This window comes from Lethenteron reissneri, chromosome 45 (assembly GCF_015708825.2).
Source record: "Lethenteron reissneri isolate LAM-NWPU_2019-01 chromosome 45, ASM1570882v1, whole genome shotgun sequence".
Taxonomy (NCBI): Eukaryota; Metazoa; Chordata; class Hyperoartia; order Petromyzontiformes; family Petromyzontidae; genus Lethenteron; species Lethenteron reissneri.
In genome coordinates, this window is record NC_083823.1 from 9,453,014 (window position 1) to 9,565,789 (window position 112,776).

Below are 112,776 nucleotides of genomic sequence, written 5' to 3' on the forward strand. Positions count from 1 at the left end.
AATCACCACTCATAACCGCCACTCACCCTCACCACTCACCACTCACCCTCAACACTTACCCTCACCACTCACCGTGACCACTCACCCTCACTACTCACCACTCATCCTCACCAATCACACCCTCAACAATCACCACTCACCCTCACAACTCACCCTCACCACTCACTCTCACCACTCACCACTCACCCCTCACAACAACCACTCACCCTCACCGCTCAGCACTCACCCTCACCAATCACCACTCACCCTGACCACTCACCACTCATCCTCACCAATCACATCCTCACCAATCACCACTCACCCTCACTGCTCACCCTCACCGCTCACCCTCACCACTCACCCTCACCACTCACGCTCACCCTCACCACTCACCCCTCACTAATCACCACTCACAACCGCCACTCACCCTCACCACTAACCCTCACCACTCACCCTCAACACTCACTAATCACCTCTCACAACCGTCACTCACCCTCACCACTCACTCTTACCACTCACCCTCACCACGCACCCTCACAACAACCACTCACCCTCACAACAACCACTCACCCTCACTACTCACCCTCACCACTCATCCTCACCAATCACACCCTCACCAATCACCACTCACCCTCACTGCTCACCACTCAACCTCACCACTCACGCTCACCCTCACCATTCATCCCTCACTAATCACCACTAACAACCGCCACTCACCCTCCCCACTCACCCTCACCACTCACCCTCACCAATCACCACTCACCCTCACCACTCACCCTCACCACTCTCCCTCACCACTCTCCCTCACCACTCTCCCTCACCACTCTCCCTCACCACTCTCCCTCACCAGTCACGCTCACCACTCACCACTCACGCTCACCACTCACCCTCACTACTCACCCTAACCACTCACCACTCACCCTCAACACTCACCCTCACCGCTCACCACTCACCCTCACCGCTCTTACCACTCTCCCCCTCACCACTCTCCCCCTCACCACTCTCCCCCTCACCACTCTCTCCCTCACCACTCTCCCCCTCACCACTCTCCCCCTCACCACTCTCTCCCTCACCACTCTCCCCCTCACCACTCTCTCCCTCACCACTCTCCCCCTCACCACTCTCCCCCTCACCACTCTCCTCCCTCACCACTTTCCCCCTCACCTTCCCCCTCACCACTCTCCCCCTCACCACTCTCCCCCTCACCACTCTCCTCCCTCACCACTCTCCCCCTCACCACTCTCCCCCTCACCACTCTCCCCCTCACCACTCTCTCCCTCACCACTCTCTCCCTCCACTCTCCCTCACCACTCTCTCCCTCACCACTCTCCCCTCACCACTCTCTCCCTCACCACTCTCCCCCTCACCACTCTCCCCCTCACCACTCTCCCCCTCACCACTCTCCCCCTCACCACTCTCCCCCTCACCACTCTCCCCCTCACACACTCTCCCCCTCACCACTCTCCCCCTCACCACTCTCTCCCTCACCACTCTCCCCCTCACCACTCTCCCCCTCACCACTCTCCCCCTCACCACTCTCCCCCTCACCACTCTCTCCCTCACCACTCTCCCCCTCACCACTCTCACCACTCTCACCACTCTCCCCTCACCACTCTCACCACTCTCACCACTCTCACCACTCTCACCACCTCCTCCCCCTCACCACTCCTCACCACTCCTCCCCCTCACCACTCTCCCCCTCACCACTCTCACCACTCTCACCACTCTCCCCCCTCACCACTCTCACCACTCTCCCCCTCACCACTCTCACCACTCTCCCCCTCACCACTCTCCCCCTCACCACTCTCCCCTCACCACGCTCTCCCTCACCACTCTCCCTCCTCACCACTCTCCCCCTCACCACTCTCCCCCTCACCACTCTCCTCCCCTCACCACTCTCTCCCTCACCACTCTCCCCCTCACCACTCTCACCACTCTCACCACTCTCACCACTCTCCCCCCTCACCACTCTCACCACTCTCACCACTCTCACCCACTCTCACCACTCTCCTCCCCCTCACCACTCTCACCACTCTCCCCCTCACCACTCTCCCCCTCACCACTCTCACCACTCTCACCACTCTCCCCCTCACCACTCTCACCACTCTCCCCCTCACCACTCTCACCACTCTCCCCCTCACCCCTCTCCCCCTCACCACTCTCACCACTCTCCCCCTCACCACTCTCACCACTCTCCCCACTCTCCCCCTCCTAAAGGAATCTACAACCTTCGATTCGTCCTTAGTGCGATTCAAGGAATCGATTCCTGGCATTTTGGGGGTTTACATTTTGAACGACAGAGTTTTATTTTCATTGATATGTTATGTTTTAATGTTTTCAGGAGTTTTTAATAACATTTTTGCCCCGGTCAACGCCGGATATTTCCCGTTCGTAGCAGTTTATATCGACTTTAACCAACTTATAGTAAACGGGAATCGTCCGAATCTAAAGGAATCTACAACCTTCGATTCCTTTTCGCGATTCAGAGAATCGATTCTTGGCGCGTCGGGTTTAAGAGTAATTACACACTTGTATTTTCATTGGTATGTAATGTTTTAAAGTTTTCAGAAGATTTTAAATGTATTTTCCCCCCGGGCAACGCCGGGTATATCGAGTTTATACCACAAAGTCGTCGCTTGACACGGGTGGGGTGTCGAGGCCTAGTACCGTGCAGAGCCTCCGGCCTTGCCTAGATTGCCTATCCAGCAGAGGCTCCGTACTGGGGCCAATACCCCCCCCCCCCGCGCTACAATAATACTGTCTAATCGCTATAATTTTATTATCTACCGACCCTATAATAGTAATTGCACACATTGGGGTGGAAGGGGAGTAAAGAGGACGTGAAACTTTGATGAATTTACCTCAGAATCGCGTGTTAATGCGTGCGCATATTTTTAATGGTAATTCAAAATGGCGTCCACCCCGCAGCGAACGCGTCTCTCTCTACCCGTTGCCAGGGGCAACCGCCGTGGTCCGCGCCGGCCGGCAAGAGTAAATAAATAAAGCGTTAAATAAATAAATAAAGATAAATCGCACTAAATCGATAATCGGTCCGATTTAAAGTTTAGAGACGAAAAATCGGAAATGCCTAAGTTTACCGCGGGGCCGGGGGCGTGCCCACCTGCAAAATGTAATCTCGCCGAACCCCACGGTCCGAGAGCTAAATCCCCCGGTAGGGAGCGTACGCGGACGGACGGACGGACGGACGGACAAAAAATGAATTATATAGGTTAGATACCTCGCTATGCGAATATTCAATATACGAAGTTTCAGTATAACGGTAACAAATAATTAAGTATAATTATAAATGAATACACTGAGATTAATAAATAAGACAATTATCCAATAAAATAATATTGTAATAAGATAATGGATTCTTGAGCGTTGAGCATCCCGATGGTCAGAATGTTTGTTTACATTCGTCTCGGCCAATCAGCGCGGAGTGTTTGGTAGGCAACAACAACAACTCACGACTGCACCGAAGACGACACGAGGGAGTTCTATCGAGATTTGAAGTTTTCGTGACTGCAGGGATCCATTATTATTTATTGTTTTATATTTTTATTATTTTATTATTTCCCTTCTACGTGACTATACCGAAAGAACCAATAATATACTAAACTGTTTCTTTTATTTGTCAGGTTTTTATTATTATTTTATTATTTGAATACTGGCGCAGTATAAAATGTAATATTATTTTCACGGAGTGACCAATACGGTCTGAGCTGGTCTGTAATAAGATAGGGCCAGTGGTAAGGGGTCCACAGCTCTGCGGTATTGCTGTCGATCGAGATCGCCAAAGTGGTGACGTCATGTCTTATTGTTGTCGGTGACGTCACCGCAAAAGGCCGCCGACAAACCCTCGGTACGATGACGTCACCAGCCCCCCCCTCGCGCGGCCGCCGTCGAATGTCGTCACGGCGCCGCTTCCGCTCATGCGCATTGCGGCTGCGTGACGTCACCGCCCATCCCCAGCAGGCACGAGAGGCGCAGTTGAAGAGTTCGCGCGAGCGGGCGGCGTCGTCGGCGCTGTGAAGAGGGGGGACGACGTGGAGACAAACAGCAACCCGAGCGGCCAGAGAACGCGGCTTTCACCACCACCACCACCTCCTCCTCCCTCCTCGTCTTCTTCTTCCACGCCGAGGTGAGCGCCTCCGCGATGTTTCGCGCCCCACCTCGAGCCCAGGCGGGCGGGCGGTGTCGACCGCCCCCCCCCCCTCCAGCCCAGCCGCTCGCATTTCCCAGCGCGCATAAGCGACCGCCGTTCCGGAGCTCGCCGCCGATTGGGCGGCGCGTCCGGCACGTGGCGCCCGTTGTCCAATCGGACGGCCGCGCTCGCGTGTCCGCGCTGCCAATTGTAATGGAAGGGCCCAGGGGGACCTCGCGAACACTGAGTGGCGTCGAGAGCGCAGAGACGGCGGCGGCGGCCCCGGGCAGCCGCTTGAGCCGACGGGGCTGCGCTTACCAGCGAGCGGCCCAAGCGCGGCGAGCATTGACAATGACACGTGGCAGCAGCAGCAGCACGCCGCCGCACTCTCCCGTTCAAGTGTCGCAGTCGGGTCACGAGAGGCGGCTTCCGTGACGCGGCTTTGTTGGGAAGTGGCTCTGCTGCTGCGGCTGCTGCTGCTGGGTGTGGTGGTGGTGGCGGGGTGAGAGAGGCGGCCTGGGCTCGCTCGCTCGCTCACTCAGCGCGGCTAATTTCACGCGTTAGGTCCCGGCGATAATCCTCATGAGGGGTGGCGTCATTATTAATGATGGTGTTCTCACAGCTTCTTTCTTCGCGCGACGCAGGTAAAATCTCCACGTCACGCGATGTTTACACGGTGGGCTGGGGGTCGGTGACTCGTGCCGCCTTGGCGCGCGAAAGCTGCCGAACACGGCAAGGCGAAGAGGACCCTGCGCACCGCACCCCCCGTGTAGCCCGTGTAGCCCGGGGTTGACTGCCGCTCTGCTCGAGCGAACGCCGATGAAGGGCGTCACGGCACACGGCGCGGGTGGTGATGCTTGTGCCCCGCGCCTCCGATCACGTAGGGGCTGAAGAAGTTTAACCTGCAGTACATAGACGTCGGGCAGCATTCGTGCCTCCAGGGTTGATGTTTACACATCACGGTGTACTCAAATGTTTATGGTCTCCGTCAAATACAATATATACCAAGGGTACACGCGTAAGCGGGTTTAACCGTGCGAGAGTAAATACGGTAACCTGTACACACGCGAATTTTCCAACGGTTTGAGAGTTCTTGCCGACAAAAGTGAAATTAAACAAGACCCCCTACGTGCAAATAATATACAGCTACAGATATCTCAAAAAAGTACACTTCCATCCGCGCTTTCGCTGCTTAGCTAGCTTAGTGCATCCTTCACGTGGCGAGATCGGTGCTGTGTACGTACGGTGGTGCCACGTCGTGTACGGGCTGGATGTACGGCCGGAGCTCGTGACATGGACCAAGGTCGACGAGTGTACGACAGCGTCACCACCGTCGTCACAAGCCCCCATTGATCATAGTCACCATCGTGACGGTAGTCAACGCTCATTCGGTGCAAATACAAAATCATAACTCGGCCATGTCTACGGTCGTACGGATGTCGAGGCGCCGCCACTGCGTCTGGCTCGGCAACAAGCGGCAACACGGGGACGCCGCGACTCAAAACTACCTTAATTTCGCATATGCAGTTCTCGGAATCTCCCTTCTGTTGCTGGGTTTATGGGTATTTTTTTTAAACATCTACTTTAAATACCAAACCGTGTTTCCTGTACCCACGATTTACGTTCATGGGTTTTGTATCGCCCCGTGCGCTTCGTGTACGGTACAGCATTTAGCGATTATGTTGGCTGCTCATTCACCTCGACCCTTCCGCGTACTGTGTGGCTTGTGCCTCGGCTGCACGTTAGTGTGGTTTTTTTGGTCAACGATGCAAACTCGAATGTTACGATCGTTTTCGTCACGTTAGCACCGACGGTAAATTTGCGTTCTTGGCTTAAATATTTTTGAGTAAATCTTTTAATCGATGTTGCTGTCATCAACGGTGGGGTTAAGTTGTAAGAATGGAACGGGGGAGCATAGGGCATCCGCTCGTAGCTGTCAATAGATATGCAGCACTGTACAGACTGTGCTGGCTTTACTGGTCCAGATGACTCAGACACCCTCCCTGACGGTTCATCCCTCAAAGAGATCGCCCAGAAAGCGCGCGATATAGAAAGATCACAAAAGCGAAGCAGGATTGAGCCTGGATAGTGGTTTTAATAGACGACCACCATCAATCACAGGTTAAGTTGTGTCCAGCAGAAGACGGTTGCGGCAAATCCATTATGCCACTGTGCTATGCTCCCACATATATGCTTGCCACCTTCAATCTGCACTGACCAGCGTTGTGAAATTAGGTCAATGTTTGACATGGCGTGGAGACGTCTTAATCCAGCAGTGGATTTCAAAAGGGGGGCCGTGCACATGCTTACAATAAAAACGTCGACGATGTTCAGTGTCGTTTCATGTCCAGTCTCAAGTGGCTGGACAGGAACCATCTTCTCATGCTGCTAGAGAAGCCTTTTTATTTTTGGGTGAGAGCACAGGATGTGAACCCAGGACCTCGGTGGTGCTGGCTGTGTTATCTGACACGGGTGTAAGATAAACCCCACTGAGCCACCCAGATTCTGTTTCAATTAAACTGGAACGCGCCCGTGTGTCATTTTGACAGTAAAGTGCTCTTTTTAAACAACACTCCTCTGAAGTGGCAAGGCAGCGCGACATTCCACAAGTGTAGTTCTGTGCGGCAGCATCCAAATAGTTTGCACAAGTTCTGCATTATTGCCTGCGGTAAGGCTGCATTGGGCATCTCGGTGTTAAAAGTAAGACCGCTTTGGGCACTGGCGGAGCCATTTGGGCTGGGGGGTGGCACGTGCCCCCCCCCCCCAATGATCCGATCGAAATCTCTAATTTTGATCGGATCATTGGGGTTTATTAGCAATAAATCGGCATTTTGCGACCCCCACTGCCGCTGTGTAGCATATTATAGGACAATGAGTCCATAATTGGCAATAAGTAACGGCAAAGCAGTTATAAGTGACTCAGAATTGTGCGCAGTTGCGTATACAGTACACGACTTCTCTGAAGGCATACCTTCAGCGAGCGCGATGCCGATCACACACGGTTCGAATTCGACCCTCGATCGATGACTGCGCCAACGCCGCACACGCGTCGAATTAAAAGCAAGGGACAAGTCCTTACTAACAACTCCTATCATTCTTCATTGCTGGAGGGGTTGTCCCCCTACCTGAAAATCCTGGCTCTGCCATTGGCTTTGGGCATCTCAGTGTTAAAAACAAAATTGCATTGCTGATTAAAGTGGAACACTGCCCACGGTGAATCCAGTCGGCACAATCGGGCAAAGTCATCGGTCGTGGAAAATGCGCTTCTGAAAGTGCATGCGAAAGTGATTATAAAAATGTGTTTTGGGTTACTTAAAAGTCAAAAGGGCCTTAGCATTCATAAGGTCTTTTTAATAAAATTTGATTGGCACATCTTACTTCATCTTCTTGGTTCTTTCGGTAAAGTCACGTAGAAGGGAAGTAATGAAATAATAAAAATAAAACTATAATTATTTTATTACTTCCCTTCTACGTGACTTTACCGAAATAACCAAGAAGATGAATGCCTGCAGTCACGAAAGCTTTAAATCGAAATTTAAAATGATCTTACTTCAGTTCGCATGTCCTTCGTTTAACATATCCATGTGACTTTTTACTTAAAATGGCCCACCAACAATATGTATCCATCACTGCAAGCATCTTAGCCAAAACAATCGGGTACAAGAGGGGAATATTTTCGACATGGCCTCACTTTCTTATGTTAACACACTCATTCACTAGCCACTGCCAAGGGCCCTTTGCAGTGACAGAAGTGGTTCAGGTATGTTAATGGGTTTCCAATGCCGAAAGTATTTTAAAGCCTGATCCAGCCGCCAGGAAGGAAAACGTTCTCCTCTCCTGTTGCAAAGTTAATTCATGTAACCGACAAGAAAATAGCACACCGCTGAAAAGTACACAAAGCAGCATGTACAGAGATGTATTTAAATATTAATGTTAAATAACTGGTCTTAGGAAGGATACAATACGATGAAGGCTGATGGACGAGACTGGTGACAGAATTGCAGTCAAATGTGGGGTGACGCCTAAAACGGGGGTCGGCAACCTGTGGTTCTTTAAGGGCTGCTTCGTGACGTTATTTGTTAAGGACCACCGTCTCATTCACCACGTGCATTGCGGCTCTTGAAATGTTCAGCATTTTTTTTTACCGAATTGAGAAAACGGCTCCCCTTGTTATTTTGGTTTCTGACCCCTGGCCTAAGAGGATGACTACTGCGGGCGTGGAGCGATGAGCTCAACTCCTGCGCAGGGGCGAGGTAGGATTGTTGCATTGCAGGACCGTGAGGGATGGCAACAGTGTGGAGAGGTCTTTATTCGGCAGTGGATGGGTCATGAATGCTGATGATGATGAATGTGAGTAATGCTGTTGAGAGCTACTAGCTCAAGCTATAAGCAACTGTCAACGTGAGCAATGAGGCAGCACTCAGAATTTTAGGTCACGTGTTAATATTAATCTATGTAAATTGGTGTATTGTTTATAGTCTAGTTTGCTGCCTATGTGCTAATACATGAACAACAAATCTCGTATGAATTGCTGTTGCTGGGAACATTTATATTATTCTGATATTCTTCACTGGTGATGTAATAGAATACATGTTTTTCTTTAACCAATGAATGATCAAATAACACTGATGCCCAGTGAAATTTAACCTTTATTTCAAAGTCAAAGTGTCTATATTATGTAGATTATTTTGCTGCTATAAATTTCCACATGATGGACCACTTCGTTGAGTTATCATTTGTGGCCGTGTCGCTTCTGAAAAAGAAGCTAATAGCTCTGTGGGCTTTACCTGGTAAAATAACAATAGTTTACTTTACAGCGGTGGTAGTGCAAGCCTGTATAACCCATCACTGTGGAGGGAAGGGTTGGTGGATCGTACAAATGTTGTGAAACTCCCTTTCCGTGGGCATCGAGGTGCCCTACCCTGACTTGCCGTGAAAACATGGCTACACCAAATGTGAACTCCACCTGTTCCATCTGTATGGGATAGTATTGCCACCTCGCATGTGTGGCTTCCTCTGGGTGTTCTGGTTTCTGCCCACATGTATATAAACACTTTATTTATTGGCCGATAACACCCTCGTGTATATATATATATAGAGGACAACAGAGCTTGGGCAGTTGCTGGTACTAGCTCACTTGCATGGCTGCTGCCTTCCCATTTGTATGGTTCCTCGCATCTCTGGAGTAATTATCTCACTTCCAGAGTTAGAAAATACTGTGCGGTAGAACGTTGCCAGTTGATATACGTAAATATATTTATCTATTTTCCCCAAAAAGCTTTATCGTGTCCTAATTCTTTCAGATGGTACCTACGCTGGGATGGTTCTCAATTCCGTTTTGAACATTTTTGCAGGTAGGAGAAAACCGAAAAAAACTGAGGAAAATAAACTCCTTTAAAAAAGTTTTTAAAAAACAACGGTTTTATTAACAACTTCGTTTAACTCGCGGTCGAGAAGTACGTCAATGGCGCCTGAGCCACGCGGGCACCTGATTTTTGCGTGAGCCGATTCCACAGTTTAGAGACCACGGTGTTTTTGACCTACACAATATATAAATAATAAGGCGTCCATACAAAATGTACATTTTTTAAAGTAGCAAATTAATTGATTAATCGATGCCGATTTTGATACAGGCATGCATTGTCACCGGATCTCAGTACATATGCAAAATGTAGAATTGATTGGACAACGGGAAGTGGACGAAATTTTTATCACAAGATTTGACCACGACAAACGGAGGAATCAAATAAAACCGTTGAAAAACACAACACACACTTCCACACAAGCGGACACGGTTTAAATATAGCTTCGCAGACCACCTGTCAAAAAGATACTTGCTTGAAACTACCTCTTTACAACACCTCACTGTAGAGTGGTTACAGAGTTTCCATGGTTGTAAATGAGGAACTTGATTTGAGCTGTGAGTGTAACATTTCTAGTCTCTTGTTTCCTGCAATGTATCCTTCAGTATGAGCTTTTGTGTCCCTGTACTGTCATTCGTCATTGCTTTTCGGGGAAGACCATGTAATCATCTGACCAACTTTGTGTTGTTAAGCCCCCCCACTGCCACCATCCAACTATTGCGTGTGCGTGCATTTAATTTACCAGTTATTATTATTGCTTCACCCTGCCGGTGAGTTGAACAACAATTCACACAATCCTATTCAGCAATCGGATACGACATTTCTCTTGAAGCTGCATCATCGGCACCAGATCCAGAAAGTCAGAGCATTTATCCAGGAAGTCGGAATGACCTCGTCATCTGACGAGGCACAATCAATCAGATGCAATAATTGGCTACAAATGCCAACTTGTGAAAAGACGCTGATGGTCAAAGGAAACATCATCGGTGACGTTTCAAGCAAGGGCCCTTCATGGCACAAATAGAGAAGCCAGATAGTGCCGTGAAGAAGGGCCATTGCCCGAAATGTTGCTTATTATTATATATTATTATTATTCCTTTTAAGGCCACAGTGTTATTGACGAATGCGTTGATTTTTATTTGTCATTCGCCAATACAGTATCACCAATTATTGTTGGCTTATTATGTTATGTTGTTTTTCATCACCCGCCCTCGAACGCACTTCAGAAATACAATCCTGCAATGGTCACAGGGATGTATGGCCGTGCACGTGTCTGCTATTTTTGTGGTGTTGTAGCAACGGCCTCGAAAGAGTATTGCTTTCCCACGCTCGGCCTTTGCACAGCGAGTGAAACTGACAAAAAAAACTTAAACTGAGAGCGGAATTGTGATTGCGAGGATGCCACACAGACCAAGCGGAGCGGTGCGTTTCGTCCGTCTCTGTCCCAAGGATGCGATGAGCTCAGAAACCATCGATGTCGACCCCTCGCCGTGATGACACAGTACTTGCTACACCTGCAATCGTCCATTGATTAGTCTTCTCACGCTGACGATTCACGCTTCGGAGGCGCACATGTAAGAATCGATTATGTACCGTCATTGCATGTTATCTTTGCAGCATGCATGTGTACGTCACCATGAGGCGAATATTGGGAAAACATGAGACTGACAAACAAACATGATGAGCGTCGATGCTTAAATCAAATTGCGAACCACAAATTGTGACTGTTCATCAAACCGTGCTGTAGTTGGGGTTGTGGTGGGATGGGAATTGCAGCTTGCTTAGTGCTTAGCGTTGATTCCCTCCCACTGTTCACGGCTGGGGGATGACAGCTGACTGGGAAATGTGGAATGGATCGATGAGATTCTTGAGTGTTTTGACTTGACCAGGAATCAAACGGAGATATCCTGGCCCTTAATTTGTGTTAGTCTTGGCGTGGGTGGCGCATCTCTGCAACAAAGCACTGTGCTGGCAGGGTTGGTGAATCACGTAGAGATTATCATCATGTGTGACACTGAGCTAGTAGTCGTAGTCCTATCAGGTGATACCTGTACAGAACGTTATGCAAAATTACGCTGCTGAACTATCCCCTGGTGGTGTGTGCGTGTTTGTTCCCCTGTGCACTTTTGTTTCCTCTGCCACTCACAAATACTTATTAAGTTATTAGCTGAAAATCCCAAGCACAATCCTGTTAACAAATAACACTGCTGACTCTTTACCCAAAGCAGCTTCACCAAGTGCAGGACACTGTCTAAGGTGGCACTCCGTGACAGCCACTCTCACAATCGCAGCTTTTAAGTTCAAATCTCAGTCGGTGATACAATTGAGCACATACAGCTTTCTCGAAACTGGCCCTCGCCGTGTCTACGTGGTGTTTACACCACGGTTATCAGGCGTTTTTTTGCATAACTGAAGCCCATTCCGAGCTTTGTGTGCATGTGAAGCGAGCCTCCGGGTGGGGGGGGGGGGTCTGAGCTAGCGCTGTGTTTCAGTGATGCTCATTTCTCTGCTTGCAAATGTCCCAATAAACTCCAGGCTAAAGTTAAATGTTCACCGAGCGTTGTCGCTTGTTAGATCGTTGGGCTGTAAAAAAAAGTCGAATTAAAAAAAATGTGCAAATAAGCCCAATGTTTGTGTTCTAATTTGCATAGCAGTACCCGCAGGTTGTGCACATGACCAGATCACCTGGAATGCACCTGGTCTCATCAGATCTTGGAAGCTAAGCAGAGTTGAGCCTGGCTAGTGTTTGGATGGGTGACCACTATATATATCGTGGGGTTGTTGGCTGCTACTGGTCTAGTTTGTCAGCAGGAAACAGTTAAGAAAAATCCATTGTTCCTGTACTATTCTCCCAAACATGTATGCCACCTTTATTGACTGGCATGGTGAAGTATGGGTTAAATAAACAATTTTTAGTTTAACATGTAGGCTTTCGCGACCAATAGACCGCGTATATATATGTGAACCCCAAAAACCTATCTTATAAACTATTTATATTTTACTAGGTCAGGTCCACTGAGCTATATAGCTCTTTTTAGAAGCGACTTGGCTGCAAGTGATTGCCGAGTGCATTGAATTATCACGTGGAAATATATAGCAACCAAATAATCTAAACGCATGTTTCAAAATTTGGTAAAACTGGAGGACCCGGATAAAAAATCCATGCCACAATGGGGAGAACATGGAAACTTCAAATATACAGGAGACGTCAGGGTCGGGATTGGCCCCACAACCTCCTGTATATCAGGCGAGGTAGTTAACATCTCACCACCTGCCATGGGGGGGACCGTCGTCCAACAGGTTATTGACAGCAGGGACTGTACCTGCGCTATCAGGTAGATTTTTTTTTATCTATCGGCCTCGAGCACACAGGAGTGGCTTAACCACCGTGCCTCATTTCCAGCGATAAAGCCCTGCCTGAGAATCTGGATAATCCCCCGAGCTCACGGGTGCCGTCACCGGTGTGGCTGCGACGAGGCCGCCACGTGTTAGCGCCGCGGACCCTGGACCCCGGCTGGCCAGTGCGGCGAGCGCTGCACGCAGAACGACGAGAGACGCTCGCCTTGGAAGGTGGCTCAACGAGACCGCATTCCGGGACCCAGCGACGGCGCTCCGGGGCGAAAATTGAGAGAGCGAGCGAAGCCGCGGGCGGATCGCGGCCAGTGAATGATCTCTCTCCCTGGTCGCGTGGATTTTTTTTCTCCCTGTCCTCCGGTTTTTTACCTCCACATTTAGAATCAACGTGCGTTTCGAGTATTTGACTGCTGTAAATGTCCACACGATAAGCCACTAGGTTGAGCTGTCATTTGTGGCCAGGTCACTTCTGAAAAAGAGCTACGTAGCTCGGTGGGCCTTACCTGGTAATTTTTTTTTAAAGAGTTAAAGAATATCAACCCTGAATCCACTGCTGGAAGGAGAAGGGCTGCTCACTGCAATAGGTTGTGGGGATTATTTTACCTTGCTTCACCACGCTGGTCAGTGCGGGTTGGTGAAGGTGGGGAACATGGGAGTGCAGTGCAATGTATTTTTCTGCACTGCCCACTTAGCCCCACACATCCTGCGACACCTGTTGCATGGAGCTCACTCGTGCGAGCGTTGTCCAGGCTCAAGTCTGCTTAATTTCTGAGAAGAGGTTGGGTGCATTCCAGGTGATTTAACGATCATCGGCGCCCACTCTCGGTGAATTGGTGGATTGTCATGGTTCAAGTTTAGGTTCAGAATATCAACAAAATTGTGTCATTTGTACCTTCTCTTATATTCAGTCTTGTCTCATTGGTTCAAATAACTTGAAGCAGTATGTTCCGCTATAATTTTTACAAATCATTCAATTATCAATTCTTAACCATATGCACCAGTACCTTCATCAAGAATTGATTTAATTTGTAATTGTTTCCCCGCACCTCCGATTAGCACGGTTGGCTAAGTACGTTACGAAAGAAGTTCAACATACATACATAGATTCACACAGATACCCATAGACTCGCACAGAGACCCATAGTTGGTTGTCCTTTCCCCCGCACCTCCGATTAGCTCGGTTGGATACATACGGTGTGAAAGAAGTTCAACATACCGCGATCCCTCGTCAACCGCGGGGCGTCGGTTCCTGGAAGAGGCCGGCAAGTCCGTGGTTGGCAAAGTACAGGGGGCCTATCAGAAATTGGGGGAACCACGGCCATGGTCAGACTCATAGCTAAAATAACTCTCCTCTTTATTAACTAAACACTGAATAAAATACAGTACATGACACAATTGATGACTATAATGAGCCAAGAATGTCTGTGTCCCACGTGTGACGTCACTCCACGTCAGCCAGCCCCCCTCATTAATAATCATGAGCAGGTGACGTCCTCCACATGGACCCCCTCTCATTAATAAGCAGGAGCAGGTGACGACACTCCACATCAAACAGCCCCCCTCTTAATAATCATGAAGTGGGGACGTCTTCTAAATGGACACCCCCCCCATTAATAATAATTAGCGGGTGACGTCACTCCACATGGGGGGGCGAGGCGCCTCCTCCCCCCTCCTCAGCGTCAACTTACAACCCTAACTACAAAGGCAGAACCCTCACGTCACGCGATCTCCGTGACGCTATTGAGACATAGAAGTAAAAAGGACGTCATGATGAACAAGGGATTATTACGTTTCAATGAAATAAGTCTCTGTCACCGCGGTCTTACAAATTCCACACTAATTGATGCAATTATTATCACATCGCAGTCTGCTTGTCGCTTGCAAGTTTAACATTTACTGAAATACACCCGTCCTTGAACGGGCAAAAGGCTAGTAACATAATATATAAATCAACATTACATTAACTTTACATACCTTTAACAATAGTGATGACAATGAGATGATGGTGGTGGTTATAAGGAAGCGGGGCTCAGCCCACCCTCTTCCTCCAGGTCATGCGTCATTGGAATGGAATCGGAAGAAAAACTAAAACAAAATAACTTCATCAGTACCAGGCTCCCACAAGGCCATGTGGAAGGGCGTGTGGTACAGTTTGGCACCAGCTATCATTGAGTGCAGTCCTATCGCTACAGTTCTCTGCGGTGAGTACATTAGAATGTCTCTAAATAAAATTAACGCTCACCCCTTGCGCGTTCCGAGGTTCAGTGGTGAACTAGACACCCACCCTGCAACTTGCAGATCTCTCGCAATGGGAACAGGTTAATGTGAATGCAGTTGCGATGGGGCAACGTGGTCTATGCGCTGCGAGAATTACAATAATACAGTACTGTACACCAAAACAGACGGACGGCTGATGAGTTACGCAGAGCCAGAGGTGGCCACAGGTAGCCACCCGTGTGGTCCCGCGAAATTTGTAAATGCTTGTTGCGGACCACGTGCTGACCCATGGATACTAAAATTTCAAGGCCGTGGTCGGTTAATTGGTATACAGATAATCAACCGAGTATACATGGATCCTTGTCATGGGACATCCCTTGCCAGTATAAAAATATAAGAATAGATTTTACCCTTTCCGGATCCGTTTTTGGCAATTCCACGGTTGGCGAGGGATTGCTGTGCGTATGTACAAACACGCCTGCTGTCTGTAGGGAACTTGAGCGAAAAACAAATTACACTGTACTGTCAGCTGTGTTCAGTGCTGGTCTAACAAAGACCTCGCGTTCATAAATAAACAGGTAAGATTGTTTCAACACGATGCCAAATAATATTTCATTCATTGACCCACTGCAGCTTTCAGACAAAATATACATTGCTCAGAAGCATTTGCTTAAAGTAAACTCTGGAATGGTTTTATCCTCGGGCCAACCTCGCCAGTGGTGTCTGGCCTGTTAAATCAATGTCACAGGGTAGCTTCATGTTATGAGTCTCACGATACTAGGAAACATTAATCACATTGCAGGAGTGTATACATAGTTGTTCAAACCAGCACCGTGCTGATGAAACTTAGTGAAGTTGAGAACATACTGAGGTTTGCATTACTGACTTAACAAAATGCGACTGGGATACATTGGTACAAAGGCTCCATGAGTAGATGGGAGTCACAGTTATTCCATTGTAACAATGACACAAACCCCCATAATGTAATAATAATTAGGTAAAACCTCCTCGTTAATCCACTGCTAGATGAAGCCTTTACCACGTGTCGATCGTAGGGGTTGTTTGACCATACTTTGCCGCTCTGACAGGGTGGGTGAGTGAGGTACTCCAGGACTGGTTGACATTCCTCGCCACTGATATTAACCATGGCTCGGAATCATAACTCGGGTCGGTGAAATTCATAGCGCAGTGCGCCAATGGCTGGGCCATGTACGCCTCCTACAGGGATTTACTTCACCTATTAAAGCCAGCGCAAGAAAGTAAAGGTCTTGATATCTTACTCACGACTAACCCGGCATTGCTTCTTACAAGCCTGTTGATGCCACCCAATGTGGCAGTAGCTGCCTTGTTGAGCACCGTTTGTTTTGCGCAGTGATTGAGAGAAAAAAGATGCGAACGCAACATTCATCGTCGAGTAACATTCGGCGTTCGCCATTCGTATAGCGCAAGGCTATCGCCAAGGCGCTACGTTTCACGGACAAGTCTGCAGTCGTTTCACAATAGGGCACGAAGTTGCTGTGTGTCATCCATGTTGAGTCATTTTGTACGTAATTTTTCACATTTTGTTAGTATGGACCATCACGTCGGCAAAAAATACCCTACTTATTTTTGAATGACATCATGGGGTCTCTAACGTCCATTATAAAGCAGACTGGTGTATATATTTTTCTAGTTATTGCACCCACAGTAAAAACCAGGGAGGCCTTCTGGATTCAAACCGTGAACCTCTGCAACAAGCTGCTAACGCTAGCTGCTGGCCCACGTGACCGCCCTGTAAATGTAGCACTGTTTGCTGTGAGTTGATGCGCACACAGCCACCCTGCTGTGTAAGCTAATAGTGTCGCAAGTTGGTGGTTTTTTACGTCATTTGCTGGGCGAGCCATTTGCAAATCCCGCCCTGCGCTTACTCGCCTCTTAATTCAATGGGGAGAAAGTGGCACTTTGGGGTCATTCACCCATGTGCGCTTTTTCCAAAAACCACTTGCGCCCATATGATCGCAATCGCGCTCAGTGGTTTCTTGGCAGAGAGCAAAGCGTTTTTTAAATTGATTCCAGATTGTTCCCCAGGGAAGAGCAGACACGCGTTGCGTTCGGGAATGGCATGGTACCCGGGCAAACGTGCGTGCTTGCGTGTACCTTCGTGCGTGCGTGCACGTGCGTGCGGGGGAGCGGTAGTGCCGTGGTTAGCTGGCACTGTGCTACGAACCCGGTGGCCCAAATTCAATTCCCGAGGTTATGTCTGGTGCTGATGCGTAAACAAGCACTCGGGAGACAAAGGCAGCATGGTCTTTGCCACACCACCCCTGTCGTGAACGCTGTTTTAACCTTCATAGGTGCAAACAACACTTGCCCCAACATTCTGGTAAGTGTAGACCAAATTACATGCAAACGCTGGAAATTACTGGGTGTGTAACGATTATGCCATTAACATCCGTTTGTTTACTCTTAATTAATACACAGGGTGCACAGAGAATGGGGTGTATATGCGTGCAAGATTTGGCTTTGTTGTATGAAAACTGTACCCATATTTTTTGTTATTACGTGCTCAGTAAAATGAACGCAGAAAAACATTGAAGCTAGCAGAGCAGGCATCGCTGACAGCGCGAAGGAGACTGAAGCGCCGAGTGCAGGGCCGGCAACATGCGGCTCCGGAGCCACAATGTGGCTCTTTAAGGACCCACCGTCTTGTATTGCCGGCTCCGTCAAATTTTTTTTTTACGAATTCGAAAAGATGATGGATATTTGTTATTCTGGTTTGCCGACCCCTGTGACCTAGCGCGTCCGTACAAGAGAGAAGGTGCCATCGACTTGTTTAACTCTACTCGGGCATAATCTTCAAGGTGTTGCCAGCAAACTGACCCCTTCTCGGATGGCTTGGATTCATAGGCGAGAGCTGTCTGTAAAGACTGGCCCCCAGGTCAAAGTTGAAAAGTCTTTTAAGTGTCTTCCAAATCGTGGATTCCTCCCATGTTCGTGTACATTAGCAACCCTGGGCCAGTGTTGAGGACATTTCCACATTTATAGGGTGGCGGCCGCTCTGTCCACAGCACAATGTGTCCTTGAGTATTTAGTAGAACACATTACACAAAATAATAAGTGTTCAAAATACTTTAGTGCTTCCTTGGTGGATTTTGAGTAATGCAACTGATGAATGAATAAACTCTGCAGGCATCTCCCAACTTGCAAATAGAATAACATCCGAGTCCATCAGCCAATAGAACTCGCAAAAAAATATTATCCTGTGGCATTTGTTCTTTAAATGGGCTACACCCTGCTGATGACTCAAAGTAAAAATCAGCCTTGTTTTCAAAACAACGCAACTGAGAAAACAGTGACCCAGTTGGTGTCTGTTTTTTAGCCGAGACAGACACCTCGTCTGTTAATTTGTTTGTATATATCACCACAATCTGCCTAGGCCACTCATGATTACAGTGTAATAGCCCCATTTACATCTCTCCCTTTTACATCATTTAGCAAAGTTGTCGTCACTGTATTAATACCGCTTCCTGATTTGAGTCGGCTCGACCCACACGTCGCTGATGGAATCGTCCTTCCTGTCTCGTATCTGTCGCCTCTCAGCCTTCGCCTCCGCCACCTACCCTGCACACGAACTACCTTCCGTTGCGCATAAAGAATGTACTGTACTGTAGAGTACAATAAATTATTTACGTACAGTATTTTGGTGATTTTTTGATAGTGTAATTTTTTGTATTGTACCCAGTATAACTTGTGTTAAGGTTTATTGCTCTGCACTAGTGTTGAGTACAGTATGTTTTGTAATTTAATGTAATGTTGTGGGTACGTTGAGGATGAAGATGCCCACATTAACACCGCTTCTCTGTACCCTCCGTTGTCTTTGTTTAGCTCACGTGGCGTACAGACTCCGTTCCCCGATATATTTCTCTGATTTGCATCCTTTCGATATCCGTGATCGCATCTTTCAGGAACGCGTCCCCGACGTAACCGTTGCTATTACTGTCCTCTGGTCATAGTTTTTTTTCTCCAGATCCTTACTTTTATCATGTACACAGCTGCTGCGCTGCACTCAACTCTTCAGCAGTGAAGGCGAGTGGATGCTTTCTTACGCACTCGATAAGTACGAACGTACACTCCAATTTTGCTAAACGTGGTGGTGCACGCCTGTCGTAAGCGGCGCTGGTCATTCAAAACAATAACTTGAACGTTTAACGCATCGCACAGGTACTTACTCACAAGTTAGGCTTTGGAAATGCCAGCTGAAGCCACAGAAGAGCTGGGAGGTAGCAGGCATGTGGGGAGATAGTGTCAAATTCCCCTCCAAGCTCAGCAGTTCTCTATATATGAAGGTGTTATCGATCAATAGTGTTTATACATGTGGGCGGAAACTGGACCACCCAGACGAACCCACACATGTGAGGGGGCAATACTATCCCATACAGATGGAACAGGTGGAGTTCACATTTGCTGTAGCCACGTTTTTGTAGCAAGTCAGGGAAGGGAGTTCTACAGTATTTGTGTGATGCACCAACCCTCGCCTCCACAGTGATGGGTTAGAGACGTGCACCATCACTGCCTGCTGTTATTATTATTCTTACAAAAGTCACATGGTTGTACATCTGAGCCTGTTTTACCCTTACAGAATATCAGCCAATCAAGTGTTTACATTTGGGAGGAAACCCAAGCGTGCGAGGGGGGAACACTCCATCCCATACAGACGGAACAGGCGGGGTCCACATTTTTACTGTACCGCATTCTGGCGAGCCAGGGTATGGCACCTCTACACCCAACGGAATGGGAAGTTTCACAACATTTGTTAGATCCACCAATGCTTGCCTCCACTGTGCTGGATTAGAGGCATGCGCCACCGCCGCTTGGCTTATTGCGTATAAGACTCCGACCTGCAGGGCAGTTAGGTTCCAGCACAAGGCAGTACACCAAGTTGTTTGGTTAACAACCTCTGATGCATTTTCTGGTGTTCTCTTCTCTCTGTTGGTTTTCTTTGGCGAATCTTTAACTTTATGCCCACCCAAACAAATGTACTCGAATTTCAAGGTGGGGTCAAACTTCTAACACGGCTAGGCTGGGCTGGGTAATTAAAAACGAACTGGCATGTCAGTCCACTCGTGGAGCCTCCTTTGCGCATGAGAGCTTACATTCGCTCGGTGATGGTGTGGAGCCTATTAGTCCTGCAGCTCATCTCATGTTCACTGCCATTTTCCCCTCGGCGGAAACGTCGCAGCATCGGATTAGGAACCGTCCTGAACAGTGCCGGTATGCACAATTGATGATGTTAGAAGCGGCGGTATGACGTATCCGTCGCGTATCGCCACATTTCCTCCACCTCCGCTTAGCATGGTCGGGTACGTACAGTGAGAATGAAGCTCAACATACAGTACATTTCAACCACCGTGTCCTCAAAGTTAAACTGTTTGCTGGCTCGCAGCTTGCGTTTTGAACGTACTTTTCTCTGTGGCGCTTGCTCAGTGTCTTTGACATGGCCATTACAACCCCCCCGCCCCCCCCCATCCTCCTACCCCCTCTCTCGTGCCACCCAGCAGGCTCGGGAGCCTGCACATTCTGTGCTCGGTGACGCGGCAGAGCGGATTGTGAGACCCATTCATTTGGGGGGGGGAGGGTGGATTAGCGCAACGAAATTAAATACCGTTTTCTCGGTGCCCGGCACAGTTGGCGAAAGTGCGATTATGTGACCCCCCCCCTCCCCGGAACCGGATATCTTAATGGTGTTAAAAGGGGTTTTGCCAAGGGCGGTGCACCGCCCCCCCCCCCCGATGTGCGAACGTGTCAGGCCCGTGGCCTGCGCATGCTCCCCCGTATCAATCGATGCCCATTATCGCGTTGCACGCCGGCGTTGGTTGCGGGCACGTGGGTACGTGGGTACGTGGGCACGAGGGCTGGGCGGCAGCAGCGGTGCGTTTTTTGTTGTTGCTAATGCAACGCGAGCCGTACGACTGCACAAACACAACGCTGTTCCCCCTGTGGGGGGCAGCCCTCGGTAATGAGGAGATTGACAGCCCCCGGCTCTGTTTAGTCATGCAAGGGGCCCAATTGGGAGGTGGCATCCTCCCCTCCTAAGAGTGGCGTGTAATAATAAGCACTTTGGTATGGTTATGGCTAATATCTTTTTTTATTAGACGGTAATTGAAGTGCACTTTATTACAAACAAACCTCTCGGCATAATTTTCTGAAAATGTATCTTGGGACGTAGAGGCTTTTCTGGATGAAAGAAATAATTGCGATATTGGTTGTTATTCCCCTGATACTTAAGGGAGGGAGAGGCAATGGTAGCGCAGTAGTTTGCGCACTGCGCTGTGAAGCCAGCGACCCGAGTTAGATTCAAGGCCACGGCTAACATCCGTGACGCGCCTTATCGACCGTTCTAAAAGTTCTTTAAGTGAATGGCCTGTTAACTCCAGCTGGGCGTACTAAAGGATTGGCCGAAGTTAGTGCCACCACTTGCCTGACTTTGTCTAAATTTGACTTACAGTGCCCATGTTTGATTCCACACCAGGTACTGCTAATTTTTTTTTTGCTTCGAGGGGGGGGGAAGTCCAAGCCAAGTTTTAATACGATGTGATACTCTTCCACGGTGGTGAGATGTTAACTACCTCGCCTGGTATACAGGAGGTTGTGGGTTCGATACCGACCATGACGCCCGTATATGGTAGCGGCGATTTTTTTCCGGGTCCTCCGGGTTTTCCCTCCGCATTTAGAATCGACATGCGATTAGAGTATTTGGCTGCTTTAAATTTCCATGCAATAAGCCACTTCGTTGAACTATCATTTGTGGTCAGGTTGCTTCTGAAAAAGAGCTATATAGCTCAGTGGGCCTTATCTGGTAAAATAAAAAAAGTATTTTAGTAGTTTAGTTTAGACCCTGGTCCGATGGTTTGTGCGTTCTTACCAGTAATTACACTGGTCAACAAAAAAAAAATTCCTGGCCTGGACTTTTGCAGCTGTTTTAGACTAATTTCAGGGTGCTGATTCCAAATCTGATCTCAGATTTGCTCTATCACATCTCATTTTTATGCTATCGGCATACCCCATTTTAATTGATTTTACCCGAAATTAACTCTGTCACTTATGATTGCAAGTTGTTGCGAGTCAGTGACTGCTTTAGTGTTAAAATATGGTGCTGTATTTTTAGGATAGTGTGTTTATAATATCATTTTATGTAGATATCCACATTTATTTAATATTTTTCTTCTGCAGGTTTTATTGAAAATGCTATATTTGATATCTCAAAAACCTGATGTGATAGACAAAAACTGATGCCAGATTTGGAATCAGCACCCCAAAATTACCTTGAAATCGTTGGAATACCTTACGCCAGAAAAAGTGTGACCAGTGTTATCGAACCCACGTGGCCAAGATTGTTTGCGCAGTGTGTAAAACCATCGTCGGGCTCGGGCTGCACACTTGCGCACACAGTTGTAGGAACACATTCACGCGTTCTGGTGCGACCTATACAGATTATAATGATCGCTATGTTGAGGCTTTAATCATATTATTTCTATTCCGGCTGCATGAGCTTCATCGGGATAGGCAAAGGTGGGTTTAGAGAAAATCAACAAGCAGAGTGAGGCCGAGGCGTCAGGTGTCCAAACAGGTTTGGCAGGAGGAGAGCGGCTGTGACGGGCTGCCTACACACAGACAAGAGCAAGTTACTCACAATAGTGTGATTAGTGTTTGGGTAACAACAATAATTTCCACTTGTAGCGCGCAGTGATCACTCTCGACAACAACGAGAATGACTCAGAGGCGCGAAAAGGAACCACAGACAAGCGGGAGAGGCAGCCAGGTGGTGAGCTGGCACAAAATTCTGCCTCCCCCCCCTCCTAGCCATGCCATCTATTTATTATGATTATTAGCGGCCAATTGATAAGTGTTTACGTGTGAGAGGAAACCACGCATGTGAGGGGGCAACATTCTATCCCTTACAGATGGAACTGTTGGCGTCCATATTTGTTTTTACCACCTCCTCGACGCCCAAGGGAAGGGAGTTTCAAAGCATCTGTCCGGTGATCCACCCCCTGGGCAGCGGAGTTGCCACCACCGCCCGGCTTAAAGTCTCTTCCGCCACCACTTTCTGATTTGACGAGCTGGCAACATTTGCGGTTCGATCCTGAAATCGTTCTGTTCATGCCTCGTTTTTTAACGTCTCATTTGTATTCCTTAATTTTTGTTGTGTTCTGTCTCGCTTGCTAGATTGTGTCCACACAATTTGCGTGAATGTAAATTATTCCCAGAATTAGCATCAGTCACAATTGCATCTTGCACACGCATTTTGATGCACGTATTGGTCACGCAAGAACATATTTTAAACGATGAGCACTAACATGTAGTTCCTCAACTCGACACGGAGATATACTGATCAGATAGTGCAGGTATAGATATTAAACACACAGGCATAATTATCACATATACTGGGTTTCCCATGAGAAATTTGGAGAAATGACCTGGCTTTATAGAAGTGAAGAGGAGTCTGAGAATGATTCCAGCACTTCTTTATTTCTCAAACTCACAGCAACACTCGTTCCAAAACCAACCCCGAACACACGTCCCACAGCCCCTTTTAACCCCTCCATCTCCGCCCTCGCTCCCAATACACAGCTCCCAATACACATCCACGTCTGGTCTGGGTGACGTCACTGCCCTTTAACCCCTGACCCCCGTCCAGCGCATTCCCGCGCGTGTGATTGATGTGTGTTGTAGTGAGAGCGGAGATGTCGTGTCTGCGTGGTGCGTGTGCGTGAGGGTAGCTCGCAGATCCCTTACATCAGCATACATTACTTATTTTTTTTTCGTTTAAAGTTGTATTTTTATATGCAACGTCGTCGCTCATGCAACTTGCATCTCACAGTCGCTGCGGACCCACAGACGCGGCGAGCTGGAAGGCAGCAGCCAAGTGGTAAGTCGGCCCCACCAACAATTGTCCAAGCTCTGCAGTCCTCTGTATGTTAAGATGTTTCCAGACAATTTGTATTCGTACATGTGGGAGGAAAACGGGAGCCCCTGGAGAAAAATCCAAACTTGTAGAATTCGAGTAACTGACTTTTGAGCACAATGCAGCCGGGCTTCTGTAATTCATCGGATGGACAATGGGGTAATTAACAATAATTCCTGAGGTTCTTTATTTATTGTCACCAGGAGGAAATCGGCCAATGTTTTTGTCCAACACATGAGGCAACTGGCCGTCTTCTCTCTCATGAAAGAAGGGCATTGTGCCGAAACAGATCTTTCTTTTCAGTGCCAGCAAAAACATCCCCTTGTTATTGTAAGCAGTTAACCGGTTCTCATATAAAAATAAATTCGTAAAAGCAGCAACTGTATAGTTCCTTGTTTGAGTGGTTAACGATGATAAAGATGCCATTTTCACTGCTTAAATATGATTACCACTATAAACCTTTACAATCTGAACTTGCACAAATTGCATTTGACTCTTTTTTTTTTGCTCAAGAGTGCTATTTCAGATAATAAATAAGATAAATATAAAAATTCCCTTTTCTATCGCCACATAAAAATGTAGTATTTGAAGTGTCATGGGCCCAGAGCTTATGTTAACCGGCAGCATTTAACTTTCCAAAACTTTGGAACGGGTTTCGACTTTCGACCTTCGGGCTCTCATCCAGGCTTACCAAACAAATACTGCCGGTTTGGGAGGCGTGACGTCAGTTGCTTCTCTCCGCACCACGAGTCGTGGCTTAAACAAATGCTTCTTGTTCGCGCAAGTCTGGAAGTTCAGTAGGACTTTCGGCTTTTCTGGAGGTAAGGAATGGAAGTTGATTAATTTATAAATATTTGGCATTCTGCATGCGCCCATGTGTGTGTGGGGAACAGTGGCGCAACGGTTAGCGTGTTGCGCTAAGAACCTAGCGACCCGAATTTGATTCCCACTCACGTCCAACACCATTGACGATTTTCTGAATCGGTCCTGGGCCTCCCGTAGGTCCCTGAAGCGATGTGTAAACATCGCCACTGGCGTGGTGCTGGCTACCCACCACCTCGTGTGCTGTGCCGGCCTTCATAGGTGCTAGCAAACGGCACTTAACCCAACAGTCTGTTTAGACTATATGGGGTATCTTCGTGTTTTTTGGTATGATGGTGGCATAGTTATTCACACATTACACTGAAAATCTGTTCCATTACCAGGATTAGATAACGCTACAAATTTTGGTAAGGGCTAACACCAGTGGAGAGTTTTAGTAGAACCTGTTTGTAGTCTCTGCAAAGGATGACTCGGCATCAATGGATACCTGGTTCTGCGTGTGAACATAAGCACTGAGGAGACAAAGGCGGCCGGGCGTCGTGTGCTAGCCTCGCTGAGCCTTCACTGCGTCATGCTGGCCTTAATAGGTGCTACTCTCTAACACCGCTCGCCCCTATGATCTTTCAAAATGTTATGGGGGGGTGGTTGGGGGGGGTTCTCTGTCAGTGTTGTTTTGTGTGCGTTTTATGCAGAGCGGAGTAAAACTTGATGTTGTGACATACTGCCAAGGGTAAAGCTCTTGCATGGGACCTGGTTCTTTTGGAGGTTTGTTTACATGCAGCAACAGCAGCAGAACGCGTAGAGAGGAATTCCAAGAATTTTGCAATGACGAGGACGGGGCGGTGTCGTCCTTGTAAGTGATGTTGCATGAGAGCGTGGTTTTGGCAATGCTGCAACGACAACAACGACATTCAGCAGGCGGAGGGCGCTGCACAATGCCGCTGCCAGCTGGGATTTTCCCACACTTGCAGTATTGGCTACGATTCCTCGATTAAAATAGATTCCTGTGTGCACGATTCTCGTGCGTCCAATTGTGTACGCGTATCAGCGGTAGTTTGGAGCGGTTAGGGTGCTGCGCTTCGAACCCGGCGACCCAAGTTCGATTCACGCTCACGGCCACCAACACCGGTGACGATTATTTGAACCGGTCCTGGGCCTCCCCTAAGTCGACTCAGCCTTAAATGAGTACCTGGTGCGATGTGTAAACATCGCCACTGGGGAGACAAAGGTGGTCGGGCATGGTGCTGGCTACCCACCCCCTCGTGTGCTGTACCAGCCTTCATAGGTGCTCGCAAACCGCACTTACCCCAACAGTCTGTTAAGACTATACGGGGATTTTTGTCTTTGTAAGGTGTATAGTGTGTGTGTAGCGTTTTCTGGTGGAACAACCGGACTCCGCTCAGCTACCACCCCACCCTGTATGCCGTGGAATGGCTTACAACATTGAACACACAATTGTGGCCCTGCTGCTTTTTTCAAATGCCATACGAAAGAAGATGTCTTGTCTGTAGTGTGCAATGAAGGGTGTCGAGCGTGATGCTTGCCATCCCAAACCTCCATGATCTGTTCCGGCCTTCATAGGTGCTCGCTAACAGCACTTACCTAACAGTCCGTTAAGGCTATACGGGGCATCTTTGTATTCACACCTGATTTGTTACAATTGAGGTAATTGTAGCTGATGGCCAACTCGCCGGGAATGCGCCCGGTCTCAGAAGACATACTGTTTTGGGCCTGCCCAGTGCTGCTTGGGTGGATGAATGTGTGAACATTTCTTTTTACGATTTTTATTTTACCAAAATTTATTGGTTAATTTTGTGTCCGTAGAGAAGCGCTGGACACAGAACACGCGAGTGTTAGTTTCTGGAAGTTTCAAGTTTACGCTTGCGTCAGAACCGTTGTTCCAGTCGCTGGAACGCTGTGGTTTATTTCTTCTTCCCCCATGCCTTTTTGTCACCTGATCTCCGTTTCACGTTATCCTTCTTTGGTCACCCAACATTGAGAAGGCATCTGCATTTAATTGCTCGCCGAAGATTTGGTCACCTTTAAGGTGTGGCATAGTGCTCCTCCTTCACGGGCCGTGTGTATAATGAATCCAAGTGTGTGTGGTGTGTGTGTGTGTTCCCTCTTCGTATAAAGAGTTGTGGTATAGCACACTGCGCTACAAACCCAACAACTCGAATTCCATTCCTGTTCACGACCAACATCGGTGACGAATAATTTACCTAGTCTTGGGCCTCCCCGAAATTAGGTTGACTCGGCCTTAAATGAGTACCTTGTGCTGTGTGTAAATATCAGCACTGGGCAGACAAAGGCAACCGGGCGTGGCGTTGGCCACCAACCCCCTCGTGTGCCTTGCCAACCTAATTTAGGTGCTCGCTAACAGCACTTGCCCCCAACAGCCCGTGTGTGCTACGTGGGATCTTTGTCCCGTGTTCATTAATTTGCAGGGCTGACAAAGAGCGTGAAGCTTAGAAGCCCAGAAGTTTTCATTCCTCTTCATGTGTCTGAAGCCACACTCACGTCTGTCTTCACATCGAGCGCTGTTCTGATAACTGCCTGGCTGTGTGTCCTGAACTCTTTAACACACGTTTGAAATGTCTGCATCGACAAAATTTGGTTAAAATCACCACCAGGTGCTCCGCCATAACGCTTACGTGACGCCGCTGCGTATGTATGTGCTGTATGTTGAAACTTCTTTCGCATCGTACCTAGCCAACCGTGCTTTATTAGAGGTATGGAAGTGATGTCACGGGGAAGTCACTCGAGTGCCATGATGACTTTCCTGGCTGTAGCTTTCAAGTCTCGTTCATCTCCTGAATGGAGCTTTTAACTCAGTACATGCCTGCGCCAATTAAGATGTTTATTTCTCGGTTGCATCAGATTTAGTGAACGTTTTAACATCGGTGTTGTGTGCCGAGGCAGCCGACATTCAGCAGTGAATTGACAAAGTGCGGTGTGTGCACACGTTGGTATATTCTCAATACAACCACTTAATGCACTTGAGGATTCATATTCACAGCCAGATTATTAATGAAGTTTGCTGTCTTTTCTCGCACCTCCGATTAACACGGTTGGCTATGTACGGTGTGAAAGAAATTCAACGTACAAAGGAGAAGCCGGAGAAATATCACAAGTCAATCTACATGGGGCTATTTAACTTTTATTTGCTTATCAAGTTAACGGAGCGTTGGCCGGCACCTCCTTGCGTCAGAGCTTGCCATTGATAAAGAGACTTTGAGTCCGTACTTGGCCGTCACGTGTATTTTTTTAAACGACTTCGACTTATGACCCACAGCTTTTTTATTGGCGCACGTGAGCTATTGAGACGGGGCTGGCCCAGCAGGCTCCGAATGGTTATTCTTTCATCTTCCTTAATGGACGCAGATCACATCCGGCCATATACATATCTATATAGAAACTAAGCACGTTTGTCAATACACTGCGGCCTTAAAAGGAAAAGACATAATAGGTAATGTTTTGGGCAATAGTCCTTTATGGCACATTTGTTGATGCAGCATCGCCAAATGTTATGTATATTAGGATTGTTAAAATCGTTTTTCCACTCCTGGTTTGCCACGCATATAAATGTTTTAGAAAAAATATAAACCTCTTTCACTGAGAAATGGTTGGGAGCTGATACAGTGGTGTGTAAGGGTTAGCCACACTTAATTTGCCATCCAGAGGACACCGGTTTGATCTCATCTCCTGGCACGGCAGTTATAGCGATGGGGCAAGCTTCTAAACCCCCCCACCTCCCACATTGCCCCTTTCCATCACCTGATTACTGGTTTACTGGATTTTGTTTAACAACCCCCAATCTATGTTTGTACATACCAAGGGTGGCATAGTCGGGTTTTTTTCAATCGGGTTTAATTGTCTTTTTATATTAAACCCGATCATCTGAGATTGGGAGAAATCCGGTTTAATTGGTTCTAATTGCAGAACCGCACTTCTCAACGATGGGCTTCATCCATTCCAAGCTAAGCAACTCACTGGCGCCCACGATTGTGGAGAAGCTCATGTTCATCAAGACCAACCTGCCCGCCGCATTCTACGACTACCCCGTGCCCGACGGCCCCGAGTACGATAGCAGCACCGACGAGGAAACAGCCTAAGCCTATCAGAGTTTTGCATTCATTAAACCAGGGTTTAGTTCCCCGAAATCGGGTTTAATTGTGTTAAAGAAAAAACCTGATGCCTGCCGCTTGAAAAATCGGGTTTTTTCCACCCATGGTACATACAACCCAGAAAGGTGCCAGAAAGATGTGGCACTACTTGAGCATATTGGCACAAGACCAAGGAAAGTGGAAACAAATGATGAAATGTGCAGTTTGGACACCTAGGGGTTATGTGCCCACGGATCGTGATGATGAGGACATACATCATCCCACCTCCGTGCCGCTGCATGGCCACCGTGCCGCTGTAGTTCTGTGACACGGTACGAGCGCTTGTGTTGAAGCTGTCGGAACCGTGATCAGGAGGCCCCATGTGTCGCTCTTCTCTCACTCGCCTGTGCCCAGGTGCCCTATAGCTGATATTTAAAAAAACATTTTTACCAGGTCAGGCCCACTGAGCTATGTAGCTCTTTTTCAGAAGCGACCTTGCCACAAATAATAGCTCAACGAAGTGGCTTATCACTTGGAAATGTATCGCAGCCAAATGCTCTCAACGCGTGATGTTGATTCTAAATGTGGGGGATAACAAACCCGGAGGACCCGAGAAAAATCAACGCTACCGCGGGGAGGAAGAACATGAAAACTCCAAATATACAGCAGGGTTGGGATCGAACCCATGGCCTCCAGTATACCAGGCGAGGTAGTTATCATCTTGCCACTGTGGCCCAAATCATATCAACAAGCACATGCACAAAGCTGCAATACAAGCCAATGCCACTGAGAGCGTTGAGCCGGTCTCTCTCCAGCAGACTGCTCGCCCCCAGTCACGAAACGGCTGTCCTTCACAACCCGGTTGTTTAAGCCAAGGCCATAATTTCATGTATATTGGGGGGGGGGGACGGGACACATCCCTCCCCAATATTCAAATATGCTCAAAATGTCCCCCCCCCCCCCAATATATTGATGTAAAAAATATTTTTACAAAATTTGGCCTCATATCCGCAAACCTACAAAGTGTTACACCGGTCAGGCTGCAGCCCATATCCATCCGGATGCCCAGTCTTTGTACAGAGCCCAATTATACAACGCTTGGACACAGTGAATATTCAATTCATAGAGGTTCCATCAAGCTGGATTCCACAAGCTGCAGCAGCTTGAGAATGTGCTACTACGCAGAGACATGGACAAGGTGGTAGACGAGTCTCCTGAATTGAATTCAAGATGACTGCAGGTGCAGCTGGCCATGTTTGGGGCGAATTACACATCTCAAATGAGCTCAGATGTTGCTAGCATTATTAGGGAAATAGTGCCAGAGGTGAGAGGTCTCTTCAGTCAGGTGGAAGCTTTAGTAAGGCTTCTGCTGGTCGTCCCTGCCTCCTCTTTAGAGGCTGAGAGGAGTTTTAGTGCTCTGAGGAGGCTTAAGACATGGCTTAGATCTTCGATGAGTCAAACAAGGCTGAAAAATGTGGCCATGTGTCATGTGCACCAGGAGAAACTGGACTGGACCTTGAAGGAATATGCCAGTCTTCTAACGGTGTCAACGATAAGCGCAAACAGAGCTTGGGATCCTTTGCTTGAAGAATGGCAAATCAAAGCACTTGTCATTGCCTGGAGAGGAGTTGATAGGAGAGCAGAGCAAAGGAGCAAAAATGACTGCAGAGCAGGAGAGAGGAAAAGAGATGACTGGAGAAGAGAGAAGAAGATAGGACCAGTGGGGAGGAGGCGAGAAGGCTGGAGAGGAGAAGATATGAGAGGAGAGCAGAGCAAACGCCCCTGCTGCCCACCCAAGTTTACTTGTAAATATGTAAATAAAACAACAATTTGCTAAACCTTGGCCACAATATCTGGACTTGTCTTCAAATGACAATGCATAGATTTCTGTTTATATGATTGTGGTTATGGTTGTACTTTATTCATCCCTAATATCTGCCATTAAATACAATGAAACAAGAAAAGGTAAAAAAAAGAAAAAACAGAGCAATGTAATACAATACACTATTAGACATTATTGTAAAAAATAAATAATACGTCCATCTCATGTGTTAGTGAATTTTTAAATATTTTTGGCAGAAAATGGCAGGAAATTAGTTTTCAAATTTTGATCTTTTTTCTGGGGGGGACCCCCAGACCCCCTGAAAGATTTGGTCCCCCCCCAATGTTGACTCCATGGCTACGGCCTTGGTTTAAACGCTCAGTTATTTCGGTTGCGGAAAATTACTCTATTGGGATTCCACAAAGCGGCAATCATCGCTGCCTACTCGGAGAATAATGCCTGTTGTGTGCCAGTCAGGTGGCCGAGTTGCCTTTTGCCACACAGGGGACAGCTGCCACCAAGGGTGCCTTTTCAATTTTCTTTAGATGAGGTAAGTTGCTTATCGCGTGCAATTAGCTTTTGAGATGCGTCTGCATAATGGAGGGCTCTCTAGCAAATGCAAATAATAAATATTATTTGCATGTCCTGTTTGTTTTGTAGTCGCTGGTGACTGGATTGAGGGTGGCTCATTTAATCTACTTGCTGAGTGTCTTTGACACGGCCATCATGAGCCCACAGAGGCACCCGGCCATTGCGGCATAGATAAAATACTTGGTCACTGAGTTTGTTGAATTCACTGTAGCCTCACTGTGCCCAGTGCTGTAAGATGATCAGTTGAGAGGTAATATTTACTCTTTCTGAGCCGCGTCGCCCACACGCGCAAAACTGTGCGAATTGAAAACCTTATCAAGTTACGTGACCTCGTAGTTTTTTGTTCAGATTTGTAACTTTTCCTCATGAATGTAATTTAAAAAAGCGGTCACATTTACTTGCGCAAGCGTGAAAACTGTGCCCCTTGAGTGTCGGGCAGTGGAGTCCACGAATCATCGGTGAGAGTTCCACGTTCAGAGTTTAGAACCTCTATCCTGGAGGAACCTGATGAGCTATTAAGCTCTTTATCACATATTTACATCAGGTGCGGGTCGGCGAATTACATCGACAAACAGTACAAAAAAACGACCGGTGCAAAATAGATGAAAGCTAAGCAAGTCACTATAAATACATTGTAGAAGTACAAATTGCACAAGTGCAAATATTCCTGCCGATTTGTCGGCACCAAATTCACGCTCGTGGGCGAGTTAGTCTCCTGCCTTAGTTGAACTCTTTTTGACTTCTCCCCCAGTGCTCCATCGGTCTGCTCCGTCCTCTCTCGCCGATCAGTGTGTACCAGCTTCAACAGACCAAAATCGACTTGGACTATGATCCGCTGCTCGCTGCTGCTATACCTGCTGCGTGTAAATCTCGCGTACGATATAAGGCCAGCGCAGTTTCAAGGTCTCCGGCCCAAAGATGCTGGAACACGCTACCAGCTCATGTTCGGGATCCATCCGTGAGTCCGAGCCAGTTCTGGAACAGACTCCAAATAGTGTTGTTGTTGTTCCATGGAGCCTACTTCAATGTGTAATCAATGTGCGTTCGTGATGGACAGGACTCGTAAGAGTGCAATAACAAATCTTTTTACTGACTTCCCACAAAGAGGTACTAATTTTATCGCACCCAATTGGGATGATGGCTTAAGCCGGATTATAACTTTGCATTCTTCTGAGTGTGCGCCACGCTCTTAATACGCATCGGTCGGGAATGCGTGTTTGTTTAATGGGCGTCTGACATCTTTGCTGCGTGCGTGTCCACCGCGAGCGCTCGTGCAGTTGGAGAACGCGGTGCTCTTATTTTAACTGGTACCTACATGGGGGGTGGGGGGGTCATGTTGTGTAATAGTTTTGTCACCTGTCATGTGTTTAAAGGAATGTACGGGGTTATGCAATCGCTGCATCCAGCACTTCTCAAGCGGCATTGAAATGCCACAGTAGCTAGATGTTAACTAACTCGCCTGGTCTACAGGAGGTCGTGGGCCCGACCTTCATGCCTGCTGTATATTTGGAGTATGGATTTTTCTCCGGGTCTTCCAGTTTTCCCCTCCACATTTAGAAACACGCATTTAGAGTAATTGGCTGCAATACATTTCAACACGATAATCCCCTCCGTTGAGCTATCATTTGTGGCCAGGTTGCTTCTGAACAAAGAGCTACATAGCTCAGTGGGCCTTACCTGGTAAAATAAACAAATTTTTAGTTTACAGTTTTTTAAGATGTAACGAGCTCTCATGCCATGCTCATTTCTATTTGGTGGCTCAGAAAAGTGGTGAAAATGACATGTTTCTCTATGTCGTGACCACTGTTGGGTGTTACGACAGGAGGACACTGGGCAAATATGCACATACCCTGGCAGTTCATCATGTTCGCCTTTATTACGGAAACTGATAAAGCAGTGACCTCTATCCCTAAACTTCTCTTCTGTAAAAGCACCGGGGCTTTGATGTCCTTCCTTGATGTCGACGGTTGGCGTGTTTTAGAGGCGGCCGAGCGGCTCGTGGAGTTTGCCCGTTGAGTAATTGCTGAGCCGCAATTTTAACACGAGTTCCCCCCCCTCCCCGGTTCAACGTGGGCATCCCACACACGTGGGTTTACGCAGTGGTCCCTCTGTTAACGATATTAATTGGGTTCCAATAAAACAACTGTGAATTTAAATGATCGTTTATCATGATATTAACCTTTCGGCGGTACCCCGGGGTACCATAGTACCCCGGCTCTCGTATAATGTCCGTGATGCAGTCACTGACACGGACAGAGTGAGGCTCTACCCAATGTCAGGAAGGACACGGCATTGCCTCCTGACAACACAACTCTTGATGGCAGTAACATTTTCAATGAAATTCTTATCAACAGGTTGCATGTTCTATCCTAACCTATGTCTGTGTGTGCGTATGTGGGTCTGTCTGGTGTGTCTGTGTGTGTGTATCTGTGTGCGTGTGTGTGTGCCTGTGCTCCTGGTCTTCATTCAGGCGACAGTCCGTGTATGCGCATGTGAGCGTATTTTTTGCTGAGTCAGGAACGAGCGAGTGAACAAGTAGGCGAGAGAGCGTACGCGTGTGTGTGTGCGAGCGCGTGGACGAAGCGGTGTGGGCGCGCGAGCGAGTGGGTTGAGTGGCTCTGTGAGTGGGCGAGCGCGCGCGTCCCCCCTCGGACCCTCGGCAGACATGCCCCTGTTCGGCAAGTCCCACAAGACGCCGGCGGAGGTGGTGCGCCACCTCAAGGAGAGCCTGGCACAGCTGGAGAAGCAGGACAAGAAGGCGGAGAAGGTGCGGTGAGCACATGCGGGATTCTTGTCGTTTTGACAACGGTTTCTCAGAGTGGACCCAAGGGCCCAAAAACATAAAAAGGCCAACAACAAACAGCACTGTCCAAGTTTAGGTTTTTTTGGGGTCAGATCTCGTAAATATGAATGTCATTAAACCTGCCACCACCCAACACGGCCAATTAGTTAGGTTTGTCACATAAACAAAACATGCCAATTAAGTTACTAGTTCAGCACACCAGTGTGTTGGAGAGTAAACAAACCCACAACATTTACAAGTATGATGTTTCGCAGGTAATTACAACCAGCCTCTTAACTCAAAAACTCTATTCTGGATAATATTGTTTTCGAAAGTCTACATGTTAATTCGACCGTCGAAGTTGTAATAGATCACTGTTGACGTGCTTCTTAAATTGAGCAAGGTTGTTAAAAGAGGCTGGGAAAATCGACGGTGCAGGGGAATTCCATAGTGGAGCAGTGTGAGGGAAGGAGCAGGAAATGTAAAGTGGTCTCCACGTGTGGATTATGTTGGCGAGCCAAAGAGGTATTCGGCACTGGGTTACGTGGTGCCGGAAAGCGATTTTCTGACGACCGTAGGAGAAAAACAAGCCAGGCCACGTTGTTGGAAAGCAGCAATGGTTTTCCCATTATCCTGTCACACATTAGTGGAAACTGACACATGAATTACACTGTGGAGACCAGGTCAACCCTTTCCCATTCCGAGACGTCTGTAATTTGCAGGGTGGGTGGGTCACATTCACTGCTGAATCTTGTTCCAATGACGTACTTGTCCGTCATCGGAACAAGGTTAATGGGGTTCGTGATATCTAGACACAGTCCATAAATTAACAGGCATTTAGACCCAGTTGAAAGAGGACGGGTATTGAGACTGAGCGAGCAGAACGTATCACTCGATGGGCAGTGGCCGATGGAGGAGAATGGTGACGGAGTGGCAGTCAAACGAGAGAATGCGTCGAGGAGTATGATCGCCGAGGAGATGAAGCAATGTGACCGGTTTAGGTGCAGGAGCGAATTGGAACGGTGGCAGTACTGGACCGTGAGGGATAATGACAGCGTATGGGAGGGGGGAGGCCTTCGTCCAGCAGTGGAGAGATGGCTGATTGTACTCTTGTACTAATCTGCTCTTGTGGCCGCTAGAGTTTATGCTCTTGCCGCTTGAACTGCTCCCGGTGCGGCTGCTTTTTCTGGTGCTACCGCTGTGCATTCCAACGCTCGCTCGGTGGTTGCTATTGGTGATGCTGATGCTTAATTACTGCCGTTGCTAATGGTTCATGATCCTGCTGCCAATGCTCCCGCTGCTGCTATTTGCATTACGACGACTGCTATTGCTGCTTCTACTGATCCCACAATCACCGCTGTTCTCCCCATTCCCCCCCCCCTCCGCCAACTTCCCAACACTTTTGAGGTTAAGCTTGGTGGATCGTGTAGAGAACATTGCAACTCCTAAACCCGGAAAATTCGGTGCTGGTGGTCAGGCGATGGCAGCGCAGCAAGTAGTTCCTGGAGCACAGCTTTTTGGACCCTGTGTTTTCCTCTCATACGTGTAGTGGGTCAACAAAAATGTCCTATATTTTTTTTATTTTACCAGGTCAGGCCCACTGAGCTATGTAGCTCTTTGTCAGAAGTGACCCGGCCACAAATGCTCGATCAACAAAGTCACGTGGGATATTTATAGCAGCCAAATACTCGAAACACAATGTTTCTAAACGTGGAGGGAAAAACTGGAGGACCTGGAGAAAATCGATGCGACCACGGGGAGAACATGCAAACTGCATATATACTGGCATCAGGGTTTGGATCGAACCCACAACCTCTTGTTTACCAGGTGATGCAGATACCCTCTCGTTACCGTGGCGCCCCAGTGAGCTGGGTACTCGGTTTTCCCGCACACGAAATCAGATAGGGCTTGCAAAGAATTTGCCAAAAATTCCAATGCAGGAATATCCCAAAAAATCACCCATATTTGAGACTCAATATGGATTTCCTGGATAAATAAATTAGAAATAAATAAGTGTAATCTGCAGCATTAGCAGTAAGAGTGTCAGCATCAGGTATTACAGTATATAGACACTTACGTGCAGGAAGGGTACACACCTGAAACCACAACATTGATGTCCACATTTGAAAAGGTACTTGCAAGCTGCTTAAATTGAATAACCGACAGCAACCTCGCCCCACCTCGCAACTTATTGGTGGACTAATGTCCGCTCTTCAGATCGTCTGTGCCCTCACCTTGTGCTGCTGCTGCACACTGACAAGCTATAATCAGCTGGGCCAAAAAAACACACACAGCTGGGAATAAGGAGTGATTGAGAGGGAGATGTTGGTTTAAGGCGCATTTAAGCTCCTGATTAAAAAAAACATGCTTGTCACATCATGGGGTGAGAGGAACATCTTGAGCAAGCAGGGGGAGTGCAAATCATCCACTATTATAGCAACAGGCATGTGCCACCAATGTCATATCCTGTTGCTGCTGTGGTTAATAATACTGCAACCCCATTGATGGATGCTGCCTCTACTACTGTTGCTGCTCTTGCTACCACCACTGCTGCATCTGCTATCACGGCTACTGCTGATGTTACCACCACTACTGCTGCCAGTGCTGCTGCTGCCAGCACTGCTGTTGCAGCCGCCGTTGCAATGAATGCAGCGACCGCTGTTGGCGCTGCTGACCGGTGCTGCGTGGGGTGGGGCGCGTGTGCAGGCGAGCGAGGAGGTGTCGAAGAGCCTGGCGGCGATGAAGGAGATCCTCTACGGCACGGGAGACAAGGAGCCCCAGCCGGAGGCTGTGGCTCAGCTGGCCCAGGAGCTCTACAACAGTGGCCTCATCCCCGTGCTCATTACACAGCTGCAGCGCATTGACTTTGAGGTGCCGCAACCACCGCACGATCGCTACATTATAGTTAGACCATGATATCACTACACCACTACTGCACCACGGCATCACCCGGCACCACTAAACCACGACATCACCACCACCGCTACACCACGCATCACCACTACACCACCACCGCTACACCACCACCGCTACACCACAGCATCACCACCACCGCTACACTACGACATCACCACCACCACTACACCACGACATCACCACCACCGCTACACCACGACATCACCACCACCACTACACCACGACATCACCACCACCCCTACACCACGACATCACCACCACCACTACACCACGACATCACCACCATCACTACACCACGACATCACCACCACCACTACACCACGACATCACCACCACCACTACACCACGACATCGCCACCACCACTACACCACGACATCACCACCACCACTACACCACGACATCACCACCACCGCTACACCACGACATCACCACCACCGCTACACCACGACATCACCACCACCGCTACACCACGACATCACCACCACCGCTACACCACGACATCACCACCACCGCTACACCACGACATCACCACCACCGCTACACCACGACATCACCACCACCGCTACACCACAACATCACCACCACCGCTACACCACGACATCACCACCACCGCTACACCACGACATCACCACCACCGCTACACCACGACATCACCACCACCACTACACCACGACATCACCACCACCGCTACACCACGACATCACCACCACGACATCACCACCACCACTACACCACGACATCACCACCACCGCTACACCACGACATCACCACCACCACTACACCACGACATCACCACCACCACTACACCACGACATCACCACCACCGCTACACCACGACATCACCACCACCGCTACACCACGACATCACCACCACCGCTACACCACGACATCACCACCACCGCTACACCACGACATCACCACCACCACTACACCACGACATCACCACCACCGCTACACCACGACATCACCACCACCACTACACCACGACATCACCACCACCACTACACCACGACATCACCACCACCACTACACCACGACATCACCACCACCGCTACACCACGGCATCACCACCACCGCTACACCACGGCATCACCACCACCACTACACCACGACATCACCACCACCGCTACACCACGACATCACCACCACCGCTACACCACGACATCACCACCACCGCTACACCGCGACATCACCACCACCGCTACACCACGGCATCACCACCACGGCATCACCACCACCGCTACACCACCACCGCTACACCACCACCGCTACACCACCACCGCTACACCACCACCGCTACACCACCACCGCTACATCACCACCACCTCTACCACCACCGCGACATCACCACCACCGCTACACCACGGCATCACCACCACCGCTACACCACGGCATCACCACCACCGCTACACCACATCACTCACCACCGCTACACCACGACATCACCACCACCGCTACACCACGACATCACCACCACCGCTACACCACAACATCACCACCACCGCTACACCACGGCATCACCACCACCGCTACACCACAACATCACCACCACCACTACACCACGACATCACCACCACCGCTACACCACGACATCACCACCACCGCTACACCACAACATCACCACCACCACTACACCACGACATCACCACCACCGCTACACCACAACATCACCACCACCACTACACCACGACATCACCACCACATCACCACCACCACTACACCACAACATCACCACCACCGCTACACCACAACATCACCACCACCGCTACACCACGACATCACCACCACCACTACACCACGACATCACCACCACGACATCACCACCATCGCTACACCACAACATCACCACCACCGCTACACCACGACATCCCCACCACCACTACACCATGACATCACCACAACGACATCACTACCACCGCTACACCGCGACATCACCACCACCGCTACACCGCGACATCACCACCACCGCTACACCACACATCACCACCACCACTACACCACAACATCACCACCACCGCATCACCACCACCGCTACACCACGACATCACCACCACCACTACACCACGACATCACCACCACGACATCACCACCACCACTACACCACGACATCACCACCACGACATCACCACCACCACTACACCACAACATCACCACCACCACTACACCACAACATCACCACCACCGCTACACCACGACATCACCACCACCACTACACCACGACATCACCACAACGACATCACCACCACCGCTACACCACGACATCACCACCACCGCTACACCACGACATCACCACCACCGCTACACCACACATCACCACCACCACTACACCACAACATCACCACCACCGCTACACCACGACATCACCACCACCACTACACCACAACATCACCACCACCACTACACCACGACATCACCACCACCACTACACCACGACATCACCACCACCATTACACTACGACGTCACCCACCACTACACCACGGCATCACCCACCACCGCTACACCACAACATCACCACCACCGCTACACCACGACATCACCACAAAGGCATCATCCACCACCGCTTCACCACTGCATCACCCACCACCGCTTCACCACATCACTCACCACCGCTTCACCACTGCATCACCCACCACCGTACACGAATGCAGCGACGTCACTCGAAGGGGGGAGTTGTCGTGGCACGGTCCCAGAGTTGGTCTCCTCGTTCCCAGAGTTTCAAATTCCGCTCGACGCCTTCCTCTGCCACTGCCACGCTTTCACCGCGGTGACCTTGCTCCTTGTCCAGAAGGATGCAAAGAAATTCAGCTCTGTGTGTGGGAAGAGTGAACTGATGTGCCCGGAGAAAACCCAGTGTGTTACGAGGAGGTAACACTGCCATCTATAGGTCACCCCACGGCCCTGCAGGGGAGAGCATCGCGATGCTCGTCTGTGCTTGTTGTGTTTAGTTTGTAGTCATTTCCCCGCACCTCCTATTAGCACGGTTGGCTATGTTCCTGTGCCAAAGAAGTGCATCATATGCACATACATAGAGCGCTACGGTAGCGAGATGTTAACTACCTCGCCTGGTATACAGGAGGTTGTGGGTTTTATCCTGACACTCATGGCTGTATATTTGGAGTTTGCATGTTCTCCCCGTGGTCGTGTGGATTATTCTCCGTGGATTATTCTCCAGGTCCTCTGGTTTTTCCCTCCACATTTAGGATTAACATGCTTTTAAGAGTATTTTCCTGCTTTACATTTCCACAGGAAAAGCCACTTTGTTGCGCTATAATTTGTGATAGGTCGCATCTGAAAAAGAGCTATACAGCTCAGTGGACCTTACACCTGGTAAAATAAAATCCAAATAATATAATAGTAACAGTACATACATCTCTCCTCCTCGTGCTCCCGTTCCCAGGGCAAGAAGGACGTGGCACAGATCTTCAACAATATTCTCCGACGGCAGATCGGCACTCGCTCCCCCACCGTGGAGTACATCTGCGCCAATCCCAGTCTGCTCTTCATGCTGCTCAAGGGGTGAGGGAAGAATTGCGCTACCCCCCCCCCCCCCCCCCCCACTGTCTCCCAAGCGGGAAGATGACGCTCTCTCAATCACCTTAATCATCATTGTCGAAGGAAAAGGGGCCAACCAGAAAAAAAAACAGATGGAGCGATTTTATCGTCGAAATTACGTGATTTTTTTAAGGGCTGCCTATTTAAACGTTTCAAAAGTTCGGGGTAAATTGTTAATGATCATCAGTAGTCGTGTGCATAATTAATTGCTTGTGTGTATGGTAAATTGATGTTTCACCTGGTTCATAATTTTAGTTTCACAGTGAATCACATGATCAAGGATCTGACAAACTTTGTGTCATTAAGACCCTCCTCCACCACCCGACACAAATTGTCACGTACAAGCGTGTAACGCGGATATTGTTATCGTTTCGGCTCGCTCACCGTTAAGTTGAAGAACGATTCTCACAACCAAGCTTAGCCAGCGATTAGACACTTGACTTTCCGCTTGAAGCTGCGTCAAACTTCACCGGGACCAAGATCCAGGAAGTCCAAATAACCACGTCACCCGGACCAGGCTTCCTTAAAATAGCTGTCGCGACACCTTGCGGGAGCAATCGAATCATATTTAACCTAGATGTTAACCACGGATCGTTTCCGCGCGCTTGTTTTGTTTCTCGGCGAGCGAAGCTACGAGACGCCGGAGATCGCACTCAACTGCGGCATCATGCTGCGCGAGTGCATCCGCCACGAGCCACTCGGCAAGATCGTGCTGTGCTCGCCGCAGCTCTACGACTTCTTCCGCTACGTCGAGGTCTCCACATTCGACATCGCCTCCGACGCCTTCGCCACCTTCAAGGCGAGCTAGCGAGCGAGGAGACTAATTCCTTCTGTTCGGAGTAACGTCCCCTGCCGCCCCCTCCCTCTACCCCCCCACGGTGGCATGGTGTGACGCGCCGGAACTTGCGATCCCCAGAGGTCACCGACCGGTTCGGTGCCGTCTCCCCGTCGTGGCGGTTGAAGCAAGTTTCTTCTTAAATGCTCCTCAACCACCGCCCCTAACACTGCCCACCTTGCAGTATCAATGGGCTTGCCACTGTTAGTCGTTCAGCACGTTCACGAGTCGCGAGGTAAAGTGTGGATACTCCCTACCTCTTGCAGGACGTGGCCAGAGTTGGAGAGTAGGCCAGATGCCCTCAAGCAGTGGTTCTCAACCTTTTTTGGCTACTGTTGGGTACTCCTTGTTAAATTTTGTTTCATCGCAGTACCCCCTCTTGCCTGACCCAACATGGTTCTGAGAAATAAATGGATAAATAATGAACATCAATATTTTAACCAGTTGTCCATTTTGGGACATTTCCTAACTAGCGAGTAACTGCAAGCGAATAAAAAAAAAAGTCAACGGACGCTTTGCATGCATGACGTAATCTGTTCGCGCTCGCTGGATACTCTTGGAAACCACTTTGTTTACGATCAATAAAGTTTTGAAAGATCTTTTATATCATTCTAGGTAACCATACGGATACAATTTTTATTGTAGTTATTTAATATTGCCAGATGCATACATGATTATTCACCAATGACTCTCATGTACGATATAATTTCACACATTTATAAATCACCTCGCATACAACCCCGGGACATTGCTGCGTACCCCTTAGGGGTCTGCGTACCCCCGGTTGAGAACCAATCCTGTCTAGAGGGGCTCTCGGGGAGCCTCTCGGCGCCTTTTTGGCTCTTTCTATCACTACCGTGGGGACCCAAACTGAGCCCACCATGCCGGGTTCGTGAACCGGGGCTGGCACGTTTTCCCAGTGGTCGTGGAAACGTCTCACCAGTAAGGCATCACGGGGTATAAATAGTGTGATCTTTATCATTATGTGTCCACTTTGTATTGCTACACATGTTGACTGGTAGCTGTTCATGGCTCCAGCTGCAACAGGGCATTACAGGTGCTATAACCTGTGCCTCGCAGGAAGAAGGTCCCAGGTTTGTTTCCCAACTGAGGGGCACCTTTCTCCATGCGTGGAGTATTGTATGTTCTCCACCTGTTCTGCATGAGTTTCCGTTGGGTTGTCCCGTTTTCACCCCCCAAAACTATAAAACACACTCAATATCAATCTCGCTTCAATTTTTTTATTTTTGTATTACCCACACATTACGAAGCAATCCTCTCCCCATGCTGGCAGACCGATTAATAATCCCTATTGCTGAGTCAGGTGCTGATTCACCTTTTCCACATAAGGACAGCTGCCACTGGGAGTGCCCTAGGATAAACCACACAGCAATCATCGCCCCTCCGACTGGCAGACTTAATGACCATCACTAAGCCAGGTGCTGAGCCACCTTCCGCTGCACAGGGACGGCTATCTATTGGGGGATCGGCCCTCTAGGATGTGACGTTACGTGACAGAAAGGGCCCGCCGGTACACACCATGAAAACTCATTCATTCGTCTGTATTGTATGTATGTACATAGCCAACCGTGGAAATCGGAGGTGCTTTAGATGTTGACTGTGAGTTGCTCATCGCTGTTTGTGTCATCACCAGGTGACCAGTATTATGCACTGCAAACTAATTATTACGTGTTCTGTGATTTTGTGATTTTCGTCTAATCAATTGCAGGACTTGCTGACCAGGCACAAAATTATCTGCGCAGAGTTTCTGGAAGAGAACTACGACAAGGTGCGCGCTCCCCGATTCCACCGCGACCATCGCGTGTGCACTCCCTGATTCCACCGCGACCGTTGCGCGTGTATCATTCGCTTGCACTCTTCTGCCACTTGCTGTGTGACTCTGCGCTGTGGGACCCGCCAGTCTGTAAGCTCTCATCACGAAGACTCCTCTGCCAGATGGCCACAGCATGAATTCCAGTTAATGACCGCTATCTTCGTGTGAGGTGATTTATAAACACGCTCTTGTGCATGTGCGTCCGTGTCTGTCTTTGTGGTGGCAGTTAGCGTGACCAGAGTTAAATTCCCGTTCACAGCCAACATCAATGATGATTATCTCAACTGGCATCGCTGAGGTAGCTTTGGCCTCAAATTGAGTACCTGATGCAGCGTATAAAGATCTCCACTAGGGAGGCAAAGGTGGCTGGGCGTGGGGCTGGCCGCCCACCCCATCATGTGCCATTCATGCCTATGTAGGTGCTCGCTAACAGCACTTGCCCCAAATGTCTTTTAAGGCTATACAGGGGTTATTTGTATTGTCTTTAGGGAGCGCTCATGTCAAGTTAGATTCCTGGTCATGGCCAACACCAGTGACCATTATTCAAAGCCATTCTGGGCCTATTCTACGGGCGACTTCACCTCATGAGTACCTGGTGCGGTGGGTAAACATGGCCACTTTGGAGACAAAGGCGGCTTGGTGTGGCGTTGGCCACCCACCCTCTCATGTGCTGTTTCGACCTTCATAGCTGCTCGTGAACAGCACTTGCCCGAAAAGTCTGCTAAGCATGTATGGGGGGGGATCTTTGTCTTTTTATATGTGTGCAGGTGTTTGGAGAGTACGAGAAACTGCTCAACTCGGAAAACTACGTGACCAAGAGGCAATCTCTGAAGGTTTTCATTTCTAATTTACTTCTTTTCCCAACACTGCATGGGTCGGGGGGACCCCTAGGGGAAACTTCTGGTGGGCCACAGTGTTGTATACATTGAGGCTGGTGTAATTGTAGTGACTGTACTTGTCACTGTGTGGTGCCGGGACTTGCGAAGTCACGGCCGGTAATGTTGTCATTGCGGGCAGCCCGGGTTGCGGGCTGCAGTACCAACACTAGCGGTGGTTGGGTGAGCGCTGGTTAGCGCGGAGGCACCGCGAGCAGCGTGCGGTGCCGGCATCCAGTGAGGGAGCGAGAGCGAGCGTCAGCCAGCCAGGGTTACCCTGGGGCATGACGCTCTGGCTGACCTGTTGTCACGTGACCGGACGATACTGGAGGGGGGCCACTGGTGGACGGGGGCCGAGGGGCAGTCACGTGGTTCCGAAGAGCTCTCGGGAACATTCGAGAAGGAGCTCGAGGAGCCTGGAAGGTGGGCGGGGCTGAGGGCGGAGCCCGCCCCAGCCCGGGAGCATCTAACGAGAGCTCCGTGAGGAGCTCGGGGTTCACGTCGGGGAGAAGAAGCCTCTAGCCACGCGGCCCGGGACCCAGCTTGTGGTCCGGACCGGGATAGCGAATCGTGTCTAGTTCTGCCATAGCGTGGTTAGATGGGCATTCGAGACTCGAGCGTAGGTTGTGTAAACTGGTGGTTTTGAGTCCAGAGATGGATCCTACAATACAGTCCGTGGTGAGCTGCGTTGAGAAGCGCCCTGCTGCTGCTGAATCTGCATCAGTTCCCGGTCACTTCTGGTGATCACTTTGACGATGCCATTCATGCCGTGCTAAATATAAGAACTAAACTATAAACTATTTTTTATTTTACCAGGTTCGGCCCACTGAGCTATGCAGCTCTTTTTCAGCTCATCAAAGTGACTTATATGGAAATTTACAGCAGCCAAATACTCGAAACGCACGTTGATTCTAAATGTGGAGGGGAAAAACCGGAGGACCCGGAGAAAATTCCACGCAACCATAGGGAGAACATGCAAACTCCAAATATACAGAGTCGGAATTGAACCCACAACCTCCTCCATACCAGGCGAGGGAGATAACATCTCGCTAATGCTTGCAAAGCTCTGTGTAAATCCACTTCCCGATGAATGACTCCCCAGCAAGCTATTCATCCTTGAGCACATGTTCACGGCCGTTTCCTCTCTGCGGACACCGTAACATAGGAATAGGCACTGTTTTAAAATATGCCACTTGACATGTTTGTTGTTAAGAAATGCCGGTATAGTGTATCGGCGCATACCGGCACAATTCCACCACTGAGTACTTGTGCTTGCTAAAGCATGTGCGTGTGTGTGTGTAGCATTGTATGGGGAGCGGTCGTGTAGCTGTTAGCACCATGCACTACAAATCCGGCGACTCGAGTTCGATTCCCGCTCACGGCCACCAACATGATGATTATCTAAACCAGTTCTAGGCCTCCACTAGGTCGACTCGGCCTCAAATAAGTACCTGGTATAGTGTGTAAAATCATCGCCACTTGGGAGACGAAGATAGACGTGGTGCTGGCCACCCACCCCATCATGTACCGTGCCGGCCTTCATAGGTGCTTGCGAACAGCACTTGCCCTAACAGTCTGTTAAGGCTATACTGGGGGGGTATTTGTCTTTGTAGCTATGTGTGCGAGTACCTGTGTACTAGTGCATGTGTAATCTTGCTGAAGTACACGTGTGTGTGCGCGTGTCCCCGTTTCTCTCCACCAGCTCCTGGGAGAGCTGCTGTTGGACAGGCACAACTTCACCATCATGACACGCTACATCAGCAAGCCCGAGAACCTCAAGCTCATGATGAACCTGCTGCGCGACAAGAGCCGCAACATCCAGTTCGAGGCCTTCCATGTCTTCAAGGTAACGCGACGCACACCCACACGCACGCACACACAGAAACATGCACACATGCATGTCCGCCCTGGGGGGGGCACGCAATCTATCTCGCCTCACCCACGTGGTTTACTCAGTCTGGCTCTGTGCTCCCGTGGCTCTGTCCCCGTGCTCTCCCTCGCCGAGCCTGCGCCTCGTTTGCAGCGTGTGGTATCGAGAGCTCCGTCGCCCATTAACAGTGCTGTGACCCCTTCGGAGCCACCAAGACCTGCATCGCGCGGGGGTTGCCACATTCTCCACAGACGGAACAAAGCCAGACACATTACCCAATTCAGCATTTGTCTGTCAAATCTGTGCATTATACTGCAAAAACAATAGCGGTACCAGATCTCCGTGCAAATCAATTCCTGCCGCCCCCCAACAAATATGCCAATTCCTGGGCAGGTGGAAATCCGGGTGAGTAAATGGTCTGTGAGTGAGTGGATGAGTAACTGGGTGACTTGCCAAATGAATGAGAGTGAATGATTGAGTGGGTGGGGGAGTGACTGGGCTAGTGAGTGTGTGGTCGGGTTTCCAACTTTTCCACAGTCAGCCTAGATTTATCAAAACTGTCCTGTAACAGACGCATCAATGCCTGCCACTCAAATGCAGATGCCAATTCCTGGACAGGTTGGCAACCCTTGCTGGACCCCTATGGGGTTGTGCTGTCACACTTGCCTCACTGAAGTAATAGCCTGGTGTGGTGGTGGTGGCACACACCTGTGGTCCGGTGCTTTGATGGCAATGAGCTGCCGACTCAAATCCACTGGGGCAGTAACGTGGTCGGGAACCCATCTGTGTGGACAGATGAGTCCTGAGATCTTTCCGCGAGGGTTAGTACATAATTATATATAAAACATTTAAATATAACATTTCCCAGCTCTTTTTAATTGTACACGTGTGTGCACAACACATGGCCAGCTCTTTTGTCAGCGCCTCAACTCGCCGAGGGGCCGTGTGGGCTATGTGACTATGCCACGCTGGTCACTGTGGGTTGTTGATGGTGGGGGGGGGGGGGGGCATAGACGTGCAGTACAACAACAACTGCTCCTGTTTGGTTGTTTTTTTAAGTCTAATTTCTTATTGTTTCTTTTTTCGTTTAAGTGACTCAGGGTCACTCTTGAACATGAGACATATGTATGTTGAACTTGTTCTCTGCTTGAACCCTCAACTCGGTTAAATAAAATTATCTGCAGCTTAACGTCTGGATGTTAAAGCGATTAATCCTGCCGCTGCCACTGGAAGCATAGTCCCAGCACAACCACCCCTCTTCGTATTCAATAACGGACGGCGATCTCCTGGCGGGGCGGTCGCTCGCTCGCGTGCGTCTGCTTGTCTTGGCAGGTGTTTGTGGCGAATCCGAACAAGCCGCAGCCCATCCTTGACATCCTGCTCAAGAACCAGAGCAAGCTGGTGGAGTTCCTCTCCAAGTTCCAGCAGGACCGCACGGACGACGAGCAGTTCACCGAAGAGAAGAACTACCTCATCAAGCAGATCCGTGAGCTCAAGAAGCCGGCGCAGTGACGAGTGCGCACAGGCAGGCGGGCGGACGGGCAGGTGGGCGAGCGGGCGGGCGAGACGCAGGGAGGGGCAGACACGTGCACGCGCGTGCGTGAGTGCTCGCGGGTGTGTTCGTTTGTGGATGCGTGTGTGCGCTGACGCGGCGATGCTGGTGGGTAAAAGTAGGGGCACCGCGCACGGGGCTGCCCCTTGCTGCTTGGCACTCCCCCCCCCAACCCTCCCACAACAGTGTGCGGTACGTGTACCACGGTGCAGTTTGCAGTACAAATACCATAGTACATCGCATCACTCGCTGCCTGCCATGCATAGTGTGCAGTGCATGTACCACGGCACGGCGCTCGCCCTGCGGCACATCTCGCAATGTGTGTACACCATAGCACGCGACACCCTGCTAGCAGAGGTTTCTCTGCAACCGTATGGCTGCGTCGCAGTCCCCTGTACTCTTCCGTACTCCTCTTCCGTACTCCTCTCCCGACTAGCGCAGCTTTGATTACACAGCACGGAGTTTCCTCACGAGTGCAGCGTACGTCGTCTACTTTGCACCACAGCTTCTTGTAGTACTTGCCCTGCGGCAGCAATGGCGTGTGACGTCTGTTCCGCAGTTTGCGTAGCACCCCCCCTCCTCCACATTGATTAGCTCCTTTTGCCTCCACCACAGTACACTGTGCCTTGCTGCAGCGCGCACTTGAGCACAGCGCCACCCCATGGTGCTTTAGTGCGCCGAACCCACGCCACACCGCACCATGGGCGATGCAGGCCCTAGCACGCAGCTCCCCGTGCCACTCGCCCATACCTGGGCGACTCAACTACGCGGTCTCATCGGTTCCGTGGCGCTATCGATTCTGGTAACTGGTCAGGCCAGTTAAGTATCGTTAAACTATGACTCAATTTCCGTACAGGCAGATACAACGTTTAATTTAGTCCATTACATTTTGCCCAAAATGTTTAATGGACTAAAGCAGCACTTATCCAAAAATGTGAACTGGAGACCCAGAAAATCGTACAAATCTCTTCAGTTGTGTGCTATGCGAGACCATTAAGGGAGCGAGCGCTCGACAGTCGCCGCCTGCACTGGCCACTGAACCGGTTCAGCACGGTTACATTCCCGACCGTAGCCGTGCGAGTTCCTCCGGCGCGGCTATCGCCACCAGAAGGGGGCACACCGTGCTCACGTTAACATGAACAAGGCTGTGACAACAATTGACGAGAGTGGACCTCTTGCGTGCCTGCAATCGTGACGGCCCGAATCGATCCCTAACTTGAGAAAGGAAACGTTACGAAATATTAAACGATATCACCAAATTATTCACCATTTATAAAGCAAAAAAGTTAGTTTTATTTCACCAATGTCTTGGTGAAAAGAGAAAGGGGTGAATCTCGACAGGTTTTCTCGGTTGTTGGCTTGAGTCGGCTGACAGCGTGATACGTGTACACACGTGACGCGTGTTAGCACATGCGACATGTACATATGCAATATGTGTACGCACGTATCACATGTATGCATGTGGTCCGTGTAACGTGTGATACGCACGCGGCGCTTGTTAACGTGCGGGAAGTACACATGCGCGCATACACCCGTAACATGAACGCACGCAGCGAGGGGTGGTAACGGTCGCAGTGCGTGTCGGCGTTCGTGTCCAAAGGAGAATGTAAACAAAACTTTGATTCCGCCTCAACCCCCCCCCCCCCCCCGAAGTTGGTTAGACCAACGTGAATAATCAAATGAACTCGTCCCGATGTTGCATCTGGAGGGACTGGATTGCTATGGCTAAGAAAGGCATGAGCCTGTGCATGCATCTTGAGATATTAAATGCACGCGCACATGTGTGCGCGTGTGTGTAAACGAACACGGACAGTGTGGTAGCCTAGTGCATTGTCCCACCACGCACGTGCTGCTCCTGCTCACCACAGTATATATATATACACACACTACATATATCTATATATATTGCACATGTACATTGCATAATGGTACTTGTGCAGATATATTCTGTATGTTTGTGTGTATATATATTGTATACGTTTGTGCCGTTGTCATTAACAAACTGTCTTATAACCGAAAGAGCCAACGTGTTGGGCAAGGTACCCTTCAGCATGTATTAATTTTGTATATTTTAGTTATAAGGCAGTGTTATTAATTACAATGGTGCCAAAGAAGTTTGTGTTTCATTTGCTACACCGCTGCTAATGCAGTCCCTGAAATTTTGATGATTCATGTGGACATACAATACACATGCAGTGTTCAATACGTTGTACATTTTTGTGGCCACGAGGTTTGTCAATCAGCCACCAATCGCTCCGTGCATCAACCTCCGTTGATTTGAATGCCGCATGCTCTTAACGTGGATTTTCCGCCGTTGGGATGATCGTTGGCCGTGGCGCTGCCCTCTATTCCTGGGCCCTCAATATCCCTGGGCCCGCAAACCCAAGATGCGCGTCGCTACTGCTTGCGGGTGCCGCTAATGCCGCCACCGCTGCCACCGCTGCCACCGCCGGGCACTAGAACATGGACTCGAGATGCCAATGGTGCGGCTCCCCTCACCCATGGCACGACCTCCCCCGCCGTGCAACGCCAGCAGAGCACGCGGCTCGCCATCACAGCATCACAAGTTAACATCGAGCTGTCAGCGCTCGACTAATCCCGTCGTCGTCGTTGTGGTCGTCATCCAGCCCCCTGACAAAATCGAGTGTTGTCCACTTTATGGGAAGCAAACATGGTCCTTTGGATAAGATTGCCCTGAATCATGGGAATGTGGAATTTCCAGCACTTGCTCGGGACTGCTCGTGAGAGATGAGCTTTGCCGTGACGAGCTCATGTGATGGCTGCCAATTAGACTAAACACCAACGTCCCACAGTGCTCAAATGAGCATCGATCATTGCTCGTCTGTTCTCAGATCCGTAACCAGGAATGGAAATTTCACATTTCTTTGACCGAGGCCAATTTATAAGCAACTCAACCAATACTGTGACTTACCAGCTCAAAGTAGTGCAGCCTTCTCACTAAATGGTGCTCATTTATTTGACTGATTTTGGAGGAATGACAATGATGATGATTTATTGGCCAGGATATTAACCCGTGCAGTGACTGTCATTCGTGACGTTGGTGCCCTACGCACAGTCTTCCCAGCCTATGGGATATTAATAGTTCGAATATTAACAGCACAGTCCGTAAAATAGCATAACGTCCGAGTTCTCCCAACTGAAAAGCCTTTGCCCGATGGGTAGTTCAGGGTTGAATAATGAAAGTACAGGTTAAAATTATAAAACAAAAATTATCCTAAGATTCTAGATTCAAATCCAGCCATTGCCGTACGATTTAACCCGTGTCCTCAACCGTAGCCAAGGTTTGGTTTGGGCCCATTCGCAATAAATGCAAATACAGTTTTTTCCCCCCGACCTGCTTTCGATCTGCAGGACAGCGGTACGACTGCATTTGGCTTTTGACGAGCAGCGAATTGTTCGCCGCAGGACATGAAGGGGAGGGTGCCCTGTGCGGCGTTCGAAGTAACTCGGTTAACCATTTTTGCATCGTCATGTTCGGGGGGGTGGGGGGGCAAGAGTGGGTGGGGGCGGCCTTGACAATTGTGACTTTTATTAAGTTTGCAAAGCGATTCTATTAATAGCACGACTGAGATAGAATTGGTAAGGAGAGTAAAAAAAAAGTGTTTAATTGACCTTCACCAACTGGCTACTGCGGTGCCCTGAAGGCGGTGTTGGCGGCGAAGTTGTGGCAGGGGGCTAACAGCGCTGCAGCTTTCCCCCTCGGTGATGGGGCCCGTTGCTTTGACGCCGCTTCGCAGAAGCAAAGGGAGGGTGGGGGCGAAGAAATTTGCTCTCCTCAAAAACGTGACCACGGAAACAACTCCTCCCGCAATTGTACATTAACCCTCTCGCTCGTCCGAAGCACACATTCATTGTCAATGTTTTCCCGCTCTTTGTTCATAATGTTGAATGAAAAACGGTCTCACAACCCTTCTAACATTTCTGGTCATTGTAACTATTTATTGGCGCAGAGTTAGTGGTGTGATAAAGATAAAAAAATGCAAAGTTTTTTTGTTGTTTTCCGATGATTTTTGTTCAATGGGTGGGGGGGGGGGTTTGAAATGTTAATTAAATATATTTCTTATTTTAAAGTGCATTCAAAAGAAAGGGCAGCTTTAGCTTAACAAAACATTCTAAAGAGCTACTGATACAATAATAAAACTGGGGGGGGGGAGGGAGGGGGACCTACCAAGAGTGACGCCTCCCATGTTCATTTCTCGTCGCGTGGCCAAGGACACATTTTTCTCCCGATCTATCGTCGCATCGGCATATTGCAATGGCGAATCCTTGTGATGTTATTGGAAAATGCCGCCAGCTGAAGGGGATACAAATTTGTAAAGAAATCCCCTCTTCAGTTGCAAGGAAGTTGATCTGTATCATTGCTCACAATATCCCCCATTTCTGATATCGATTTGGACACTGCTACCGGTTGTCTAATTCAGCTCCCCCCATCCAGCAAGGCCACAGGATTGAGCCACGCGCAATAAAAAAATGAAACTAAATGCGAGGCATCACCTTTGGTCTGCCCCCCCAGCCCATGTGAAAGACATCGCTGCTCGCAGGAGAGTGTTTATTTTTTCTGAACGTTTTAACGTGGCAAAAGTCGCAGCATTGATGAGCGTAATTTTTTTTGTACCTCGGCTTCGTTTTTTTTCTCCTGCCTTTTCTCTTGTCTGCCTCTCGCCAAGTCACTCCTTATGATTGTAAACTTTGATTATATATGTCACGTATAAGGTACACGCTTTGTTTTTTCCGGAGTTTAAATTTGTATCCTTTTTTTGTTTGTGCCTGCTTAAGCATGAATTACTTAGACCTGAATCCCCCCACCCCACTCCTGGAGTGTAGAAGGTGTGGCTACTGATGGTTCGGGGTCGAGGTTAATGGAAGGGGACCGGTCCAGTCTGGTGGTACTGGGTGGCAGTAGCAACCCCCCCCCCCCCCATAATTAGTCTTGATGTGTGTTGTTATTCTATTTAGAGACGCGATACCCACTCACTGCCACTAATATAATTTGCCCCAAAGTAAGTTGTTGGTTTAGAAGCAATAATATAGGCATGTCCTCAAAGAGAGAATTAATCGCGATGTAGGCAACATGAACATTGTTGCTTATTGAGCATTCAAAGTCAAAAACCAATGTCTCCATAGGTTTAATGAGCATGGGCAGCCCTAAGCCGATTGAGCAAATTCCACATTCTGTGTGGTGAGGGGGGAAGAACCGGTCTTTTGTTGAAACTCATCGACCCTCGAGGGGGATTTTAACTCGTGAGTTGGTTTCTCCGCTGCATCAACACACATTTCCCCGTGGTGGGAGGACCGGCCGTCCAGTGCGCCGCAGCGTTGATATCGCCCCCTTGAAATCGGCACCGCTTCTGTGGACTGAGACGGTGGATTAGCAGCAACCCGAGGTATCGCGGTGTCCGTGTCAAGCACGATGTTTGCTGCAGGCTGAGCGAGGGATCTCTCCCAGCCGCGAGGTGCAAAGTTCTGAATTCTGCATTTCATGCCCTCCCTTTCTGTCCCGTGCGTGTGCTCCGATCGAAATTCCTTATTCGGCGCGGTAACAATTCACTGGGCAAAGTTTCTTCGTTCGATCACGGCGCGTGTGTGTCGGATCGTTACCATCGAGAACTGAATATTTTACGATTCGTGCAGAGTGTGAAGATCGCGGGTACGTGTGTGTTACGGTGAAGACTAATGGAGCAAACGAGACTTTGGGGGGCTCGGCGCGGAGTGGCGCCCTGTTATTCCAGCTGTTGCAAGAGAGACCTGGGGAAGTTGTCATCACATTTTTTGTGTCAAATACACTTATTGAAAATCTATTTCGACTCGCGAGCTGCTTCGTCGCTGGTGTTTTAATACCCTGCCCTTGCGAGGTGACGATGTCGTACGGTGGGGCTTTTAACAACGACGGTTTGTGGGAGACAGTCTAGTTTGGTTGGTGATGACTGATGGTAGCCTTGCATATCTAAGGGGTGGCAGGCAGATGGGTGATCGCCCCCCTTCCTTCCCTCTTGAGGCCCCGAAATTTGGCTTCTTATTCATATTCAGAGTACATTGAATATATGTATTATTATGTATAATAGTTTTTTTTTGGTTTGGATTGCGTAAATATAAATGTCGTTAAACCCGCCATTACCCAACGCAGCAATTTAGTAAGGTTTGTCACGTAAATAAAACTTTCCAATTTGTTACTCGTTCAGCACATCGGTGTGCAACTACCGTTGGGTTTACTCATGTTTTATTTAAGTGACAAACCTTACTAATTGGCTGTGTTGGGTGGTGGCGGGTTTAATGACACGTTTATACTTACACGATCTAACCCCAAAAAAATATCTTACCGATAATATTGGTAGTCAAAGCCTACGTGTTAAACTGCTTTTGTTATTATTAATGTGCATCCCTATTCGCACATGTTGACATTTTGGGACTCCCCCCCACCCCCTCGCCAGGGAAGTTTATAGATCTGCCTCTGCTCACAGATTTCCCTGTCGTAGCATAAATTGCAGCATTGCCTGCACAGACAAGCTCAACAATGAGTAAGCTCAACCATTACGATATCCAGCCACTTATTTGAGAGACAGCTCATCACTAGCAATTCAAGAAACCAGCAGTCGGTTCCAAATATACGATTGGGCGCCACGGTGGTGAGATGTTAACTACCTCACCTGGTATACAGGAGGGTCATGGGTTCCATCCCGATCCTGACACTTGTATATTTGGAGTTTGCATGTTCTCCCTGTGGTCGCGTGAATTTGTCTCCGGGTCCTCCAGTGTTTCCCTCCACATTTAGAATTAACATGCATTTAAGAGTATTTGGCTGCTATAAATGTCCACGTGATGGTGATAATCCACTTTGTTGATGGCCAGGTCGCTTCTGAAAAAGAGTTATACAGCTCAGTGGGCCTTACCTTGTAAAATAAAAAACATTAGTTTAAAGTTTATCCCCTCCCCCCCTACATATACAACTTGCTCCTGTGATTGTCGGTAGTCTGTCAACACGTTGTTATCCAACGCTCACGGTATCAGTTGAAGGCCGATAAGAAACACCTAAAGAGACGAGCGAGTGCACAACTTCATTAGGTTAGTTACGCGATACTACGGCACATAACTAATGACACAGTGCATGCACGGTGGCCGACATGGAAATGTTGGACGTTCCCGGCGTGAAGCCTATTCATCACGCAGCCCACGTTCACTGCAGAAATAGGATAAGGAATAGCGACTGTTCTGACAAGTTCCAGTATACGTGTTTTGTCGCTGTGTAAAGTGCTGGTTGCGGCATACCGGCACGTCCAACACTATGTACACATTAATATTAGTAATGCTGCATTAATTATCGCTACACATTGTCCACGTGTCTCGCTTGTGGAAAGAGCTGTTGTGCTGGTGGAGGGGCGTCGGGGGGTGGGAGATGTCTCTCGTTGGGTTAAAGTATGGCGCAGTGTTAATTAAACCTTCTTGTGCCGACGACCTTGTGCTGACGAATCGTGCGAGCACAGCCAGCATACTTTTTTTTATTTGCAACGCCTACACCTGCAGGGCTTTTTAGTGCTTAGTCAGGCAGTACAGTAAGTAGTTTTCCCGCGGTCTTGTTCGGTGCAGCGTAGTTTTACAAGTTCCCGCGACTGCGTTCTTTCCCACGGCTTGCACTTGGCACTCGGGATTTCCCCCCCAAAAGGTGCGAAGTAAACATGAACATTGCTCAGCGGAATTTGTCAAACAATGCGATTTGGGATTGCGGAAAGAATTAAGGTTTTTCTCCCGGTGCTCTGGTTGCCTGCCACATGTATAATAAGCACTTATTGGCTCGAACACATCTTACTATGTAGAGGACTGCAGAGCTCTGTAGTGCCGGCTCGCCACCTGGCTGCTGCCTTCCAGCTGGAGTCTGTGGTTCCTCTGTGATGTGGGGTGCAATTTGCATGAACGACGATGCTGTTGTAAAACTTAAGCATTGGGAATGAATATAAGAAAAATGAATACAATACTCGCGGAATGACAATACACAACACTGCATGAAGGTTGAGAGGTCTCTCTTGAATTGTGCGATGAGCTTTTCCCACCTGGTTGAAATAAAGGATGCTAGATTGAGCTGAATTTGGGGGAAAGACACAGACATGATGATGGCCATTGGTGGATACCGCACTCAGTTCCCGATACCTTGTCAGGATCGTGGGAAGCGCCCAGTACCACTGGGTACTGCTCCAATGAGCAATTGCCTATATTCTCATACTGAGGCCAGTAGCTGGTATTGGGCAATATCCATTGAATGTGAGGAGTTATCAAAAAATCTTAGGCTTGACATAAGCGCTGGTGCTACATCAAAAGGGGTGGATATTCAGTAACAAATGTGAGTTACGGATTTACCACATTTCATAGAACAAAACAATAACATGTATGAAATTGTGTTTTTGGATCAACTGAAACTGGGAAATGTGGACGTTCCAGACACATCCGGCAAAATTCCATTGCAGGCCTACTTCGTCGTGACTTCAACTTTTTTTTACCAGTTTAAGGATCACCCGTGCGAAAGTAATGTGACAAGCAACCGTGTCATAGGAGGAAGTGGTGGGGGCAGGGAAGCCGTGTGCTTTGCAGTTATAGTGGACTGGAGAACAGTATCATACAGGTCCGTATCTCTTTTTTTTCCAATCATTCCTGGCCCATATGTCTCAAAACAGCACCTGCTGTAAACTAATTTTGGAATGTAATAAAACCTGTCATTGGTGGAGCAAGAGAGTGAGAAAGAACATTGCATTGATAGCAAGTCCCAGATCTCAAGACTGGTTATCGCAATACGTGCAGGTACAGCTACTGCTGGCATTGGCCGGCCTTTAACGGTTGTGCAGGACTGGACATCAGGAGGGGGGACACTGACGGCCATGGTGTCTGAAAATCGTCCGTCCCTGGTGAATACACGCACGAGATGGCAGCGTGTATCCTGTGCTCGGCTCTGTGCTATAATAGCGATTGTTTGCATTGTCCTGAATGGGTTTAGATAGCAACGCTCGCTCTGTGTGCCTGCTGTAATTAATATAATTATCTGTAAACGTGCATTAGTTTAATTGCGATGAATTTTATATTCTTGTAGGGGTCAATAAACTGTAAATTGCCAATCTGTGGTCTTGGGATTTTGATTTGCATTGAAAGTGTTAGACGAATGCCAGAGCCTGCGTTCATGTGTCCGCGTGTCCTAACTGGTTGCGAATCGGTTTGCTCGCTGCGCCAAGTACCGAACGGCCTACGCAATTGTAAACATTGGAGCGGGAGTGATGATGTCGTCCGCGGAACTCTACTTTTCTCACGTCAAATTTTTGTAGCCTACGCAAATTGCCTTCCCGCTTCGATGTATGCAGTGTTTCTGTGCTCGGGCCCCTGGGTTCGATTCCCAGCCGCGCACAACGTAAGTGGCAACTCGCGCTCGCTTGGGGCCTCCCCAAGGTTGACCCAGGATTTAATTTGAGTACTTGATGCAGAATGCGGACATCAGAATTGGAGAGAGACAAAGGAGGTCATGCATCATTCTAACCACACCACCCCTGCGTGAGAGAATATGTGGTCCATGGCCCAGAGTGGAAATTTGTACCCCTTAAGGATTAAGAACTTTAGTAGTACCGATTGACGTGACTAATAAGAGTGGGTTATTTGATCACCCACTCATTCCAAATGATTATCACAAAATTCACTTTTACTGACCACGTGAAGAAATTGGAACCCGTAAGAGATGTGGCGGCGGTTGCTGCTGCGGTGCCCCCTGTAGCCCTCTGTTGATGCGGCGGTTGCTGCGTAGTGGTTGTTGAAGATACAGCTGGACAGGCTGCAAAACCTCCATCGGGAGCGGCATTTGCAGCAGATGTTGCGGCATCTGTTTCACGAGCTGGCCGTGCCACCCGGAGGCGGCAGCTAAAGAAGCAGTTGAGCCTCCCTTAACAGACGTGGCATCGGCGGTGGTTGCTGTGGTGCCTCGCGCTTCTGCTCTTGCTGCACCGCTGGAGGGGACGACCGTTGAGGCTCAAACAGAGGCGGCGAATGCTGCAGGCTTGCGCGGTGGTCGCCGCCAGCTGCTGGTGCAGCAGTAGCAACTGCTTCTATCAGCCAGTCGACTTTTATTTCAAACGAGGTAGATTTCGGCGTGAGCCTCTGGACACTGGTGAGGTATTTGGTGGAGAATGCCCTTGAGTTTTCGGTGCTCCTAAACTGTTTTTATTCTACCAGGTAAGTCCCACTGAGCAATATGTAGCTCTTTTTCAGAAGTGACCTGGCCACAAATGATAGCTCGGCGAAGTGGCCTATAATCACGTGATGTTGATTCTATATGTGGAGGGGAAAACCGAAGGATCCAGAGAAAAATCCACCTGACCACAGGGGGGAGAACATGCAAACTCCAAATATACAGCAGGCGTCAGGGTCGGGATCTAACCCACGACCTCCTGTATACCAGTTGAGGTGGTTAACATCTCACCACCGCGGCACCCAGATGGCGGCTCCGACTTTGGAAGGTCTCGCTGACAAGAGGCCTCCAGGCCCAGACTCCCCTGGGGCACCTTCTCGGACCACGTCTCTTTCCTCCTGCCTCACTCCTGCTGAATCTCTTTGGACGGTGGTCTTCCCGGCTAAGGCGAGATAGCTAGCTATCCCACTGCTGCTACCAGATGAAGAGGAGTCCAGCACGATGTGTACGTTTACTCTTGTACTCGCCAAACAGAAGAAACTTAAATTTGGACACCTCGAGCGCTCATTTAACCCATCCCTGTTATCCCGTTTTTGGATCCAACTCGACCCTTTAACCATCTCCACTTTCTTAACTTCTTTTATGTTTATAGAGAGCCTTAGACTGAAGGCGCCTTTACGGAGTTTAAAAGCGGGAATCAGATTTAGATTTTCAAGGGACAGTACAAGGACCGAGGATTGAGGTACCGTAACAGAGGGCACACATGGGGTCACGAAAGGGCTACAGGGGAGGGATGGGGGAAGGAGTGGAGGGGGGGAATGGAGAAGAATGTGAGGCTTTGAGAGGAATGGAAGGAGGTTCAGGAGGTCGACTGCTTAGTGTCCAGGGGGAGATAATTCCAGCTACCCTAACCATCCTGAAGCGACCACTCGCCCCTCCAGTATTGAGTTTTTAACGGGCTTTTCACTCAAAATCCTCCCCGTCAATCACCGTTGAATTACATTTGATCTTTAACCAATCGGGTGCGTGTGCGAGCCGGAGCCCAGCTCTGACAGCTTTTTTCAGCGCGTGATTGGCCGATTCTATATATCTGTAATAAGGGGCTTTTTTGGCGTTAGATCGCGTGAATATAAATGTGTCGTTAAACTCGCCACCACCGGACACAGCCAATTAGTAAGGTTAATGTAGTTCTATATATGACAATGAATATCCATCTGTTAATACAGGGATTCCTCTACTTAGGAATATTCGACTTAGGAACTTTCAGAGATACGAACCAGCCTATCCGTATGTCCAGTTGCCAGTTTGGACCGAGAGTCGTAAGTTCAACCGCCGTGCAACAGATGGCGGTGGTGGCATCTACATCTGCAGGAGATTATACAAAGTTGAAAGCCATTCCCAGTGTTTAGTGTACATGCCGTACAACATGTTTGGAATCTACAGGAGTAAAGTTAGGCTTAAGAACAACTTATAACAGGCCTCTTGAACCTACCTCGTTCGTAAGTAGAGGAGTCCCTGTATATCCGCTTTGGATTTCAAATGACGCAGCCGGTCAAGCTGCTGTTTGGCCGCGAAGAAATATTATACTAGGGTTATTCGGGGGCGCCTGTGGTGCCCCCTCACAACCATTTATGGCCTTCGGCCAGGAAAGTCGCAAAAAAAATTGCACACGAACGACGCATTCATGATGCTCCGTTTTGAAGTTTTAAAATGAAACATCTTTAAATTGTATTGTTTTGAATTAGATAATTGTATTTCTTCATTAAAAGCGTTTATCATTTTACATCTGGAAGACTTCATTGACAAGGACATTTCGTGTGAATTTTCTCTCGTCGTTAAGTAGATGGCCTTGCTGGGGGTTCAGTTCAATGCGGACTTTCACCTGGTTGGGATTTGCTGGATCGAGATAAGGCGACATAGAGCTGGCCGTGCGAGAAGACCGCCGTCTGCAGATTGATTCCAACGGAATAGAACGTCTGTCCCTGCGCCTCCATCCTTCATGCAGGGGGCGCGTCAGTTTGCAGCACCCCCTGCATGAAAACGACGGGAAGTGCAGCGTTCATATTAATCACAGATAAAGTTGGGCGTTTATATTTATATAATACTCCTTTCAGCGATCCTACACGTCTAAAAGATGAATTTGTGCACTGTGGAGGTATATGTGTAAGAAGATGAATTAATTTATGCACGTGTGGGTGCATGCGTATGAGATACATCCGTGCCCGTTGTGGGTACTACGTGTGTGTGTGTGTGGAAGGGTCTCGTAGGAACACGGGGTTATGTTACGATGGAGGTGGTGGCAGCGTTATTCTTTAAGGGCCCAGTCGGCCGCAAGGGGGACCCGAATCAACAGATAAACAAGTAAAACAGTTCATTGTGGTTGTTTTTAATTTATTAATTAAAAATAACCTGCGATCTACTATGGACCAAGCCCGATGATTAACGTGTCTGCCTGTCGGCATATCAATAGAGCAGCATCACGTTGCGCGATCCACCCCCTTTGAGGAAATCCTAGGCCCACGGAGGCCCGGCATGAAAGCAAGACGCACGATAACTTAATTGCGAATAGTATTGTACCTATACATATTTTTTATTAATACAGTGTCAGACTGTCTTCCTCTAAAACCAGTACACGGTGCAACGAAAGTAATCAACATAGTTATAGCCTAACATATTATGGTATTCGGGTTAAAAATAATCCGTAGTCGCTATTTAAGTAAAATTGAGTTGGGAGGAGGGAGAGAATCCGCCCCCCTCCCACTTTGGGTTTGGTCGTTGCGCCTGGGTGTACGGGCACGTAGGCACAATCACAACTAAAACACAAAAATATCAAAGGTGGCGGGGACACAAGCTCGCCAGGATTGGTTGATGGAAAGGGGAAGGAGGTTGGAGGAACCTTTTTCTATGGGCTCTTGAAGAGATGGCTTATTGTGTGTGTTGGAGTGTAAGAGATTATTAATAAAGCCCTTACCTGAAGATCGCCTCGTGTGGACTCCCTTTCACAGGCACGTACGTTGAACTTGTTTCGCGCCGTATCGTCGCCAACCATGCTAATTGGAGGTGCGGGAAATGTACAACAAACGTGTGTATTATGTACGTGTAGGTACACACAAATGTATGTGGGTACATGTGAAAAGGAATCACGAGTCCAGCGGTCGCTTGGTAAGGGCTACTTTTACTCTACCTTGAACTCTCGAATACACCGGACGGAAGCTGTACACGAATGCCCTGAGATGATCTCATCCCACTCTCGTATCGCTTTTCCCCAACCTTCTGGAGAATTCTCGATCTCTCCAACTCTTTCCAACACTCCAGCAATCCCAATCAATGCCTCCTAATGGGCCTCTCTAATGTTTCTCTCCTTTCCCTAAATTTGGCGGGGCTCTTGTTCTTCAAATCCCCTGCAGCAAATCGGGTCAAATCACCCTCAACCCCACCAATGCAGTAAGCGCTCGTGATGGGCCAAAGGCATGAGTGGAAGGCACTACTCTGCTCGGCAGAGCCGATACTGCTGACAGCTTAATCTATAGGTGGCTGACTAATGCCCATTTTGAATGACAAAGACATTAGGAGGAGTCTTGTGCGGGAGGAGGTCTGTGCGTTTCAAGATTACTGCCAAGAGAGCTGCCTGAAGAAACTGACAACAATGGAGCTGTGGGCAGAGCTCGTCCCTAGGGCACGGCGAATCGGGGTGATCGCCCTGGGCCCCCCACTTTGGGGGGGGGGGGACGGCGCGCTTCAATGTCACGTCGGATGTAAATTTCCGGCTTCGTTTGAAGGCATGGGGGTGGAGGGGCTCGCACAGTGGGTAGTTTGCCCCGGGCCCCGCACCGTTATGGGCGGCCCTGGCTGTGGGTGAAACCTTTCAGGGAGAGTGCACCTGCAGACTGGTAATCGCTGTGAGGCCTTTGTGTCTCGTGGTCAGCCCGGTACTTGCCTGGAACTGCCTGGTGGGCCTGTACCCAGATATCCCATGGCTACACAATAGAGTGCTTCACCTAATTCACCTCATTCAATCGCGGAGTTACTACTTTTTCATCTAAGCCTAGTCGACACCACCTCGTTTAATACAGTGCTGTAGCACAGGATTTAAAAGGGTAGAGAAAATGTTACGAATTGGTAATTGCATAGCCAGTTATACAGTGTGTTAGCCTCGCGTTTATTTCGTGTTGCAATGCTTAGGCTAAATGCCTCCCAAAAAACAACCCCTCGTCCACGTCGTAGGAGGTGGTAACAGGTAAAGTACAGGATTGCCAGACAGGGCGAAGTATAGTGGGTGGTTCGACCACTTGGGCCGCTTCGGTAACCAAGAAGGCCTGTCTGGACTCACCTGGAAACGCGCTGGCTCACGGGGCTCTGGTTCGCCATTTAGGCTAAGGGAGTAAACCCTGATAAAATCCCGGGTGGATACCAAGTGGCCAACGGCCCACCTCGGTGGGTCGGATGAGCTACGGTCCAGATGGCCAACGGCATATGGTGGAGGAGTCACTGGATGTCTGGTGCTTCCGATCGTCTTGGTTTTCTTTCTTGCCATTGGACCCAGGCTTGGTTCCTGATTAAGCCCCGTGCGGTAGCTGGTGTGCAACAGACACTGCACGTAAATTAATTCACCCACTGGCACCCTCCAGGGAAACTGTGCCATCGCACCACTTCACTACATACCCAAAGCCCTTGGGCGATTGGCAAGTGGCGAGCGGGGCAGGCCTATGCAGCTAGAAGCTCCTAGTCACAACCCAGCATCAAGGCGGCAGCTATTAGAAAGTCGTCACGCACTCGGATTAGGCAGGAGTGCATCCCGGCAGCTGTAGCTGTCACTGAGCAGCCCACCAGGATTCACTCTGCTCACCCCAAATGGGGAGGGGGCTAGAAAAGGTGCCCTAAACACAGCCTGCCTAGCAACATCCTGTCTGTCTTACCGCGACCAGAGGGAACATCAATAATTGCGGTCGAAACAAAAAGAAAATGTAACCTAAACATTGGATCCTGGAATGTCAGGACCCTCACAGACAACCCAAACTCGTAACGTCCAGAGCGCCGAACAGCTCTTGTGGCATGCGAGCTGCGACGATTTAATATCCATATTGCCACCCTCAGCGAAACCCGTCTGGCAGATGAAGGCCAACTGACCGAGCTAAGTGGAGTCTACACCTTATTTTGGAAGGGTAAACCAGCACATGAACGACGCCTGCATGATGTAGGGTTTGCAATAGACAACGTGATCATTGGCAGCTTAAGTGAGCTTCCAATTAGTATCAATGAGCGTTTTATGACCCTACGCCTGAAACTCGCAAAAGACCAACATGCAACCATCATCGGTACCTATTCACCAACACTAGACTCTGAAGAAGACACTAAGGAGACCTACGACAGCCAACTCAACCAAATCCTTTAAAGTACACTAAAAACGGACAAGCTGATTCTCCTCGGCGACTTCAATGCTAGAGGTGGGAGAGACCATCAAATGTGGAACGGTGTAATTGGTCAAGAGGGAGTTGGAAAGTCCAACTCCAATGGTCACCTTCTTACAACCTGTTCTGAGCACCTGACAATCAGCAACACCCTATTCAGGCAGAAGAATAGCCTTAAGACCTCAAGGTGCCTACCTCGATCACACCAATGGCAACTTACTGGACTACATGATTTTTAGGAAGCTTGACAGCACAGACGTCTGCATCACTCGTGCTATGATCAATGCAGAAAATTGCTGGACTAACCACAGACTAATTCGATCAGTGATGACTCTCAAACTAAACCATAAACACATCAACCGACCAAAACTATAGAGGAAAAGATTCAATGTAACCAGACTAAAAGACCCAGCAGTACAGGCCCGACTGAAAGAACAACTAGCTCAAAGACTCAGCACGAACCAGGCTTCAGGAAATGTTCATGAGTACTGGACACAACTGTAGATGGCAGTTATAACCTGCTGTGAAAACACCATTGGCTACACAAGGAAAAACTGACTGGTTTGATGACAATGACCAGGAAATCACAGGCCTCACTGACAAGAAGCAGAAAGTATTTATTGCCTGGCAACAACACAAACAGTCTAGACAGAAAAAATAATCATATAAGGATGCCAAATCGGAAGTACAAACTAAAATTTGGGAACTGAAGAGCTGGTTCAGAAAGAAAGTAGAAGAAATACAACATCTTGCAGATTCCAATAACCAACATTATTTTTTTTAAACAACCAAAGTCTTATATGGACCATCAAAACAGGGCCTTGCACCACTTCAGTCTAAGAATGGGACAGAAATCTTCAAAGACAAAATGCAATCTTCTCCCGCTCGCAGGAACACTTCAGCATTCTTTTCAACTGCAACGCTGTTGTAGACGCTTCTATATTCAGTTAAATTCTGCAACACTCTACTACTGAGGATTTAGCTGGATAGCCAACAATGCTTGAAGTGGCTAAAGCTGTAAAGCAGATGAAAGAGAACAAAGCTAGTGGGCTAGACCAGATTCCTGCTGAGTATTACAAACATGGAGGACAGCGACGACTAGAACACCTTCACTCCCTCATGCGTTATTGCACCAACTATTTTCTCTATCTTCCTGGCGGGAATGCTTCACGTGACAGAGAACAGACTTCCCAGAGGCATAGATATCACGTATAGGACAGACGGGAGCATATTCAAAATCAACCGTTTCAGAGCCAAGTCGAAAACATCAATCACATCCGTTATTAAATTCCAATATGCTGATGATGCCCAAGTCAGTGCCTGCTCAGAAGTTGACCTTCAAGTCATCTTCAACATATTTACAAATGCTTACAACAGGATGAGTCTAACATTGAATACCAGCAACACAAAGGTCTTTTCCAACAAGCTCCAGGAGGACACCTACCACCCCCGACAATCACTACTAACAATGCAATACTAGAAAACGTTCCCAGTTTCTCATACTTCAGCAGCCATCTCTCTAGCAATGTCTTAGGGGCCGTCCATAAATGACGTGACGCGATTTTGGACGATTTTTGACCCCTCCCCCTCGTCACAAAAAGTCAGACCCCCCCCCTCAAATATGACGTCACAAAGCTCTGCCCCCCCAAACCACATTTCCATTTTGAAAATAAAACATGCTTCAAATCGCTTTAAACTATTGTCATTGTAGTGCGTATTTAATGTGGCGCTGCGCTCTGATGTAGGAGTGTTGTTATAACAATAAGTTTTGTTAACAATTCTAGATTTATTTAAAGTTGCGCATTTTTATGTGACGTCACATTTCTCACCCCCCCCCCCGTCACACATCGTTACAAATGTCTGACCCCCTCCCCCTGGTGCGTGACGTCATTTATGGACGGCCCCTTAATTGATTATGAAATCTAACATCGGATTGCCCGAGCAAGTGCTGCCTTTGGAAAACTTAAGAAGTGACTTTTAAGACTACGCCTATCACCAAGACCAAAGATGCTGTGTATAATGCTGTGATCATTCTAACCCTCTTATATGGTGCAGAAACCTGGACCACCTATCTTAAACACATACACTCTCTCGAAATGTTTAATTAACGCTGTCTCAGGAAAATACTAAACATCACCTGGGAAGAAAGAAAAACTAATATCAGTGTCCTGGAGCGATCCAACTCATCCAGCATAGAGGCTATCATCATGAAGTATCAACTCAGATGGGCAGGTCACTTTGTCAGGATGAATGGCTCAAGGCTTTATAAGCAAATCTTCTATTCCCAGCCGAGGGATGGATCACCTGCCCCCGGAGGTCAAAGGAAGCGGTTCCATGACAACCTTAAAATGCACCTCAAGCGAAGCCACAAAGATCCGAACAACTGGCAAATCTATGCTCTTAATAGATGGTCATCGAGGACCAAAATAAACAATGGAACTCAGCATTTTGAGGCCGAACGAGAATGCCACAAACCACATACACCAGAGGCAAAGACAACGAGTGGAAGCTCCAGGATGGACCATCCCTGCCCCTACTGTGTCAAGATCTGCAGGTAACAGATTGGCTTATTCAGCCATCTCCGGACCTATGGCCAGCCAGGTCCTACCTCACAACACGGACAAGTGACACCTGGTAGGAAATCATACTCAACTACGAGGTATCCCAGAAGAAAGTGGTGAGGCGGGCTTCCGGAAAAAAACCCCATACCTCCTCGATGGTGCCGGATGGTAACGCTGTTGTGGCTGTGAGCAACGCCATGAGGGGGTAGGCCGATTCTGACTGGCTGTTCCCCTCATGGCACTCGTAGCCACCACAGTGGCAAATGGGGGCTCTGGGTGGGCATGAGGTTGGTAACCCTTTAATCTTCAATTCAATTACCACTAAACCACGTGAAAATATCTAAGCTTGTGCCATATGCCCCAGTGGAATGGGCATCTATAACGTCTCCTGGCCAAATACTATTTGGTGGAGCCAGGAGACTGAACCTGTACCCTCGAGGTTCCTCAACAAATGGCAAAAAGCCACTGTGAGTGGCCACGAAGAATGTTTGAATGCTCACAGTGGAGGAAAGGTAGACACTCCTCTGTCGGAAGCTGGACTGGTACCGCCTGGATCTCTGTGGTATTTAGGAGGTCCAGTGGACTGGCTCTGGCTCCCATCATTATGAGGGGTGGAAAGTCTTCTACTCGGGGCAGGAAACTGCCAGACAACAGTAAGTGGCTCTTCTTCTGAACAAAATCATGAAGGGGGCATGGAAAAGTGGCGGTGAGGTGTTAGAAGCTGGATGTCCCAGGCTGTTGTGGGCTCGCCTCACCATCAACGGGAGGCGAGGAATCAGTCGAGCAAGATAATGCTGCGTGGAAGCTACTTGGTCTGTTACTCCACACGAACTTCGGTTAGTTTGTTGTCTTTCTCAGATGCCTCCGATTAGCATGGTTGGAACATCTTTGCCGGTTAGAAACATTCAGACTGGCCTGCCTACGATCCATTCTAGGGTTAAACGAGGTTGGATTGTGAGCTCACGAATCCTTGAAAGATCTGACCACCCCATTGGTGAGCTCCTTCAGCTGGCGAGGCCGCGTTGGCTAGGATATGTAGCCCGAATGCCCAGCCCAGCCACTGCATGCCCAAACAGCTTTTGTTTGGCCGCATAGAGGGGGCTAAACGTGTGTGGCACGGGCTGAAGAAAACATGTAATTGTGGTATGAGAAGATATGGAGCTCAGTGGACGTTCCAATGACTGGTACCAGTGGTGTCAAGATCTGCTTCTGTGGATGAGGCTCGTGAAGGACACTACTGGGCAGTAGGACGCAGTTACTCTCCAACAACTGGACGGCAGAGAAGAGACGCTCACAATGAGTGGAGTGTCGGGTGGCTAAAACACAACAAGTTGGCACAGCAGGGGGCACAAGTGGTGAATCTGCCAGTCATCTCAGTCAACACATGGCACCTGGATCTGTCCCGTGACCTGTCAGCGAGCATTCAACACCTCACGTGGCCTTAAGAGTGCACATAACCTGGCACAAGCGCCATGGTTACGTGACCGCCACTTAGTGGCGAATGGCAGTTGTTGAGGGGGGCCTTCCTCCTCGGGCGGCTCCTTAGTTGTTACCACAGGATGTGCGAACGGGTCAGGAGGTTCATATTCTTGGTAATCGCTGTGAGGCCTTTGTGTCTCGTGGTCAGCCCGGTACTTGCCTGGAACTGCCTGGTGGGCCTGTACCCAGATATCCCATGGCTACACAATAGAGTGCTTCACCTAATTCACCTCATTCAATCGCGGAGTTACTACTTTTTCATCTAAGCCTAGTCGACACCACCTCGTTTAATACAGTGCTGTAGCACAGGATTTAAAAGGGTAGAGAAAATGTTACGAATTGGTAATTGCATAGCCAGTTATACAGTGTGTTAGCCTCGCGTTTATTTCGTGTTGCAATGCTTAGGCTAAATGCCTCCCAAAAAACAACCCCTCGTCCACGTCGTAGGAGGTGGTAATAGGTAAAGTACAGGATTGCCAGACAGGGCGAAGTATAGTGGGTGGTTCGACCACTTGGGCCGCTTCGGTAACCAAGAAGGCCTGTCTGGACTCACCTGGAAACGCGCTGGCTCACGGGGCTCTGGTTTGCCATTTAGGCTAAGGGAGTAAACCCTGATAACATCCCGGGTGGATACCAAGTGGCCAACGGCCCACCTCGGTGGGTCGGATGAGCTACGGTCCAGATGGCCAACGGCATATGGTGGAGGAGTCGCTGGATGTCTGGTGCTTCCGATCGTCTTGGTTTTCTTTCTTGCCATTGGACCCAGGCTTGGTTCCTGATTAAGCCCCGTGCGGTAGCTGGTGTGCAACAGACACTGCACGTAAATTAATTCACCCACTGGCACCCTCCAGGGAAACTGTGCCATCGCACCACTTCACTACTGTCTGCCCGCTTCCCGTTGCCTGCCAGCAATGAGGAGTGTTTGTGAACTGCAAGAAGTGAAATAAAAGGACCGATTCCACAAGCCGTCTCCAGCATGTTATTACACCTGGATGGCGTCCGTCTCAAATTTTCCATGAACACATTGGCTACAACCGGAGATAAGGGAGAACCCATTGGGGTGCCTTCAGTTTGTTTGTAGAACGTTACATTCCAGGTGAAGTAAGTGTTGGTGAGGCAGTGTCTTACCAGGGCCGGTACATCAGCATTCAATCCTTGTTGGACCAAATCTTCAATGATTGCAATGGTATCGAGCACAGGAACTTTGGTGAACAAAGAAACTACGTCGAAACTAACGAGCAAATCATCTGGGGACAGTGAAATGTCCTTAATTGACGATACCAGGTGAGTTTAGTACATAAGAGGTGGTCTTACCAGTGAATGGTTGTAAGGTCTCAGACAGATATCGGGCCAGTTTGTAGGTGGGTGAGCCGAAAGAACCAAAGAATAAGTCTACATTATAGACTGCCAGTATGCTTGTAGTGTTCTTCACGGAGGCACACACTTGACTTGGAGGCAACATGTTTATTTCACAACCAACAGGGCTAACTCCATAATGTATACACGTTAACTAGACCCCAACAAGGTAACTAATTGCTACATTCTACATTATAGACTGCCAATACGCTCACCAAGCTTAAAAAACAGGCAACAGTCTACATTATAGACTACCAGTATACTCACCGAGGTTAAGCACCAGGCTACAGTCTACATTATAGACAACCAGTCCGCTCACTGAGGTTAAGTACCAGGCTCCAGTCTACATTAGACTGCCAGTACACTCACCCAGCTTAATAACCATTGCTACAGTCTACAGTATAGACTGCCAGTACACTCACCAACTTAATAACCAGGCCACAGTCTATATTATAGACTGCCAGTACACTCACTCAGATTAAGAACCAGGCTACAGTCTACATGAGTGGTTTTTGTTTTTTATTACTTTCTTTTATTTTTTCACTTTTTTTTTAAAATAATTTTTCTATCTACATGACTTTTCTGAAAGAACCAAATAATATGAATTCCTGCAGTTATGAAAGTTTTCAATAAAATTTGAGTCAGGAGGTTACACGCAGCGTTAGGGCATTGACGCGGACTAGCGGTGGCACGTTTATCGCTTGTTGAAGAGGTTGGCAGTTGGAAATCATATAGCCGGCCTGGTTATTACTGCGGTTTGTAATACACGTAATAAGTGCACGCTGTCTGCTTCACACTGGAAGATCCGACCATGTCATCTGCAACAGTAGACCATAGTGCCAGCGTCGTGGTCCAAATTTGTCTCTTTGATGAACCCTTTGACGTACGATAACATACAGGTACGTCATCGGAAGGGAATCAGAAGTAAAAGGCCATGCAGGAGGGCGTGTGGTACAGTTTGGCACTAGCTATCATAGAGTGCAAGTCGTGTTCGCTACAGTTCTTTGCGTTGAGTAACAATGTCTTTAGAACAGCGGCGCTACGTCTCTCTAAATTAAATTAACGTTGAAGCACTTCGGCGTGTTCCGACATTCAGCGGTGAACGGGACCCCCCACCCTGCAACTTGCAGTCGTCTCGGAACCAGAAAGGGGTAATTACACCACAAATTACTCATTTGGAATCTGCATACCACACACCGCCTTCTACAGCATAATACATCGGCAGGATCCTCCTGAAAAAGTTGTCGTGAGATTCGGTGAGGCTTTTCTGAGTAAATGTGGTGCCACGACCACAGAGCAACTACGCAAGCGCCGCGATTCCCTCCCGGCCCCTGCACTAAACACACACCCGCACATAGCGCACTCACGTAGTGTCCTGGCGGGGGATCGCCTGGCACATAGGGTTTTAATCCCAAGAGCCCCTAGAGGGAAAGTCTCACGGTTTCCCGGTGCCAGGAGATTGGCCGACCCTCACAGGACAGGTTACATTGCGATGCCCCTAAAATTGGTTTAAAACAGGGGGGGGGGGGGGGTAACTGCAGGTAATCGCACGATTGGCCGCGCGGTACAATGGGACCCCGGGCCTTTGAAGTTAAGAGAATTAAAAGAGTAGCCCGGGACGATTTCGGTCTCTTGTCTTCAACCTCCGGGCCGTCCAGACCCACTCCCTGCTGTCCGGCCTTCTCGAGCCGCTCGCAGCCTCCGTGTGATGCCAGCGAGTGCTGCTACGAGGCATTGAAAGGTAAAGTTTTCTCCCGTCCTTCTCCCTACAACTCTTACAGCGTCCGTGTGACGCCGTGAGTCCAGCTTCGAGGTACGTGGTAGGACGCTTGAGTGACTGGGTTTGTAGGCAGAGTCAGGCAAAGCTCTTCTCGCGAAATATCCCCCCCCAGGTAGTGTGTATTTGCGTCGTTCAGTATCGGTGCAGTGTGATTTGTGTGTGTGGGTAGAACTTCGGCGTGATGAACTTAATAACCAGGCCACATACACGGCCGCCGACGCTCGCGTGTCTGTGCAGCTGTGCCGCGTATTAGGGTGGGGGAGGTGCGCGCGCATATATTCATACCGCCGTTTTTAGCATGATCCTTTGTGTGCAAGCGGGTTAGGGCTTAACCACCCGGAGGTGCACGCGCATATTCATACTGCCGTTTTTTTTGGCTAGCTTTGTATAAAACAAGCGCCTGCAGGGGCGCACGCGTGCACGCAGCCGCTTTCGTATTAGTGGTGGTGGGCGCAGAACTGGTCCTAGACCTTAGGGGGCCCTAAGCAAAATTTGGTTGGAGGCCCCTTTGATGTATGATTTTTTTCACCCACTAGCTAGCAGTGACTCTAGGGGGCTCTCTGCTGGCCACGGGGCCCTTTGCAATTGCAAGGGTCACTTAGTGGCTGGGCCGGCTCTGCGTGGGCGTGAGAGATAACCCCGGGCGGTGGTGAGCCAGCCACTTGGCTATGTCCCTCCGAGAGGATGCTTGTGCGGGGGGGCCGATCACTCGATCGGCGGGGGCCCGGTGAGAGGCGGCCAATGAGGAGGGGGGAGTGGAGGTGGTTGACGTCGCGCCCCCACATAAACAACCAGAATAGTAAACATTATTTGGTGATGCAGGAGTTCGATCCCAATCCTGACGGCCTGCTGTATATTTGGAGTTTGCATTTTCTCCCCATGGTCGTGTGGATTTTTCTCAGGCTCCTCCGGTTTTTCCCCTCCACATTTAGAATCAACATCATGCGTTTAGAGTATTTGACTGCTATAAATTTCCACATGATAAGCCACTTGGTTGAGTTTTAATGTGGCCAGGTCGCTTCTGAAAAAGACCTGTGGAGCTCAGTGGGCCTTACCTGGTGACCTAAAAAATTGTTTAGTCTAATAACTAAACCTCGTCAACAACACTGCCTAAACAACATAAGCAATGGTTCATAATGCCCCACGTACCGTGGGCCATTGCCCGAAACGTCACCAGAATAGAAATTGGGGGGAGATGCAAAAACCACGCACACACACAAAAGAGCAGATCCCACTAATCGAAATACAATGGAATCGAGAACACAATGAAATCGATACAACAAATCGATTCTCAAAAATGCGGTGGGGGGTGGAGTTAAATAACCTCGCAACATCGTCGCGTGATTGGTCGGCCCGCGCGCCCACGTGGTGTCGTCTGCAACCAATGGGGGGCAGTGCCCCCTGGTGTCGAGTCTGACGCAACCCCCCCCCGCCGCACTTCGCCTTTTGTCGTCTGCGCTGTTCGTGAACGCCACCGCTGCGCCACCGCTCCTCCCACAACAACCACCGCCACTACCGCCCCGCCCGCCAACTGCTCACTGAGCCCCGCCGCGTCCGCTCGAGGAAGTCCGCCGCGCACCACGCTCGTCAAGCCTCTTCGCCCGCCCGCTCGCTCGCCATGGTGAAGATCTCGCTCGGGGGGCCCAAGCCGCCCAGGGACGAGAAGGAGGAGGAGCGCAGCGCGGGCCTCATCGCCACCGAGGAGGTGAGCCCAGATCCCCCCCCCCCCACTTCGCCGTACCCAAACCGGACTACCATATGCAATAGCGCGCGTGCGACACAAACGATGAGCGGCGGGCGACAACGCGTAGTAAACATGGGCGCCCTTTTGGAAATGCTACTGCGGATAGGCGGCGTCGCTGCGATGTAAAACGCGAGGCGGAGTTGAAGCGTCGCGCGCGGTGCCAATGTCTGTGCGTGTGCACGTAGCCTGGCACGAGAGCCAATGTTTGTGCGTGTGCACGTAGCCTGGCACGAGAGCCAATGTCTGTGCGTGTGCACGTAGCCTGGCACGAGAGCCAATGTCTGTGCGTGTGCACGTAGCCTGGCACGAGAGCCAATGTCTGTGCGTGTGCACGTAGCCTGGCACGAGAGCCAATGTCTGTGCGTGTGCACGTAGCCTGGCACGAGCGCCGCGGTGACGTCGTCGTGGCGGATGGCGCTTGTTGTTGGCGCTGCGCATGCGAAGCAGGCGACGGGTTCGTTTCTCGTTCACGGCCACCAACAACCGGTGACGATTGTCTCCCCTAGGTCGACTCGGCCTCAAATGAGTACCTGGCGCGGTGTAGTAAACATCGTCACTGGCGGAGACAAAGACGGCCGGGCGCGATGTGCCCCCCCCCCCCTCGTGTGCCACAGCGCCGGCCTTCACAGGCGCACAGTGCTTGCCCCAACAGTCTGCCAAGGCTACACGGGGGACCTTTGTCTTTGTACAACATTAGTCGCCGTGTAAATTCCGCTCGAGATTTTGTCAAATCACTCGGCCCCGGGATGAAAAGGAAAAAAATCCATTCTGTAATCGGGCGACGTTTCGGACCATGGCCCGTCATCGGAGATGGATTCGAGATAATCGTGAGCGGATGACGTACAGCGCCACGCGTGGTGTGTCGTGCTACGTCAACGTGGAACCGGACTATGGATTATTGCTGTGGATAGACGCGCGATGCGATTTGCTACAACATGCAAGCCATGGGCATTGTACAAATGCTACCGTAGATAAGAATGCACACACGCAATGCTGCGTGTAAGCATTTTTGTATTTTTTTAAGACCCCGAGTTCTGCTTAAATGTCATCACGTGAACTTTACAATATTGTACTACCGTATGTAAACGAATACAGTGTGTGTATGTACCGTACTGCTCTGTAATCATTTACCGTCCTAATGTTTGTATGGCTAAGGAGCTTACAGATGTAAACAATGCAATATACCAACACGGCCGTAGAGATGAACCAATTTGCCAGCGTCCCAGATAAGCACACAAATGCATTGGTTACCCAACGTGTAAACGTCGGACTTCTCTACACACACTAGACTGGCTTCGTCGTCATCATGATGATGCCACCGCTAGACTAACACACGTCAAAACAACACAAAAATAAAAATTAATCGGCGACGTTTCGGACGGCTCCTCGCCCTAGAGAAGCCAGAGTGGATGATACGAGTTTGGTGACTGCTCTTAGGGTACCATAGGGTGGTGGGCTGGCGAGAAAACCATTAGGCTTTACCCTATCTGGCAATTCTCATCATTTGGATACTGGCTTAAAGGTCCCATCGATACAGAATTACAATACAAATATGTTTTCTGATTATCGGGATTTTTTGTTTAAATTAGGCTTTTGAAACGTCAGCTACCTGAAAGCTATATACAAGCCTTGCACTGCTGGATGTTAAGTCGGAACATTTTTTTATACTGGAGGAATCCGATGAGCTATAAAGCTCTGTTTTCCCCCACAGATGGCCCATAGTCCAGCGATGCGTGCCAACAATCCATCCTGACCTGTGTACAAGTCGTCACCTCGCTGACATTCTCCGCGCTATAGAGTTATGTTTTGTCCTCTGTGGGTCAACTCGTTTACCTGCCCGTTCCTGCCCGCACGGCTCTGCTAAGTACGGTGCGAAAGAAGTCGTTGCCAGTATAAAAGTTTGAAAAATAAGAATAGGTTTTAGCTTTTCTGGCAATCAAACAGGAGGTGTTAAGATGTTCAATCACGAGATAGATACATTTTGCAAGGAATCAAGTCTGAATTAAGCACACGTACTTGTGGCAAAACATGTACTTACTTGTTCGCCTTTTGGCGTTCTCAGGTCCGACGCTGAGGCAAGGGCATAAGAACTGGTGTCGGCCAATCAGTTATATTGTCACTGATTGAATGCATATATTATGTTTGCATGTTTTGCCAGAATTACGTGTGGTTGAATATCTTAACACAACTCCTGTTTTATTGCCAGAAAGGGTAAAACCTATTCAGATGTTTCATACATACACATCGTCACCAGTGTCCAGCCATCGACCCTGATCGCCGACGATCAGTGTTGGCCAAGCAGACTTCGTCCTTGACATGGCAGTGTGCACGGGTCAGATATTGGGGTAGTTCCCTTAAATCGTTTGCTTCCTCTTTCTGTGTGAGTGTGCCACGTACGTTGTTGTGCACAAAAACAAAGCAAATGATACATAGATGAAATTTTAAAGTATATTTTACGATTAGGATCGTGTCTTTTTGTATAAAGTATGCATAACCATGTAATTGTACTCGAATCGAAAGATGCCTAGGTGGTCGCTATTGTGGTTCTGGTTCATCAGATGTCACCCAGTGGCTATAAATGCCCAAGGTAATTATTGAAAGTGTATCAGCTTCAAAATGATGTTGTGAAGGGGAAATGATGGAGTACTTTGATGAAATTAAACATGATTAAAAACAACTGTGGACTTTTAATAATAACACATTATTAAACGTGGCTGTATGCCGTGGATTGTTCATTTGCTGGGTGAATGCCTCTCCCACATGCAGCATCGGTCACGGAGGGAGGAGGTGGGTGGTTGTGTGACCATACTTCAAACGCGCGCTGGTCATTGCGGGTTGCTCAGATGTCACCTAGCTACGCTTGCTGCTAGCCACGTACTTGAACTCGTGTTTGCCGGGTTCGTAGAGCAGTGTGTGCCGCTGCCAAGTTGATTATCTAATGCGTGTGTATTGAGTGTGAATGTCACTGTGGTGCCGGGCCTGCGAGGCCACGGCAGATAATGTTGTCATTATGTGCAGCCCTGTTTGCTGGGCGTAGTACCAGCCCTAGCGGGGCTTGGGTGAGCGCTGGTTCGCGCAGAGGCACCACGTACAGTGTGCGGTGCGGGCTCCCAGTGAGGGAGTGAGAGAGAGTGTCAGCCAGCCAGAGTTTCGTTGGGGCATGATACGCTGGTTGACCTGCCGACACGTGACCGGATGATATTGGAGGGGGGCCACCGGTGAACGGGGGCCGCTGGGTGGTCACGTGGTATAGAAGAGCTCTCGGGAGCCTTCGGGAAAGGGCCAGAGATATCTAGAAGGTGGGCGGGGCGAGGGGCAGAGCCAGCCCAGCCGAGGCCGATATAACGGGGCCCTGTGTGGGGCTCGGGGTTCGTCTGGTTGTTGGTGAAAAAGCCTCTAGCCACGCGGTCCGGGACTCAGCTTGTGGTCCGGACAGGGATAGCGTAGCGTGGTTAGATGGGCGTTCAACACCCGTGTATAGATTACATGATGTTTTGGTGTTAGTGTGAATAAAAGTGTTGCTCCCAAGATAACGTCTGCGACTCAATTGGATTCACTACACGTGTGCATAAAGACGTATGAACAGGTGTGATTAGCATAACTTTGAACCCTTGTAAAGATCCCTGAGATCAGCTGGACCGCGGCACATCTCGGATATTTGTAATTTCCCCAAATATGAGCAGATGGTTGGAAAGCGATCACCAATGTGTCTGTGGTCTGCAGATAAACATCACACAAAATTGTCCAAATTTTGGTCACCTTTTAACTTTCTGATTTGCTGAAAATCCACGTCAAACGGCATATATTTTGCCCACGGCGTGACACACTTGATTTGATTGGTGGTGTAAGGTTATTGTTGAATCATTGACAAGTATGTATCGATGTTGAACTTATTTCGCATCGTATGTAGCCAACTGGTGGTCTGACCCAAAGGAAGCTAATGATGGATCGTAATGTTTGTAAAAGCCTGTGTGTCAAATTCACGGTGGGAAGTTAAATGCTCATAACCCCGCATTGGCGACCAGCGTGGGTCAAGTATGGTCAAGCAACCTCACGTGACTGACGGCGTTGGGGGAAGCCCTTCATCCAGCAGTGGATTGTTACAGTGGCGGTCTGCATTATTGTTTTAAGAGCATTATTTGATGATGCCGTTGCTGCTATGTCGGCATTCCGGTTCCGAAGCACAAATAACAATAAATAAAACACTCAACACATTCGTCAGTAACACCGTGTGGCTGTAAATGCGACATATATAACAATAACCGACGTTTCGGGCAAGGTCCCTTCTTCATGGCACAATAATAGAGGGGCCAGAGAGATAGTGGATAAGGTGGCAGTCTCGAACCCTGATCCCCACTCCCTGCCTGAAACGTTGCCAATTATACATTATTTTTACCATTATCACCCACACACTTATTTACGAATGTTTATTTTTTATTATTTAATGTCACTGGAAGAGCAGCTGCTGCTGCTGACCGTGCTGGTGTGGTTGATTGTCGTTGTTGTTGTGCTTGTTGTTGATGAGTAATCCGCGATGGCGGCTTTTGCTTGCTGCCCTCCTGCGGCTCCGTGCTTGTTGTTGGTCGGCCAAATTGGTGGGTACCCTCTTTCTACCCGCCGGAGGAATGTGGACTTTCCACCATCAGAGGCCTGTAAACAGGAGATAATCATCCACCCCGGCGTGGGTGTGTGTTGTAACCCTCTTATCTGCTGCTACGTCGGCATCATTCATCCAAGATTCATCTGCTGCCGAATGAACGCCGCTCATCTCGTCGCCCCACGATGCGACGATCTGCAACAGCACCCGGCACCCGATCCATTTCGTTGCTCCGTCTCCGCGCGGTGTAAAGTTCTCCCCGGCGTGGTTTTTTCCTTCCCCACCCTTGACTGCCACTCCTCTCTCTCCGTCTTTGGTCTCGTAGTAGCCAGCCGTCGTCCCTCTTAGCAACGTGTGCACACTGCACGTTACGGTTGTGCGCATTGTAAACCTCACATTATTGTATTGCAATGCCTATTACAACGTGTGTTTGGGGTGGGGGGGAGTGGTAGTGTCGCGGTTCGCGAGGTGCGCTACAAACCCCGGCGACCCGGGTTCGATTCCTGCTCACGGCCAACACCGGTGACGATTAATCTGAATCTTTCCAAGGCCTCCCCTGCATTGACTCGGCCTCAACTGAGTACCTGGTGCGGTGTGTTAACATCGCCACTGGGGAGACAAAGGCGGCCGGGCGTGGTGCTGGTCACCCACACCTTCGAATGCTGTGCCGGCCTTCATAGGTGCCTGCTCGCTAACAGCACTTGCCCCAACAGTCTGTTAAGGCTGTACGGGGGATCTTTGTCTTTTTACAGTGTGTTTACGATGTATATTGCAGTTGTGGGGTATTGTAAATCGAACCTTATTTTACAATACAAATTTTGCAGCGTGTTATACACTTGTTTACTTTGCATATTACAGTTTTGCACACGGTTAATCACACCTCATGATGATGTGTGGATTGTGTTTATTCCCTGATCTCGCTATTCCCTTTTTCCTGTCTCTCGGGTGTAACTGAGATCCTGCTTCCCTGCTTGCTCCTTTGTGTGCACATTTCAGCTCTTGGTTTATTGTCTCTGTCCGTATCCATTTTGACCGATCCATACCTCGTAGCTGGGAATATGCAATGATTACATCCTTTCCACTTCAGGTACATTTAGTATTCTGCTTTTCATTATCAAGTTCACTTTATTTGAATTAAAATTAGTATTACCACCAATTTGTGTAGATTATTTTCAACTCTGTCTATAAGTATATATACTATGGTTGGTTAGCTTGTTGGGTATATTTAAAGGAACTGATGTGTATTATGTAGGGGCTTGTTTGTGTTCTATATTGCTCGTTTATAGGTACTGTATATACTTGTGTTCGTAAACTCGAGTGTTTTTAAACTAGAATTGCGCGCAGAGGGGAAACATGGTAATGTATAGCACTGCCGTAGCTTGGCATTAATAATGCACACATAGCATGGCACGCTGCATTAGTCATGTGTGGAAAGTGTTGTTGCTTCCATGGGAATGTGGAAATCCAAGGGACCGACTGCCCCCAACTCGCTAGCCAACCCTGCCCACTAACCAGCTAGCCACTTAACCCCAACCACCCTGCAAGCCAGCGATGAGTGCAAGCCCTCTCACCGACCCAAACCAACTCGCTAACCAGCCACCATTAACAGCTCTACCTCAACTCTAACCAAGCAGCCACAAGGCCTACTCCAACCCTAACCAGCTCGCTAGCCGGCCACTTGTCCTTGCCCTACCTTTAGCCAACTAGCCACCAGTACCAGCCCTACCCCTAACTTGACCAACTACCAACTGGCCCAACCTAACCAATGAAGTCATTCGTGTTAGCCCTAAGCAATTAGACGACCAGCTGTAAGTTCTAGCCCTACCTCTAATTCTAACTAACAACCCTGAGAACTAGCCCCATCAAAGCACTGTCCTATAGCCCACTTAGGCAGGGAGACACTGCCTGTTTTAGTATGTACACGATAGGCTTAAGTGCAAGATTCCTTGGGTGGTATGGCAGTGCGATTTACTGTGCGGGTTATATGTCAGCGTGTGGTGTGTGTGTCTCTCTCTCTTGATTTGAGCAGGACGGCTCATCGTGAGAGACTTTCTCATCCGGTAAAATTATTGCTGCCATAAGCCCTCTCATAATCACCATAACCCCCATTTAGATAATTATAATCATCAAATTTCATTTGTTATCTTATTTCGACTGGGCTCTCCATCCCATTTGTTCATCTTCATCATTCATTTCGGCCATTGGCTAAAATGAACATTTCCCTGAACATTGACGCACATTTGAAAGGATATCTATCTTTGGGAACTTTTTGCCAGTATCCAAATGAGTGAAAATAAGAATAGGTTATACCATTTACTAGCTTTACTACGCGGCTTCGCCCGAGACTTGGATTCTTGTCTTGGATTAATACACGGCCTACGCGGAGGGTGAGGGGGAGGATGCGTGACGTCAGCAGGCACACTGCGTGACGCTGCCGCATGCGGGTGACATCACAGATGTGACGTCACTGCTCACTTGCCGTGCAAAATATATCCATTATTGCGCCCCTCCCCCCCCCCCCAAATACAAAAGTCTGTCTATTTTTATAGTTTTTGCATGTACAGTCTGGAAGCGACCCACATGCCCAATTTCAAGTTTGTTGCATGTCGGGAAGTATGCTAAACATTTTTAACAGACACACATTCACAAATTTCCTTTTTATATATAGATGGCAATAAAGCAGGAGGTGTTCAGATGTTCAAATGCCTAATAGATTCCTTTTTCAAGCCATCAGGTCTGCATTATCAGAGCATGTTTGTTGGCATGTTTTTCCACATATTTAATAATAAGAATAATTTAAACTTGTAACGCCCCACAAAATCAGTAGTTGCTTGCTTCCAAAGCAAGAGGATGTACGTATGTACTGGAAAAAAGGTCCGATTTTGTAGCTGCTCACCCCGAGCTCTAAGTGCTCTGATCGTGCATTGTCTTTGTACTGTTCGCCTTTTAGCGTTCTCTGGTCTGACACTCGTGAGATTAGGCCCTAAAGAAGGCTGTTTTTGGTGTAGGCCAATCCGTTTTAAAGACAATGTTTATATTATCAGAGCATGTTTGTTTGCATGTTCACCACAAGTACGTGTGGTTAATGCAGACATGATTTCTTGCAAAAGGTATCTATTTGGTGTTTCAACATATTAACACCTGCTTTATTGCCAGAAAGGGTAAAACATATTATTGTTTTAAATAATATGTGGATACCGTGAAACTGGTATTGGATAAAACTGGGGTGGGGAACGTCCGGCCCGCGGGCCGTATGAGGCCCGCGAAATCATTTGGTCTGGCCCTGCCAAGGCAACTGCAGGCGGGACTCGAAATTCAATAAATCTAGGAGCAAACTTGGAAAAGCAGTTGCAAGTAGCAACATCATCAATACCAGCTAACATCACACACCTCGCCAAATAGAAGCAGTTCCAGCCATCACATTAGGGGTGAGTTAATTAAATGTTTGACCAAATATAACAGGCTAATTTTTAAGTTGATAATTTAGTATGGCCTGCGAATGATGTTATAAATATCCAAATGGCCCTTGACAGAAGAAAGGTTCCCCACCCCTGGGCTAAAACCTCCCAAGGATAAAATAGTACCTGCAATCTACTCAATTCAGATTACACACAGCAACAATGCCCCTCCTATTGTTAACGTGGCAGGACCCTCCTGACAGTCTTGAGACTCAGTGAGGTTTTCCTGGGTAAATGAGGAACAATGATACGAATAAATGAAGACTAATATAACCCGCTATATGTTTTTATTTTACCAGGTAAGGCCCCACTCGGCTATGTAGCAATTTTTCAGAAGCGACCTGACTATTTTCTCGACCACATTTTGGCGAGCCAGCTTACGCCACCTCGACGCCAACGGGAAGAGAGCTGCGCAACATTTGTGTAATCCACCAACCCTCGCTGCTGCTGCTGCTGCCTCCAAAGTTCTGGATTACTATAAACGATTTTAATGTTACCAGGCAAGGCCCCACTAAGCTATATAGCTCTTTTTCAGAAGTGACCTGGCCCCCAATAACAGCGCAACGAAGTGGCTTATCACGTGGAAATTTATAGCAGCCAAATTCTCTAAACGCGTGATGCTGATTTGAAATGTGATGTCGTGCCATATGGTGTAGCCTTGCTGTATTCTGTGTATTGGTTGCACCGTGCTGATGCCATTCAGAACTTGGCCATGTGCAGTCGTTTTTTGGATTGTTTTCTTGGTGTTATTTTGCTGTTACCAGGTCTCTATATGTAACCAGGTCCCAAATTCTAAAATGAGCATTTATTGCCCAATGAGTTTTGCCTGTGCCGAAAATAAACCAAACCAGTGGTTGTTGAAAATAAAATCGTAATCTTTATTTATCCTGGAAAAATCCAATGAGTTTTGAAGTTATTTATTACAGATGTCCAGTAGGGGCACGGGGTGTGAAAATTACAAGAGGATAGGAGTGCAGAATATAGGAAATCGCTGAAAATAATAAAACTAACAAACTATATTTATTTTACCAGGTAAGGTCAACTCAATTATGTAGCTCTTATTCAGAAGCAACCTGGCCACAAATTATTTCTCACCTGGAAATTGATATCAGCCAAATGAATAATAGACTTGGCTCCACCATAAGAATGTAGAATTTACAGCACTGGCTTAGCTCTGAGTGTAGATGAGAACTTTTGAGTGGCTCTTTGCATGATGGTATACTTTAGTACATTTGTATAATAATGTATTTACTTATCCAGGGAAACATTGCCAAGTCTTCATACCTTCTCTCTGGAGGGTGCTGCGGTTGGAGTGTTTGAAAAATTATTTTTTGTAGGTGAGGAGTGGGTTGGTTCATTTGGGATGGAAAAGCTAATTAAAAAAATCATTCCATTCGCGAGAGAAGATACCGCTCAAAAGTCCGCACAGATGGGTTCACATATCCACATACAAGCCACATTCTCTACTACCGTACTATTGTGTACACTTAACACCGATATGCACTCCCTCGAAGCAAGTGCTGTTAGCGAGCACCTTTAATGGTGAATGGTAACAAGGGGCTGGTGTGGCTAGCACCACAACTGACTGCCTTTTTCTCCCCCATTACTCGTGTTTAAAATGCCACAGCAGGTACTCATTTGAGGGTGAGTCGACCTAGGGGAGGCCCAGACTAGTTCAGATACTCGCCTGGTTTTATCCGTGAACGGGAATTGAACTTGGGTTTGCAGGTTTCGTAGCAGAGTGCGGTAGCCACCTATGCACACTCGCTCCACCCATCGTGCACACTGATATGCACACATCGACAAATACACACACGAACACACTCAAACACTCATTACTCTCACACTTTCTGATACACGCAATATCACATACTCACACACACCCACTTGCACTATCTTTCCTACACATACTGACATACATACACACACTCTCCCACACATGCACTTACTGACACACTTTCATACACGTATAGTGTAATAGCGCCAGCTGGTGGACAGCAGCGGCAACTGTGGTGGACAGACAGTATACAAGCTGGTGAGGGTGTACACGGTGTGTGGGCAGAGCGGAGGAACTAGGGTAAGGGTCATGGAGGACCCCGTCTGGAGGCCTCTAGAACCTTCTAGCGGGTTTGAGAAGGGAGGCGCGGTCAGGGCGAAGCCAGTCCGTGCTGGTAGCATGAAAGGAGCCGAGAGCGGGAGCTCAAGGCTGCCGGTTCTGGGAATGGACTCGTCTCGTCGTTGCTGTCCTCTCATCGCCTGTCGTCGCTTAAAGTCTCCGCTAGATATTGCGCTACGAAGGATAGTAGTTGGCTATCTGTTAGCGCCGTCAGTGCTAGACAGCCAGTGTTGTGTAAAGGCTGGGCTGAGCTACTGTGGAGAGTGTGCGGATGAGACCGTGAAAGTTGTTAATAACGAAAGTGCCTCCTAGACACTCTAAATCGTTGACACTACACATGTACAATCTCTCTCACGCATGCACTCACTAACACACTCACATGCATGCACTCACTAACACACTCACATGCACTCACTAACACTCACTTGACAACAAACACAAAGATCCCTGTGTCGCCTTTAGCACACTATAGGGGGCAAGTGCTGTTCGCGAGCACCTATAAAGGCCGGCACAGCACTCGAGGGGGTGGGTGGCCAGCACCATGCTCGACCGCCTTTGTCTCCCAAGTGGCGATGTTTATACACTGCACCAAGTACTAATTTGAGGCTGAGTTTATCTAGGGGAGGCCCAGCACCATTTCAGGAAAATCATCACTGGTGTTGGCCGTGAGCAGGGAGTTTAACTGGGGTCACCGGGTTCGTAGCACAGCGGCTGACCACTACGCTACCCACAAACACTGAAATGAACACACACTCGCACACAATTGTCATGAATGTTTGAACAAATATGACGTCACAGCTGCACCACCTTTACGTTGCTATGAACATGATGCCCCGACGTGGCTCTTTTCGACCGCTCTGAAACAAAACAACAATCTCGATGATCCAATGTTTCAGGCGCTCATTTAACGCGGAGTTCTATTCCCACTCAAGGTCACCAACGGTGATGAATATCTGAACCAGTTCTGGATCTCGCCAATGTCAACTCAGCCCTAAATGGTCCTGTTGACCTATTAAGTCCGTGTCGGCCCTAATAGGTACTCGCTGCTAGGATCACTCGCCCCAACAGTCTGGTAAAGTCTCTACAGGGGATCTTCTTTTTTTTAGTGTGTAAAGTGTACGTATGGTAGAGATAATGTGAGTGTTTGTGTGAGCGCCATGATGGCGAAATGTTTACTACCTCGCCTGGTATGGAGGAGGTGTGGTGGGTTTGAACCCAACCCTGACGCCTGCGGTTTTGTTTGCACGTCTCTCTCTGTCATCGAGTGGATTTTACTCCGGGTCCTCCGGTTTTTCCCTCCACATTAGAAACGTGCATTTAGAGTATTTGGCTGCTATATATTTCCACATGATAAGCCACTTTGAGCTATCATGGCCAGGTTGTTACTGAAAAAGAGCAAGATAGCTCTTAGGCCTTCCCTGGTAAAATTTTTATATATATAATTTAGCTTTAGTGACAGTTTGTTAGTGTGTGGGAGAGATGGTGTTATTATGTGTCTTTGAGAGTGCCAGTGAGTGTGCGAAGGAGAGATATATTAGCAGAGTAATCTGAAAATGGGCGAACCCATCCCCAGCGCACGCCATATGGCAGTGTGTGTCGCCAAATCTGCGTGTCTATATAAAGTGTAGTCTCGAAAAAACTGCTCGCGAGATCCTTTACTTGCGAACTATGATTGTGCAGTATTCAAACTTAACTTTGGTGACAAAATAACCTGCTGATATTTGACATCCTTTAGCTAAACATAGCGACCACAAAATAAAAGCACACATTGTCGTCACACACCGTTTACCATCAGGCAGATACGGTGGTTGGTGGTGGTCGTTTCTGCTCGTAAATAATACACTAGGGTTTACTTCCCTCTTACTGTATGCAGTGGAGGACGTCATCTTGTTGCTTAATCTCAAAGAGCACAACGGAAAACCCCGCGCATTGTTTAGGGGGGGGGGGGGGCTGTGTGTGCCGCCTGTATCTCCACGTCTCAGCCCTTCATGTTAATCCACCGCTGGATTACCGCGTGGGTCATTGGTGGCGGGGGGGGGGGGTTAGTTTACCGTACTTCAAAGCACCGTCTATTGGTGACGACCTGCAGCAAAGGCATTGGGAGGATGATGCTGTGCAACGGTGGACCTTGCTGCAGCGCCCCCCAATGCTGATAACGTTGGCCTGCAGCAGCCTACAACACCTGCCTCACGATAATAATAATCATCACCATGGTAGTTATATCAACTTGTAGCGCGACGCGCAGTATTCGCTCGATCGCGGCGACGGGGAACGACGGCGGGATGCGCGAGCAGGAACCGCAAGGCAAGTAGGAAGGCAGCAGCCTCCAAGCTCAGCGGTTCTCTATATTAAGGTGTTTGTTGGCCAATTGAATGAGTTGTTTCCGTGTGGGAGGAAACCAGCACCCAGGGAAAACCCACGCGTGCCAGGGGGCAACGCTGTATCCCCTACAGGTGGGGAACAGGTGGAGTCCACATTTTTCTGCACCCGCCTTGATGGCGAGCCGGGGTTACGGCTCCTCCTCGACGCCCACGGGAAGGGAGTTTCTCGGCGTTTGTGTGCGGTGATCCACCAACCCTCGCTGATGCTGCCTCTACAGGGCTCCGTGCGAAGCCACCACCACTTTACGGCTTTGCACGGTGGCCGATGACCCATCCAAGCACCAAACGGGCTCAAGGCAGATCAACTTCTGAGATTGGGTGCTGTCCGGGTGGTTTTTGGGCATATGTCTGGGCTGTGCCTCGTGTTTGTTTAGTTCTCCTTCCCCGCACCTCCGATTAGCACAGTTGGCGACATAAAGTGTGAAAGAAGTTAAACATACAGTACATCGTGGTCTGAAAACCCCCGACACGATATTTCTGCGGCACCTTCCGTTCCCCCCGGGGTGGAGGAGTGCTTTAATTCTGTTAACTGGACCAGGAAGAAAACGATCTGCTGTACCTGTTATTCGCAGGACTGTAGAATAAGCCTTATTTATAGTCGTGCTTTGGCTTTACCCCCCCTCCCCCCCTTTTTGCGGCATGTGAACCCGGTCACGGAGCCGTGGGAGCAGAACCCACGTGCCTGTACAGGAAACGCAACCACAGTTGGACGGCACTGACACTTGTGCTGACGACACAGCGGGCGGCACGGCCGGGTGACACAGTAGATGGCAAGGTGAATAACAGCCACAGCGAAGAGCGCAGTGCAGTGGCAAGTGCGCTGCACTACAAACGCGGTGACCCGAGTTCGACTCCCGTTCACGCCCAGCATTGGCGAATAACCAAAACTCGGTGCTGAACTTCCCTGAGGTTGACTCATCCAAAAGATGAGTGCTTGGTGCTGTGTGTTTTTTTATTTTACCAGGTAAGGCTCCACTGAGCTGTTTCGCTCTTTTTCAGAAGCAACCTGGCCACAAATGACCGCTCAACTAGAAGTGGCTTATCTGGTTGGAGATGTATAGCAGCCAAACACTCTAAATGTGGAGGAAACAACCGGAGGACCCGGAGAAAAGTCCATGTGATCACGGGAAGAACATGCAAACTCCAAATACAAACCCACGACCTCCTGCATACCGGGCGAGGTATTTAACATCTCGCCACAAATGTTGGTGGGGCGTGGTGCTACTGGCTTTGAACAGCACTTGCCCAAACGGGGTGGGGGGGGGGTGTCTTTGTCTTGACTCGCGTTGTGGGGAAAACTTATTTCTGACTTCCTGACTAAATTACAACGAACTGCGGGAACAGAGGCACCCAGAACGGTGGCCTTGGCCACTTTACGGGAAAACGGTGCCCCCCCCCCCCCGTCTCTAACGACCCCGGTTGCGATTTCCATAAATGCACGCGATTAGCAGCAACTGCGGGGGAGGGATGGGGGACTTCCCTCTTGCCTCGCCGTCGCGGCCGAGAAGCGACGCGTGGCTGCGCGAGCCGCAGCTGCCTTATGCAGCACCGCGCTGCTTGCGGCCCTTGCTGGCTTTTTACAGTGCGGTTGCGTCGGAGTGACCTTGCCCTCGCGAGAGCTGCCCAGCCAGTTGGTGCACATTGTGTTCAGTGCTGGCGCTGTGGGGCGTAGCTACTGTGCCGTGTCAGTCCTTCACTCCCTTTGCCTCCCTCGTGATGCAATGAGGTATCGCCATACAGGGTCACGATTCGATTCAACGGTCAATTCTTTCTTGTGCGATTTTTGCTGTGTTTATTGTTTCGTCCATGCTGTTGTCGTTTGTGCTTTCTGGCTCTATCTCCTGCCGAATTGGTGTCATTTCATATTTTCTGTCTCACGTTACTGCTTTTTTTTACCATGGGCCTCAAATAAAAACATTTCCATAGCTACATTTAAATACAGTGTTGATGCAGTGCTTGCCGCACTGCGCAATGAACCTGGTGACCCGAGTTTGATTACCAGCAGCGGCTACCCATTGGTAGCCAAGTGATGTCTCAACCGGTCCTGGGCCGCCTCCCTTCACCAACCCACACTGACCAGATTGATGAAGTATGGTCAGACTATCCGTGGCCAACACAACATGAGGAGGCCTTAATCTCGCAGTGGGAATGGCTGGAATGTTGCTGCTCCGATCTATGCTGCCCACAACGTAACAATCTGTCGTGGATGGTAGTCAACATTCTAATCAACTAATCCCCAGCTCAATCCTGCTTTAGCTTCCCCGAGGCCTGATAAGGCTGGCTGCATTCCTGGCGATGTGGTTACATGCCGAGTTAATACACAACAGCATGCACATTTGAATGATGTGATGTTTGCATGGCATCGTCACAGTGATCACGTGGTATTGCCTCGGGACGGATCCTTCGAGTAGGACCACGTTGTAATCCAGCCGGATTCTGCTCTTCGCATGTGGAAGGGTCTCCCATTGAGTTGCACTCCCGGTTGTGCATTGACTCCACCCGTCATGGCTCCCGAGATTGGATACGAACGAAAACCGGTTTGTGGGCCGTCTCCATCGGTTGTTCTGTGGGGAAAAAAACTTGACATTGGACTGTGGAATTGCTCAAGAATACGGGACATAATTTGAGGATAATAATTAAAAGGATAATTTAAACTTGTCACACCCCACACAGTCAGTAGTCGCTTGCTTTCAAAGCGAGAGGATGTACTGGCAAAAAGGTCCCATCTGTAGTGGCTCACCCCGAGCTCTCCGTGCTCTGATCGTGCATTGTCTTTGTACTGTTCACCTTTTGGCATTCTCTGTTCTGACACTCGTGAGACTAGGCCGCAAGAAGGTTGTTTTGGGTGTAGACTCATCAGTTTTAAAGACAATCTATATATTATCAGAGCATGTTTTGTTTGCATGTTCACCACAAGTACATGTGGTTGATGCAGACATTATTCCTTGCAAAAGGTTTCTATTTTGTGTTTGAACATCTTAACACCTGTTTTATTGCCAGAAAGGGTAAAAGCTATTCTTATTTTTTCGTAGGTATGTACATTGACAGTTTTTTCACACCGTACGTAGCCAACCGCGCTCATCGGAGAATGACTCTGAGGAGCCAGAGACAAGTGGGAAAAGCTGCCATGTGGTGAGCCGGCAGGTACCAACAGTTGCCCAAGCTTTGCGGTCCTCTATATTAAGATGTTTTAATCCAGTTAATGAGCGTTTAACACACATTGTAGGAAACAGGGGCACCTAGAGAAAATGGATGCATTTGGGGGGTGGGGGGGGGGGGGGGGGCAACACGCTCTATCCCCCACTACAGAGGGAAATGAGTCCACATTTTCTCGACCACATTCTGGCGAGCCAGCTTTCGCCACCTCGACGCCGACGGGAAGAGAACTGCGCAACATTTGTGCGATCCACCAACCCTCGCTGCTGCTGCCTCCAAAGTGCTGGTTTACTATAAACAATTAAATTTTACCAGGCAAGGCCCCACTGAGCTATATAGCTCTTTTTCAGAAGTGACCTGGCCCTAAATGATAGCTCAACGAAGTGGCTTATTATCACGTGGAAATTGATAGCAGCTAAATACTCTAAACGCACGTTGATTCTAAATGTCTAGGGAAAAATTGGAGGACCTGGAGCAAAAATCCACGCAACCACGGGGAGAGAGAGACGTGCAAACTCCAAATATACAGCAGGCGTCAGGGTTGGGATCGAACTCACGACCTCCTCCATACCTGACGAGATAGTTAACATCTCGCCACCGTGGCGCGCCATTACAGGCCACGTGCAGCGTAGACACCCGCTAGCAGCCGGCAAGGGTGGAGTTGCTCTCTTGCCCAACCTGGGACGTTCTGTGTGGGAAGAAACCCACCGATGCATGCAGCCATGAGAACACCCATGCTGTGGTACAAAGACAACCTGTTGGACACCTGCCTGTTGAACCGACTCTGATGCCAGGAATGGGAAGGAACAAAAGGTGAAAAAGAAGCTTGGTGATAATTGCCGGTGGTGGGGGGTTGGTGTTATGGTTATGGTCTTATTGGTTAGTCTGGTAAGGAGTCGATTTAGGGATCGACTCTGATTGGCAAGGCATACTTCTCTTCCTAGCAAGGAGTTGGCCATTGGTTCAGCTAAGCATGTCATTTAAAGAATAATAATATTTCTACTAGATTGTTTCTGTACACAAAGGCCTGCAGCAGAACGTTGGGTGACAAACAACCGCACGTGGTTGTTTGTGTCCCCCACGCGTCCTGATTGATGGGGTGGGGGGAACAGTCAATCCGGGGGAACCAAGTGTGTCATTTTAAATGTACGACTTACCTGGTTTACAGGTGCATCACCAAACTTAAAAAAATTAAGAACTGTGGCTGAGCCCTTAACCTGTTCTATGAAGGTATGTAAGCATGACCGCATCTCAAGACTCTGCACGCAAAGGTGGAACATGCACATTGTGGCAAGAGGGAAATAGTTTTTGTTATTAATGCAGCGTGAGAGGTTCGGAGGGACAGGAGGTTATGGGGCAGCGGGGGTGGTCACAGGAGAAGGCAAAAGGTCTTAGTCCTGGGTTTTGAACAGGGGAAGGTAGTCCTAAGCCGTAGGTGACCAAGGGCAGCAGCAGAGTAAGTTAAAGCGAAGGTATTTTGTTAACTGGGTAAATCCCACTTGAGCTATTAATTTTTATATTCTATGTTCTATGGTTCTTCTATGAATTTTGTTTTCAAATGCTACCTGGCCGTACACACGAGTTCATCGAAGTGGCTGATGTCATCACGTGGGATTTTATAGCAGCAGCCATATCGTCTAAAAACATCTGTTTATAAAGGCGGAGGGCAAAACCGGGAGGAACCCGGACAAAAAATCGACACAACCACCATGGGGAGAGAAAACGCACGAGCTATAAATATACAACAGGCATCGTCAGGGTGTGGGATCGAACCCATGACCTCCAGCGTACCAGATCATTCCCACTCCCATCCCCCCGCGTTGAATGGTGATTGATCTGGAGTTCCAGACAGAAGGCCTCTGAGAAGCAGGCATAGAGAAGAGAGTGGAGTGAGATGAGAGTGGGAGAGGTAAGGAAGCCCCAAGTCCATAGACGGTCGTGAAGACCGTGAGGGAGATGTGGATAATTTCGGCTGTGGGCGAAAGTAGTCCAGGCAAGATGTGACGAAGGCCCCAGCGGAACCCATTCGTTGACGGACGGTGGGCTGGGGCAACACCCCCCTGTCTGGGATCTGATCTCGCAAGCTTTTGACTGAGCATCGAACACTTTGACTGCAGTGCCATCAAGCCATCCTTTAATCAATCCGGCTGTCGTCGTTAGTCGACCGCCGGTATCTGCGATTGAAGCGCTTTTGCGGCGTGCCTGTGTGTGTATGTGTGCCTGTCTGCATCCAAATGAGATTCGCAGCGTTGCACGTAGAGGCCTTGGCTCCAGGCAGTGTTGTTAGCAGGTGAAGTTTCACATCGTGCCGGCCAATCCTGTCCACCGCGCCGTCGCTTAAGTGCATTCTAAACCTTTGCACGTTTAAGATCTTGTTTTTCAGGTTACGCAACCGTCAAGGGCAGATTGTGTAACTGGGGGAAATGAGCCAGTGTTTAACTTGTTTATTTTAACAATTACGGTCAGTTCTCCAGCGACTGCAAGTTTGCGTTTTAAGGGAGTCTATAATGTCCTGAGCAGCACGCCGAGCCAGCATCTCCGACATTCGTCCAGGGTTAAAAGGTTTGTGGATGTGATGAGCAGATGACTGCACAAAAACCCTTCCACGTAAATCTTACTGGGTCACTCGGGGGGGGGGGGGGTCATCACGGCCATGTCTGAGGGAGGCACCGCCGACACCTCGTTGTCTGGAAGTGTCCAGCTGGCCGCGGTTAAACCGAGTTCTCGAGAAGAAGTCACTTTGATGGTCTCCTCTTGGTCGGCAATGATTTTACAAATGCTGTTGTGTACAGGGTGGCCCATCTGTCTTGTGACACCCATTTAATTCTATAAAACTTAATAATTTTTTAAGTCAGCTTTATTTAATGCAGAAATGACTGTAAAGGCTAAACAAATTAGGGGTTAATTCATTGGGGGTCACAAGACATCTGGACCACCCTGTACATTTTTATTCAATCTGTCCTGGCCCAGCTCTCGAGATAGCGGCTGTTTCGGCATCTACGGATTGTTTAATCCGTTTCATTAATTGATTTATATTATTGGCCTCGGCTTTGCAGCTTCCTCCCTTGTCCGCTGCCTCTCGTGCAGCCTGGCATCACCCGACCTTGACTCCAGAGGCGTGTCCAGCAGCTCTCTCTCTTTGTTCACTACGCGAGCCCACTTAGGTTCGCGGTCAATTTGCATTTAAAGGCCCTCTCGGGGCTTCTCAGTTTTAAGGTTACAGCAGGTTGCTGTTGATGTCACCACACCATGCCAGTGCTTTCGTCCGCTCGATTCCACGCCACGGTGGCTAGGATACGTTAACTACTTCGCCTGGTATACAGGAGGGTCGTGAGTTTGATCCGACCCTCACGCCTGTGTATTTAAAGTTTGCATGTTCTCCCCGTGGTCGTGTGAAATGTTCTCCGAGTCTCCCGGTGTTTCCCTCCACATTTATGAATGTGAATTTAGATTATTTGGCTGCTATAAATGTCCACGTGATAAGCTACTTCGTTGAGCTATCATTTGTGGTGGCTTGGTCGCTTCTGAAAAAGAGCTCCACTGCTCAGTGGTCCTTACCTGACAAAATAAAATAGTTATATCGTTTAGTTGTAGGTGTTGCATAACCATCTGAGACCGCCCCCATGATCTGTGCTTAGTCTCATCACCGGCCATTTGCGTTGGGGGGGGGCTTCCCCCCTTGACTTTGGCTCAGCAGCTGTGATTTTTTTCTTAAAACTGATTCGTGCCCGCCCCCCCCCCCGGATCCACAGTGGTGGCCACTTGAAACAAAACCACATTTCTCAGCTTCAAACATTACCAGTCTGGACTTGCAATTGTTTTTTGTAACCCAATGTCTTTAACACTTGTATGGGGGCCCCCCGTGCTTTGAAGGAATTACTTTCTCCCCACTAGTCCTCCCCCAGATGTGCGTCCGGTTCGACTTGAAGCCCAGTCTCCAGATGTTTGCTGTGCCCTACGGACGTGTCGACGTGTCGACATCTGGGCCGTCGGTTTCGCAACAAAAGGATACCACGAACCAGACGGCAGGCGGTCAGGGTTGTGACGCCCCAGTGACAGCTCGCAAATGTCCGGCACCCGACGAATCGCTGAGCCGATCGATGGTTGAACGTAGTCTATCTACCGGAAGCAGCAACTGGTTGTGCAACTGGTTGCAGACACATCCATGTAGAAGAATGAGTTGCATTCAACCAATGTTTGCAGGTGTCGACCTGACTAAAGGCATTGGAGTGACTTCCAGGAACCTTCAGGGAAACAACAGGGGATTGTAAATTGACTGACGTATGGACGTATGTTGAACTTTTTTCGCACCGTACGTAGCCAACCATGCGAATTGGAGATTATCGCTTTGCTGTGAAACTGTCAGTGTTTACATTGTGCCTGACGGAATTATGAATGTAGTTTCTGCGCTGAGTATAGATTCATAAAATGTTTAAAGCAATATTTTGTTTCTATAATGATGAAACTGAATGACTGCAAGGACTTGACTTCCCGATGCTGATTCCATGGTTATTATTCAGCTGTTGGTTAAATAATTCGATTTAGTTTTTCATGGAGTGATGCAGAACCAAACTGCACGGACATGGCATGGAGAGGCCTTCACGCAGCAGTGGATTAACAAAAGACTCAATATATTTTTATTTTTTCAAATAATAATTTACAGAGGCAAAGATCCCACCCCTATAGCTTTTAACAGGCTCTGACGGGCAATTGCTATTCGCGAGCACCAATGAAGGCTGACACTGCACACGAGAGGGTGGGTGGCCAGCACCATATCTAGCCGTCTTTGTCTCCCCAGTATTGGTGTTTACACACCTCACCAGGTGCTCATTTAAGGCTGACCCGACCCAGGGGAGTCCCACAACCGGTTCAAATAAATAAATGCCACTGTCATTCCGCGTGAGCGGGACTTGAACTTGGGTTGCCGGTATTTGTCCAGCGCAGTGTGCGAAAAGACTCGCAGCACGCGAAAAGACTGCAGCCCACCCATGCCAGACAGACTGCACGATCGCGCAGAGAGAATTGCATCGATGGCGAAGCGTGGTGGCATATTGTCAACATCGGCCTTGGCGACCTCTCGTCCGGTTTATCTCCTTCAACGTGGTAAAGCGGTCGATGGGATGAATTGACCAAACCGTCAAGCGATCAACTTAAGAGTGGACGAGGAGTGGGCGCCATTCAGATGTGCAGGAGGTGTCCGGTTGGTTTATTGGGGGAATAGATTGATAGCCTGCTCCAGTTGACAGGTTAATTGATTGATGAGTTGATTGGTGGCTACTGATGTTGTCTGTGTGTGTATCAAGTGCACAGTAGGGGGCACAGCTGGTGCATCGGCCAGTTATCTCAGTCAGTTCATCCATGGCACCTGGGTCTGTCCCGTGACCTCCTGCCAGCGGGCGTTCGACACTTCACAAGCACCGTGGTGATGTCACCGTCACTTAGTAGCGAATGGCAGTTGTTGTTGTAGCAAGTGCATTCTGGGCTGGAAAGTGGTGCGTGATTGATTGGTCAATGCAATTTAGGCAAGGAAGCCGTTGACCTTTCTGCGAGTCGATACGTCATCGCTACAATTGGAGGTTACCATTGAAGCTGAAATCAATGATTATTAGTCTCATCTCCACTTATTTGTAATGTCTACCTTTCTATTATCGGTTGCAGCTGTACAGCTTGCACCATCGACAAGAATAAATTAGTGTGCATAGCACGAGATATATATCGGGGACATCGTTTGCACTATCTCTCATCTGTAATGTCTGTTTTTTATGTACTGCCTACCTTGTTTGTATCGTTTGTCTCCCCTCAGCCATGTCTCATCTGTACTGGCTCATTTGTTTCCTCTCAGATTCCACTTTATCAGCCCTAACAATATCACAAACTTTACACACGCCTTCGTCAACTCCCCTTACATTTGTTAAATTCTCTAAGGATGGACCGACCCCGACCCGGGTGTGAACTTGCACACTTTAGTTTGTGAGCTGCGTGCTGTAATCACGGCGCAGCTCTGCTGTTTGATTAGGGGAATCGGTGCCATGGTGTCCCAAGCAAGTTGGGCCTGGGTGTATGTTTGGGGAGTGGGAGTGTAGCAGTCGGCACGCAGCGCTACGAACCCGGCGACCCGAGTTCGATTCCCGCTCACGGCCAACACCAGTTATGAGTATTTGAACCAGTCCTTGGCCTCCTCAAGGACGACTCAAATGAGTACCTTGTGCGGTGTGTAAACATCGCCGGTTGTGCATTGACTCCACCCGTCATGGCTCCCATGATTGTATACGAACGAGAACCGGTTTGTGGGCCGTCTCCATGGGTTGTTCTGTGGGTAAAAAAACCTGACATTGGACTGTGGAATTGCTCAAGAACACTGGACATAATTTGAGGATAATAATTAAAAGAATAATTTCAACTTGTAACGCCTCACACAGTAGTCGCTTGCTTTCAAAGCGAGAGGATGTACTGGTAAAGAGGTCCCATCTGTAGTGGCTCACCCCGAGCTCTCTAAATGCTCTGATCGTGCATGTGGTTGATGCAGACATGATTCCTTGCAAAAGGTTTCTATTTTGTGTTCGAACATCTTAACACCTGTTTTATTGCCAGAAAGGGTAAAAGCTATTCTTAGTTTTCCGTACGTATGTACATTGACAATGTTTTGCACCGTACGTAGCCAACCGCACTCATCGGAGAATGACTGAGGAGCCAGAGACAAGTGGGAAAAGCTGCCGTGTGGTGAGCTGGCGGGTACCAACAGTTGCCCCAGCTTTGCGGTCCTCTATATTAAGATGTTTCCAGCCAGTTAATGAGCGTTTAACACACATTGTAGGAAACAGGGGCACCCAGAGAAAATGGATGCATTTGGGGGGTGGGGGGGGGCAACACGCTCTATCCCCCCCTACAGAGGGAGATGAGTCCACATTTTCTCGACCACATTCTGGCGAGCCAGCTTACGCCACCTCGACGCCGACGGGAAGAGAGCTGCGCAACATTTGTGCGATCCACCAACCCTCGCTGCTGCTGCCTCCAAAGTGCTGGATTACTATAAACAATTTAAATGTTACCAGGTAAGGCCCCACTGAACTATATAGCTCTTTTTCAGAAGTGACCTGGCCCCAAATGATAGCTCAACGAAGTGGCTTATTATCACGTGGAAATTTATAGCAGCCAAATACTCTAAACGCACGTTGATTCTAAATGTCGAGGGAAAAATCGGAGGACCTGGAGCAAAAATCCACGCAACCACTGGGAGAGAGAGACGTGCAAACTCCAAATATACAGCAGGCGTCAGGGTTGGGATCGAACCGACGACCTCCTGCATACCTGACGAGGTAGTTAACATCTTGCCACCGCGGCGCGCCATTACAGGCCACGTGCAGCGTAGACACCCGCTAGCAGCCAGCAAGGGTGGAGTTGCTCTCTTGCCCAAGCTAGGACGTTCTGTGTTGGAGGAAACCCACCGATCAAGTTCAAGTTCATTTATTAGGTATAGCCCTGTGAGCCATTCGGCTCTTGAATCGGGTGCAACCGCAACAAACAGAAAACAAAAACATGATCAAGAAAACATCTTAAAGTGACTATGTGCAAACAGAAAATCCAAGAAAAGACCGCAAAATATTGCAGAAAAAGCACCGTACACCAACACTGTGTGCAAAAATCCCAGTGGGATGCAAGTCAAACAACAACAACAACCACAAGACAACTTAGATTAAGGCCATCAGTCTAACACTGTACTGCAACAAACAAAAATGGCCAAACCAAAAAACTTTTCGAAAATCACCAAAATAAAGCTATAAAAGCAATGAAACTGTGATCATAGGAACTGTGACCGAATTTTCACAATAAACGACGTAAACAACATGTACTACCAAACTCTGCAGCCATAGCTGGCTGCATGAGTCACTCCACACCAGCAGGAGCATCAGTCAGAGTATCAACATTTTTCAATGCACCATTTTTCAATACACCGATGCATGCAGCCGTGAGAACACCGCGGTACATAGACGACCTGTTCGACACCTGCCTGCTGTACCGACTCTGATACCAGGAATGGGAAGCAACAAAAGGTGAAAAAGAAGCCTGGTGATAAGTGCTGGTGGTGGGGTTGGTGTTATGGTTTATGATCTTATTGGTTAGTCTGGCAAGGAGTAGGGTTTGGAATCGACTCTGATTGGCAAGGCATGCTTTTCTTCCTAGCAAGGAGTTGGCCATTGGTTGAGCTAAGCGTGTCATTTAAAGAATAATAATATTTTTACTTGATTGTTTCTGTACACAAAGGCCTGCAGCAGAACGTTGGGTGACAACCGCACGTGGTTGTTTGTGTCCCCCATGTGTCCTGATTGATCGGGGGGGGGGGGGGGGCAGTCAATCCGGGGGAACCAAGTGTGTCATTTTTAAGGATGCCTCAAATGAGCACCTTGTGCGGTGTGTCAACATCGCCAGTAGGGAGACAAAAGCGACTGGGCGTAGTGCTGGCCACCCATCACCTCGTTTGCCGTCCTTCATAGGTGATCGCTAACAGCACTTGCCTCAACAGTCTGTTACAAGCTTATATTAGAATCTTTGTCTTTGTGTACTCACATTGTGTTGAGGATGGCCCACACCGGGCTGTCTGATTGGCTAATGCTGAAAGGATGGATTTGCTGAGTGAGTTATTTGCCATGCAGGTGGGAGAGTGACGCCCGGTGCACCGCGCATACGACATCCAGATGGTGGCGAAAGTGCATTATTGATTTTTTTATCTGGATAATTGGCTCATTGGTTATTTGCCTAACTGATGCGCAAATTGCCTAATTGGCTGAGGTGGTTGCTATTCCAACCAGTGAATTAGTGTATTTTGTAATTTTTCAAACTTTCAATAAATGGCTGACTGGTTAAGCTGCCCGTGTAATCGGACCGCCTGCTTCACCGACGGACTGGCTAATTTATCGACGCGCGATTGTTTTGTCTCGTGTCTCCGCGCGTGCAAGGATGTGGAGGCAGTGGCCGTGAACCCGCGCCGTGCTGGAGGCCGCACCTGGGGCTGGTGCCTGGTGCTGGGGTTGGGGCTCATGCTGGCTGGCCTGGTGGTGGTCGGCTTCTACCTCTACCGCCACTTCATCCCGGTGCGGAGCGGCAGTGGCACCTCCACCCTCATTTCGTTATCCGGCCGCTACTCCTCTTGCCGGCATCCCACCACTACTCCTCGTCTTGTCATCCCACAACTATTCCTCGCCTCGTCATCCCACAACTTCTCATCGCCTTGTTGCGTCTCCTCTCTTCTCCTCGTGTCCCTCCAACCCCCCCTGCCGTTTGTGTCTCGTCCCCTCGTGTGTCCTCTCGTGTATCCCCTTGTGTCTTGTCCACACGGCTCACCGTCTCACCTCCGTTGGACTTTTGTTTCTCTTCATCGTTCAAGCCTCTTATCATCACACCGTGCCTCATCACTCCTCTCTCATCACTCTGGCTTTGTGCGCCGCGTCTCACGACATCTCACGTCTTTTCCCATCTTGACCCCCTCCACGTCTCATTTCACCTTTTTCTCATTTCTCACCTCGGCTCATCGCCGGTACTGGGTGCTAGCGGTTACGCTGCTTGTGACCAATAGGCAACCCACCCCCAACAACCCTCCCCCCCCCCACCCCCTGCTATCCGCAAGCATCCATATCGACATCTCCTGACATTGGCCAGCGTATGATGGCAGTACAGCAAGTGGGTTAATCTCCATCTGTATGAAGATATCGAGTGTTACCCCCCCCACCCCTCCCCCCTGTGCATGCGTGGGTTTATTCCGGGCTCTCGGATTTCTCTCCCACGTGCGTGAACACTCTCAAATGGGACTTGGGCTAAAAAAAAACATCCCAATAGAGGACCACAGATCTCGGGGCAGTTGTCACTAGCGCCACTGCTCGCCGCCTTTCCCCAAGCCGCTCGTCTGTGGTTTCACTCCCAGCGGCGAGCCCCGTTACAAATTCCACCGCAATAGCGGTGGCCGTTTGTTGCCATTGTGTTTTTGTGACACCGAACGAAGCGGTGCACGAATAACGTCTCATCGCCGCCGCTATTATTAACGACCGCCGGCGCCTGCCCTGCCTCCGCCGTCCCCCCGCAGAACTCCCGCATGTTTCACTGTGGCGTGAGCTACATGGACCAGCCGCCGCCGCGCGCCATGTCCCCGGCGGCCGTGGGCTTTGGTCCGCGTCACTACGGCGATGACATCGACGACGACGAGCTGATGCTGGGCGGCGGCAGCGCGCCCCTGCTGCGCCTGGAGGAGGACGTGGAGTTCGACTTGGACTACTCGGTGTCCCTCATCAACGTGCCCGTGCCCGGCTTCGAGGAGAGTGACCCCGCCGAGATCGTGCACGACTTCCAGCGGGTGGGTTTGCTCGGGACATCGCGGCGACGGAGGTGTCGCCGCGGCGGAGGTGTGGAGGCGATGCCGGAGGTCGCCGGCTGAAGAGAGTCGACCCGGCGACTTCCGGGGTCGCACGTTCCGGTGTTAGCTGGCCACGTTCTGAGGCTGCAGCCATCCGCCGACCGCTGTTTAAAAGAAATATAACAGCAAAGGCTCTGTGTCCGGGGGGAGGAGTCTGGGGAGGGATCTGGGAGTGGGGCGGGCGAGGAGATGGGGAACTTGTCCTATTGTTTTAATTCCCGTGCCTCATGGGAGACCGGATCGGAAAAAATGAAGGTGGCAGTCGATTGGGGTGTCTTAAATCCCCCCCCCTCCACTCCGGCCCTCACCCTGTGCACCCAGAGTTATAAATAGGTTCACCGTGGTTAGTTGATAAGCAGGTTGCGTGTGGTTGGGGGTAAAGTGGTGGGTTGGTCTCACTTCTTTTGAGACAGGATACACATTGTGCAAACAAGAAAGTTCCGATGAGGGGTGGTACAAGGACGAATGAGAAACTATTCTCTTAATCGAATTATGGTCCTGAGTTATGGCAGTTTATAGGATCGTGACCGAATTGATTCCTCATCAGGGTCTGAACTCGTGGGCCACTAGTTGTGAGTCACGTACTCTCATCCACTGTTGTCACACAGCCAGATTAACAATTAGGCACTGTTTTGGTTACTTTCTAAGAGCAGTATCGATTCCCTCGAGACATAACGGCTCATTAATTCCTCACATTACATGCACTGAGTAATGTATTCATAATCTATTCGTATGTGTTTAAACCCCTCTGTCCCATTGATCCATAATACCATTGGATTATGCGTGTGGACCACATGGGCAAAACCAAGTGAGCTTGGTTAGTGAGGTGGCCCGCTGACTCAAGGGGGCGGCTCAGCAGAGACACGGAGTCAGGTGCCACTGAGAACTTACCGTGGTGGCGAGATGTTAACTACATTGGCTGGTATGCAGCAGGTTGTGGGTTCGATCCCGACCTTGACGCCTGCTGCTGTATATTTGGAGTCTGCGTGTCTCTCTCCCCGTGGTCGAGTGGATTTTTCTCCCCGGTCTTCCGGTTTTTCCATCCACATGTATAAACGTGCGTGTGGAGTATTTGGCCGCTATAAATATCCACGCGAGCTATCATGGCCATGTAGCTTCTGAAAAAGAGCTACACAGCTCAGTGGGGCTTATCTGGTAAAATAAATAATTGTTTACAGTTCACTTTATAGTCTTACAATTGTGGCTCCAGCCGGGTGCAAACAAACTGCGTCCCCTAGTGTAGCAAATTTATGGTCTAAAACTGTTCACAATTGATCGCGTTTATGCTTTTCAAGACGCTTCCATTGCGTTGTCGGTCAACTTCACAGGTTTCCAGCTCTGCGAAGGAAACATTGTCGCTGTGTCGTACGATGAACAGTCTTTGCAGGGTCTTACGAGCAATGCAGTGGGGGATATCATGGAGTCAACGTAATGATAACACCACCACCTTGCTGCCTATGCTCTACCCCGCAGCTGCTGCACATTCGAGATGCGCATGTTTTACGCTTCCACGTTTATGCGAATTTAACGTGAATGTCTCCCCTTGGGTTACGGAGCAGAACGGATGAGATGAGAACAAAGCAGAGAGACCGACAAGGCGTGCCGGACGGGCGGAGCGCACGAGAGCGGTGCAAATCAGACGAGAGTTGATTCTTAATTGAGTCATTGCCTCACATCCCGACATTTGATTACATATCAGGGGTTTCATGCATCATGATTTGTGTACAAAGCAGAAAGCGGGGAATAATCTCTCACGGCTCAAATGTGTAATCTCTGATTAACATTCATCGTTGCCCGGAGGTTCCTCACGGCGAATCGTGCATTGTAAAGGTGGGCGCACCGCGAGACGCTGGGTCAACCGAATAACGAGTGCAGGGTGCCCAGAAAGGTGTCATCACGTGGACTCCCCCACCTGTGTTGCGTGTGTTTGGGATAGAGTCATAGAGTGTTTCCCCCTGGCAAGCGTGTGGTTTCTCCGGGTGCTCTGGTTTCCTGCCATGTGCAAACACGATTTAATTGGCCGATGACATCTTCATATATAGAGGGCTGCACGGCTTGGGTAATTGTTGACACCAGCTCATCGCGTGGCTGCCTTCCTGCTTGTCTGTCGTTCCACCTCACGCCTCCCGAGTATTTCTCTACGTGAGCCAGCAAGTGCTGTGCACGTATCACAAGTTGAAATTATTATCCATGATGACAGAGCTTCAATTCTACAGTGCTTTTTACTGGGGTAACGCAGCGACTTGACAATGTGAATATGTTGTCATACGAATCTCATCCCCCCCCCTTAATCCTCCACATGTTCGCCGTTGTGTTGGCGACACAGGTGCGACAGAAACCCAGGTGTCACCTGGCGATCACTCTGCTTGATACAATAAGCACGTGTGTCCTGCTTGTCATGAAATGGCTGTATGACTCATCTGACTGGAAGGCGTCGAATTAAGCATTGTTTATTTTTTGCGTGCAAAAGCCTCATGAACATCGAGCAATTAATTATTACTGCTGTGCCACCTCTTTTTACCCATGGCACAGCAGGGGAAGTGGAGTAGAGTCACGGATGTAATGCATGGGAACGGAGAAAGGAACAGAGAAAGGGATGGGATGCTGGGAGGGACGTCCCCAAGACGGACAAAGAGGAGGGCACACGGTGCAAAGATGAGCAGCAGGAGGAGAGACGCAGTGGTGAAGAGGAGGGGGAGGAGGAGGGGCAGAAGGAATGGTTGGGCCCAGATGTTGGGGATGAGAGGGCGGTGATGATAATGATGAGAGGTGGAGGGGGTGGGAAGAGAGGGAGAAGATATAAGGAGCTTGCAGAAGTGATATTCACGGAGGAGGAGGAGCAGCGGCATCTGTTTTCACAGGGGACTACGGCGGTTAAAGGGGAGGCATTCGGTGTGGGGGATGGCCACACACAAGTCACGTGGTTTGCGGGAGGCTTGAGCTAATATAGATATATATCAGAATATTTATTTAGACGGGAGGAGGAATCCGATGAGCTGTGAATCTCTTTTTCACAGATGTCCAGTATGGGCGGGTCAGCAAGTTACAACAACAGACAGTACAAATGTGACTAGTACTCGTCTTCTGCTTCAGGATATTGTTTTGGTGCTACAAAAGCAAAGGCTTTGTCACCTATACCAAAGCTTGCTCTAGGGATATTAAAAGGCAATCTATATATTCACGGATATGAAGCACAAATTAGGCCGAAGCTGGGGTACTGTGGCCATATCTGGGGTGGAGCGCCCAGTTCCTCGAACACACACTGCCCCTGATGGAATTCAACGTAAAGCAACCGGGGTTCGTTGATGATCGAGCACGCACTGGTTCAGTCCGGTCACTCACTCATCGGACGGTCAGCCTTGTTCATGGGGTGCCACGGTGGAGAGGTATTAACTTCCTCGCCTAGTATACAGGAGGTTTTGGGTTCAATCCCAAGCCTGATGCCTATACATTTTAAGTTTGCATGTTCTCCCTGTGATCGTGTCGATTTTCCTCCGGGGTCCTCCGTTTTTTTCAACCTTGCAGTTCAATCTGTTGTCTAGATACAAATTTGTCTTAATGTATGCACCTCTGGATATTAATATAATAATAAAGCTGGTAGCCCTGTGCCCGGATCACCCAACAATGCACACGACCATGTCAAATCTCAGAAGCTTAGCGGAGTTGAGCCTGGATAGGGCTTCGATGGGTGGCCGCTATCCACAACAGATTGTTATAAACTGCGGCGGCGACTTGGCGGGTAGCAAGAGGGCAGTGCAGCAAGTTCCACTGTTGTACTGCACTCGTGTTCCCGCCACTATGCTCCCAGCTCCCTGTGGTTAGTTTATTATAGTTTTGCTGAGATCACTTGGTTCTCATTTCAGTTCCCATTAACAAAGCTCAGCTTTCACTTCCAGTTCCCGTAAGTAATAATATCACTGGTGTGAAGCTTATTGTGTGCGCGGTCCTGCTTCCTGTTGTGGGTTCTGTGCACACATCTCATTGTGTGTGGGCGCCGCTGTGGCCAGATGTTACCTCTAACTCTCCTGGTGTACAGGAGGTCGTGGGTTCGATCCCGATACTGATGCCTGTATATTTGGAGTTTGCATGTCTCTCTCCCCGTGGTCGTGTGGATTTTTCTCCAGGTCGTCCGGTTTTTTCCCTCCACATTTATAATCATTTTGCATTTAGAGTATTTAGCTGCTAGAAATTTCCGTGTGTGAAGCCGCTTCGTAGATCTATCATTTGTGGCCAGGTCCACTTCTGAAGCTACATAGCTCAGTGGGCCCTTGCCTGGTAAAATAAAAAAAAAGCTTAGTTTAAAAGTTTCAAGTGTGCTCTGCAGTGCCCGCGTGTGTGTTCTGTGTTGTTTCTCGCTCGTGCCCTTGTGCGTGCTTCCCCCTCCCACCCCCCGTGTGTGTCAGTGTATGTACATCCCATGGTTTGTAGGCGCACGCGTCCTGCGGTGTTTGTGCAATGTCGGGAGTGATGGCATTGTGGTTATCGCACTGCACTACGAATCAATCCAGCTCTTGATTAACACCATTGAATATTCAAACCGGTCCTCCCCTAGGTCGACTCAGCCTCAAATAGGTGTCTGGTGCAGTGTTTCAACATCACCACTGGGGAGACCAAGGCTCCTGGGTGTAGTGCTAACCACCCACCCTCTAGTGTGCCGTGTTGACCTTCAGAAACGCTCTCTAATGGCACTTGCCCCAACAGGCTGTGGAGGCTAACGGGGGATCTTTGTCTTTGTGTGGGTATGTTGTGTGTTGTCTTGCTGACACGTGCGTGTGTGTGCGTGTCTGTAGCTGCTGACAGCTTACTACGACGTGAACTTGGGCAAGTGCTACGTCATCGCCCTCAACACGTCCATCGTGATGCCTCCTCGCAACCTCTTTGAACTCATGATTAACATCCGGGTAAGCACCCCACGCAGTTTGTGTGTGTGGATGTGTGTGTGTTTGTGAGTGCGTTTCCTGTGGAGGAGGCTCGTGAAGGACGCTGCTACTGGGCAGTTGGAGGCAGACACCCTCCAGCAACAGCTGAGGGCAGATGAGTGATGCTCACAACAACGAGCGGAGTGCCGGGCGGCTAAAACTCACGTTTGCATAGTAGGGGGCACAGGTGGTTTATCGGCCAGTCATGTCAGGACTTTGTAGGGTGTACGTTGAGATTTATAAGGGCACGGGGTGACTAATAAGGTCTGAATTGGTCTGTAATAAGGTAGGAACTGATAAGGTGTTGATAGGTATGCGACTGCAATGTGTTAGATTCGACTAACAATTGAGAAGACGCCGGAAAGATTATTATTATTTATCCGCGTGTTAACCCATGGTAAGTCCTCGCTGCATCTCAATAAATATTTTTGCAACAGAAGGATTCTACCAAGTTTTGCGCAGTAGGGGGCGATGTTGCTGCTGCTGTAGCTACAGCTGGTGGTGCATCTACCAGTGATCTCAGTCAGCCCACCCATGGCACCTGGGTCTGTCCCGTGATCTTCCTGCAGGCGTTTGACACTTCACGTGGCCTTAAAGTGCACATAGCTTGCACAAGCGCCGTGGTGACATCACCGCCAGTTAGTGATGAATGTCGGTGGTTGTTGTTGTGCGTGGATGTATGCGCAGTGGTGGCGCAGTGCGAGTAATGACTGACAACCTGGGTTCGATTCCAGTGCATGACTGACATCAGTGGCCCTCCCTCCCCCTTGATCGACTCTGCCTCAAATGAGCCAATACCCGGTGGGGTGTGGAAAAATCTCTACTGGGAAGACAAAGGCGGCCGGACATGGTGGTAGCTGCACCTCCCCCTCGTGTTGCTCATCGTCATTCGTCGCTGGTGAATGGAGTTAAAAAGAACTCGCAAAAAACACCTCTGCGAAAGATCCAACGCAGAACTTCCCTGGGTTTGAACTTCCACGAAGCTCATGGTCCACCCTAAATCACATCCGCACACACCATGGCAGATGCGGATACCTGATGCACAAATGGAAAATGAAAACGCTCCAGTAGTGTGCGACTGTGGCCATCCAGAACAGACCGTACAAATGCATAAAGACGCAATGCCCCGAACCACAAATATGAAGGAGACATCATCACAGCAATACACTCCGCTGGCTCCTAAAGTGGTTATCTGGCTTGGACACCTGAATGTGAAATTGTAGTTGTTGCTCTGCATCTACATCAGCCGTACGAATGAAGAAGATTCATCGGTGCTCACTTACGGCACTTGCCCCTTTTCATTTTGTCCTTGCAGCGTGGGACCTACCTGCCTCAGACGTACCTGATCCACGAGCAGCTGGTGGTGACGGAGCGGATTGACGATGTGGACGAGCTGGGCTTCTTCATCTTCCGTATGTGCAATGGCAAGCCCACCTTCCGCCTGCAGCGCCGCCCGCAGCCAAGTACGTATGGGGACACGCATGCGGGGATGCACGGAGACACGGGGACACCAGGGAGACACGGGGACACCAGGGAGACACGGGGACACCAGGGAGACACGGGGACACCAGGGAGCATCGTGTGAAATGGTAACGTGGCGGAGGCCAGAATATGAACGCATGGAAAGGAATTCTATTTTGTTTTCACCAAATGAATTGTGAACACTTTGCAAAGGAAGCTTATTGTCTCATGAGTTCGCGACCCATTAATGCCAACCCCCATAAAATCTGACCTCGCCTCCGATCTCCCCCCCGACCCCGACCCTCGTCCCCCGTGCCTTCCCCCGTGCGCGTGCGTGTGTCCCCTCGTGTCGGCATGGTAGTGGCGATGGAGAAGAGATCGCTGGAGAACTGCCACAAGATCCGCCACTTTGCCAGCACCATGGTGGTGGAGACGGTGATCTGCGAGCAGGACTGAGCGCCACGTTGCGCCGCGCCATGTCGGGTGGCCGCGGCGCGTGCAGGCGTGCTCACTCACATGTACGCTTACACACGCACGCACGTAGATTCTCTGCTCCCCTTGCGATCCCACGGGGCTTTGGCAGCGCTCCCGAGCTGACGAGAGAAACTCAAGAGGCATGTTTTCCGTCCTCCGCGCCTTTTTTTCTTTGCACATTGCCAGTGATGTGTCGAGCTAAATTACAGGTTTTTACCAAAAAATTTTGTATCGCCGCACCTCCAATTAGCACGGTTGGCTACGCACAGTGCGGGAGAAGTTCAACAACATACATATCCGCACCGAGCAGTTTAGATCGCAAAGCTTGTGACTATGGTCACGTGTGAGTCTACATTCAGCAAATGTAAGGCCTTTTTATATAAAAAAAACATTTTAATTCGTAATTACATTTTTATCACCTCTTTAATTGAACTTTCATCACCATTTTTATCCCAGTTGTGTTTATTTTTTTATTCGTCTCACGAATTTTGTTCCCCGCGTCACGTTCAACTCCGCTTGCTGTGGAAAATTCCGCGTTCTGGTGGGGCCCGGTCTCAAGAGAACCATCCGACTAAGGCGGTACTCATTTTATCGACCCCCCCCCCCCCCCCCCGTAGTGCTAATAGGGCCGAGTCGACCCTGTCCGCCGGGTTACGACCTCTCCCCTTGAATTTGTTCTGGAACTGAGACACTTTAACTTCTAACGGCGGCACTTTGCGCAATAGAACCATTGTCTCCAAACGCCTCCCGTGGTCCGCGCTGTGCGCGCGCGAGCGTTGTGCGGGGCAGAGGGCAGCGTGAGAAGTTTTGCTGCGTCGCTCGGGGGCGCTGCTGTCTCTCCCCTAGATTCCAGTGTTGCGTACCTACGCATTGGCATACGTGCTTGCGTGTGTGTGCTTGCGCGTGTGTGCTTGCGCGTGTGTGCTTGCGTTTGTTTTCCAACTCTGCTCCACTCTCCCGTCCTGTCCCGTAAGAATCGATGTAACTCTTTTTAGCGACGCAGCCATTTGTTTTGCACTATAATCCCTGCGTGATTGGCACTTTTAATTTTCCGGCCGTTCTCACCTCTGTCTCCTTGCCCCTCTCCTCCTCTCCCGACAACTGATCTCTATATATATTTTTTTCTTTTAACTATCTCCATAGTCCATCAGGTGTTGAGTTGCTAGCTTACATTTGATGATACACTGTACTCTCTGCATCATCGATCGGTAGTTGTTTGGTGGGGTGTCCATGCGCGCGTTGTCGTTGCTCTTTAGGCACGTGATGTAATCGTCCTCTCTCTCCAAAAGCGATTGGCCGCTTCGCCGAGCCGCTCCGTCGCCCCCCCCCCCCCCCCCCCCCCGTAGTCGTCGGCTTCTTTAGCAGCCACGTTTCAACGTCTTCAAGCTCCCCCCCCCCCCCATCGGCTTCGGCCAGTGGCGGGCGCAGAGTCCGGGACGCGTTGGGTACGCTCCGGGCACGCTCCGGGCTCTGTCTGCGATTCGATTTAGAATACAAACGCAGCGGACACTAGGAAGAACACATTTTGATGTTTTAAGCTGTGCTTTTACTATTAACACGTAGTTTTGAGAATGGATATATATAAAAAATGTGTTTTATTTGTGTTTTCAGTCAAAAGAGGCTTGTGTGTGTGTGCGCGTGTTTTATTCGTGCTCCGGAGGTGTGTGTGTGTAGGCGGTTCTGCAATTCTGGAGTCAAAGCGGCTTGCAAAGCAAACTTGGCTTGGGCATCTGACACTTTGCAATTGGGCGCCTGTATCGGGGCTACTGATGCATTTCAGTCCAATTGAATAATCAAAGTCTCGTCTGCCAGGAATAGCTAATTGCTTTTACCCTCGCAAGTTTTCGTGCATACATCTGCTAATATGAATAAAAAGACAAAGATCCCCCCCATATAGCCTGAACAGACTGTTGGGGTACGTGCTGTTAGCGAGCACCTGTGAAGGCCGGCACGGCACACGAGGGGGTGGTTGGCCAACACCACGTCCGACCGCCTTTGTCTCCCGAGTGGTGATGTTTACACAGGCCACACCAGGTACACATTTGAGGTTGAGTCGACCCAGGGGAGGCCCAAGACCGGTTCAGGTAATCGTCACTGGTGTTGGCCGTGAGCAGGTATCGAACTCGGGTCACCGGGTTCGTAGCGCAGCGTAGCGCTAACCGCTACACCACCGCTCCCCAAGCTAATAGGAATACCACACCCATCCAGGCCATTGCTGACGTCGCCACTTTTTTGGGACTCGCTCATCGCCAAACCTGGCGGCGAGTTTTACTGGAATTTACGAAACGCCACTTTCGCGTCGCTGTTGTTCTGACGGCGGGAAAGAGTCGGTGTTTAAATCACTTCAGCGATATGCATAGTTAAATGCACAGGAGGGGAGGGGGGTGTTTGTCTCATCGTGGCGAGCGTTCCTCATCCGATGCTAGGGAGCCGCGTGATACCGCATTTCCCCCACCGCCACCACCACCACAGATTGCCCAGCGCTGTAGTTGAGACGAGAGGGTTCTGATTCTAAACAGCTGCTCTCTGTGCCAGTCGGCAACTTCGGGAATTAGAAGGAATTCGGGTTTTTCTTTTTAATTAAGCGCACGTGGTCTTGCTAATTAATCCAGGGAAATAGTGTTGCATAAATATTATACACATGTACCTTAATACAGTAGAGCGTTGGTTAAGAATCCTAACACGTAGATACGTTTTAAGATATATCCGTTAAGAAAACATGATTTGTGTTGGTTCCACTTATTCTGATGTCATTTAAATAGGACGTTAATCAAAAACTCGCTCAAGAGTTTTAATTCACTCTGTTCCGTCGCTGCGGCGGTCCATCGTCGTCAGGGATCGCCCCGTAACGTTGTCTGGGCTCGAGGCTGATCCGAACTGGGTGAGCAGAGCGCTAGTTGGTTTGTCATCTGGCTTGGTTCGCCTGTTGTTTAGGGCCAGCTGGCTAGAATGGGGATTGCAATTCAGTGATCCAGACTTAGTGGGCACCATTGGTTGGTGTGGTCTAGCAGCTACGAGTGATCGTATACGCTTAAGCGCAATATCGGCTAAGTTGTGGTTGTGCTGGCTGAATTAATTGGGCCAGCTGACAAGTTGGTCGGTGCTGGCTGCTGTGAACCACGAGCCGGTTTCATTGCTCGGGACGAGTTGGTGGTGTGATCCGCTTGCCGGCTTGATTGGTCGGGACGAGCTGGATGGCTGATTTGTACACTGATTTGACTTGGACCTTGCCACCTAGCAACAACTCATGTCCCCACATAATAAATGTGTGTGCTCGCTTCATAAATAAACGTTACTTTAATCCACGTAAATTGTCCTGCCTGATTTTATTGAGAGTGCTGCAGAGTTTTGCTTGTCTTGAATGAATGGCTGCTGAAATGATGTACTTCCAGAAAACACACTTCTTATTTATCCATAATTGAGGTTTTTGTGGGTTTCATCGTGTAAATATCAGTGTCGTTAAACCCGTCATGTAAACAAACATGCCAGTTCCTTACTAGTTCAGCACACCGGTGTGTTGGGAGAGTAAACCCACAACATTTACAAGTTGAGTTCGACGTTTCCCCGGTAAATATAACCAGCCTTACCTGGCGACAACCAAAAAACCCCTCTTATGGATCACATTTGTCGCGAAAGCCGACGTGTTCCATAGTTTGTGTTATTAATTACTTAATGTCACGCGCTTATTTGACCTACAAAGGCTGGCACATCTCGAGACAAAGGTTAGAATGAAGCCAATATGAATGCACCAATCTTGCCACCTTTGTCTTTCCAGCCGTGACTGAACACACCGAGCATTGCACCAAGAACATTGTCGGCAGAATTGATGCGGGTGATGCCCAGGTCATGTTCGGATAGTAAGTGCTTTGGGACCGTCCATAAATGACGTCACGCGATTTTTGACCCCCCCCCCCTAGTCACACGGCGTCACAAAAAATCAGACCCCCCCCCCCTCAAATATGACGTCACAAAGCTCTGCCCCCCCCCCCAAATTAAACATGCTTCAACTCGCTTTAAACTATTGTCAAAGTCTATTTAATGAAGTAGAACGTGTTTATATTTATTTAAAGTTGTGCATTTTGATGTGACGTCACATTTCTCAACCCCCCCCCCCCTTCGTTACACATCGTCACAAATGTCTGAACCCCCCCTAGGTGCGTGACGTTATTTATGGACGGTCCCTTTCTCAAACACTGCACTGAGGCAGGCAGTGGGTGGTTATGCGCGCCTGTAGTCCAGCACTGCAGGCGAGTGTTGGTGGGTCACACTTTATTGTTATTTTAATAGGTAAGGCCAACTGAGGTGTGGAGCAATTTCGGAAGCGGCCTGGCTGCAAATGATCGTTCAATGAAGGGACTTGTCATCACGTGGAAATGTCTAGCCACCAAATGCTCGAAACTCATGTTTCTAAATGTGGAGGGGAGAACCGGAGGACCTGGAGAATAAACCACGACCACGGGGAGAACGCTCCAAATATACAGCAGCAGGCGTCCGGGTCGAGATCGAACCCACGATCTCCTGCATACCAAGCGAGGGAGTTAACATCTCGCCACAGTTTCTCACGTTCCCGTGGACAGGTGCCATACCCTCGCTCACCAGGAGGAGGCGGTACAGCAAATATGGATTTCACCTGTTCCATCAATGGGATCGAGGTCACGTGGAGCTATGGATTCGTACTCGTCACGCGGAGCATCAACCACCATCACGCGAACGCCGCTCATCCTCGCAGCAGAAGCGGCTTTTTTTGCTAACAATGGAATAAATACGGTCACCGCATCGTGCACTTTCAGATGTGCTTCTGCGGCCGTCTGGAACGCTCTTCCTTCCGATATTAGGAAGCCACTGGAGCTGTGCAATCTCGATTGAAAACTAGTTTATTTAGAGCTGCGTTTTGTGTTTAGTTTGGTATCCTTCCCCCGCAGTTTCCGATGGGTGCGGTTGCCACGTTCCGTATTCAGGCGTCTCGTTTGTGGGACGCCTTTTGCCCGATCGTTTTGGCACCCTCTGGGAATCGAGGTATTTTATGGTTCGTCTGAACATACATTTATTGTTTCTGTGTACGGTTGTTTTCCTCTTGGCTTTCATGTTAAGGAATAGTTTTTTTTTAACCGGGATTCTGCTATAAAGCGCTTTGAGGCCTTGTGAACGGCGCTGGTATAAAACTGAGTTTTTTACTTGTGAAATAAGTTCAACATACATAGGACATTCATTCGCACTCAGCCGAGCTGACTCGATTATCTCGGCAGAGGGCGACGTTGGGCAACTGACGATTCCTTCACGCAGTGACCGCGTTATTTTTTAGTCTAAACAAGTCTTTTTTTATTTGACCAGGTAAGGCTACATAGCTCTTTTTCAGAAGCGACCTGGCCACAAATGAGAGCTCAATGAAGTGGCTTATCTTGTGTTAATGTATAGCAGCCAAATAACTCTAAAGCAGCGTTGTACCTCAATCGTTAATCGTTAAAAAAGTTTAATGTTCATAAATACACAAGTGTGTGTTTGATGAAACAAAGTAGTTGCAACTTACGTGCCCGTGCTTAATGTGTTTTCGATGATTTACCTTTTAAAAAAATCTGGCCATGTCTCGCACCAACAGAAAGTGCATCTCGCACCCCCAGGAGTGCGGTTAAGAGGATCCGAAGAAAAATCCACGCGACCACGGGGAGAGAGAGACACCGCAAACTCCAAATACACAGCAGCAGGCGTCAGGGACTGGATCGAACCCACGACCTCCTGTATACCAGGTGCGGTAGTTAACATCTCCTAGCCACCGTGGTGTCGAACAAGGAGCGCATCGCAAAGCTGGTGGTCTCATCCAGGGGGAACGTCGTCGCCAAGACGAGGTCTCTGTTCGGTTTCATGCCCGTGTACCCCCAACGTCGGAATTGGAAACTCAAGCGAGACTGACAACTCATTCTGAGCTCTCGCGGTGGTGGGTAGCCTGACATCGAAGGACGGTGTCCTGGAAGATGCTGCTCCACTGAGCCACGTTCTGAAGGTCCTTTAGTCGTATTTTCTCATTCCATACTTGGAGCATCGCTGCATTTATACGCATGTCCTGTAAAAACAGCGTGTGTCGGATCGCAAACCAGTGTTAGAACTGCTTGGTGTGTTTAGTTTGTTATCCGTCCCCGGCATCTCCAATGATCGAGGTTGGCTACGTACGGTGCGACAGAAGTTCAACATACGGTACTGTACATACAACGTGCCGTTTGTACAAACAACTGGTGGCTGAAAACATCTTAAAATCCCAAATGGTGCGGCAGGAACCTCCTGGAAAAATTGTCATACGACTATGCGTGGTATTCCTATACGAATGAGTAAATAAGTATTAAAACGATTAGATCATGATAATTGTTCTATTATTATTATATTTGGGAGACTCAGAATGTGACAGGCGCTCCAACAGCTTGCGAATTGCACCGCAGTATTTGCATTTATACCACGGTGGAACCAATAACGTATGTGTGCAGAATAGAATTAACAAAACACGACCTCACAATATGACGTGAACATAATAACACGGTGAAGGCGAATATTACCTTTGTTCCATCATTTTCATACTGGCAGAAAACAAATAAACAAGAGGGTCCCGTCGATATAATCTGACATTGCCGTGCGCTCCGTGTCCTACAATCAATGCTACGTGTGTGGGGAGGCGCATAGAGGTAACAATGACGAACAACGGAAGGCCACAAACGACGTCTGCGAGCGTCGAGCAATGGAGGGGGAATCCTTTAAACGCTGGAGGGGGGACGGGGAGCACCAACAGCGGCCCTGTAACAGGATAGAGCGAATCCGCGACAGAATGAATGATACATAATGCATTTAGCATTTCTTATACCGTTGAATGAATTTCATTCATTTAAATAGCTAATGTGCCATTCATTCGGTCGCGGATTCATTATATCGTTGAATTAATTTATCATTAATTTAAATAGCTAATGTGTCATTATTTTTGTCGTGAATTCATTGTATAATTTAATGAATTTATCATTCATTAAAATAGTGAATATTGCATTCATTCTGTCGCGCGGATTCATTTATCATTAAATGAATGTATCATTAATTCAAATTGTGCATGCGTCATTCATTCTATCGCGGATTCATTACATAATTGAATGAATTTATCATTCATTCAAATTGTGAATTCGTTATTCATTCTGTCACGGATTCGTTATATCCTCTCAGTCTCTCCCCTCACTTCGCACAGCGACCGCAGTCACTGAGCTGCGTGTCGGTGGGGCTGTGTGGTGGCGGTTACAGTCATTTCAGTCAGTCGAGGCTGATCGATGCCCGGGTGCGGTCAAGGGATGGCTCCCTATTGGTCAACCACGTTACGTATGCCGATGATCTGGTAATTGCCGCTCACTCAGAAGAGGAGTTGGAGGCGCTGCTGCTGAACCTGGAGCTTGCCACGAAGAGGTGGGGCCTTACCATTAGCACCACCAAAACTAAGCACCTGCCTGGGTATTTTGTACCATCGGACACTCCACCCCCACAACTCCCAATTGGTGATGGGGCAGTTGTGGAGAGAGTGGAGAGTTTCCCATACCTGAGAAGTGTGCTCATGGCCGGCTCCGGTTTGACAGCAGAAGTCTCACTCCGAATCAGTCGAGCGGCATTATCTTTTCATTGGTTGCGTAACGCTGTGTGGAAGCTACCTGGTCTGTCGCTCCGCACGAAGCTTCGGGTCTTCTCGGCCACAGTCATTCCCTCCCTTCTCTACGCTTGCGAAACGTGGACCCCC

At 49.0% G+C, this 112,776-nt stretch overlaps 2 protein-coding genes across 5 annotated transcripts; both read left to right on the plus strand.

The window, feature by feature from the left end:
* Positions 1–3,920: 3,920 nt before the first annotated feature.
* On the plus strand, positions 3,921–60,247 carry CAB39 (calcium binding protein 39). 4 transcript variants are annotated; one of them, XM_061570291.1, is made up of 10 exons: positions 3,921–4,123; positions 23,921–23,968; positions 33,816–34,112; positions 36,834–36,998; positions 40,443–40,561; positions 41,228–41,396; positions 43,162–43,221; positions 44,034–44,099; positions 45,844–45,987; positions 47,344–60,247. In XM_061570291.1, the coding sequence occupies exons 3-10, from the start codon at positions 34,011–34,013 to the stop codon at positions 47,521–47,523; spliced, it is 1,005 nt and encodes a 334-aa protein (XP_061426275.1). In that variant the 5' UTR covers positions 3,921–4,123; positions 23,921–23,968; positions 33,816–34,010; the 3' UTR covers positions 47,524–60,247. The 4 variants fall into 4 exon arrangements, with proteins under 4 accessions (XP_061426275.1, XP_061426274.1, XP_061426276.1 ...); XM_061570290.1 differs by lacking the exon at positions 23,921–23,968; XM_061570292.1 differs by lacking the exon at positions 23,921–23,968 and having other exon boundaries at positions 33,823–34,112.
* An 11,506-nt stretch (positions 60,248–71,753) lies between these two features.
* Positions 71,754–108,331, plus strand: LOC133353939 (integral membrane protein 2B-like). The gene is made up of 6 exons (XM_061570461.1): positions 71,754–72,023; positions 96,725–96,859; positions 97,846–98,112; positions 102,963–103,073; positions 104,407–104,554; positions 104,914–108,331. Exons 1-6 carry the CDS (start codon positions 71,937–71,939, stop codon positions 105,006–105,008), a joined length of 843 nt encoding a protein of 280 aa, XP_061426445.1. The 5' UTR covers positions 71,754–71,936; the 3' UTR covers positions 105,009–108,331.
* Positions 108,332–112,776: the final 4,445 nt, after the last annotated feature.

Excerpts from the sequence above, each read along its gene's own strand:
- CAB39 (XM_061570291.1), top strand. The coding sequence starts at position 34,011 with ATGCCCCTGTTCGGCAAGTCCCACAAGACGCCGGCGGAGGTGGTGCGC. Across the intron at positions 40,562-41,227 it reads CTCTTCATGCTGCTCAAGGG|CTACGAGACGCCGGAGATCG; the intron begins GTGAGGGAAGAA and ends CGGCGAGCGAAG. Across the intron at positions 41,397-43,161 it reads ACGCCTTCGCCACCTTCAAG|GACTTGCTGACCAGGCACAA; the intron begins GCGAGCTAGCGA and ends AATCAATTGCAG.
- LOC133353939 (XM_061570461.1), top strand. The coding sequence starts at position 71,937 with ATGGTGAAGATCTCGCTCGGGGGGCCCAAGCCGCCCAGGGACGAGAAG. Across the intron at positions 103,074-104,406 it reads AACTCATGATTAACATCCGG|CGTGGGACCTACCTGCCTCA; the intron begins GTAAGCACCCCA and ends TTGTCCTTGCAG. Across the intron at positions 104,555-104,913 it reads GCAGCGCCGCCCGCAGCCAA|TGGCGATGGAGAAGAGATCG; the intron begins GTACGTATGGGG and ends TCGGCATGGTAG.